The sequence below is a fragment of the Adiantum capillus-veneris genome, chromosome 14 (genome assembly GCF_014529385.1).
Source record: "Adiantum capillus-veneris isolate H3 chromosome 14, ASM1452938v2, whole genome shotgun sequence".
NCBI lineage: Eukaryota > Viridiplantae > Streptophyta > Polypodiopsida > Polypodiales > Pteridaceae > Adiantum > Adiantum capillus-veneris.
Window position 1 is genome coordinate 140959331 of NC_140944.1, and position 144179 is coordinate 141103509.

The 144179-nt window shown below is 42.9% G+C and overlaps 3 protein-coding genes and 1 pseudogene across 4 annotated transcripts; all 4 read left to right on the plus strand.

Moving 5' to 3' along the window:
* The first annotated feature begins 5863 nt into the window (after positions 1 to 5863).
* Positions 5864 to 30488, plus strand: LOC147443257 (uncharacterized). The gene is made up of 3 exons (XM_086529822.1): positions 5864 to 5994; positions 6078 to 6226; positions 30309 to 30488. The coding sequence occupies exons 1-3, from the start codon at positions 5951 to 5953 to the stop codon at positions 30455 to 30457; spliced, it is 342 nt and encodes a 113-aa protein (XP_086385948.1). The 5' UTR covers positions 5864 to 5950; the 3' UTR covers positions 30458 to 30488.
* A 29198-nt stretch (positions 30489 to 59686) lies between these two features.
* On the plus strand, positions 59687 to 112462 carry LOC147443258 (cysteine-rich receptor-like protein kinase 25). Of its 2 annotated transcripts, none has more exons than XM_086529171.1 (8): positions 59687 to 60570; positions 76410 to 76520; positions 76603 to 76754; positions 110292 to 110502; positions 110641 to 110863; positions 110937 to 111066; positions 111684 to 112048; positions 112151 to 112462. In XM_086529171.1, exons 1-8 carry the CDS (start codon positions 59781 to 59783, stop codon positions 112185 to 112187), a joined length of 2019 nt encoding a protein of 672 aa, XP_086385297.1. In that variant the 5' UTR covers positions 59687 to 59780; the 3' UTR covers positions 112188 to 112462. The 2 variants fall into 2 exon arrangements, with proteins under 2 accessions (XP_086385297.1, XP_086385296.1); XM_086529170.1 differs by having other exon boundaries at positions 59688 to 60570; positions 110629 to 110863.
* LOC147443259 (uncharacterized) lies at positions 109167 to 109739 on the plus strand (annotated as a pseudogene).
* Positions 112463 to 112604: 142 nt separating the features above from the next.
* Positions 112605 to 118042, plus strand: LOC147443260 (uncharacterized). Its single transcript, XM_086529172.1, has 2 exons — positions 112605 to 117513; positions 117587 to 118042. Exons 1-2 carry the CDS (start codon positions 117171 to 117173, stop codon positions 117823 to 117825), a joined length of 582 nt encoding a protein of 193 aa, XP_086385298.1. The 5' UTR covers positions 112605 to 117170; the 3' UTR covers positions 117826 to 118042.
* The last annotated feature ends 26137 nt before the right edge of the window (positions 118043 to 144179 follow it).

Sequence of the window (144179 nt, forward strand, 5' to 3'; positions counted from 1 at the left end):
TTCCACATGCAGAGAATAAGAGTCTTTGGAATTGACACTGGTGCTTGTTTCCCTAGTTATGTGTTGCAACAAAGTCCCTAGGTGCTAGTCAAATCCATTTATTAGACCATTTTGAGCACGTCATATCAGGAACAATTTTAGTGGCAAAAAATTATTGAATACCAGACACGACTTGTTAAGTTTACAAGTACTGTTAAACTACATTAACAAATGGTTGTTTACACATATAGCAAGTATATGTTCTGATAAATGAACATGTTTCATTGTTGGTACCTAGATGTGATTTATTTTCACATTGTATTATGGTCCAATTGTTTTAGGAAGGCTTTCAGGTAATTGCAGAGCGTACATTAGCAAGAAGCAATCCAATGGGAAAGATTACCTCTCTAGTTTGGAGTTTGCTTATCATGATGCAAAGAATGTTGCGACTAAGGTTAGTCCCTTCATGTTTATGTTAGGTTTTCAACCTCGATCACAAGTTGGTGGGGTTGTTTATTGATGATGAATGGCAGCGAGTCAAGGACTTAATCTATGTTGATCACATTTGTCGGTAAGTTACTTTCATAGAAAGTTGAAAAGAGGTATACATGTGCCAGCACCTTCAGAGAGTCAGGAAACTGGCTACCATTGAGTGGTGGATAACCTCCAAAATGGTATGGGGTCTTTGTGCTTTGATATAGTCTCTCCAATCTTGAGGGAGCCTAACACAGAATTGATGCTTTTGCTGTAAGAAATTGATGCACTTGTATATTGTAGCTTTGAGACATAGATCCCAAAACTTCTCCACATATTTTTGAATGTTCTCTCCATTATCAAGCTTTAGGCTTGTCCATGACGCAAGCACTTGATCAAAGCCCCACTAGGTAAGAATTACTTCTTGATAGCAACTTGGCATGTTTCCAAGCCTTTGAAGCTTCTCTTTTGGAGCATAGGCTTTCCCACCATTGATGGGCTAATTTTTGGGGATGCATAACAACATGTTGAATTTTGGATGACTTCTTCATTCCCAAAGGCCACATCAAATTGCTAAATAAAGCTTAGAACTTTGTCCATATCGCCAAAAGTTCCATTGAAGGAGAGGAAGGTTATGCTTTTGACTCCTTCCTTGAACTTTTTTGGGTGAGATGCTCTCTTCTAAGGAGCATGAGAGTATTGATGACCTCTCCTCTTGTGTGCTTTGAGAGAATTTCTATCTGGGTAGGAGAAACTCTTGGATCTTGGATCCAAATGAGCTTGATGACGACAAAGAGTTGGATGGTTTCTTATTTCTTTGTTTCTTTTCAGGCTTCTTCTCACTCTCCCCATAATGATGAGAAGAATGAGAGCTTGAAGATTTCCTCCTCCCAAAGGAGGTGATGGTGAGGGAATTCCTTGAAGTCTCCTAGGATGTACATTTGCATCAGATGGCACAAGACTATCTTTCTTCATTCATGGAGAAGATATTCAGATGACACAAGACTATCTTCTTCATTCATGGAAGAGTTCTTTTCTATATCTTTGTATTTCTTCTTTCCCTTTGCCTCATGTTGAGGGCTTCTTTCTCTTCTTGTAGCAGATGAGTGCTTCTTCCGCTCAATAGAATTTCCTCTTTTTAAAGTCTCTTTACGAGACTTCACAAAAGAATCCTCTTTGGGAGTAGGCTTGTTTACAACTGTGTTTGGACCATAGCTTGCAAAGCATGAGTTTTCCATATCTTCTTGTAGCATGCGAGCAAGAAATTCAATTACCCAAATTCCATCAATAGGTCTAGCATCATTTTGCAAATCCAAACTAGTGAACTCAGTCACTCTGTCGTCTTCGTGATTGCTTGGTGCTTGGGGAATTAGAAGATTCTTGGGAGATATAACTATCTCGTGTGAACAATCACAACTATTCCTCTTTGTAAATTAAGAGAATGCTCTTTGGAACTTACACACTCTTGGTTTAAACTCTTTTAAAGAATCAAGGTAGAGTGCAAGGTCATAACATTGTAATCAAGGTAGAGAGCAGGGTCATAACATTGCATGTCTTGAAGCTAACGAAATTCTTTTGAGCTTTCTATACTCTCAATAGTGGTGAAACCAACGATAACCCCTATAAGGGTCCACTATTAATACGACATCTAACTCAATCACACATCACATACATGTGTTGAAGAGAGAGAGAGAGAGAGAGAGAGAGGATTCGACACTAGTTGAGGGCCGAACTTTTTGGAGCTGACCTCCCCCTCCAAAAGGACTTTGTATTAATGTGTTCTTGTTCTTTAGAAGAGCTTTTGATCAATACAATTTCTAATTGCACTTTTAACTACACAAACTGAAGAGATAAAAGCTCAAAAATTTGGCAAAGATTGTGATTAGACTTTCCACTTAAAACACCTCATTGAACTTAGTTCTAAATTCTAAGGCCCCACACACCTTGTGGGTGATAGGATATGTGGGGATTAAGCAAGATCAGGTTGGAAAGAAGATATGTAAGCATTAAAAAGTAGTAACATGTTTAGTTAATTATGCATAAGCTTGAGCAGTCATAGATATGAAGACTTATGTGTGTGTGTGTGTGTGTGTGTGTGTGTGTGTGTGTGTGTGTGTGTGTGTGTGTGAGAGAGAGAGAGAGAGAGAAGATGATGAGCCTTGAGAAGATCATGGAGAGCTTCCTTTGGTTGAGGATTGCTTGGAGCTTCAAGAGCCATGAAGACAGAACTTCCCTTGCTCTCTCCAGTGCAGTCTTATAGAAAAACCAAAAAAACTTCCTTTTGCAATTCTCAGATGAAAAAACTTTGAACATGAAAATTGTTCATCTCATCATTTCTCGTAATGGTGGAGGTCCATTTTTTCAAAAACACTTTTTTTAATAAATTTATTCCATAAATACTCACACTAAGTCCTTTACAAACAGTTTTCTATTTTTAGAACTACTCCTCTTACCTTCTCATTTGCATGGGAGACTTGTGGACCACATCCCTTATCTCCACATAGCTTTAGGTTGGCATGTGTGGATAATAACACTTTGGCTCCCATTTGTCCCATAAAATCCAATCGAATCTTTATTGAATTTTGTTAAGGAACTTCTAAAAGATGCATTCAAATTTTGGAGCTCTCTAGTTTACAAACACATTCCTCTACCCATTGTACATAATTGGTCCTTCTACTTTTCTTAATATCTCTTACTAGAATGGCCAATTCTAGAGAGAGAAAATTCATGTAAGTAGACCATTTGGTGACATCTACATTTTACATTGAAAATTTGAAGGAACTAAAAGCAAAAATTATATTTTGCCTCACTTGACACTCTACAAGCATGTGCTAGCGTGGTCTGTGCTCCACACAAACATGCTACCTCAATTTGCACTCTACAAAGTACTTAACCATACACTACAAGAGCTGCATTTATGTTGCATTTATCTGTATTCAATGTTTTTTGCCTCATTTGATGCTCTACAAGCATATGGTGGCTTGGTCTGTTTTATCCTACTTGCCTAGTTATAAGTTTAGAAGAGGAAGTTACCCCTAATTTATATGCTTATTTAGCAAAAACCCCCTCCCCTGCACTTACATGGTACGATAAGTTTTCCATGATCAATCCCTTGGGCTCGTTCTTTTATTCTTCCATGTGTTCACTTTTCATGTGTGCGCTCGTTATACTCAAGCAGATAAAATTCCATGTTATTACACCGATAATGAAGTCTGGAGGGTTTGAGGATTGTGAAGATCCCAAGTGCACGTAGCAAAACCCAGTAGGAGGGAGTTTAAGCACATTACAACTTATCGCCTTAGCACTCATCATTAGGGTTTTCTCCTTTGACTTCTTTGCCCTCCTTCATATAAATCCTTGAAAATAATATTGATCAATCAATGCAGGGGTGAAAGTGAGGTGATTTTTGTTTGATGTAGGATGAGAGAAAGGTTTTCTTGGTTGTGGAGAGTTTGAGGATAAAGGAGTATGGTGAAGGACAGGGAAGGGTGTATAACTACAATTAGGATTCCTACAGGAGGAACATCAAGTGGTCAATGGTATCCCTGATGGTATCATAGTCTAAGGCTTGGCTCAACGAATGGTGGATGCAATGAGCTTTCCTCACAGATCTTTCACCCTCACTATTAAGAATTGGCTTTCAAGTCAACCATCCATAATTTTCTATATCCAAGTACCTCTTTTGATGATTTCTTAATGCCTTGCCTACATTGCACTCATTGTTGGTACATGTTCTTGTGCAAGCTTGGACTTTTCCGCCCAAACACTCTCTTCTATCATAATTTTGTGCTTCATGATCTCCCTATCCTTTGGATGTTAGATAGCATAGCTTGTGGCTCTTACAAGTGCAATTAGTGAAATGTATTGCTTAACTGAGAGTGACTTGTAAGGCCTCTTGTATCATCCTTAATCTATATGGCTTATCACCTACATCATTCACACCATTGACATGGCATATATTCTTTATAATTTTTTCTACTTGCCATTGGGCCCAAATGGGATTAGTGCAGCATCATTTATAACATGGTAATGAAGTTTTAGTAACTGGCTGCATTTTTCCTTTAAACACGTATTAGCATCCCCAACAAAAGAGGTGATGACCTTTTGATGGTAATCAAGTGGCAAAATAACTTTTAAAAATAAAAAAGCTAAAAAAAATACAAAAAGATCTCTTTCATTTGTTTGGATAGTAACTATACTAATTATCTCTAAGTAAGACAAGGATAACAACTAATAGGTTCTTTGACATGTGTAACAATATCCAAAGCCAACGAATCTACTCTCTTGTTTATTACTATTAGTGTTATGCAAACTAAGAGGCGTTGGTTTTATGTGTATCCTTGTTCTTTTATATCACTACTAGGGCTTAGACCCTATGTCATTGTTAATGCTATCCAAATGTCTTCGAGCAACAAGAAAAAGACTAAAGGTAAATATTATGCCCATTGCTTGCCAAATAATAAACAAGAATGTTCCCACATTCGGTATTGCATGCTAAACATGGAGAACGTTGCATGTCAAATAGTACTTGTCCAACTTCCAACCCATTGTGTGGCCACCCCTAGTTGTTATATGGCTATTTGAGCATTCACATGTCATGCATATGTTAGATAACCACATATTGTGAAAACTCAAGAGTTTTCATGGAGATGATAAATTATGACTATGTTCTCCTTGAACGCATGTATAGCCCTCAACACTACATTCAAGATTCATTTTGTGAATGGATGGTGGTTGAAACTTTAACTTGTTGGGACTATGGAATGTCACATTATAGAAGAAAATCAACTAACCAAATATGACATGTCCCTTTTTCAAAGATGAGCCATGCTACGTGGTAAGACAATTGTGCAAGAGCTATAGTTGGGTAGCCCTATTGAAACACGGGCTTGCATTTCAAACACTACAATTTTTTTTTTGTTTTTTGTTTTTTTTTTGTTTTGGGGGGGGGGGGGGGGGGGGGGGGGGGGGGGGGGGGGGGGGGGGGGGGGGGGGGGTTGGGGTGTTTGGGTAAAATTTCGAACAATTGAGGTAGGATGAATATATTGTGTCTTTGAAGCTTATGAAGAGAGAGATTTGGGGTTTTGTGGGTATCAGTTTTGTCTCGACAAAAATCAACAAATTAAGCACATTGTAGCGTAAAAGTCGGCAAATTTTTCAATGTTTGTGTCCACAAAGATTGGGAGATTTTTCATAATGGCCTTTTCCCAGTGTTTAGTATTATTACTAGTGTGGCCGGCGGCCTTCGGCCACCTCTCTCTTTCTCTCTCTCCCCCCGCATGCGCACTGTAGTCGGAGATGCAGGGCCACACTGTCGGATAAAGGAAATTGCGCCACGTGGCCCCTTGAATATCTCTCTGCTTAATATATAGAATAGATAGATAGATTGGGCTGAAAACGCAACGTTTGCTCATGTGTTGGTTTGTGTAGGCTCCAAGACCATCATTATTGCTGTGAGTGTAGCTGTGGGAGTTTTCATTTTGGTAGGAGCCCTATCATGTGCCTTACTAGTGTGGCGTTTCAAAGCGAGCAAAGAAAAGGGTAAGCTAGGCTAGCCATTGCTTTAAACTTTAACCTGTTTATGGGGCGGCTCTTCATTTGTGAATTGTGCTGGCCGTACGAAGGGAAGCGGGTGGATGGGTCAACGACCTGGCCACGTCAACTGCTGCAGACCAAGGCGCAGGTATTCGCATTAAAGGAGCTCGAACAAGCTACTGGCCACTTCCATGCCACCAACAAACTTGGAGAGGGTGGCTTTGGCATCGTTTACAAGGTACCCTAATTGACCATAATTGACTTTCACCCAATGCTATGACCCCATGCCTCGACCCAGACAAACGGCTGCTATTTGAAACATTCTAGGAAAAGCCTATGGTAAGAAACAGTAATGGAAACAGATGTGGAGACAAAAATAGTAGTTTTTAAGGATGGAGCAAACAAAAGTGCCACATCACAGCACAATAGGAACGATCGAAGGTAGATTTAGGTGTAATGTTGAGGTAGAGATATTTTGAGCTTAAGTCTACGAATATGGAGATCATGAGTTTTAAGTTGTTTTAAAGAATCTAAAAGGGTGATTAAGTCTTGCAAGTCAATTCTACAAATGTGAAGAGAGATATTTCTAGAGTCAGTTTGTGGTGGGAAACATGTATTTTTCGATGGTGGAGAGGAATGCCAGAATGGAATAAAATGTGGACTTCTTACGGTTTCTAGCGCTTATGCTTTGAAGAGGGAAAATCGGGTGGGGCTCACCTTGGTTTTGTACATACAAACAATCTTTTTATTAATTCTAAGCCTAGTGCGGCTTCGAATAAAATGATCTTTTGTCAACTTTTTGTTTGCATCAAACTTGAACCATAGGAATGGCCATTTTGAGGCATCCTTTCCCCGCTCCCATTCCAACTTCCCGTTCCGAATCCTTATTCCGTGTTTCAGATGTGAGTATCCGTAATAGGGAATAGCAATTATGACCATATTACTTCCTTGCTCCGCGTTCCAATTTTCCGCTCCTGGTAACTATACTTGAAACTCTCCCATGGTCAATGCCTAACCATGCATTCACATGGCTTAGGCTGCATCTGATGGTTGTAATGCGACTCTGGGCCCTACACATGCATATTGAGCTGGTGATGGCATGTAGTTGTTCTTGGACATTATTTTTGGCCATTTTAGCACTTCGGCCAATTTATTATGTGGACACTCTTATTGTTGTCGGAGCATCTAAGTGATTAGTCGAGGCTCAATTTTTTCCCTTAGTGCTATGTTTATGAAGTCCATCGCTATACTCTCCCATTATCGATTTAGAATTGGTAAAGGGGGTAGGAGTGCTATGTTATGAAGTCCATCGCTATACTCTCCCATTATCGATTTGGAATTGGTAAAGGGGGTAGGAGTCCTGTCACTTTGTGATGTCACTTTCTAACATACTAAACAAGTTCGACAAACTCAAACCGCATCCTTCTTGAGTTGTGGCCAATAAAAGTAATTCTCAACACCCTTAAGTGTCGCATTGATGTCCGTGTGCCCAACAAAAGGAGGATTGTGAGACTTCGTCAACACCTTCTGCCTCAAACTACGTGTCACACAACATGGTCTTTCACATCAAAAAACCTTTCCTAGAGAGAGTACCTTGAAAATATCTCCCTAGCCTATACCCTTTCAAAGATCTCACCAAAATCCAAACTTGTAGCATGCTGCCCCGCATCGCATCAAAATCATGATAATGCAATGATGTAACAACGGATATCTATGGCATTGTGAACAATGCATGTGCCACCATATTTTTCTTTCCCTTAAGGAATACTATCCAAAGATGAAATTGCAACAAAATATCGATCCATGTGCTTATCCGATAATTTCTTCTTGGACCAGAAATATCCAAAGTTTGATGATGTCACAAACTAATGACGTGGCATGTCCACACGGCAATATACAGATGACGTCGCAAAGGCTGTACGGAAATCCCACAATATGCGTTGACATGCTGACGTGGCTGCTGCTGCAAATTGCGCTGGCTGCTTTTTGACACTTTTTGGGACCAGATGCTTTTGGAACAAGTTGCTTTTGAGTTTAATTGCTTTTGGGGCATCTTTTGTAAGAATAAATAGACCCTTGCGGTCTCACTTTGCAGAGCATCTGGACGTAGAGTCTGAGAGCAGAGGTCCCGTGGGTTTTGTACTTTGCTCAAGCATTAATTGCTAATCCCCTTCAAATATGCACAGTTCCATCGCAAAGGAATGCGAAAACGGGGAGTTCTCACACGTGAGAACTCGTCCGATTCGAAAGGGAACTGTCCCATTGCGTGCGGGAGCCTCTGAGACATGCATAGATGTGTTTGCTCTGCTCAAAATGATACGAAACAGAAAATTACAGCCTGCTTTGTTTAAGGTAATGCCAGGGACGCTTCGAGAAAGCCTTGGGTGCTTGTACATGACAATTTAGAGAGATTTCTCGTCTAATGCAAAGGGCAAGTGACCCTACGCGGAAGCTCGGGGGCTATCCACATGAGTGATCGGCACGCGAATCGGAGCACAAAATAGAGAATTACAGCTTGCTGTAATTTTTTGCAAGTTTAAGGTTTTGGCCAGTTTTGATGCCTACAGGTCCCAAGAGCTTCGGGGAAGCTAAGGAATCACCGAATAGGTGTTTTGGTGCATTTTGGAGGCCAAAAACAGAGAGAATTCAGCGTCTCGCCAGGTTTTGTGAAGTGCTCTAAAGTGCGTGGAAAGTCACTGTTTACTTGGAATTTTGTCCGTGGAGACTTGTACTGTGGATATACTACCGAAATCGGGTTAGAGTAGGGGAATTTCAGCCCGATAAAAGTGGGACAACTTGTAGAAGTTTACAGGTTTTTCTCAAGTGCAATAAGAATAAAGAAATACCGAAAGGAGCGCTAGTCTTTGGGGTCAACGCGGTGTCACTGTCTGCTTGGAAGCGCTCTAGCTGCCAAGCCGTGGTTTGTTTGTAGTGTAATTCTCAGTCACAAGTTTATTCGTGAAGTTCCTTTGTGTCGTAAAGTTTATGTAATGATCGGGTGAAAGCTAAAGTCTACCGCCCTACGGACCGGTTTCACAATTGCTCTCCGAATCGTGCATTAGATAATGGCATCCCTGATGAGGTTTGTTCTTGCAAACCGACTTCAAATGACCATTTACGAGTCTTTGGCTGTGATGCATTTGTACATGTACTTGTTGATCAGAGGACCAAACTTGACATGAAATCTCTCAAGGACATCTTCATGGGATATGGAGATGAGGTAGAGATGGGTTACCGAGTTTGGATACCTCAATACAGGAAGATAATTCACAGCTGAGATGTAGCTTTCAATGAGGTTAAGTTGCTGCAAAATGCTTCACATGTAGACATTGACAAGAAGAAGGCCAAGTTTCAGCATGATCAGCCAACCATAAAGCCACCTTTGGGTGAAAATGTTTTTCCTTTTAATGTTGAAAATGATCAGTAACCCATTTTGCAATAGCCAGAAGAGAATGGATAGCAAATAGGTGCACATAATGGGATTATGACATGACCAGCTTGCTGAAAATGAATTATAGTAGCGAGGTAATGCTGAAAATTAGCCGCCAATCGATGGTGTGCACATTCCGGATAATGTAGATGTCACGTGACACATCCAACCCTATGTGTCCGTGGATAAGCTACAACATGACCAGGGTTCGGTTCAGTCAAGTCAGTCTAGATTAGGAAGTGATCTGGCACTTTTGTGAGTCTGTTTGCAGATCGTCTATGTCCAGACACTTAGATTAGATGCATATCCTCTGGTTGCACAGCATGATCATCAGATTCCCATCATAACCCATCAGTAGCATTTTTACAGTGCATAGACCTATTTTTGACATTTTTCACTTATTATTTGTAAGCGACTTTTGTTGGAAAGTAGGTAGGGCAATTTTGCTAAGTTGTATAAATAGAAACCTAGCACTAGCACTTTCTGGTAGAAGAGGCAGCAAGAACCAAGGTTCAACAGGCAACTTCTCAGGAAGACCCCCATCTGAAGACCTAGCGTTTTGCAACTACAATACCTAGCGTTTTTCATCCACAGGACCAGCCCTGGCGTTTTTGCATTGCAGAGCAACCTCGGCGACCACAACACACAGCAGATCAGCCCTAACGACAGCAGATCTCTTGGCAACAGCAGATCAGCCCTAGCGTTGGCAGACTCCCTGCAGCAGACAGATTTCAGCCCTAGCGTTTTTGCATCAGCATAGCGTTTTGCAGTTTCACCGCGACGGAACACCAAGAAGCATCTGCGTTTTCAGCTTACAGCAGTCAGACATCGCAGAAGAAGTCCCGAACCTCGTAGATCTCACCTTCCCGCAGCAGTTCCTCGCCGCATGGTGGGATCCATTGAAGTTTGCAGTTTCAGCCCGGAAAACGCAGATTTCAGCATCTGCGTTTTCAGCGCGTCGTCGTTGCATCGTCGTCATCGACATCGTCACCGACATAGAGTCCGAATTAAGCAGATAAAGATTTACAGATTTCTGCCATTAGCATTTTCAGATTTCAGCTCGTCTCGCCGTCGTCTTCATCGTCAGCAAGTCCAAGCATTGTAGAGATTTGTGCAATCATAAGTAGACCGCTCTCGCCATAGAGAGTGGGGCCTTCGGAGGAGAATTTACAACCCCTTGGTGTCGTATTCTCTTCTCTCTCTATCTCTCAGTCTCATGCACTTTCACGCACAGTGTCCATTCACTTTGTTTGTGTCCATTGCACTCTCTCATTAAAGAACGGAAGGCTCTCCCTTCCCTAAGAAAAAGGAACCCTTGAGCACAGTTCGGAGCACTCATCTTGAGCAAAGTTCAACATTCACTTCCGTTGCACCTTACATTGGTATCCGAGCTTTGGCAGTGTTCTTTATCACTCAAGGAAAGAACCACAAGAACCACATAATTTTTTTTTTTGCTTGTTGAGGTCGCACGAACCCAAGTTCGCTGGGGCGTGTCGATTCCTAATCGTGTTTTTGAAGAATGACAGGAAACCCAAGAAAGAAGGGCTTGTCCAGCCTCCCCTTGTGCCTCTTTTCACTCATTGAGAGTGGGCCGTGCACTTAGCGGCTGGCCAATCAACGTGAGGTGGGAAAAAACAACCTTGGTGTGAGCGCAAGGCCGCCAAGGGGTGCGCCCGCGGAAAAGAGCAAAACTCGGGTGAAGAGAAGATCCTTCTCTAACATAGATTGCAAGTGAAAGAAGAACCCAAGAACCTCAAGACTTGCAAGAATCTCAAGAATCTCAAGAACCCAAGACCCACAAGAACCCAAGTTCCTCGTGAACTTAAGAACCCAAGACCCACAAGAACCCAAGTTCCTCGTGAACTTAAGAAACCAAGACGACAAGAACCCATGACTTCAATAGATGGTCATCACTCGAAGCGGAATGGATACTTCGCTTGGAAGTGATGAGCATGAGAGAGGCAAAGAAGAATTTTCCCCACCAGGAGGTTTTTCCGACCCTTCCCCTTCCCCATCTATGCCAAGGATTGCACTAACTCCTATGAAGGAGTTGTCGCAGTTGTTTATAGACAAGAAGTTAGAACACGAAGAAAGCAGGGCAGCCATAGATCGTGACTACGAAGAAAGAATGGCAGCCATAGATCGTGAATACGACACAAAAATGGAAGCCTTAGAGCGTGAGCATGAGTGCGAGAATAAAAAAAGACAAGCAAGATTTGATCGCGACAACAAAGCAAGAATGCAAGAGACGTTGCGACTCTTTTCTCAAGTGCAGGCACAGATCCAAGAGATTCGGGAAAAGGAGACTCTCTCGGTCTCTTCTTCTCCAAAGCATGACACACATGAAGATTTGCATGATTATGATAAGCATGATGATTTGAATGACAATGATAAGCATGATGATTTGGATGACGATGACAAGCATGATGATTTTCATGATGATCACGATGTGATTTCTCACAAGCATGATGAATTGCATGAAGATGGTGTGATTGTTCACAAGGATGATGTGTTAGTGGATACTTTTTCTAGCGAAGATAACCTCATTACAGATTTGATCAATTACGAAGATTTGATCTTGCCTTTCGAGTCGAGGTCCACAGAACCCCCTCAGAAGTTTCGATCCCTCAGGACGATCCGATCTTGGCTCTCGAGCCTAGGTTCAGAGGACCCTCACAGGAAGTACTATGTGTTCGAATGATTAGTCAGCATGCATTGTTCGAGTGTTTCATTCGTGATCGTTTCTTGTATTTATGTGATCCCTTTTCCTAGGCATGACGTATTGTACGTTGAGCATGTTTCACTCATGGATGAGCACGAATGTATGCGGATTATTCATGAAAAGCTGAAAAGTATGCATTCAAGGAAGTCACATTCCATGTCTCTTCCTTGGCATGACACAGTGTCATAAAGAGCACAAGAAAGTATGAGCACCAAGCATGGGCATTTCCGTTGTGAATTGCCATAGTTGATTGATTTCGATCACCAAGACAAGATTCGATCTCATTGTTTGCGTGTGTGTGGTGAACGGCTTGCCATCTATTTGTTCATCTTCGTTGCATGCACAGTCTTTGAGGAAGAGGAGATTTTGTCCGCTCACTTTACATGGAATGGGTATGTTCATGGTTTTGTGTTGGAAGTGGTTTCAGGAATTTTCATTCTCAGAGATTCTTGAAGAAGATGGACCTACGTCCATAGACAAAGTTGAAGCATTGAAGGAGAGTCAGGAGACTTTGTGTCGCTTTCGGCGCGGCCCAAAGAAGCAATCATTGCAGATCTTTATGAAGTTCAAGTATCGCACAACCCACACATCAGAGTGGGCAGGCAAAGAGTCCCTTCCAGGATTCCGGATGCTATTGGCGATCTCCCTCGACGCCATACAGTTCGGTACCAGTACCTCACTTTGAAAAGGAGGGGATGTCACGTGACACATCCAACCCTATGTGTCCGTGGACAAGCTACAGCATGACCAGGGTTCAGTTCAGTCAAGTCAATCTAGATTAGGAAGTGATCTGGCACTTTTGTGAGTCTGTTCGCAGACCGTGCATGTCCAGACACTTAGATTAGATGCATATCCTCTGGTTGCACACAACATGATCATCACATTCCCATCAGAACCCATCAGTAGCATTTTTACAGTGCGTAGACCTATTTTCCCTATTTTTGACATTTTTCACTTATTATTTTTAAGTGACTTTTGTTGGAAAGTAGGTAGGGCAATTTTGCTAAGTTGTATAAATAGAAACCTAGTGCTAGCACTTTCTGGTAGAAGAGGCAGCAGGAACCAAGGTTCAACATGCAACTTCTCAGCAAGACCCCCATCTGAAGACCTAGCGCTTTGCAACTGCAATACCTAGCGTTTTTCATCCATAGGACCAGCTTTGGCGTTTTTGCATTGCAGAGCAACCTTGGCGACCACAAGACACAACAGATCAGCCCTAGCGATAGCAGATCTCTTGGCGACAACAGATCAGCCCTAGCGTTGGCAGTTTCCCCGCAGCAAACAGATTTCAGCCCTAGCGTTTTTGCATCAGCATAGTGTTTTGCAGTTTCACGGCGACAGAACACCAATAAGCATTTGCTTTTTCAGTTTACAGCAGTTTGACATCGCAAAAGAAGTCTCAAACCTTGTAGATCTCACCTTCTCGTAGCAGTTCCTCGCCGCACAGTGGGATCCATCGAAGTTTGCAGTTTCAACCCGAAAAACGCAGATTTCAGCATCTGCGTTTTCAGCGCGTCGTCGTTGCATCGTCGTCATCGACATCGTCACCGACATAGAGTCCGAATTCAACAGATAAAGATTTGCAGATTTCAACCATTAGCATTTTCAGATTTCAGCCCGTCTCGTTGTCGTCCTCATCGTCGTCGACATCGTTGGCAAGTCCAAGCATTGTAGAGATTTGTGCAATCATAAGTAGACCGCTCTCGCCATAGAGAGTGGGGCCTTCAGAGGAGGGTTTACAACTCCCTGGTGTCGTATTCTCTTCTCTCTCTATCTCTCAGTCTCATGCACTTTCACGCACAGTGTCCATTCACTTTGTTTGTGTCCATTGCACTCTCTCATTATAGAACGGAAGGCTCTCCCTTCCCTAAGAAAAAGGAACCCTTGAGCACAGTTCGGAGCACTCATCTTGAGGAAAGTTCAACATTCACTTCCGCTGCACCTTACAGTAGACCCATTGCAGGCCAATGTAGATCATTGGTGAGGAGGTCTACATGTGTTAGAAGGCAACCAAAGAGGTTTTAGTCATCTATGGATTGCATTTTATTGAACTGATGAGGGTGAGCCTCTTACATTGAAAGAGGCACAGTCTTTTGAAGACAAAGGTAAGTGGGAGCTTGCTGTGCAATCTGAGATGCAATCACTGTATGCAAATAATACATGGGAGCTTGTGCCTTTGCCCAAAGGTAGGAAAGCTATTCCTAACAAGTGGGTTTATAATGTCAAATGTGTAGATGACAAACCCAAGTACAAAGCACGTTTGGTTGCCAAGGGTTTGGTTTGCAGTTGAGGGACACGAGCCGAGGCAAGCTCTCTATGTGTGTGTGTGTGGTCTGCAAACGAGTACTGGTAGGGTCAGCTCAAGCGAACCTCTCTCTCTCTCTCTCTCTCTCTCTCTCTCTCTCTCTCTCTCTCTCTCTCTCTCTCTCTCTCTCTCTCTCTCTCTCTCTCTGCGCAAGAGTTCCAGGCGGCTAGCGCTGCAGGTGAAGGGGAGAGGCAGGCAGGGTTTCTGCGCGCAGGTCTCTGTTTGTGGATTGGAGAGAGTTCAGTGGCCGACGTGGAAAGGGGGGAGGCAGTCACAGCGAGGCTGGGCTAGGAGGCGCAGGGCGAGGGAGTTGCACAAGCAGAGGGGAGCACACGTGGACATTTGGGGGAGAGAATATTGAGGGGGGGGGGGGGGGGGGGGGGGTGTTAGGGCAGCATCAATTAAGAAACTTACTTTCTTTATTGATGTGGCAGTCTGTAGTAGTATGGGTGGACGATTTTAGAAAAAGTGGTGGGGAAGGCGAATGTGCAGGCGATGCTTTGGTGAAATTGAAAGGGGATTAAGGACGACTGCAAAGGGTAGCAGATGGCGGCTAGCAAAGAGCGAGAGCATTTTGGCATGTGGGTCTGTGTGTGTGTGTGTGTGTGTGTGTGTGTGTGTGTGTGTGTGTGTGTGTGTGTGTGTGTGTGTGTGTGTGTGTGTGTGTGTGTGTGTGTGTGTGTGTGGTGGGGGGGGGGGGGGGGGGGATGGGCGGTGGCTTGCCGACCTCTCCCCCTTCTATATATAGTCTGTTCGTCCGTCTCTTGCTCAAGCTACTGTAGAGATACCAATAGGTGAAGCGTGGGGTGGGGTGGGATAGCGTAGTCTCTCTCTCTCTCTCTCTCTCTCTCTCTCTCTCTCTCTCTCTCTCTCTCTCTCTCTCTCTCTCTCTCTCTCTCTCTCTCTCTCTCTCTCTCTCTCTCTCTCTCTCTCTCTCTCTCTCTCCCTCCCGCAGAACCAGGGGAGAGAGGAGCTATGTCATGTGTTGGAGCTATGTCATGTGCATTGCAGACACGTTTCTTGCAGGCATGGGGTAGAGGGAGGATGGGTGCAAGGGGAGGTACAGGGGGGATGGACGCAAGGCGTCGTGGATGAGTAGGGTGAGGGAGGGCGACATCGAGCAGAAAATGTGGGAGGGTGAGAAAATCTGAGAGGCGACATGGAAGGGGGATACTTGGGCAGCATCGATTGTCAGTTATCGGCTTTGGGTTGATCGGGTGGCTTGCACCCTCCAACATCCCAGCGATCGATGGCAGAGCCTAAATGGCCTCTTCTTCAATAGCATTGGCCCCAAGCTTGCACACTGGCCCACATGCCCTGCTCTCACATCCCCCTTCTAATTGCGGATAGCCACCTGGCACATTGGCCTCTTCATTGTTCTCCTTCTTGGCCGCAAGGACAACTACTTCTGAACGTAGGGGTCTTGCCTCTCTCTCTGCAACTTACACTTGAAAGCTTGGCTACCTTCGTAACTTTTTGTTGAGCAAGGCATTCCCAGTAATAATTGCCCACTTGTTGAGAACCTCACATAACATGCAGGGTTAAAGAGGATTGTTGACGTTTGTCGAGAGGCCAGTGGTCGAAGGAGAGCGAGGAGTAGGAGAACTGAGCAGTGCATTGGAGGCTTGTAGCAACACTGCTGGGAGGAGGAGAGTGGGTTCTATGTACCTCCCTCCTGCAAATCAATGATCACTTAGTGCGCATGCTTAGAGGTACAACTTGATTGCTACTAGATTGTATGAGCTCGCAACTCAGAGGTCCAACCAACTCGATTATTCTCTTCCTATTGAGTTGCAGGTAGCCACCAACGGGCCGCCTCTAGAAGCACAAGCAGTCATCTTGGCATGTGGGCAAGCTTGCTATCATGGAGGGTGTTGCGTACGTGGAGGCCTTGACTACGAGGGGGTGCACAAGATGACGGGGACCAAGGGCTTGGATATGGATATGTTGTGGCTGCATGGATTTGCAGCCACCTGGACATCCACCCTTGCCTTTTAATATAGAATAGAGATATAAAAGAATATAAGATAAGATTGTAGACTCAATAATAGATTTTGTAGGTAAAACAATATCAAATATGTCCCCTCTTTATCCCATCGTCTCCCTTGCTACTAAATTCCACATCTTCCAGCCCCTTCACTCTCCTCTCTTCTTTTCCAATGTACCTCCTCATCCTTGAATGGCATCCTTAGAAACTACTTATAGTCTAGCAACAAAATTAATGACGGGAACTTTCATTGAATACTGTCACAAAATAGTCTACGATTATTGGGCATTGCTCATTGTGACATCAAGATCCAGATCTCAAAACACTCTCTTGGCTTCAATTGGTCCTCAACATTGCCAATGGGCTAGCGATACTCAAGTGCTATTAGCACTACAGATTTGCTATCAATTGAAAGGCCAATATTTTCAAAGGTAAAGCAAACATGCTTTATATGAGCTTACAATGTCCTATTATCTATATATCATAAGTAAACCTACACCTTCACCCCTCAATGAACCCGGTATTGCCTCTCCACCGGCCCCACCTCCTCCCTTGATTTCACCGGCTCGATAAAAGGCTCCCTCTCCCTCCTCTGCTCTCCCAAGGAGGCACATGTGGGTGCCGGTCCATAATTACATTTAGGGAAAATTACCAAACTACCCCTCTAATTTGTGGGAATTCTCAAAATTTCCCTCAAATTTCAAAAATTTCCAAAATACCCCGTATCTATTTTGGTTGGATTGTTAAAGATTTTCTAATCTTTATTCTTTTTTGACAATTGAGATTCGTTTCTGAGTGCTTAGCATGTAATTTGTCACAAATTTCCTCGCAAAAAGAAAGCAATCATGTCTAAAAATAATGAAGCAATTCATCTCCAAAGCTTACATAACCAACTCAAATTCTAGATTTAGCATCTTGTATTGATAAACAATCAGTCTTCTTATGAAAAGCTACAAATTTTTTTATCTTTGGAGAAATTTAATCTCACAACCAAGGGTATTTTGGGAAATTTGAAGAGTATTTTTGGAGTTTTCACAAATTAGAGGGGTATTTTGGTAATTTTTCCTTACACTTACTCTCTCTCTCTCTCTCTCTCTCTCTCTCTCTCTCTCTCTCTCTCTCTCTCTCTCTCACACACACACACACACACACACACACACACACACACATGCGAATGCTGCACGCCGTGTGCAAGGCTTATCCCCATCAATATTATACAAGTTGTGTGGGGTAAAGGGGTAGGCGGTATAAGGAGAGGAGACTTTTTGTGTCTTCTCTATAGTGGAGGATATGGCGGACCAACTCAGGCGCATTTTGCCAAGAAGAAGGCGATGTTGCTTCCAGTGTTCATGCCAGCTGTGAGCACCATGAATGCCATATCCGTAGAGGCCAAGTTGGCGGCGGCGGTGAAAATGCTCGAAGAAGAATGATTGGAATCATAGATAAATATACCCTGGAGGTAGATGCAGGAGAGAGAGAAAGAGAGACAACGTGATCAGTAGCAATAACAATGGAACGCTGCTTGAGAGAGAGAGAGAGAGAGAGAGAGAGAGAGAGAGAGATCCTGGACACAGCCTGAACTATCTCGAGAGGAACCATGAAAGATGGGTCCCGACTCTTGGGCGTTGGCAAGCAAATGGGCATCGGCCAGTATCATTTCTCTGAGTGCTCTAGGAATCGATGATTCCGATTGCACCTCACTAGAATAATCACGGATATCCATCACATGCACAACCTTATTGAAGTGCCCTTGCGCCACATGGCAAGCCGAAATTCCTTTCTGCTTAATAGAGTAGTATAGATGTGCTTTCAATACCGTTGCACGAAGTTTCGCTGGGCTAGGGTGAAGGTTTCTCTGGTATGGCCAGGTCGCGAGCTCGATCAGTAAATGACTAGCGAACGTTAGGGGCATCCATTTGCATTTGTGTGACTTGAGGTTGTAGTGAACGCTGTTGTGTGACTTGCGGTTGCATTTGTGTGACTTGCGATTGTAGTGAATGCTGAGGAATCTAGAGATTCGTCCTAATAAACAAGTGAAAGAATCACAATGGCTTTCTAAAACAATTAGGCATGATAAAATCATTAGGTTGAGTCTAAGTAGAATCAATGTTCAAGAAAGGATTGCCTCAGCTTAGCCTTGAGCCGGTTGAAAATGGAGACTAGCTGGTTGCAAACCATGGTAAAGGGAAGAAAAATTGGTGAAATATGTGAGAAAATAGTTCAAAAATCCTACAAATATTACATTTATGCTAGTATTCCCAATTCGCTTCTTTGCAGGAAGGAAATTCAATCGATGACCGCTTAATAAAAGAGACTTTCTTGAATATTGACTAGAATTAAGTTATAGAATGTAAGAAAAGTCAATCCATGTGAGTCTGTGAAATAAAAAAACTCATTAATATATATGTGTGTGTGTGTATCCATAGGAGGGAGAGATAGTGAGTCTACTAGTGCGTTTTCTAAAGATGACTCACAGACACAGAGACTTTGCTAACATGAGTGTGTGTGTGTGTCGACCATTGGAGTCGAGATGTAGACATAGCTTTTTTACATAGTGCAAGTTCCTAAAGAAAATTGCTACACTAAGTCCCCTCTCTTGTGATGCGAATGTTGCCAATCCCTCCCACCAAAATACTACCAAGTGCTGACCTCTGATGAAGTTGCCGCCTCCCCAATCTCTCACAATCTCTTGTCAATCTCCCAAATCAATCCCCCTTGATAGTGACCTCTCAGTGCCTTTTTATAGGTGTTGGTTGCTTTAGGTTAGGGTAATCTTATTAGATTAAGGGTTCTAATCAGGGGAGACAAAGCAAGGTGGTGGGCCCTGGATGGTTGACCCTTGCTTTGTTGTGAGAAATATTATAAAGGAAAACTCCTAGGTGGGCCTTGGTGACCATCACCTAGAGAGAGGTGATAATTTACAAATTGGGATTTTCTACAAGATTTGGTTTAAAAGTAGGAGAAATGATGACAACCTATGGATTTTACTGAAGAGGGCGTCATGGATGTGATGCCGGTGAACGGCGGCCTAGCTAGTACGTCGGTGTAGCGCATTCGTCATTTTCGGGGTCGGCTGGGGCATGCCTTCGGTGTCTTTTCTTGTTTCAGTGTCGGTGACGCGTGACTTGGCCATCTTCTTTTTGTTGATGACGTCGATGTCGTCGAGTCCTTCGTTTTTTTCTATTTTCTTTGATGGGTGCGTATGGCGTGCGTGTTCGGATATATTTATGTTTGTGTGTGTAAACGTATGTGCTATATATGTGAGTGCGCATAGGTGTGTGTGCTTGTGGATGTATGTAATTGTGTGTGCGAGTGTTTTTTATGAAAAGCGATGTGAGTGTGTGCGTATGGCTCGGGGTTGTGTGTGGGTGTGTAAGCGGGAGAGTGAGTGCATGTAAACGGGGAGGTATAAGTTATATATATATATATATATATAGTAAATTTCGGTGCCTGCTGTGCAAAGAGAGGTAGGACGAGAACGGGAGAGAGAGAGGGAGCAGATGCTGTATGGGGGGAGGGGAGGGTGTGTGTGTGTGTAGTTGTAGAGAGAGAGAGAGAGAGAGAGAGAGAGAGAGAGTTTCTGTTTACTGCTACGCCTTCAGGTTGCTCGACACAGAGAGCAAGCAGGGGAGAAAGCGAGAGAGAGAGAGTGGTAATAGCGTGAGAGGGAGACAGGATGGGGTGAGGTGGCGAGGGAGGGAGAAGGTGAGGGAGTGGGGTGTGTGGGTGTGGATAAGAGAGAGAGAGAGAGAGAGAGAGAGAGAGAGAGGGCCTCGATGCTGGCTGCCTGCGGGCTTGAGCAGAGAGAGAGAGAGACAGAGAGAGAGAGAGAGAGAGAGATGAAAGGCTTTGGCTCAGGGTGGCCCGTGGCCGATTGAGAGCGAGGCGAAGGGAAGGGGGGGGGGGGGTTGTCAACGAGGTGGGGAAGAGAGCGGGCCAAGGGAGGGTGCGACTGAGGGGTGAGGGGGTGAGGAGAGAGAGAGAGGGATATTATCCTATGTGCCTGCATGGGCTGCATGGCATCTCAAGAAACGAGAGGAGGGGAGAGAGTCAATGGGGTGAAGGAAGATGACGAGCAACCCCTGGGTAGGCAGTCCAAGTGACTAGATCATGGAGCCGCGACTCCGTCCTGTAGTAGTGACGGGCCATGAGCTTGGCCGCTTGTGCTGCAAGGTGACGGCGAGGGTGAGGGGCCGGGGCTTTTGACGATGAGGACCAAGGGGGGGTTAGGTGGGGTGTGTGTGTTTGTGTATAGGCAACGTGAGAGAAAGAGAGAGACAGAGAACGATTGCGCTTGCTCCCTCATAGGTTGCCGACAAGAGCTAGAGAGAGAGAGCCGTTCTCAATGGGAAATGAGAGTGTGGATGAGGGAGAGAGAGAGTTTGTGCTGCGAACGAGAGAGGGAGAAGATGGGGCTAGGGCTGAACGAGGGAGAGAGAGAGGTTTTGGACTAGAGAGAGAAAGAGAGAGATATAATCCCTTGTGCCCTATGGGCTCGGTCGAAAGAGAGAGAGAGAGAAAGAGAGAGAAATATAATCCCTTGTGCCCTATGGGCTCGGCCGAGAAGAGAACGAGAGAGGAAGGAAGGAGACTGAGTGGGAGAGAGTGATGCTCAGAGAGCGGGTGATGAGAGATATGGCGAGGGTGAGTTGGTGGGGTGTATGTGTGTGTAGCTTTTGTAGAATGGGGTTGACGAGCGAGGCCATGAGGGTCATGTGACAAGGCCATGCCAGTAAAAGCTAGAGCCGTGAGGTCGACCAGGGCATTGTCGAGCCCTCCGACGGTGTCGCCAAGGCTTCGGGCAGAGGAAAGATAATCTTTTTTCTTGAATTTTGAAAAGCGGCTATCATTAGCCCTCCCCTTTTGGCTAGAGGCATTCATGTCTCTAGCCTTGACTTTGATTCTTCTTCTGATTTGTAGGAGTTGATATCGAGTTGCCTTCTGAACTAGCCATTCCATTTGTCCATTGGTGAGATTTCTGGGATATTCATGAATCTGCAACAGGTCTGGGTGATAGCCTATTCCTTGGAATAGTGTGGGTTGATTAAATGGGAAGCCCATGGCTTCCAGAACTTTTTGCCAGTGTCCTCCTGGATCCCAAGTGAAGAATAGGATCATTATTAGCAGTGTCTGAACAATAAATTTGCATGCCAAATAGGACCAAATTTGTAACCACCAGTATAGCGAGAGGAGAAATGAGCATCTTGGCTCTTGCAAAGACAGAAGTGAAAATTATGATTCCCAAGAGTGTGCCAAGAATCCACCATAGATGGCCGCTTTGTTGGTGTGGTGAGCTCCAGTTTTCTTCAAAATCTTGTTTACTGCCATGACTGGAAAAGCTTGCAAGCATATCATGCTTCTCTTGGGTGTGCTCAAAAATGTCAACTGTCTTTTCTGATGTTGATAGTAAGCCACCTACCTTGCGGCTTAAATACAAGCGTAATCCACTTATCTCTCTCCATAGAGAGGATACAGTGTTTGTAAAAAATTGCACCAAATTGGGAATGAGGCCTTCATTCTTGCATTATCTCAGCCTTTTGTCTATCCATGGCTCCTTAACTTTTATCTCCATGTTGATCTTACCTCTATATGTCGTAGTGGTTAACCATAACCATAGGTCTGATGCATCCCATGCAAACACAATGCTGCGTTGTGGAGGAATCTAGAACATCCTTAAAAGGTTGGCAACATATTGATCATCAAACTTACTCCGAACACCCTCACATAAACTGGAGGCATTACCCATCTCCAAGTTTATAACACCCTTCAGTAGACTGAGGCATTACCCATCTCTAAGTCTATGACACTACACAATAAAGTCTTGTTCGACTGCCAAGCCCTTGGAACAATATCCAACTCCAAACCTTCAGTCATACTTACCTCTTTGTTATGGTCCTCTAGTGAAACTTCCTTGATGCAAGATTCCTTTAGATTGCTACATTGTTCTTGGTCCATGCTGGTGCATAGGCTTTTGTTTTCAAATCCCTCCCCTTTGCTTGATATGCTGTCCATCTTCTGCAAAGCCTTGCTAGTAGGCTGGTCTTCCTCTTCTCTTGTATCTTCCATGCTGTTTGCATTTCTCTTACTGTGACGAGACTTGATAAACACTTTACACCTTCTTACCCTTACTGCCCAATGCTGTTGATTGATCGCTTTGGTGCCTATTTCACCCAGGGTTAAAGATGTACTCACATTTATAACACAATTCTCTTGACTTACCTCCCTCACTAGGGTAGTATCTTTTGATTCTTTAACCTCTTGTTCCACTGCTTCAGTCCTTTGAACAGACTCCTCGCTTGATCCTTCTTCTGTTATCCTCATCTTGACCTCTTTTGCAAGACCAATGACACTTGGTGTGCGGGTACCAATTGGTGGTGGGTGTAGGATGAGTGTAAGTGGTGATATGATTATGTCTTCCTCCTCTATAGAAATTTTGTCTTCTTGGATGTGGGCAGTAGTACATGCCATGGCCGTCTTTCCCGCAATTATAGCAGTGGTACTCTTGGTTTTGCCTTCGTTTTTCTCTCCCTTGCTCTAGATTTCTGATAGGTGCATGCCCTTGCTGCACCAGATGCACGGATAAACTCTCGAGCTGAGCAGTGATGCGACTCAGCAGGTCTGGCTGCTCTTCTGATGCCTCTTGTGGTTGGGCTCTATGAATGGCTGTTGCAATCACTAGGGTTGGTCGGATTGAGCTTGATTCGTCTAACTCGTTGACTCTTGCTTGCATGGGCAGCTTCTTGTCTTTAAGGCGGGCTACTTCAACTGCCAACTCATACGTTGTAGGGAATCTCCCCTTCACCTTCTCTTTAAGCGGCGACCACAGGCCAACAATGAAACAGTCCTTCTTCAGGCAATTAGGTGCTCCTTCACCTTCCTCCAGTGAGGCAACCCATCGATCCCACAAATCCACAAACTTGGACTCGTAAGTGGCATACTCTAGCAGGCTTCCTTGCTTCAATTCCATTAGCAATTTCCATAACTTTTTTGAGGTTGTGCCTCCACCAAACCTCTTCACAAAGGTAGCACATAGTACATGCCATGCATTTTTGGTAGCTTGGGGCAAAGCATTGTACCAAGACTTGGCCTCTACTTTCATCAGTAGAGGAAAAATTCGTAGCCGTGAGGCGTCGTCATCCTTGTTGGAAACCACACAAGCGATGTCGAAGTCATCCAGAAAGTCGGTGGTGATGTCTTCTCCCTTCTTTCCACTGAACGTGGGAAAAGAAACACTTGCCATGGTAGTAACTCAAAAATTACAAACTTTTTTTGTATTTTTAATAACATTAATGACATTAGTGGCTCATAGCGGCTTTTTACAGAGTTGGGTGGATAGATTAAAACAGGATAAAAGAGGATCACAAAGCTAGAACAGAATAAAGATTCTTATATCAATAGAGTGGTAGTGATCCAGAAGGGGCAAGATGATGGGACGAGGGGATCTGAGGATTTCATCAAGCATTTCTGCTCCGAATAGAAAAAAAATCTTTTGCTGGTAGAAAATCTTCCTATCAATATACACGTTTACATGCATGTGTTGCAAGAAACGGAAAGGAAAGACTTCTGGCCTATTGTTATCATCCATGTCGGGTGTAGGGCAAGGATTTGACCACCAGGGCTGCGTACCTCAGGTGTTGACGAGGTGACACCTTCACCACATGCTTCTACCTCTTGTAGAAGTCCGCACAACCCTCCACATTAGGTTCAAAACAGACTGGGCGAGAAGAGTCTACCTCAATCGGCTTTCCATTTTGCATGCGGCGGCAACGCTTGGGTGGCCGAACTTCATTTGACCTCTCTAGGCCTAGAGAGAGTGTAGGCCCACTTGCGTCCACCAAATGCTTTAGGATTTCGGGTTTAGACTTTGTGGTTGATGTAGTTGACGACTCCTCTCGGACCATTAGAGAGAAAACACTTGGTGCTACAGAAAATCCGACCGTCGTGAGAGTGCTACGGTTTTCAAAAGCAAAACCCACCGTTCTTTCTTCACTTCCTCTATCGGCACTCATTGACAGAATGCTTTGGTTGACAGCAATGATGGAACTTCATAGCCTTCCCACCTAATGCTCTCAATTTGCGGTTAGCACGAGCAATACGAGATGGGGAATTTACCTCTTGGATGTTTACGATGGTGTATTCTGGCAGTAGTACTTCGATGAAGGTGGTCGGTGCTTCTCCAGTCTCCTCCTCCTCTGTTCTCCAGTTAGAGAATTCTTTCAGCCATTCGTCCATGGTTGATGATGTGTGTTATCTTCAGCATTGTAAAGTGGAGATTTTTGAGAAGCCCTTCTCAATGGGGGCACCAAATGATGAGCACAAAGCACAACATGGACCCTGACGGCCTCAAAAACGCTAGGAGCCGATGCACGTCGCAAGCCGGCCACGGTGAAGCGAATAGAGGGCACCACCTAGCTTTGGGCGACTAGGACGCAGACAACAGTGATTGGAGATATCACAAACTCTACACACACACACACACACACACACACACACACACACACAGAATAAGACAGTTGATAAAAACCCTCGGGGTGTGAGAGAAAACTATTTTCTTGCAATATTTACAACAACCTTATTTCCAGCGAGGTGGCAATCATGGTGATAGAGAGATAGAGGGAGAGATAGTGAGCCTTCTAGTGCATTCTCTAGAGATGACTCACAGACATGGAGACTTTGCTAACATGAATGTGTGTGTGTCAACCATTGTAGCCGAGATGTAGACATAGCTTCTTTACATAGTGCAAGTTCCCAAGGAAAATTGCTACACTAAGTCCCCTCTCTCGTGATGCAAATGTTGCCAATCCCTCCCACCAAAATACTACCAAGTGCTGACCTCTGATGAAGTTGCCGCCCCCCCAATCTCTTGTCAATCTCCCAAATCAATCCCCCTTGATAATGACCTCGCAGTGCCTTTTTATAGGTGCTGGCTGCTTTAGGTTAGGGTAATCTGATTAGATTAAGGGTTCTAATAAGGGGAGACAAAGCAAGGCGGTGGGCCCTGGATGGTTCTTGCTTTGTCTTGGGAAATATTATAAAGGAAACCTCCTAGGTGGGCCTTGGTGGCCATCACCTACAGAGAGGTGATAATTTACAAATTGGGATTTTCTACAAGATTTGGTTTAAAACTGGGAAAAATGATGACAACCTACGGAATTTACTGAAGAGGGCATCGTGGATGCGATGCCGGTGAACGACGGCCTAGTTGGTGCGTCGGTGTAGCGCATTCATCATTTTCAGGGTCGGTCGAGGCATGCCTTCGACGTCTTTTCTTGTTTTGGTCTCGGTGACGCACTACTTGGCCGTCTTCTTTTTGTTGATGACGTCGATGTCGTCGAGTCCTTTGTTTTTTCTTCTATTTTCTTTGATGGGTGCGTATGGTGTGCGTGTAAACATGTGTCGTCGAGTCCTTTGTTTTTTCTTCTATTTTCTTTGATGGGTGCGTATGGTGTGCGTGTTTGGATATATTTATGTTTGTGCGTGTAAACATGTGTGATATATATGTGAGTGCAGGTCGGCGTGTGTGCTTGTGGATGTATGTAATTGTGTGTGCGAGAGTGTTTTTTATGAAAAGCGATGTGAGTGTGTGTGCGTATGGCTCGGGGTTGTGTGTGGGTGTGTAAGCGGGAGAGTGCGTGCATGGAAACGGGGAGGTATAAGTTATATATATATATATATATATATATATATATATATATATATATATATATATATATATATATATATATATATATATATATGTATATATATATATGTATATATTGTAAATTTCGGTGCCTGCTGCACAGAGAGAGGGAGGACGAGAATGGGAGAGAGAGAGGGAGCGGGTGCTGTATGGGGGGAGGGGAGGGTGTGTGTGTGTAGTTGTAGAGAGAGAGTTTCCGTTTACTGCTGCGCCTTCGGGTTGCTCAACACAGAGAGCGAGCGGGAGAGAAAGCGAGAGAGAGAATGGTGACACAGTGTGAGAGGGAGACAGGACGGGGTGAGGTGGCGAGGGAGGGAGAAGGTGAGGGAGTGGGGTGTGTGGGTGTGGATAAGAGAGAGAGAGAGAGAGAGAGAGAGAGAGGGCCTCGGTGCTGGCTGCCTGCGGGCTTGAGCATAGAGAGCGAGCGAGAGAGAGAGAGAGAGAGAGAGAGAGAGAGAGAGAGAGAGAGAGAGAGAGAGAGAGAGAGAGAGAGAGAGAGAGAGAGAGAGAGAGAGAGAGAGAGAGATGAAAGGTTGGGGTGGCCCATGGCCAACAGAGAGCGAGGGAAGGGAGGGGGGGGGGGGGGGGGGGGGGTTTGTCAACGAGGTGGGGAAGAGAGCGGGCCAAGGGAGGGTGCGGTTCAGGGGTGACGGGGTGAGGAGAGAGAGAGAGGGATATTATCCTCTGTGCCCGCACGGGCTGCATGGCATCTCAAGAAACGAGAGGAGGGGAGAGAGTCAATGGGGTGAAGGAAGATGACGAGCAGCCCCTGGGTAGGCGGTCCAAGTGACGTGATCATGGAGCCGAGGCTCCGTCCTGTAGTAGTGATGGACCATGAGCTTGGCCGCTTGTGCTGCAAGGTGACGGCGAGGGTGAGGGGCCGGGGCTTTTGACGATGAGGACCAAGGGGGGGTAAGGTGGGGTGTGTGTGTTTGTGTATAGGCAACAGGAGAGAGAGAGAGAGAGAGAGAGAGAGAGAGAGAGAGAGAGAGAGAGAGAGAGAGAGAGAGAGAGAGAGAGAGAGAGAGAGAGAGAGAGAACGACTACACTTGTGCCCTCATAGGTTGCCGACAAGAGCTAGAGAGAGAGAGCCATTCTCAACGGGAAATGAGAGAGAGTGGGTGAGGGAGAGAGAGAGTGTGTGTGTGTGCTGAGAACGAGAGAGTGAGAAGGTGGGGCGGGGGCTGAACGAGGGAGAGAGAGAGGTTTTGGACTAGAGAGAGAAAGAGAGAGAGATATAATCCCTTGCGCCCTATAGGCTCGGCCAAAAAGAGAACAAGAGAGGGAGGAAGGAGACTGAGTGGGAGAGAGAGATGCTGAGAGAGCAGGTGATGAGAGATAGGGCAAGGGTGAGTTGGCGGGGTGTATGTGTGTGTAGGTTTTGCAGAATGGGGTTGATGAGCGAGGTCATGAGGGTGATAAGGCTGGCCAAGTGAGGGGGCCATGTGACAAGGCCATGCTAGTAAAAGCTAGAACCGTGAGGTTGACCAGGGCATTGCCGAACCCTTCGACGATGTCGCCAAGGCTTTGGGCAGAGGAAAGATAATATTTTTTCTTTTTCTTTCTTGATTTCCCAAAAGAGGCTATCATCTGCAATCAATCAGCATGACATAATCAACAGTTGGCTACAAACTGCTCAAGAAAATGATAGTACACTATCTCAATTCTTGACTATTACTCTCAGCTCTATCAAAAGCTACACTAGTTTATCACGTTTGGTATCCTAGTTTGGCACCCTAGTCCCAAAGATGCCATTTGTTACCAATGAAACATGCACTAAAGCATGGACCATTTTGCTTGGTCAATATATGGACCATCTTGCCTCTCCCAAAACCCCCAAAAATCCATCCACATTTTAGTGGTTTTTGAGGGACGTTGTCATTGCAGAGGTGCTCTCTCTCTCTCTCTCTCTCTCTCTCTCTCTCTCTCTCTCTCTCTCTCTCTCTCTCTCTCTCTCTCTCTCTCTCTCTCTCTCTCTCTCTCTCACACACACACACACACACACACACACACACACACACACACACACTTGGGTACTATAAATACTTTGGTTCCTTTTCCCTCCTTCTATATATCCCCCCCCCCCCTCCTTTTTTCTTAGCACTCATTAAACAACAATGGGATACTGACTCACAAAATACCCCTAATGGGCTATGGGACTATGCCCTGGCATAAATGACTCTCCTTTGGATCTCCCCTTGCAAGGCTTTTCTGTGCATCGCTTGATGACACTATAACAGCAGGGCGTCTCGCCTCTCTCATCAATCACGCTCGGGAACAAGCTATCCAAACCTCTATAAATAAGGTGAGGGCGCACCTTGCCCCTCACTTAGCCTGTGTGTATTTTCTATTGTTTTGACTAAAGGTGGTTTACCGCTTGCTTCACTGTTCGAGCTATGGAGCTCACTACTCAAACTACTCAGGTTTTCTTCTAGACTTTTTTACCTCACACCTGTGTTGAAAAAATCTTTGTACTTTGATGATTTGTTGCTTCTAGTAGCATAACATTTGGTTGGTACTGCTTGCATTAGCTCTCATAGTAGCGTTAAACTGTATACAGACAAACTATTTTTCAATTAAAGGTTCTACTTGACTGGTCTTTTTGGCAGAACTCTGCTTGACTGGTTTTTTTCGACAGAAATTTGTTGTGGCTCTTAGATATTGGGGCAAGGCATTTTACTATACCAATGGGGATAAACACCTAAGGGAGTGATGTTAGCTATACAAATGGCCATATTGGGTTATGCATGGTTGGCTTATGGATTAACAAATGGCCATATTGGGTTATGCATGGTATCCGGTTATGGAATATGGCATGGTTGGCTTCGATTGGGAGCCTGTTGGTATAAAAACTGATTAACTGGTTTTTTTGAATGAAACTACTGGGCTGAGGCATGTTTTAGCATTGCCTTAAGACTTCATATGCATAGAATGGGACATTATTGTGGGCCTTGGGACTGCTTGTGCATAAAAAAACAACTGTTTTTTTGGCCTATCTTGTGACTGTACCAATGGAGATAAACACCTGAGGGAATGGTGTTTGCTTAGTATCGTAACTATGGGCATGATACACCCCCATCTGCTATGGGCTGACATGGTATGATATAACATCATGGTAATATAAATGGGAGGTGCTTTTGACCTTGGACTGGTTTTGCCGCATCTTTGGTAAATTGTCGAGGTTTGTTGGCTCTTCATACTGTGTGTGGTTGGCACCTCTTAGGCTAGTAAAAGATAATGACTAGCTGGAATGATTTGGCATACATTGGTAGATAGGGTTTTTCTGCTGTTTTTTGGAAAGGAACTGTGTGCAGTATACTGCGATATGATCTTGTAAATGGGTTTCTTTTTTAAAACCGTTGCAGGGAATTACCGTCTGCATGCTTTACCTAATCTCGGCATAATTGGTCTTTTTCAAAAAATTGGGGTTATTCTTGACCTATATAATAACTGAGGCGCTATTTAATTTTGCATTATTGTACGTTCTCACATTTCCTAGTCTCGGCATAATTGGTTATTTTCAAAAAATGGGGGTACCCTTAGGCTGTGTAGTAACTGAGGCACTAGGTACTCTATATCACTGTGCGTGCTCACACTCTGAAGAAAGGATCATCATCTATATTTGAAAATAAAGCTGGATATAACCCAACGTTTTGGGTTTGCTTATGGTTTATGAAATGGTCCTCTGTTCAAACTGTTTGAGAAGGTAAGTATATGGCAGTTTTTGGCTTCAACAGTAGCTCGGAAAGAAGTGTACCTAGCAGTCTTGCTACTCCACTAACCGGTTATACTGGTATCTTATTGGTTATTAAAAAAAATCAAGGTAGTTATCACCCTCATTTAATACCTTTGGTTGACAAAAAGTAAGTCGGATTTCACATCCCCTTAGCTAAAGGGGTACTTTTGATACCATGGGTTTACTAATTCTGAAGGTAAGTATATGGTTATTGAGCTATGGCTCTCGAAATAGTTTGACTCTTAATGGACTTCACCATGTAAGAAAGTAGACTATAACACTCATTTGTGAAGTAATAAGAAAAGATTGCTAAAAATACCAATTCTAATGAATAACCTAGCTTGTCTAAAGTAACTAAACCTATAATATGGACATGGATAACAACTGATATGGTCCATTGATACCTTTAAAACACATCCAAGGATAACTGAATTGTTGTCTTGTTTGGATGGATGCAGGTAAGGACTCTATCTTATCTTGGAGGGTTTTCTTTTCTTTGGCAAGCAACCTTACTTTAATGATGTACTCACTGAGGAACGGGGAAGTTCTTTTACTACTTGTCTTACTGAAAGAGGATCTCTTTCCTACAATCATTGTACCTAAATAATTCTGATACTGAGTTATTTTTGTACATATTAGTTCATTATTCCTTGGCCAGCTGTGTTTTGAACGTAAAAATTCAATTATGTCTTATTAGTTAAGATTTAAACAGCTACACACACGGACACACACAAATGTGCATTGTAACAAATCTATTTTCTCAATTTTGGGTCTGCATGAAAATATCCGCTCGATGTATGGTATGACAAGTGTCTTGTGAAACTTGTAGCTCTCCTAATTAATGGCCACAACCACTTGTCAATGCCATTAAAGTATCTCACTTCCATGGGCAAACTTTCTATCCTTTTCATGGGGAAATGATGTTTTGAATAATGTTGCAGTGGATCTTTATGTCTTGTTCCCTTGTTTCTAGCCTTTCGATACTTGTTAAGCTTTTGAAGAGGAAGCTTCTAATTTCACTTGGCCTAGTTTACTTGGTAAATTGTCCATGTGTATCAAGATTTGGGAAGCAACCTTATGTGCAAAACTTGAAAGCTTACCTTAGTTGCTTCTCCTACTCGTGTTGAAAGTCCATGTTCCATTGTATCTACAAAATTATGATTAGCCTTTTTGACTCAAGGATTGGTTAACAATCCAATTTGCAAAATTTTGTATGCACAAATTCAAGAATCAAATCAAGTCTCTGTTATGTATATATCACTTATTTAACTTATTGTATCTACAGTACAACCATTGCTTGCAAGTGATCAACCTTTCGTGCACGCTAGAGTCTTCTATCCTACTCATAGTTCTTGGCCTTTTGCTAGTCCAAATTCATCATGAAAGTATGTGTGGACTCCCCTGGAGTGTGTACATCTTAGATATGGTGTCAAAAATGAATTTTGTCCTAGTTTGCAACAATCAAGACATCTATCGCGATAGATGTCCATGTGCCTGTTTCTGGGGTCAGAATCAAATTTGGACTTCACCTCTGGGTTTTACCTCTTCTGAATAGGTAACTCACCATTTTTTACCTTGTTTTGACTTTTCCTTGGGTCTCTGGATTAGATCTGGTGATTCAGAGTCACAATTGCTTAGAGGAGCTTAGGTGCACTTAACTTTGTCCAAATGACTTGAAACTTGAGGTGTGACCTTGGTTTACCAGAAACCACCTGCTCTCAAGAGGGTCTATCAATTTGATGGCCCAAAAGATTACTTAGACATCTATCGCGATAGATGTCTAGCAGGGTCTTCCTGACTCAGTTTCCCAAGTTTCTTGTAACCAGTGTCTCCCCCCTAGTCTTTTGGACTTTCTAATCAAGTTTCATCCTAAATGGAGTTTCCTATTGTCCTATATGGCCCTTTGTTTAGTTTCCTGTAACCAGTGTCTCCCCCCTAGTCTTTTGGACTTTCTAATCAAGTTTCATCCTAAATGGAGTTTCCTATTGTCCTATATGGCCCTTTGTTTAGTCTAAAAATACCTCTCCTGGTTATCCAAATTTTCTCAAAACAGATGTGTGCCCTTATTTAATGTTGTTGATCTCTGTGGAACCCACAAAATGTGCAAATTATGCCCAAATCAACACATCGGACATCTATCGTGATAGATGTCTTATTGTGGAAATGTGCACTTTTTTGCCCAATTCAATCACCCAGTCACATTCCCTAGCTCTCAAGAAAAACAATCATGCACTCAAAAGAATTTTCACACTTTTCTTGTGTATGTTTCCCTCATGCAAACACACTCCGATCCACTTATACACTTAGTGCTAACTCTACAAATGTCACAATGATACCAAAATTCACACACAAGGTATACTCATCATGTAGAAGACAACCATCAAGTCCAGACTCAAAGCTCATGCCCAATCTAGCAGCTGGACATCTATTGCAATAGATGTTTCAATTTTTGACCAACTTTTTATTATGGTTGGTATCTATAGTTTCTTGTAGGACTCCAAATATGATTTCAAATCCAAATTTCACTTGGATTCACTCTTGTTTAAGCCAATTTTGCGTTATGGTCATCAACCCTTGTTTTCTCCAAAGTTTCTTTGTGAATTTGACATTTTTCAAGCGTTGGATCTAGATCAGATTACCTACACTGCCTAAAGTCCTAAGATGTATGAGTAAAAGGTGGGGGTTTTCTTTTTGGCAAGCAAAAAATTCTATTTCTCTTCTTGGTGCTCTCACAAACGTTTCTACACAAGTGTTGCCATAAAACACTTCCGAACACTCAAACACAAACAACCTAGATCTAGCTAGTTGTCGACCTCGGGAAGACACATGCTCCCTGGCTATCCATTAGATCTCAGGATACCCTCTCATGGATCCTATCTGGAAAAAATGCTCTCTCTAGCCTAAACTAAAGTAAGCTACCATGTCACGAGTGCAATAGGCCTTCTTTCTTGAGGTCTTGTGTCCCCTACAACACTGCTAATGTTGGGGGATATCACACCACCCGAGAAGTGCTGCAAGGCATCCTCTATCAACATAAATGTCAAAACAAGGACACGGTGACTCAGTAGGTGCACGGAGGCAATCCCATGAGCTTGTCAGGCGTTGGGACCGTCCTGCCAATACATACTCATAAGATGAATCAATCTGAGGAGACGTCTAAACTCTAAAACCACACCAGTAACCTGTGAATGTCCATATGACCGTCGAACATCCTAAATATGTCAGAATTTCATGAAACTAAAGAGAAACTATCCCTTCACTAGGATACACATCCCTCAGTCTCTAAGGTCAAAACCCTAACCCTAACCCTATCAATAATAGTCGGGATAGATGTCTGAGCAGAATTTCAAAACTTGGCTTGAACTTTCTTAATACTAACACGTAGAGATTCTTGCCCTGATTCCAACAAGTACTTGATCATCAAAAATAGACATTGCTTAAGCTACTTACAACCAAATACAACTCGCGGATGAGCCAACTTGATTCGTGCGTATCGCTTGAAATGTGCCTATGAGCGCGTAGCTCTCCCCATGATTACCATGTTGGTGTTGTCAGTTCGTGAAACAGGTGAGTGAGCAGAGCGTAGAAAGCGGACAAGGTCAGACACTCTCTCTCACACACTATCGACACAGAGTTCTCAACGTAATCTTTTTTTATTCTCCAAAAAACTTGTTTACAATGAAACCTAGGTGCCTTATATACTAAGGTCACCTTAGGCTTTACAAGGAGGTTAAAAAATGATCCTACTCTACTCTGTTTGTACAATTTGGAAGTGTGTTTAGCATCCTCACTTCCACAATAACAAATGTATGTACACAAAGATGTTTTTTGCGACATAATCTGCTGGCATAAAAATGATACTACAAAAAAGGGCTTAGGTTACAACAGATAATTTTCGTCATTGACGTGCTGTCATTGGGATTGCATGCCAACAATAGACTTGCACTTTTTCATTTTTCTTGGGAACCACCACAATTGGTGAGACTCGACCCGTGTGCTCAATCTCATATATAGACTCAACTTCCTTGAGCTTGTCTATCCTTTCCTTGATCCTCTTAGCAAATGTCTCATTGTAGGTATAGAGACGTTGTCTGCTTGGTTTTGCATCTAGCTTTAAATGGATTGAGTGTTCACAAGTGTTAGGATCCACACCCTTTAAACCCTTGTATGACCATGCTAAAACATCTCTATATTCCTTGAGCGTCTTGATCAAGAGCTCTTCCTCTTCGTGACTTAAATTAGTGGAAATATAAGTAGGTTTTAGACTCTATCTTGACTCTCCTTATTCAATCTTCTTAGCATTTTTTGGGCCATCATAAGACTCATTTGGCTTAAGTTCTCTCATCGATTGCTGGACTACCAATCTTGCAGTCATCGCATTGTTGTTCACTTGCGAATCCTTCTGTTCCCTCATCATCAACATCCTCATCATTGTCTAACCTCTCAGAAGAGTCATGATAAATCTCTTCCACTTTGTCAACTTCCTCTTTCATTTCCATCACAAAATCACCTCTAGTAATGCTAGGCTTGATTCTAGTTCATGTTCTTCTTCTACTTTTGTCTCAAGGTCGTCTTCACTTTCTTTAGCAATTTGACTTAGCATGTAATATGGAATAATGTCGTAACCATTCTCGTCACAAACTTTAGTGGGAGTGGTTTCGTTGACACACACACCCAATGTTGCTAAGACTTGGTCCCATTCTAAAGGCTATAACTTTAGTTTAGGAAAAGATTATCTCATGTAGGCTTCATCTTCTAACACCCTTTTAAGAATGGTCTCATTTCTGTCAAAGTCATTACATCGTGGTGCACCCCACATCCACACTTCCTTCTTATTACACAACCATGCAAGCACTTTAGACCCACTCTGTGTTGCCAAATCAAAATCTTCAACAGGTGTCCTTGTCATCTCTGTAACCGTACTCTCACAAATTAACACTTTTAGTGGTCTCAATATGCCGTAAGTATAAGTAATCATAACCCCAATCTTGTACCATCTTGAGTTGCCTCATGAACGGTCGTCCAAGAATATATATTTTTTGAATTTTCTTTTTTATATATATTTTTATGATTTTTTAAAAAAAAATTGGAAGATTTTGATTTTTTGTAAATTTTTTGGTAATTTTCTAAATTTTTTGTGATTTCTTTAAAGGTTTTATGAATTTCTTGATTTGTTGGAATTTTTGCGGTCAATTTTGGATTTTTAATGAATTTTTTGTGACTTTTTAGGAAATTTTTATCATTTTTGTGACTTATCTGTGATTTATTTTTTAGATTTCTTTTTTTGTGATCTATTGGTGAATTTTTGAAATTTTTATGAATTTTCTAAGAGGTTTTCATTTCTTCTGTGAATTTTCTATGTTTTCTTTCTAATGATTTTTAAAACTTTTTTTTATTTTTTAATGAGTTTTTGTGAGCTTTTTATTTTTCTATTTTTGTGCGATTTTTTAAACCCTTTTTTATTTTTATTGAATTTTTTGGTCTTTTTTATTGATTTATTTATCTATTTATTTTTAATTAATTGATTTTATGTTTTTTGATGTTTTTTACATGCTTACCTGTCTGCACGCGGGACGGCGGCAGAGCGTTGACCGTGGGGTTGACAGCGGCGCAGACTACGGACGTGACATGGCGGGGTTGCGTGGATTTCGTGTGACTGCAATGCCAAAGGGGGTGTGGAGTCAGTGGACTAGCAGGGTGCGCGCAGCAGCGCAGTGACACACACACACACACACACACACACACACACACACACACAGAGAGAGAGAGAGAGAGAGAGAGAGTGCGGGCGTGCAACGCCAGAGGGGCAGAGTCTGAGAACGTGTGTGAGTGTGCGCCGCGTCCGTGGGCAGTGGGCACACATCGTGATACTGAGAGAATGAGTGAGCCAAGATAGAGAGAGATATAGAGAGAGAGCGTGTGCAGGGCAGTGGGCCCTAGGGGCTACTCGACAGAGGAGAAGAGGGGAAGGGTGTGTGTGTGTGTGTATGAATAAGACAAGAGGATGGGAGAGGGTGTGCACGCAGGGGAGAAAGAGGGAGTTAGAGAGAGAGTGAGAGGGATAAAGTTAGAGAGAAAAAGGGGGGCATGTTAATTCGCGCTTGTGGATGGGGTGGGGAGGAGAGAGAAAGTTAGAGAGAGAGTGAGGGTGTGGGGGTGTGTTCACGTGGAACGAGACGAGAGCGGATGGCCGAGGAAGATCATTTTAACGTCATAGGAAACTATCCCAAGAAATCGTAAGGATCTATCCAATGAGGAATTTTATGCGCTGCAAGGCACGGGCGTCAAAGCTCGAATCGGCTTTTTATTAATGTTTTTTATTTTCAATTTTCCAAAAATGCCAAAAATAGGTCGAAAATTACCCAAAAATCCAAAAAATTCTAGGAATCTTAGAATCATTGTCATTTACAACCGAACATTTTCCATACGCAAAAGCACACCAAACAAAGCATTTTTTACCAAAAATGCCAAATTCGATAAAATCGTCAACCCGGTCTCCGGAAATAGCAAAAAGCTCAAAATTTAGCGAATGAAGGCCCGATTGCGCTCAAAACAATGCCGAAAACACATATTCAAAACAGCTCATAAAGATTGCAAAATATCAAATTTTTATGAAATTAAGCAAATATTAATGCAAAAAATATTAAAAATTATCCAAAAATACCCAAATTTTTTCTAAAAATTCTCCACACATAGGGACTAGTGTAGCCAAATAAAATTGCAAAAATCTCATCAATTCAATTGCCAAACAATTTCATCAATAAAATCAAGACTAAGCAATTAAACCCGCAAAATTAACGACAAAATTAGGTCAAAAACTTGACGCAATTGAAGTGTATAAATCCTTGTTGTGAGCTAAAAAATGCAGCAATTAACCATTACACACATCAAAATGCAATCAAACAATGAATCAATCATGCACATTAAACACTTTTTAGGCACACACACACACACTATTAAAATTGGCAGTTTTTATCAATCTTTAGGTGCGCACACAAAACGGTTAATTTTGTCGAAATTGCAATGTGATTTCACAAATTATTAGTTGGACATGACCACAACACAAATCAATCATCACAATTGAAAAATCATTAAGCACACATTGATTTTTAGGTGCACAAAGAAGGGCAAAATAGTGCACACACTCCTAAAATTATGCATACACACACTCAATTAAATGCATACACACTTGATTTTAGTGCGCACACACTTACAATTGACCATTCGAGCATGCAATTAACTCAATTAGACACACAATTAGCAATGCACATTCACCAATTAGCAATTGAAACTTGTCAAATTCATACGCCACCAAATCTTAAAAATTTCAGCATTACGACGGCATGATAACGAACAATTGGAAAATTTTCAATCCAACATAGCATCGACATTGCATTGCATCAACATAGCATCAACATTACATTGCATCATGGTGGGATCTCTACACGATTCTACACATCCTTAGATTCTAGGGAAGTTGAGAATACTACCTTGATTACCTTTCCATTGAAGATCAATTGAATGGTTGAATGCTCCAATCCTTCATAGCAAATTAGTAAGTTAGCAAAAATTAGTGAAATTAGCAAGGGATTAGTGTGAAATTAGAGTGTGTAAACACACAATTGGCAAGATACGGTGACAAATTAGGGAATTATGAACACATTGCTTCATGCACACACATCCAAAATCCACAAAAACATAAACACACAAGTGAAATTAGTAGTGAAATTAGTGAGGGAACACATTCGATTATATTACAATTACACTAGTGTAGGCCATCGTCCCCGGCAACGGCACCAAATGTTGGGGGTTCCATCGTTGCATAGCTCCAATGACCAACAAATTTATCAATCCGGAGGGATGAGCTACCCGGCTAGGGCATGGAAACACTCACGCGGTTAGTGAGCTAATCATGGCATCACGAATGGTTAACTCTATGAGGTGAGCTTCTCGGCCTATGGAGGAGCTAAGCCACAATGAAGGGCAATCTTCACATCCACTTCTCTTTACCTCTAATCAACCGCATCACACACACTAACGATTGCAAGACGCACACAACACCAATCCTATCATGCAACACACTAATTGCAAGCACATACACATAGATCTATCGAGCACCACACCCCAATCAAACCTACATGCACACACAAGAAAAAGAGGGCAATCACACAATATTAGAGCAAGATTAACCACTAATTAGTTAAGATCTAGCTAATCTAAGCATCATAGGCAATCATAAGAAGCATGAGAGAGGCATAGTGAAAGAGAATCAAGCATTGATTAGTGTTAACCAAGTCACATGAGCAAGGAGAAGCTCAAGGACTCTATAGACACACACCTCAAGAGCTCTCACCAAAGAGTGCTCTCAACAAATGAACTTGAGAACCCTCATTTCCTTTACACACTACCTTATGTACTTAGGGTAAACATATACAATGTCCGGGCGCCCAAGGCCTTTAGGGCTCCACCACTTACTGAATCTGCTACCTAGGCACACTAACTGACCTGTTCTTTACATCTTGGAACTCCCATTGAGCCCATAACACATTAAAATATTACAATGGCTTGAAATAAATCGGAAATTTACAATACATGATCATATTGGGAAAATGTGAAAAATGCGTAACTCTGATCTTTACTATGCTTCTTTGTATTTATCCTCAATGTGTATGCGTACGTCTTTGGTCTTTAGTAGGTTCTGTTAACTGACGTTGACTTAGTTAATAGAGCTTGACTCGTACCAAATTTGTGGGTAGATAACTTTGTAGGCCTTTACCTTGTGGCGGGTCATTCCTTTATTAGTGGGTAATTAAATTTTCTTCAAAGGTTGATGAAAGTCTACATTTGTAAATATAAATAACCTTAGGACTTTAGGAAAACTAAAGTAAAACACATGAAAGGTCGTGACCCAAAGCGGCACGAACCTCTGTAAACATAAACGCCCATTCGAGCCTCAATTAACATAATAACTTCATCTTTGTGTCCTCTGTTCAAGTCTCTGTGTTTTCTACTGTCTGTACACTTGCATTATCTACATGGTATCACGAGTATAGATATTGTTCATGTGCATCTCCTTGCTTGCTTGGCCATTGGTGACTCCAGATAGATCTAATGGCCCAACCCGCAAGCATCCGCTCCTACAAAGTGGACAAACTCACAGGCGATAATTACACATAATGGGTGTGTAGGATGAAACTTCTATTCAAGCACTCATTAGAGGCTTTATGGAAAGTCGTGAATGGTGAGAGCCCGTGACCTGCCTCAGGCAATCCAACTGAAGCAGCATGGATTGCAAACGATCTGCTTGCTCAAACGGAACTCCTCTTCCATTTGTAGGATATACAGACCTTATTGGTAAGAGAATCTAACTCTGCACACTCCACTTGGAGCTTTCTTGAGCAGACCTACAAACCCACAGATAGGGTAACTCAAGTTACTGCCTTAAAGAAGTTAATCAATTTCACCATGAATGAAGGGGACATTGCCAAGACCTTCCTCCAAGCCTGAAGGCTCCTATTAGATAACTTAATCATGTCAGGCTTTACCCTTGATGTAAATCAGCAAGGTGCCATGTTACTCGCATCCTTGCCTAATTCTTGGCGCTCATTCATCTCTACTCAGTCGGCAACAACAAACCTTTCTGTTATTACTGACTTGTACGGACGCATATTGCAAGAGGAATCTATGTGTCAAGCTGCAGTCTCCCCTTCAGTACTGAGAATTTCCATGACCCCTGTGTTGCAAGGCAACTTTTCCTCAACCCGATTCAAGGGCAAACGCTTCTTCAAACCAAATCAGTTCATGTCTTGATCCCAATCAAGAAATCCTCGAGATGTCGAAAGACCTTACCCTTACAACCCAGAGGTTACCTATCACTTTTGCAATCGATGAGGACATGTTGAGCGCGATTGCCGCACTAAGAAACGTGCCCAAGACAGGAGAAGAGGATGTCCTCAAGCCTATACGGCTTACACACTAGTTGAGGATGACACCAACACATACCCAACTACAACATTCCATGCATTTGTAGCCATGGCAACCTCTCAGTTTCAGTCAGACAAAGATGTGTGGTATCTAGATACACGGGCCACACATCACATTACCTTTTAGTGAGATTGGCTAATCAATTACAAGCCATTAAAGCATCATATCTATGTGCATCTTGGTGATCATAGCACTCTATATGCACAAGGTGTTGGTTCAATCAAGGTGACACTCCCGAGTGGTAGCACAACTACGATTGATAACATTTGTCATCTCCCAGGACTTGCTTGGAATCTCCTCTCAGTCTTGGAGATCACGTCTCAAGATTCAGTCATTGAATTTTGAAAAGTACATTGCACAATTTACTACCAGCTACACAATGGAACTCGAGAGCAAATTGAATGCCCTCAGAATGGCCGCCTATATCCTTTGGGTGTCTCGGTCAGTACCCCTCAACAAACACATACTCTATCACAGGCCTTAAGTGCAACTCAATCAACTGGTCACCTCACCACTCTTAAATGGAATTACAGGCTAGGCCATCCTAGCATCAAGACTCTATGATTCATGACTGATTTAGACATGGGAATTATGCTTCCCAAAAAGTGGATAAACCTCAAAATCTGTGGGTGTCTTTTGGGTAAAGCACAACATAAAAGGTTCCAGTATTCTCAAACTCAATCCTCTAGCCCTCTTCAAGTGATACATTCAGATCTGTGTGGTCTTATGGAAACGACATCCATCATGGGATCCAAATACTTCTTGACCTTTATTGACGATTACTCTCGATACACATATGTCTATTTTCTAAAGCAGAAGTCAGAAGTCCTCCCATACTTCAAAATCTACAATGCACTTGTCCAAAACCAGTTTGATAAGAAAATCAAAGTTCTCAGGTCTGATAATGGGGGGGGAGTACATCTCAAACTCTTTTTCCCAGTATTGTCGAGCGCTTGGTATAGTGCACCAATTCACAGTTGTCTATACGCCGCAACAAAACGGGGTTGCAGAAAGGAAAAATCGCACCCTTGCGGAAGCTGCCCAGGCTATGCTCCTTGTAGCTGGCTTGGGTAAACATTTTTGGGAAGAAGCAGTTTCAACATCATGCTACCTGCAGAATTGCACTTTCACTTCATCATTAATACAACACACTCCCTATGCGTGTTGGTTCGGATGTAGCCCAGATCTTCACCACCTTAAGGTTTTTGGAGCCCCCACCTATGCCTTTATATCTGAGGAAAAGAGGCAAAAGCTGGATAACAAAGCCCTTAAATGCCTCTTCACGGGCTATGGTGAACAACATGGCATTAAGGAATACCGCCTCTGCGATCCACAACGGTGTGTCTTCTTCTACAATCCAAGTACTGAATTTTCTGAGGAAGCACTACTGTAGAAGGTGAGGATAGTCCCAAGAGGCGGGAACTGTCCCTTAGAATGCCGAACAGTGGATCAGTCAGTCACACCAGCAGTAATTACCGAAGGTAGTTACTACAATAACTCTTAGAAGCTATAAATAGGACCCATTACATTGTAATTGGGCTTCTTGCTTCTTAGTTTCTTGGCTTAGTTGCTTATCTTTTGGCTTTAGCTCCCAAATATTCTTGAGTTACAATCTCTTCGCCTCTAGCTTCACTCTATAATCATTACTGCTCTAATCATTTGAGCTTAAACCCATTATACAATGTATTGGTTGTCCTTGAACTATTGATTTGAAACTGCAAATACTTTTCCAGTCTTCCAATATGTCTCTCGTCTCAGTATACTATTTTAGTTCAGTTAGCTGTTTCAGTCCAGTCAGTTCTTTATTCTAATTTCACTAACTGAATTGACGACCTAACCAATAGCTTTAAATTCTAACACTGGAATCATCTATTTGAAGAGATCAACTCCAATTCCATTTTTTCGATCACGGTGGTTAGAGCTATTCGCTCTTCGACCAGAATACTCTTATCTCCCAGTTAGAATTTTCAGTTGTACTGATGGCGCCCAAAGCCAGCGTGGTCGTAAACTGTCCACCCGGTTAGGCACTAATTCCAACGGCGTCGACCCTATTCTTGAGGAATCAGAAAGAGAGTCTGATCCTAAGAAGGACCTGATGATTGAGATTGAGGCTCAAGAGGAGCAGAGTCACGCTGATGAGGCCAAGTACTCTCAGCACTCCAGTCATTCCCGGATGAGAAGGATTGAGCAGGAAGAATGCAAGACCAGGAGTTCTCGATCCACACACAAGGATGTTGGGGCCAAGGGCAGCAAGGGTAATCGTCACAGTTCCAGCAGAAAATCCAGAAAAGAGACAGAAACTGAGAGTGAAGAAATTGACTAGGATGCTAATACAGACCACTACAAGAAGTCTTCACGAAGAAGCGAGGCTCCCAAGGTCAAAAGAAGCAGAGACAGTGCTGACCGGCATGATTATACCTATACATTGAAAATCTCTTTCCCAGTGTTCAAAGGAGGTAAGTGTAACATTTAATGGCCTAGTAACTTGTGTGTAGCGGAAAATAGCATGAACATAGTGAGCATTTCATTAGAATAGATTCCTAATGAGGATAACAAGAGTGCTTGGGTGGAGAGAGAGCAACATAGAGTATAACACCTAATTAGATAGCATGAACAATACTTCAAAAGAGAGAGAATTTAACCTATTGACAACATTTGAGGACCGGATTTACATGGAGCCGGTCCCCCCTCTGAAAGGCTTTGTATTATGGTTTCTCCCATCAAGAGAGACATTTTACAATACAATTCTTTGTGTTCAAAAATACTAGCGAGTGCAATGAAGATGGAAACTTCAAGCACTAAGCAAAACACTTATTAAACACAACATCAAATCCCTCACAGTCTCAGACCCAAGACCTCACACACCTTCGAGGATGGTGAGAGCTAGTGAGGTATGAGCGTAGATTGAGAGGAAGAAGGAGTAGTCTTACGAGAAAGATGTACATCTCCTCACATAATCACTCATATTAGCATAGCTTAGCTTAGTGATTAGCATGCTAGAGGAGATAAGCATGCATTGAAGCTTGACTCTTGGTTGGATTTGCATCACAAAGCCAAGAGTTGTTGGTGTAGGCCTCCCTTCTCCAAGCTTGGTGTAGGTGATAAGCTTTCCATTAAAGCTTGAGAAGGGGAGAGAGAGAGAGAGTCTTCTTACTCCACACATGGACTAGTGTGAGTGTGTATGCAGTAATGTCTTCAGAAAATCAGCCCCCTCTCTCTCTTGGTCGACCCCTCTTCCTATTTGCTCATGCTCATAGCCTATTGGCCCATGCCAGGCTTAGCCAATGAAATTTAAGCAGCATAAGTGATAGCCTTCTGACAGTCCTCCTTTCCCCTTTTGTGAGAGCTTTAGGTAATTAATTAATACAACTAAAGTCTCATTGGACCCCTTTGTCTCCTGGACAATAGGAATCAGGCAAGCCATTGGGCTGTTGAATGCTCATTGGACCCCTTGGGAGACTGTCCAATAGTCTTCTAGAGAGCTAAATTCTTATTGGTTCTTTTATTAAGTGTTTTTAAAATTAATTAAACTAGATTTACTCTAGCCTAATTCTCATTGGTCCACCTCCATGGCCATCCACTGGATTTGAGTACACCTTGTGGGCATCTGGGCTAGGGAGCTGACATGTGTCCCTCTTTCCCTTTGTGTGAAGGAGCTTGTGAGTGAGTGAGTGTGTGTGTGTGTGTGTTTCTCTCTCATCTCATACTTCTAGGGCTCATCCTCCTATTGAGGGATGCATGAAGAATTTTTGAGCGCACACACGAAGCATCCAATTTTCCTAGGCTCTTGACCTTTGGACACAACCTTTGAATTTTGGAAGCTTAGCATTTTGGAAGTCTTAATGGGCTGAACCTTAGGGTCTTTTAAGCCCATTGTTGCACCTTGCTCTTTTGCAGATGCCCCCCCCCCCCCCTTTGGATCCCTATTTTCCCTCCTTTGGATCCCTACTGTGGCTGGTCTGTCAACTTAACCAATATTCTATCTTTTTCTCCCCTGGCACTTCCCCATATTACATGATCAGTTTAACATGAGAAATCAGTTAGGAGAATTAGATATTAGTTATTATGATATTACCTCTCTCTTGCCTCTAGCCTAATTCTCATTGGTCCACCTCCATGGCCATCCAATAGGATTTGAGTACAGCTTGTGGGCATCTGGGCTAGGGAGCTGACATGTGTCCCTCTTTCCCTTTGTGTAAAGGAGCATGTGAGTGTGTGTGTGTGTGTGTGTGTGTGTGTGTGTGTGTGTGTGTGTGTGTGTGTGTGTGTGTGTGTGTGTGTGTGTGTGTGTGTGTGTGTGTGTGTGTATCTCTCATCTCCTACTTCTAGGGCTCGCCCCCTCCTATGTAGGGATGCATGAAGACTTTTTGAGCACACACACAAAGCATCCAATTTTCCTAGGCTCTTGACCTTTGGACACAACCTTTGGATTTTTTGGAAGCTTAGCATTTTGGAAGTCTTAATGGGCTGAACCTTAGGGTCTTTTAAGCCCATTGTTGCACCTTGGTCTTTTGCAGATGGCCCCCCCCTTTGGATCCCTATTTTCCCTCCTTTGGATCCCTACTATGGCCGGCTGCCAGCTTAACCAATATTCTAGCTTTTTCTCCCCTAGCACTTCCCCATATTAAATGATCAGTTTAACATGAGAAATCATTTAGGAGAATTAGATATTAGTTATTATGACATTGGCCTAACCATGTCCTTCTCTACTAGCTCATGCACTTGCCACCTAATCTCCTCTTGTTGAGCTTGAGAAACTCTATAAGGAGGTTTATTAGGCGGTGAACTTCCTGGGAGAAGTTAAATTGCATGGTCATCATTGCCTCGTTTAGGAGGTAGTTCACAAGGGATGTCGTCAATAAAGATATCTTGAAACCCCTTGAGGAAATTGGATAACTCGAATTCCTTGTGAGTGTGTTTACTTTCTTTTGCTAAAACATTAGGTTCATTTTGAGAATCTTTAACAAAAATCATGTACACGGAAATAGAGCTCTTTATTGACTTATTGAAAGCTGGCATATGTACAATGGGTATGGTGTTACCCATTTCCTTAGCATCTATGTACATATCTTTTTCCTTGAACCTAAAGTAGATTTTTCTTTCAGGGAATTTAACATTGGCAGCCATGCGATCAAACCATGGTGCCCCTAGGATTACATCCTCGTGCTTGAGAGGAGAGATAAAGAAGTCCTCTTTGTCCACATAGCTTTGGACATGGAGCCTCAATTTCCCGATTAAGGGAGTGACTGAAGCTTCTTGCCCCTTGAAAGCACCGTCTGCGGGTAGGACATCTCCCAACTTGTAAGCTTGTAAGCCTAGCTTGGTGGCCAACTTTGTGGATATGAAATTGTGAGTAGAACCATGGTCAAAGGGAATAAAAGCATCATGTTCTCTTACCTTTCCCCAAGAATGGCATTGAGGAGATCCTTTGTGGTGAGTTTCCTCCTCTTGGGTTTCGACCAAGGTAGCTCTAGGAGGCTCATGGCAGGTGTTATTTTGGGGACAAGCGCGGTACGCATGCCCTTGCTAGCCGCACTTGAAACAACGGTTATCCTTGCAATAACGCTCAAGCTCTTCAGGAGAGAGTTTGTTTTTGCATTTGTAAACTCCCTTCTCCTTAGCTTTGTGGTTATTGGAATTGCCCTTAGGAGACTTTTGGACATTGCCCTTCCCCTTAGGCTCATTGGAAACCTTGTTTTCCGTGGGCTTAGAATTTCTCTTAGCCCCTGTTTGGAAATTGATTCGAGAAGCCACCATAGCATGGTGTATAACCGCCGATATGGTGCGTGGCCTTTGAGAGTTGACATACTCCGCCATTTCTTCAGTTAAGCCCGCACAAAATTGTTGCTTTTGCTCTCCAAAATCCAACTTTTTGAAGACGGTGGCTTTGAGTTGTAAGTCCCAAAACTTGTCTACATATTTGTGAATGGATTTGTAGGGAGAGAGAGCTTCAAGCTTCGCCATTCGATGAGTACTTTGTCTTTGGCATCGGTGGCTAAAAACTGCTTCATAATGGAAGCTCTTAAAGATTTCCATTTTCATGGAGCTTCACCGTTGGCCCGTAGGCTAGACCACCATTATCTGGCAGCCTTTTGAAAGTGCATAGCTACATGGCGTAGCTTAGAGGACTCCGTGAAGCCCTCGTCTCCAAACGACGCATCGAACTGTTGGATAAAGGCCAAGACTTTGTCCGTAGCACAAAAGGTGCCATTGTAGGTAAGGAAAGAGATGCTCTTCCCTCCCTCTTGAACTTCTTGAGCTTGGATGACCTCTTCCACGCAGCATAGGATTTCCTATGGCCTCTTCTTTTTTATGGTTCAAAAGTTGCACCATCACTTTCTTCAGAAGATGAAGAATTTGAGGAAGATGGAGAATAGGGTGACCTCTTTCTCACCTTTTTCTTGCCTTGATCTTCTTTGTCTGCACCATCACTTTCATAAGAGGAAGAGGATGGAGAAGAGGTTGTCCTCTTTCTCGCCTTTTTCTTCTCTTGCTTTTTTTCATCCCTCTTTGAAGTACGGTGTGGAGAAGTGTGTGATGGTCTTCTCCATATTGGAGGTGATGGAGAGCGTTTATCCTGCCGTCTTCGTGGAGCCATTTCCATCGACGTGGCAGGAGACTCACTTCTTTCTCGTTCCTTCGGTGGAGGCTCTTGAGTTCTCCTTTGGGAAGGAGATGCATCATCAAGGTGAAAATTTTTGAGCCCTTCATATGGATCCTCTTCTTCTTCCCGAATCGGAGAGAGGCCTCTTTTGGAAGTCTCACAAGGAGGCTTCCTAGGTGTTCTCTCGTCATGGTGGGGAGTTTGGAGAATCCCATGAGCACAAAGCTGCCGTTACACTTCACTTTGGAGGGATGGATTGCCCATGGCTTGTTGAAGCTTAGAAACAAGATAATTAACAAGCATAGGGGGCATCATTAGTAGCCTAGTCATTAGCAAAAATCAAAGTTATCAACATTAATTTCACTCTCTTTACTATTGTCAGCCATTCTAACAACTTTTAGGTGTAAAATTTTTAGGTGTTTCTTTGGCACTTCAAGCCCTGGTTGCTACTCCTCTTTACCCCTCTAGAAAAAGCACTCAAGCTACTGTACTCGTTTCTCGAATATTATTAATTGCAAGGAATAGAAGAGAGGGTTTTTCAACACCAAAATAGCATCGGCTCATGTCAAGCTTCTAATAGCTCAATAGTGGTTAAGCCGTAGGCAAGCCCCGTAGGACTCTATATTAAGACCATAGCTCTCGACGGTGATGCCCCGTTATCTACACGAAGGCAAGCGCACTCCAAGGCTGAAAAATCCCTATTCTACTGACTCAAATGCAATTAACAGTACCAACCTTTTATAGCTAGCTTGAGGACCTCCCTTCTTAAGCAAGAAAAGAGAAACCTTGTGCTCTGATACCAATGTAACATTTAATGGCCTAGTAACTTGTGTATAGCAAAAAATAGCATGAACATAGTGAGCATTTCATTAGAATAGATTCCTAATGAGGATAACAAGAGTGATTGGACGGAGAGAGAGAAACATAAAGTATAACACCTAGTTAGATAGCATGAACAATACTTCAAAAGAGAGAGAAATTAAGCTATTGACAACAGTTGAGGACCGGATTTACATGGAGCCGGTCCCCCCTCCAAAAGGCTTTGTATTATGGATTCTCCCATCAAGAGATACATTTTACAATACAATTCTTTGTGTTCCAAAATACTAGCTAGTGCAATGAAGATGGAAACTTCAAGCACTAAGCAGAACACTTATTAAACACAACATCAATTCCCTCACGGTCTCAGACCCAAGACCTCACACACCTTCGAAGATGGTGAGAGCTAGCGGGGTATGAGAGTAGATTGAGAGGAAGGAGTAGTCTTACGAGAAAGATGTACATCTCCTCACATAATCACTCATATTATCATAGCTTAGCTTAGTAATTAGCATGGTAGAGGAGATGAGCATGCATTGAATCTTGGCTCTTGGTTGGATTTTTATCACAAAGCCAAGAGTTGTTGGTGTATGCCTCCCTTCTCCAAGCTTGGTGTAGGTGATAAGCTTTCCATTAAAGCTTGAGAAGGAGAGAGAGAGAGTCTTCTTAATCCACACAAGGACTAGTGTGAGTGTGTATGCAATAATGCCTTCAGAAAATCAGCCCCCTCTCTCTCTTGGTCGACCCCTCTTTCTATTTGCTCATGCTCACAACCTATTGGCCCATGCCAAGTTTAGCCAATGAAATTTAAGCAGCATAAGTGATAGTCTTCTGACATGTGTCCCCATTTCTCCTTTTGTGAGTGATTTAGGTAATTAACTAATACAACTAAACTCTCATTGGACCCCTTGTCTCCTGGCCAATAGGAATCATGCAAGCCATTTGGCTGTTGAATGCTCATTGGACCCCTTGGGAGACTGTCCAATAGTCTTCTAGCGAGCTTAATTCTTATTGGTTCTTTTATTAAGTTTTTTTAAAATTAATTAAACTAGAATTACTCTAGACTAATTCTCATTAGTCCACCTCCATGGCCATCCAATAGGATTTGAGTACACCTTGTGGGCATCTAGGCTAGGGAGTTGACATGTGTCCCTCTTTCCCTTTGTGTAAAGGAGCTTGTGTGTGTGTGTGTGTGTGTTTCTCTCTCATCTCCTACTTCTAGGGATCGCCTCCTCCTATGTAGGGATGCATGAAGACTTTTTGAGCACACACACAACGCATCCAATTTTCCTAGGCTCTTGACCTTTGGACACAACCTTTGAATTTTGGAAGCTTAGCATTTTGGAAGTCTTAATGGGCTTAACCTTAGGGTCTTTTAAGCCCATTGTTGCACCTTGCTCTTTTGCAGATGGCCCCCCCTTTGGATCCCTATTTTCCCTCCTTTGGATCCCTATTGTGGCATGTCTGCCAGCTTAACCAATATTCTAGCTTTTTCTCCCCTGGCACTTTCCCATTTTAAATGATTAGTTTAACATGAAAAAATCATTTAGGAGAATTAGATACTAGTTATTATGACATTACCTCTCTCTTGACTCTAGACTAATTCTCATTGGTCCACCTCCATGGCCATCCAATAGGATTTGAGTGCACCTTGTGGGCATTTGGGCTAGGGACTGGAATATTGCTCAAGGCTTTCAGACTGGAATATTACAGGGGAGATGAGGACATACTCTATGAGCTAGATAAGATTAAACAAGGAAAATTGTCAGTGAGAAGTTATGTTTAGAAAATTAAGGAGTTAACCAGGCAGTTGTTGCAGGAGCCACCATAAAAAAAGAGGCTACGCCCATGGTTTCTAATTGGGTTCTGCAGTAAGAAGCTCAGAGAACAGGAGGTTTTTGCACCAACAAAGAAATTTAATGATTTGGTGCAAGGAGCTTTGAAGCTTGAGTAGCAGGCTAAGAAGGAGAGGAGTCACAAGAAGAGGAGGTCCAGTAGTAGCAGTTCTTCCACTGAGAATTCGGATTCCAGTGAGACCTCCAGTAGCTCTGAAAGTAGCTCAAATGAAAAGAGCAAAGACAAGGCCAAGAAGGGGTCTTGGTCCAAAAAGATTGATGAAATGGCCCGGCAGATTGCTAAAATCAGCCAAACCAGACAACTAGTTAGAAGAATGGAAACCTAGTGTTCAAGGTGCAAATCTAAAGATCATGTTTCCAATGAGTGTCCACAATGTACTTATTGCAAAGCATATGGTCATTTATGGAACAATTGTGGCATTTGCTTTCATCACTTCAAGAAGGGAAAGGATTTGTCTGTAGTGGAATTTACCAATGCTGAACCAGCCAGAGTGGAGACAACCAGTGTACCCCAAGAGGAGAAATCAGGTACAAGTGGTACTGGGTGCGGCATGTACCAGGGAGGTACTGGCCGGGGTCGGGGTCGTGGTAACTTTCAAAATCAAAGCCTTAACTATTATACTTGTGGCAAGTATGGGCATTTTGCGGCTCAGGTTCCAGAAGCACCTAGCACTACGGCTATTGAGGCGAAAGCCCAAGAGCCAGTTCTAGTACGAGTAGTTACACGCAGTAAAGGGGTAGTCATTGAGGAAATTACAGATGAGCCGGCCAAACGAGTCAGTTCTAAAACTAGCAAATGGGCTTAGCAGAGAGTAGAGAGAACTGGCGGCTAAGATCAGAGAAGATGTAGCCAAGAAGCTGCCAGAGCAGCCAGAAAGTTCTGATGCCCGGGTCATTCAGAAGATACCAGCCCAGTCTTCTAAGAAAACACAACCAGATCAGTCAGGGTCTGGGATTCCTGAGACTATGTTTGCTGCAGTTCAGAGACTGGTGGAGAAACTAGGGAAGGTTAAATATAATTGCAACAGGAAACACCGAAAGAAGTACAGTAGGTACCAGAACAGAGGAATGGCACTGTGGAAATAATTCCGTTTCTTCAAGTTCTTATAATAACTCTGATCAAGAGAGAGAATAAATTCATGTTAAAATATGTGAAAGAATTCAGAAACTGATAGTTGAACTAGATGACATTAGAAAAACTTTGCCTGAAGCAACGAAATTCATCAAACAACGAAGGAAGGCTGAAGGGGAACCTGGAGAAGTTGACTTGGTTGGTGTCAGAGATAATGAAGTGCCGGTGATCCAGGTAGACTACAACATTAGAAAACATGGGAGCCACTATCTGGTGTCATATTGGATGGAGGGGCAGGAGTAAACATCCTGGGGGCACACCTTCAGCAAAGGATGGGTATCACGAACTTGAAACCAGCACCTTCCAAAGTTCGAATGGACGATCATCGAGTTGTGCAGGCAACTTGGATGATAGAAAGTATACAGATAAGGGTGGGAAAAGAAAAGTTCAAAACCAGCTTCTTGGTACTAGATGTGCAAGGCACATATGGGATGCTATTGGGGTGCCCATGGTTGCGAATGGCATGGGCTGTTCACGACTATGCCAATCAGACTCTAACAATACAAGGCGCCAGGTGAAGAATTAAGATCCACACAAACAACAGTAGGAACTGGAGAAAGGCACTGCGACCAGAAGAGCTTTGCCAGAAGTATAAAGTAAAAAAAATAGAGAGATGCTGGCAGCAATGAATATTTTTCCATTGGCCGAGATAGATCTAAATGCAGTATTATTTGACAAAGATCAAGCTGAAAAGCAAAGGAAGAAATTTCCAGGTCAAAACACCAAACTGAATTTTGGAGAACGAACAGTTTAGCTAACTGGAAGGCTAGGAAAACCAGTTGACTCCATAGAAGTATTCTCAGATTCCGATATGTCAACGCCCTCTGAACAAGTACACTCTGAGGAAATTAATGAAGTTCAGAATGATGGTTCAGAATTAAGGGGTCCGTCCTGGGATTACACTGAGGAGTCAACCAAGAGGAAGGGAGATGGGCCTACCTGGTTGCTTCCAGATGATCAGGAAATCAAAGAATGGAACCAAGAGGAAGGGAGATGGGCCTACCTGGTTGCTTCCAGATGATCAGGAAATCAAAGAATGGAACCTGGGTTCTGAGAAAAATCCTAGATTAATCAAAGTAAACAAGCATCTAGATCCATGAATGAAAGAAAAAGCGTGAGACATGTTCCAGAAGTACAAAGACGTATTTGCATGGGAGCATATTGATCTAAAAGGGGTAGATCCTGAGGTCTGTCAACATAGAATACCTCTGAAACCAGATGCCAGACCAGCGCGATTGCAATGGTATCGAATGAATCCAAATTATGCTAAGAAGGTCAAAGACGAAATTGATAACCTTCTGAAGGCTGGATTTATCACTAAGGTCACCAGTAGTGACTGGTTATTTCCTATTGTAGTATCGCCCAAGAAAAATGGAAAGCTCAGAGTTTGTGTGGATTATCAAAAGCTGAATGCTCAGACCATTAAGGATCCTTTTCCACTACCTTTTATGGACATGCTTCTTGATGAAATTGCAAGCCACAAGATGTATAGCTTTATGGATGGCTATAGTGGTTATAATCAGCCACTACAGATTGCTCCTGAAGACCTGAGTAAAACTACTTTTATTACTGAATGGGGAGATTCATGTATCTGGTTATGCCGTTTGGTCTTTGCAATGCTCCAACGACCTTCCAAAGATGTATGATGGAAATATTCAGTGAATTTCTCCACCGATTTCTCGTCATATTTATGGACGACTTCACTGTCTATTCAACTGAGGAGAAGCATTTACTCTTTCTGGAAATGGTTTTCCAACGTTCTAAGGAAAAGCAGATCTGTCTAAACCCATTCAAATCTGTTTTCTTGGTCTAAAAATGACAACTACTTGGACACATAATGTTTAGGAATGGTATAGAGATGGCCAATGACAAGATCTAGTGTGTCCAGCAAGCTAAGGCACCACGCACAGCATCAGAGTTAAGCTCATTCTTGGGATATATCAATTTTTATAGAGGATGTGTTCATTTGTTTGCTTTGAAGGCATTACCTTTGTATGAGCTCACAAAGAAGAAGAACAAGTTCATTTGGACTACTGAATGTGTGGAAAGTTTTCAAGAATTGAAGAATGCCATTATCAGTAAGCCAATCCTTCGACAACGTAATTGGGATGTTATTTTTCATGTGCAAGTTGATGCTTCAAGACTGGCAATGGGGGCAATATTGGCTCAACCAGAAGGGAGGACTGATTATCCAATGTATTTTTCCAGTCGTAGATTCAGTCAGGCTGAACAAGGATATACAACGATGAAGAGAGAAGCCTTAGGAATGGTTTTACTTGCTAATAAATTTCGACACTATTTGTTGGGCAAGCTATTTCATTTTTATGTGGATCATCGGGCATTATTATTTTTTTACTAACAAAGTCATTATTCAAGGCAGACTGATAAGATGGATGATGTTCCTGATGGAGTTTGAACTCCGTATATTTCATAAGCCTGGTAAAACCCATTGTGGTGTTGATTTCCTATCTAGGAGTACTGATGGCTACTCCGAAGTATCCTTGAGAGATGAGCCAATGGATGCAAAGTAGTTTCAGGTAACAGCTGAGGAAAACACCGATCCAGAGTGGTATGATGTATATCAATTCCTTTCTATAGGAGGATTCCCAAAAAAATGGACTCAGAATCAGAAGAAGGCTCTGATTATTAAGAGTTTGAAGTTCACCATTATAGGAGGATTTTTATATAGACCGGAGGTAGATAGGGTTCTTCAAAGGTATGTGCCAATGGAAGGGAGAATGCAAGTTATTTCTGAGGCACATGATGGGGATTCTGGAGGACATTTCTCCACTGATATTACTTACAAGAAGATTTTGCAGGTTGGATTGTGGTGGCAAACTCTAATATCTTATGTTAGAAGCTTTTGCAAAACATGTGATATATGCCAAAGGATGGCAAGACCAACAGCAGTAGATATGACTCCTCTTACTCTAGTTCAACCATTAAGAGTATTTATGAAATGGGTTTGGATTTCATGGGTCCATTCAAGAAAATCACTCCGAGGAAGAACCGGTATATATTGATGGCCACTTGTTATGTCACCAAATGGGTGGAAGCCAAGGCTCTTCTAGATAACACCGCAAAGTCCACTGCTATTTTCCTATTTGAAAATATTATCTGGTGATATGGATGTCTTGTGGAGATTGTGTCTGATCAAGGGACACACTTTATTAATGATACTATGGATATTATGATGTAAATGCTCTTAGTAAAGCATCGGAAATCAATGCCATATTATCCCAGGTGCAATGGGCAAGCAGATAGCAGTAATAAAACCATCAAGACCATTGTTACCAAGACTGTGCAGAAGGAGCCACACCAGTGGGATCTTAAGCTCCAGACTGCGCTAAGGGCCTACAGTACAACTTATAAAGTTACTATTGGACTAACACCTTTCCGAATGGTATATGGTACTGAAGTTGTAGTGCTTATGGAATTTGTGATTCCCAGTCTCAGAATGGCGGTAGAGTATGGATTGGATTTCAATCACAATCTTAAAAATAGATTGGAAGAATTAGCACAGTTGGATGAGTTAAGGCAACGAGCTATGCTGGAATAGGAAATTGTTCAGCAAAGAAGAAAACACTGGCATGACAAACGAATCAAAGTTAGGGAGTTCCAGAAGGGTGACTTGGTTCTGCTCTATCAATCCAAACTAGGGCCTAAGAAACCAAATTTGAAGATAGCTTGGGCCGGTCCGTATGAGGTTGATTGGGTGTTTTCCAATGGCACAGTAAGGTTGAAGGATTTATCCGAATTACTGCTGCCAAGTGTTTATAATGGGGCCAAGATTAAGCTATATTATTCTAATGAGAAAGAGACTTCCAGAGAAGAAGATATTGGCATTCTGGGAATTGATGGCCAGGAAAATTTAGAATCAGTCATTCTAAATCTTTTTCATGTACAACCAGTACCAGAGCCAGTCAAGGTGTTTCAGTACGACAAAGCAGTGCCAGCGGCAGAGACAGACGTAACATATCCAAGCCAGTATCAGTTCTTATGGGCAAAAGAGTCAGTGGGACTGCATGTGATAATCATTAAATGGAACATGGGGAGTATTAGCCAATGCATGTGTGCCATGTCGCTGACGGTGCACAAAACTCTAGGAACGATAAGTAGTGGAGCTTTTATTGTGTGAACGCATATAACACTAAGGAGAGTGGGAATTCTTCTTCATAAATCTCCTGCATAACGCTTGCCTGTGTTCAAAGAATCTGTCGATCACTGTCTATCCTTACCAGACACACCTGGCTACGGGTTTGATTATCCAAGTAACTCTTCTTTCTCTACAGACTTATCGTCCTCACCGTGCATGGGTAGAAGAAAAATGTCGGAGAAGATTCAAGATACCATAGACGAAACTTCGGCACTCATCACTTCTATTAAAGCTTATCTACCACTTATTCCCCATAGCAAGATACAATGGTATGTGTTTACTGAGCAAGCCGAAGTGTTGCTGTGACTGTGGGATTTGCATGTAGCAGTACAAGCCACAAGAATAGATTTTGATATGGCTATAATCGAGCAGGTTCTTGATTCCTTCAATGCCAAAGAGGATAGTGTTTTAGTCAATGGTATGAAAGTGTCAGCAACTCCTGACAGCATTGCTTATGTTATCAAAATGCCAAATGAGCCGAAGCCAACCACAGCTACTGCAGAATAGATAAGTTCAACTCTCAAGGAAGACGAAGCAGCCAAGAAAAAATGAAAGGTTAGCGCACAAGGGGTTCGGTCTGGACGTCCCCACTGCTTACCAGTTTGTGGCTGAAGCTGTTAGTCTGAAAAATAACCCCACGTATGTGTCAGAAAATATGTTTTCTATGTTCCTTGCAAAAAGATTAGATGCTACAGCTCCAATCAACTTATGTTAGATCTTATCTCATAATGTGCTCCAGCAGACTGCCAAGTTGAAATCTCAGAATGTTTTCAAAGCTTGGTATGTCTGGCAATTTCTTTAATGGCCAACTTCTCCAGATGTCCATTATTAGGTACGGATGGCTTGGAGTTAGAAGCCCATCCCAGAGACTAACAATGTTGACTTATCTTCAGATGAAGAAGCTCCAGGCACTCATTTGGCTCTAACTAGACAAAAGAGGAAGGTCACACAGGTAGAAGCCAGTAGTTCAAAGAAACCAAAGGCTACATTGGCCAAAAGCAGTGCTTTCTTAAAGCAACTCGAAAGTCAGGTTAAGTCTTTGCCTAATACAAAACTTTCATCAAGCCAGGCTTCAACAACATTTGAAGAACAAAATCCAGCAAGGACTATTGTTGGGACCAACCAGCAAGAAGAACAGATTTCAGAAAACACCATTGCTGGAAAAGACTAGCACGACAGGACCAGTGTGGATCGCGGTTCATACTGACAAGAGAAAGGGTCCAGAACCTGCCAGTCCAACCATCAAAATTCCTATTCCTTTCAGTGGATTGGCTTTATTCTTAGCCAAAAAGGACAGACTACAGCAATTACAGAATCGCCCTCTCAAAGGACAACTAATTCTTCAAAAACCTGACTTTGCAACATTACCATACATGGCTCCTATTATTACGGTTTATGAGTCAATTCCCTCTGACCCAGTGACGACGGTAATGGATGGTTGCTTAGTGCTTATCCAATCATCATGGAATAGAATTCTCAATGCTCAAAGATAAATGATGGATGCCTCAGCTTCCACTGATGATGGGAATAAGCTAAAAGAAGAACTGGGAAACAGCTAGCAACAAGTTCAAAAATTAAAACAGGATACAGGGGCACAATCTTTGCTGCATAGTATTCTTGAAAACTAGTCAGCCCAGACAATTCAGACATTGGAAGTATTAAAGCTGTCAAAGCTTGAAACAGATAATAGGCAGTTAACTGAAGATAAGGCAGAGGCTATGAGAAAATGCTAACAGATTTGAGACTATGCTGAGAATGAAGAGGGTCGATTTCAACGCACTGCTGACTAGCCACACTGCATTGAAAGTTTCATTAACAGAGAGGTATATATATAATAACTTGACTATATTTTGAATCCAGAAGGCAATATTACTCTGAATATGGATAATCTGAAGGCACTTGTGGAGACCATGCAGAGTGATTTGCAAGATAAGCTTTCTGAATATAACAGTGCTTTGACAAATCAAGCTATCCTGGACTACATCGATAAGCAGAATAACCTTGATGAGGATTTTGAGAAAGCAGAAGAGAAGGATGAGGAAGGGGAGGAGGAACCAGCAGACAAACCTGATGATGATAATGACTTTCCTCCTTCTCCACCTTCACGATCTGGTGCTAGTGGATCAGTTGCCAGGGGACAGTCAACCCAACAAAAACCAGCCAGACCAGCAGTCGGGAGACCGGCAGGTTGATAGTTAGCAACGAGGTAATGAATAGATAGACAACACTGGAGGCTCTCCAGTACACCAGTCACAGCACAGTACAGATGTGAAAGGAAAAGCCAAAGTTGTGACTGAGACCTTACATAGTGATGAGCAACATTCATTACATCTCATCACACTGAACAAGAGATTGAGATATCAACAAGCTCCTAATACTAGGATGTATTTGAAAGATGATGTTCTTCTCTCTGATCTGGAACGCTTTCAAAGGTTATATGTCGGAGCTAGAGAAATGATTCAGCATTGGAAATCAGCTACCTTCCATGATCAAGAATTGTGTCAACTGCCTGTGCATCCTAGCAGATCTAGCTGCCTGTGCATCCCAGCAGATCTAGTTGCTAGAAAGGGTACATGAGTGGGCGCTGACTTCTGATGATAAGATAGTCAATCCACATTGGCAGCGACAGTCCATTGTAGATCGACATTCTTTAGCCCTTGAATTAGATCTACTGCTTGGGAAGAGGCCTTCATACAAGTGCATGAAGGAAGTGAGGAATCTCTCTCTCTCTCTCTCTCTCTCTCTCTCTCTCTCTCTCTCTCTCTCTCTCTCTCTCTTCTTTCCTACCTTCTCCATGCAGTAATTTCTACCCTTAAATGCCGTTAGCTAGATGCCAAACCTGGGTCAACTGGAGTCATCCGCTACAATATATTTCAAAAACATAAAAAATAATGTTTGAAAAACCACTTGGAAGCATTGTAGCAAATTGAGAAAAAACAAGTGAAAGGGTCACGGTGGCTTTCTAAAACAATAAGAAAATGATAAAATCATTAGGTTGAGTTCAACTAGGATTATATAAGGTAAAGCATTGTTCAAGAATATCTCTTTTATTAAGGGACTGAGTTTCCTCCTTGCAAAGAAGCAAACCGGAAATAATAGTTCAATTTTTGAATTTGCAAGATTTTTGAACTAAGTTCTCACATATTTCACCATTTTTTCTTCCCTTTACCATGGTTTGCTCATTTAGTGTGTATATGTGTGTGTGTGTGTGTGTGTAAAATAAATAAATATATGTGTGTATATGTGTGTGTGTGTGTGTGTGTGTGTGTGTAAAATAAATAAATATATGTATGTATAGAATTTACTAGAATTATGCAAGGTGAAGCTTCATTTTAGAATTCTAAAAGAATAGAATGCAAGTGAAGTCAAGCCATGTAAGGATGTGAAATGAAAGGAAATAGAAAGATTCATTTAGTATTTTAAAATGGAAATAACATTTAAGGTAAGTCTTCATCATGGCACTGAAAACAATGAAAGTATGCCTAACCCAACTCAACACTAAGGCTTCTTTTAGAAAGCCAAAAATGGAAGAAGACAAGAAAGATTGTGTGTGACCCAATATTTCAAGTGGCCCTCTTTAAAGAGAGAGATACATAAATGTCAACGCCTCTCACAAAGACCTAGAAGAAATATTAAACAAGTGAAAGGGTCACGGTGGCTTTCTAAAATAACAAGAAAATGATAAAATCATTAGGTTGAGTTTAATTAGTATTATATAAGGTAACGCATTGTTCAGGATTACCTCTTTTATTAAGGAATTGAGTTTCCTCCTTGCAAAGAAGCAAATTGGAAATAATAGTCAAATTTTTGAATTTGCAAGATTTTTGAACTAAGTTCTCACATATTTCACCATTTTTTCTTCCCTTAACCATGGTTTGTTCATTTAGTGTGTGTGTGTGTGTGTGTGTGTGTGTGTATGTCTATGTGTAAAATAAATAAATTTATATATGTGTGTATGTATGTATATGTATAGAATTTACTAGAATTATGCAAGGTGAAGCTTCACTTTAGCATTCTCTAAGAATAGAATGCAAGTGAAGTCTAGCCGTGTAAAGATGTGAAATGAAAGCTGAAAAAGTAAGATTCATTTAATATTTTAAAATGGAAATAACATTTAAGGTAAGTCTCCATCATGACACTGAAAACAATGAAAGTCTGCCTAACCCAACACAACACTAAGGCTTCTTTTAAAAAGCCAAAAAAGAAAGTTTTTTACCATGTGGCAGTAATCTATAATCTGTAGGCTTTATCTAATGGTCCACAATTGCATAAAAAATCCAACGCTTTATGTAGTCCAAAAATGTAATTTATTTTGATTTCACAAGCTTGAGAGGCCAACTTGATTTGTAGTGAACATAATTGGACAATGATCAAATATGGGGAGTGATAGTCATTACCTACGGTTCATATATTGAAATGTCTAATCTGCAAGAGACAGTTGTCGTTGGTAGGGGAATTAGATGAAAAAAGAGTAAACACAAATCAAGGTCATAAAGGCACACAACATCCTTACAAAAGAATCAAAAAATGATATTATGGATTTAATTTTAGAGCATTAAGATCTAGCACTCATTTATCTTCGATTTAATTTTAGAGCATTAAGATCTAGCACTCATTTATCTTCCTCCCACAACTCGTTTTAGTAGCTTCGTGTCATTAGCAGGCCATCGATCCCTCACCTTGTTTCAAATCGTGACCAATTCAAATCAGGTCACAATGGCCTAGATAAGAAGAATATGAGAAAGGGAGTCTCTTACGTGATCCACTGCCCAAGGCCCCCCTCCACACTATCTAACATGGGCATGCTCAAATGGGATCGACGGTTGAGGTGATCTGGGCCAGATGCGCATTTGGTAAATTCGGGGCGTTTGGTAAATTCGAAAAGAAAAGTAAATTCGGATAGGCTTATAAATTCGGGTCAATCCGCACCCCATGTCTCGAACCCCCGACCTCCCCACCACGAGCCATGTCCACTAACCACTACACCCTCATGCCTTCATTGAAATATAAGCATTTCGAGTATGTCATATTGTAAATGTGAGCCGATTAATAAATTCGGAGCAAATTTGTAAATTCGGGGCAAGCTCAGATCTGACGGTTTATTATTGATGCGCGTCGCCTTTTCCTCCTCCACCATTGATCCCATTTGACCATGCCCGTGTGATATAGTGATGAGGCAAGGCCCCCTCTTATTAGGAAGAAAACAAGTTTGCCATCATTTAATTGCCATGTGGAAAACAAGCTTTATCCAACGGTGTTTACTTTTGTGAGGTCTGCTTGCCGGGTCAGACTTGGAAATTGGAAATTGAGCCGCGTTGATGTTGCATAAGCGAAGAAGAAGACGAAGAAGAGAATTCTGTGAGGGAGAGAGAGGTGGGTATGGCGGGACGGAGACGCTGCTGCGATATTTCTATCTTCCTCTTCCTCTTCTTTCCTACCTTCTCCATGCAGCAATTTCTACCCTTAAATGTCCGCTACCTCAATTGCCAGCGCAATACCAGTAGCGGCTCCCTCAGCACCACCTTCACGCGCAATCTCAACAACGCGCTGCACAATTTCACAGCGCTCACATCGCAAGGCAGCAAGTATGCGATCAGCACGGCTACAGGGAGCTCGGGGCAGGACAATCTGTACGCCGTCTTCCAGTGCAGAGGCGATCTGTCCACGCAATCATGCACCGAGTGCGTGCAGAATGTGACGACCAGCTTGCCGGAGGCGTGTCCGGAGGCCGTGGGGGCTCAAGTGCGCCTGGAGGGCTGCCTGCTGCGATACGACAACCAGTCCTTTTTCGGGCTGGACACCAGCTCCATCATTTACGCGTGCAACCCGTACAATACGAGCGACGCTGTGACGCTGCGGCTTATCGGGGATTTGGTGGACAATGTAACGAATGAGGCGCCCAAGAGGGGCGGGTGGGCGTCTGCCAGCGCAAGCGGCTTGTATGCGGCGGCACAATGCCTGGGATATCTGGACGAAGCGGAATGCTCGCAATGCCTGTTGAGCTATTCCTACCGCGTGGCCTGCGATTCGAGATTGGGCGGGCAGGTGTATCTGCCCAGCTGCAACTACCGCTACGAGGCTTACAACTTCATGGAAGCAGCAGGCGCTGCTGCCGTTCCTCCTCTCTCTTCAGCCCCGAGCCTCAGCCCGGTCTCCCTTCCATCTCCAGGTACCTCGAACAGCCTACTTTTCCAGCTTTCTTTTCATGCATGATCATCTCAACTTTACGCGTTAGCAGTGTCCAAATTTCCACAATTCTCTTATGGAAAATCTGTGTAATTATGTTAAATAATAGCTCAAACTTCTACAATTTCCTTTTCCACTTTTTGGCCTAAGGAAGACTCTCAAACTCTTGGGAGCCATTTGTGGACGCTTGGATCTAGCATGTGATCACTAGTGTCACCTAGCGAAGTTACTAGCAGCAAAACAAGGTGAAAATGCACTATGGCCTACATAAGGAAGGCTATTGAGTTTCATAAAAGTAGTATCACAATAAAAGATTACTTTTTTTTGGGGTGTGTGTGTGTGTGTGTGTGTGTGTGAGAGAGAGAGAGAGAGAGAGAGAGAGAGAGACAACAATCAACTCTTTAGTTTACAATATATCACAAAAGCATAGAAAATAATGTTTGACACAATACTCAATGCCCTCTTAAAGAGAGGTCCACAAATGTCACACCCTCTCAAAAGAGCTTAAAAGAAATAATTTAAATTAAAGTTTATTATCATTAACTTGTCATGTGGCAATCGGCAAGCTTTTAACAATGGTCCCGATTGCACCCAAAAATCCACCCTTTAATAAGGACTACTTATGTAGTCCAAAAATTCTCTTATTTCTTACCATAAGAGCATTACTCGGGAACCACACACACACTCTCTCTGTCTCATTATTGTATGTAGGTCATTAAAACCTTTTACCTAGTTCTTCATGCATTGTTTTTCTTATTAACAGGGAGAGAACTTGTACACGCAGTAGTCACATTACTCTTAGATTGAAAAAATGAGTTAGGTTAAGGAGCGAGGTTTTTTTTCTTGGGAGGGGGAGCCACGGGTGCACCACCATTGCCGCCGTCATTGGCCACCAAAGCCACCAGCTCTTCTCCTCCTCCAGCACTTCCTTGGCCACCACTACTATCGTCCTTCTTGGCTACTTAAACCACCCACTACTCCTCCACCCTCTCCGCTTCCACCACCTCCACGTACCTATCCCTCTCATCCTCCCTATCCTCTGCTCTTCGCTCTCTCTTCCTCTCCCGGCCTCCACTCTCCTAATCTCTCTTCCTCTCCCTGCCTCCATTGGTTCTAAGCGTCTTTAGTTGAGTAGAGTGGCTCCAACCTCGTCCCTCTTGCGATTTCAAGTGTCCATAATTGACGCATTTAGCCACTACATGTAGTGGCTTTCTTGCCCACACTAGCTCAACCGCTCGTGCACTCCATTGCGAACACCCTCACCCGTGAACCCAAGGCATATACAATGTCATTCTCTGGTGAGCGAGGCTCAATGCCCGCTCAAGCCTCTTACTATCACATTTGGGTACATAATAAGCTCTCCCTATAGACATTCCTCTCCCAACGACGATGTGGACTCACATTTATGATACTCCTTTTCACAATTCTCGAGCATCAAGTCACTTATCAGTTCCACCCACCCCAAGAAAAGTGTTTCTTTTGGTCCCATAGGTCATGTTTGACCTTCAGGGACATTTATGAAATCTCTCTTTCCTATCAATGTCAAAGTTTTACAATTGCATGTTGCGTTGTATGAAAGACCACAGGTAGTCGTATCTCCCAATCATGCTCTCTTATAGAGCCCCCGGTGGCAGGTCCATGTCCTAGGGCCTCATACCCCCACGGACACCGACTCAAACCTTGTTTGAGACGTTCATAGGACCCATGTCTTGGCATTACTTCCCCCTCTATGCACGCCCGCATGTGTGTAGTTGGAGATATGAAGATTCACGTAGCTCTATAGTATAGGTAGCCACTTGTGAAGTATTGAAGGTGGACAAGATGGTCATTAAAGTTGGGTAGTGAAACACATGGCTCTTAATTCAATGGGCATGGAGGCGAAAATTGATCAAAATGTAAATTAACATAGCATAGTGATGGTTTTTACTTGATACTTCATGGACCACATGGCTCTTAATTCAATGGGCATGGAGACGGTATTTGATAAGAACAACATTTAACATGTCATGGTGATGTTGTTACTGGATACTTCCCGAACCTATGGCATACACGCTACCACTTTGTTGGGAGTCAGGCAAACTGGTCAGCTAACCTATTACTAACTCTACCCTGTTTCTTTGATTGTCAATGGAATAAGAAGGGTGAGGCATCATCATCCTCATTGTGCTCATCCACTCCATGGTCTCCCTCTCCATCCTCACAACATTGCACACACACACACACACACACACACACACACACACACACACACACACATACACACACACGCACGCGCATCTATGCATGCACATTCACAAGTGGTATCAAAGCTTTGGTAGGAGGAAGCGACGGCATCATCCTCTTGCTCGCGTGTGCACGAGCTTCATAGCCAGCCTATGGTGCCAACACTGAGATGTGCGGAGATTTGGTACTGTAGGAGAATTGAAGGCTTGTTTAAATCAATCTTCACATTCTTCACTACGTTTTTTTGGTGCGAGCATTTGAAGTACCAAGCAATCACTCATACTACACTAGCAACATTGAAGTTTTTCAAAACCCTAGGTCAAAACTAAGAAATTTGTTAGCAAAATATAGCAGCGTTGGTGAGTCGTGACGTTGAGCGGGTAGCACAATTGAGAATTAACGCATCCACTTGCAATCGTTTTTGGAATCATTGCAATAAAGCAAGTAAAAAAGCTCTCACACACACACACACATACACACATAGAGAGAGCTAGGCGGAAGTTGGAGATAGAGAGCACAAAGAGATAGTGTTGGTGCACACACCTTCTCTCAAATTTTGGCATACACATCTTCTTTGGCATCCGAATTTCTCTCCACTTTTTGTCATCTTCCTGATATCAACGACTTCGGCTTCTCGACATTGACGAGCTCGATTTTTGGATTGCCACAATGGTGATGGACTCTAACATACGGTCCCTTCGTGATTGGCATCCCAGCGTAACCTCACCATTGATGGCCTTGGACGGCTTACCTTTGATATCCTCTTCTTGGCATTGGCTTCTCCGATATTGAGTATCAACGAGCACACTGGTTCCAATTCCTCAACACACACACACACACACACACACACACACACACACACATACACACCCTCAAGCATCGTAGAGATCAAGATACGAAGAGAGCTTGTCGATAGTGGGAGGTAGGTACATGTAAAGTCTTACTTGCCATTAGCAAAAGATTTCATGTGTTCACATGTATTTGTGCTCTCCATGCATTTTGTAGAGCAGATTTGGATTGTTGTATGTGTTCTTGGCCATGGCCCATGATGTATGTTCTATGTGGTATTGCTTATACATACATGTTGATGACTTCTCAGAGTCTCACAGATACAGTATTACACGCACAAGGATAGTGAAAGGTTCTTTTAATACAAGAGATCTACAAGTATTTTTGACAATGAGGTATTTAGAGGCATTTCAATAACTTCAATTACGGTGGGATTTTGGATTTACATGGTTTTATGCATGACTAGCACTTGAGAGTGCTTGTGCTCTGTTGAGAGCGTTTACTCTTTGCATGGAGCTAACTTTTATGGTCTTTGCTTGAAAACTTATTGACCTCGGTTTGAGTGCATGCTCCGCACTTTGAAGTGACTGCTATAACTCATGTGCGTGGTGTTACAGATATTGGCACTGCATGCTATTGTGTGGAGCCTATTTTTTCTTGATTCGGCAGCCCCGATCATTTCTAAGACTCGATTCCAAAGATCCCTTTCTAAGACTGTGGCTAGCTATGTTTGATTAGCCTTTTATGAGGGTTGTGTTAGATGAGTAGTGTTAATAGAGCAGTAAATGATTCAAGACATGAAATTGATTAACACTGTACTTCTACAAGTAGACAAAGATACAAATGAGTGTCCCTTATATAGGGAGAACAAACAAGGTCTCGTAGCCTCATTAACTCCTATATCTAGGGAGAGATTGTAGTGATATGGGATAATGTTCCAATAAGAAAGGAGGTTAAGGTGGCTACCAATGACAAGAAGGAAGTTGCAAGGCTACGGTTAAGCTTGGAGTGATTTACAGAGAGGATTGAAGGTGCTAAAGGTGAAAGACCCCAAAGAGTAAAAAACCCTTTAGCCTTATTGAATGCTTAATATGCTGCTACTTCATCAGGACTAAGGTACTCCTAGGCTAGGTCATAAGTGTGATCTCCAACAAACCCTTCTTCAAGTTGATGACCTAGCATAACAAGACAAAGCCTTGTGATACACCTACTCAAGGTTCACTCCACGGATACAACACCTATAACTGTGTGGTTCACTTAGGTGGATGCAACATGAGGGTTCATCAAGCTTAGAGAGATACTAGGTAGACTAAAAAGAAGGTGTTTGAAATACAAAAAAGGAATTTTGCCTAGCTTATATAGACCTTAAAAGGCGTATTCTTCATCCACATGCACAAGGTTTGCCTCATCCAAGGCAGTCTTCTCTTCATCTGCATCCTTCGAATCTGACTCTCTGATGTACATTTCTCTTATCCGTTGTTTAAGGAAACATGATTCCTTCGTGTGATTTCCTTTGCCACAAAATGTGCATACAGTGCCTTTCTTGGCGTCCTTGAATGATGTGTTCCTTTGAGGTTCGTTTGGGTTGCTTCCTTTGTAAAATGGTTGTTGACTTTTGTTGCCCTGCTTGCTTTGAGTAAGGTATGCTCCTTGTATTTCAAAATGTTCAAATTTTTTTTTGTTCCAAGAGAGAGACTTCTACCTTAGATAAGACAGGTGTAGCAAGATTTGTTAGGGTAGTAACAAAGCTAGAATAATCATCAGGAGTTGAAATACTTTTAATGAGGACAGCTATTTTGATATCATCTTCCACATCTTTGTTGATTGCCCTGTAAGCTCTTGAATTTGCTTAAGTGATCTAACATAGTAGCGTCGGTAGGTTTCATAAGTTAAAAAAAAAACTCTATAAAGAGCATGATTTTAGATGTCTTGGAAGCATTACCAAACACTTTCTCGAGTAAGGTCCATGTTTCTTGTGCAGTAGTGCAAGATCCAATGTGATGTATAAAGACATCTTGCAACCCTTCCCCTATGATGCCTAGTGCTATTAGATTTCTTTGATCAAATGACGAGGAAGATTCTCTAGTTGAATTCCCTGAAGGTTCTCTTTCTACAATGTCCCATAACCCCTTTTTAATAAGTCTGAAATTTATTCGTGTTTGGTTTGTGCCGTTGAATTTGTCACTGGCTTCCATGTTAGGAGTGGTCTTAGTAGAGTACTACTCTACCATTGTCTAAACTCCATACAAAGAAAGATGTTAATTGCAGTTGGCAAATGCTTTTTGAACAGAAATTTATTTAGGTTGTTGTGGTTTGACATACCATCTTTTACATATAGGGCATTGAAGGTTTCTAGCAGTTTTGTAAATTCTTGGTCATTTCGTGGGAGGTAGTGAGATTGACAACTTTGAGGTGACTTCCTCTTCAAAAATTTTAAGTGTTTTGGGTTCATTGTGCTCACTTGTAATCATGCTTGATACAAGTTGATTACTCATGCCTTGCTTGAAGTGTGTGTGCATGTATGTGTGTGTGTGTGTGTGTGTGTGTGTGTAATTTGGGAAGGTCTTACCACTCAGAGATGAGGTCAGTGTCTAATTCCCTTACAAGATTGGCTTTTCAAAATTAGGAATTAGGAAAAAGTTCATTAGAAAATGTTTTTAAACACCGATAGTTGTTCAAACACATGACAAAAAAACAAGTCCATGGGAACTAGCTCTTCAAACGAGCTTAGAGCTTAATTTGAATGAAGAAAAAAATGTGTATTGTGAGGATGCTAGACCAAACAAGGACCGTCCAGTTCAATAGGATTCGATGAGCAGCAACTTGCGAAGATGGAAATCTACAAGTGATCGCACAAGCGTTGATTGACAATCTATGCGGTTAGCTTGTGTGATGCCGTTTACTTTTGAGAAGCTGCAACATTGTCGCCATGGGGAGTAATATGGAAACTTGCACTTGATCTAATGATCTAGTTTTCTGCGTAACACTCATCAAGATCCAATTATACATCTGGATTTGAGTTAGCATTGAATATCAAGACAAGTAATGATTGCAACACGTAAAGAACAACCTCAGTTGGTGGAGACTCAACTACATTGAGCTCCTCGATCTTCACACTAATCTTAGGAGGATTAAACTTGACCATGACTTTATCCTTTTCACATTGCAAAACACGACAATGTTTCTTTAAATGGACTTTTGTGGGATAATAATAACATTCTAAATTTTGTAGGTCATGTTTGTCTATAACTCTCGCTACGAGCATCCTTGCAATCCTATGACCGACTACAACTACAATTGCAACCTCTTTGCCTCGGACAACCATCACTAGTGTCAAGAGACTAACGTCTAATCTCTTTTGTGAGCAAAACACTAGTAACATCATTGAAAACAAGCTTACCCTTTGGACATCTCCCATGGCGAAGGCAAAGAACATAGCAAGAAAATGGCTTTTATTTCATATCATTGAAATTGAGTCCCTTAGATGTAAGTTGTGGAAACAAGCTGTTGAACTCATTTAAATGTGAACTGACACTACTTCCCTCTTTCATATTCAAACGTATGAGTTTTTTCATAAGAAAAACTTTATTTGAGGCACTCTTGCCATAAAATAAGCATAACAAATCCTATAATTTCTTTGTAGCAGTCCTACCCATGATCGTAAAGCATCCTTCCACTGATCATTAGTGTAAACAGCCTCTTTAGCCTCTTTCAATGCCACTACAAGGCCCTGAATGACCAAGCCATCTGCTATCTTAACCAATATTCTAGCCTTTTCTCCCATGGCACTTCCCCACATTAAAAGATCAGTTTAATATGATAAAATCATTTAGGAGAATTAGATATTGATTATTATGACATTACCTCTCTCTTGAAATCATAGTCGTCCTTGACTATGGTGTAGAGAAGATAAAGCATATTCATGAGTCCTTTTCTTAGCGGGTAGAGGATCCCTATGTTACCCTACCGCATCATTCCACAATGGATGACTAGTCCATTTGGCTCTTGAGAGCTTGAGGCTGCCGCAAGCATGTCTGCACATTAGTCAAGCATACACAGCTTCCATATATTGAAGTTTGTGTCATCAAACTTCTTGATATAGTACTCTTCCTTTTTAGAAGATCTAGCCATAATTCACAAAAGCGAATGCAAGAGAGTGAGACTAGGAATTTATGGAAAAAAAATTGTGGAAACATCCACATAGTCTCCTTTGTACAGAGATCAAAATCTCAACCAAAACTCAGCAAATCAATACATAAAATCTGGAAAAGAGTGTTGATATGGCATCAACTGGTATATACTACTCAAAATCACTGTCAAAATATTCTCAACTTGACATCAAAAACACATATACCTTGTATACATATCCCACGGCGAGGCCACAAAGAGGGATCTCCAACAATCTAATCTATCTTACATTGGGTAACCTGACCCCCAATGTTCGGCTTCAAAAATCTTCACACACAACTTGTTGGAAATCAAGCTTATGACCTAGTCTAGGAGTACCTTAGTCCTAGTTAAGTAGTTGCATTTTAAGCATTCAATAAGGCTAACGGGTTTTTTACTCTTTGGGGTATTTTGACCTTTTAAAGCACCCTCGATCCTCTCCCTAAATCACTCCAAGATTAGCCATAGCCTTGCAACTTTCTTCTTTTCATTGGTAGCCACCTTAACCTCCTTTCTTATTGGACCACTCTCCCATATCACTACAATCTCTCCCTAGATATAGGAGTTAACAAGGCTACGAGACCTTGTTTGTTCTCCCTATAAAAAGGGACACTCGTTTGTATTTTTTTGCTTGCAGAAGGTTAATACAATGCTAATCAGTTTCATGTCTTGAATCATTTACTGCTCTATCAACACTACTAATCTAGCATGGTATTAGAACAAGAGCAAACCATATTATTTATAGCATAATTACTAGAGTTTTGTTAGTATTATAAGCAACTTAAATGTCTATGACCTCACTCAAAGTATGCACTTGCAGATCTAGCAATTAGAGTAATGGTTTCAATGATCTATTCCTTCATAAGTGAGTGTTTTTTTCAATATTCAAATGAAGGCGAAGCTTAGGATAGGTATATTTGAAGAACAAGAGATGCTCACGTTGCTAATGGAAACTCCTTTCAAAGAAGCAGTGCAAGCATTCAAAGTGTTTTGATCTTCAATCAGGACTCCTACAAGCTTGCACACAAAACTTGCTTTGTAAATGGAACTTTATTACTCTCAAACCCCACAAACTGCGACGCTAGTGTCTGGTTGGTTCTATGCATTGAAGGTGTCTTTATCGGAGCTGTCTTGATCGGAGCCAATTCACCTTCCCACCCAAAAGTGGCTTGCAAAACCTCCTACTATTGCCTTAGCTTACTGTTAGGGAATGGTTCTCCAATTATGCTTCTATGCATGGTTTCTTGGTGACTAGTATTAGCTTACATTTATGGAATTGGAGATGTGAAGTTACGTATGTGCAACGGTAGTGAGTTTACGCTTTGAGGTGTCAAACATGTGCCAAAGTTGACTAACATCTTAGTGTCAGCCGGTCGTTTGGTGATTTGGGCTATACTATAGTTTTTGGAAATGGTTCGTGAATCGTTCATAATAAGGGAAAGTCGGTCATTTTTAAGGGCCAAAAGTCTGGATCATTTTGCTCTTTTTATGTCTCTTTTGTGAAAGATAATCTCATTTATGTTACCGAGTTTCCTTCCGCTAAATTGTGGCATAGATGGCTTGTTCATATGAGTTAGAAAGAAATGAAACAACTTTCGTGTTTGGGCTACTTACTTGTCTTAAATTATTATGGTTTTAGCTTTTGTGAGCATTGCATGTATGGCAAACAAACTAGGGTTATCACTTCGCCATTGAATAGAGTTAGGGAATCCTCTAAACTTGATACATAGTGATCTGTGTGGCCCTATGCTACATATATCTCTAAGGGGGGGTAGAGTGGGGAGGGGGAGGGGATTATATTTCCTAACATTCATAGATGAATCTACTTGAAAGGTGTGGGTCTATCTCTTGAAGGGAAAAAGTTTTTGTGGCAATTCCTTGCAATGGTAGAGAACCAATCAAGGAAAAGGCTTTTTGCACTGACTATTGGGAAGAGTACGTCTCCACCAACTTCAAGAATTTATGTAGCAAAAGAGGCATTAGAAAACATTTTACTACACTGTATACACTTGCTTAGAATGACATTACTGAGCGAATGCATAGGAAAATCCAAGAGAGATTCATAGCCATGTTGTCTATGGCGAACTTACCTCCAGAGTTTTGGGGAGAGGCTGTTATGATAGTAGTTTACATCATCAATCAATTGCTAGTATGCCATCGAGCTATAAGATTTCAAAGGAGATGTGGATTAGCAAGAAGCCAAACTACGATAATTCATTGTGATATATTCTCACATGTTCCTAAAGATCTACACAAGAACCTAGATTCCAAATCACTCAAATGCATCTTCATTGGATATGGTGTAGATGGAGATGTATAGATATCCTGTCAAAGAGATTGAGTATCGCAAGGTCAGATTCAAGGACGTAGCCTCAAATGAGGCCGAACAAACAACTCAATCTACTAGTGACATTCCTACCAATAGTAGTGCTCCAAGAGTACAACAAGCGGAAAATGAGGAGATCTGCATGAGTCTCTCATAGAGTTGAGCATGTTCAGCCATGGTTAGACTATTTGTTGATCACTGACTGCGGAGAGCCTACCTACTACCAAGAGGCTATTCAAATGGAAGATAGTGTGAAGTGGGAGCACGAAATGCATTCAAAGTATAACTTGACTTGGGAAGAACTGATAATGTTGCTAGAGTGCAAACAAGCCTCGTCTTGCAAATGGGTGTACAAGAAGAAGTACATGGAAGAAGATCCCGAGCCTAAGTATAAGGCTAGTTTGGTTGTTAAAGGATTCAAGCAGAAGAAAGGCATGGATTTTGATGAGATTTCCTCTCCAGTAGTCAAGATGACTGAATTGTGTCTTGCGCTTAGACTAGTAGTTGTTGAGGACATGGAACTTGTCCAGTCGGATGTGAAGATGGATTTCCTTCATGGGGATCTCGAAGAAGATATCTATATGTATCAGCTAGAGGGTTTTGACGTTGAACCTGAACAGCTTACAAGGGTAGAATTGGTATGTAGACTACATAAGGCATTGTATGGCCTAAGGCACGGCTCAAGGTAGTGGTACCAAAAATTTGACAAGTACATGCAACGGTTACGTATGGAGCCAATAAGATCACTGCTTGTATATCCGAAAGTTAAACGATGGTTCACTTACCATCTTGATACGTTATGCCAATAATCTATTCATTATTGAGAAGCTAAAAGATTAGGTTTCCATCTTGAAGAAGGCATTTAGAACACAATTTTCTATGAAGGATTTGGGAGATGCAAGTCAATTTCTTGGTATATGTATCAAGGGGGATAGGCAAGGTGGAATATTGGATTTATCTTAGGAAACGTATATCCACAAGGTCGAAGATCCACGCTAGCTATGTAATTCTATTTACTGGAGCATCCGTGTCATAGAGATCATGTCTCCAAGATTGCACTTTGTCTTCCATCACAGAGGCAGATTATGCTATTGTTTCTAGTGCCAACAAGGAAGCTGCATGGTTAGCTTGATAGTGGGAGACATTGGTATTTATTAGACTCCATTTTTGCTTTGTGATAGTTAGAGTACTGTTACATTAGCAAAGAATCCGTATTTCCCTCCAAGTCAAAACACATAAGAGGTTAGGTATCATGTGATACAAGACATACTGATTAGCAAGCACATCGAGATAGTCAAGGTTCATACTGATGACAACCATGCAGACACTCTCACAAAGAGCCTAACCTCAAAGCGGTTTGCACATTGCATTGAGATGATGGGTGTAGGATGAAGCCACTGGAGTGCTTCACGATTGTATAATTTGTACATACATAGGCCACTTGGGCCACATTGGCCTTCAAGTGGGAGATTGTCACGCCAATTGGCCCGCTAACTCTAATCTTATTCTCTGATGCTCAATAGAATAAGAAGTGTGAGGGATCATTATCCCTTTTGTGCTCCATCCTCTCTGTGTTCTCACTCTCCATCCCTCACAGCACTACATGCACGCACACATCCGCACATGCGCACTTCACACCGCTCTTTGGTGGGTGAGGCTCGATGCCCGATCAAGCCTCTCAGAAACAATAAGCTCTCCCAACACACATTCCTCTCCTAACTACTATGTGGACTCGCAATTGTGATGCCCATTTTCACAATTCTCGAACATCAAGAGTCACTTATCAACTTCACACACCCCAAGCAATTTTTTTTCTTTTGATCCCATAGGTCCTATCTGACCTTCACGAACAATTATGAAATCTTTGTGTGTGTGGGCACCCCTCCCTCCCTCCCTTACATATCTTTGTTAAAGTTTTACTATTGCATGTTGTGCTGTACCTATTGTTCATACACACAAACTCTCTCTACGCGCACATGTGTGTGTGTAATTGAAGATATGAAGATTCATGCAAGTCTACAATATAGGTAGCCACTTTTGAATCATTGAAGGTGGTCAATATGGATGTTATAGCTGGGTAGTGCACATGGCTCTTAATTCAATCGGCATGGAGGCAGAAATTGATAAGAATGTCAATTAACATATCATGGTGATGTTTACTGGATACTTCATGATTATAGAAAATGGAAGGTCAGGAGTACGATTTTTCACAAATTGTAAAGCTTTGTTATGAAAACCATGATGAGAGGGCTACAAAGGGTGATGTAGAAAGGGTTGTCAATAGAGGCACACCTCAAAGAGCTCTAAAGATCATACAAGAAATCCACTATGGAAAGACAAGCCAGCAGCATTGAGAAGGAGGGCCTGGGGATAAACGGTAATGATAAATGCATAGCCAAGGGAGTGGGGACCCCGTGAATGCTTAATCTTTAAGGGAAATGATAGGCTATGACATATCTTGAAGGAGATATATAGATTGAAGGGATACATTTCAGAGACAAAATCGATGGGCATCTCAAAGGAAAATCATTACATTATATTCTAGAGTCGAAGTGTGTGGAAAGTTGGAACTACGGTCACTCTGGCACCCGAAGTACACTTCAATCACAACACATCTAGTTATGCAAGCAAAAGGCATGTGCTATTAGTTCTCTCCCCTCAAAGTGGAATTGATGGATTTAATCAGTGCAGATCACCAAATCCTCCACCCTCCCTAAGAAGATGAACAATTTGGATTCAAGGATGGTCTAGGACCATCGATCTCTTCTAGCTTAGGAGTGTTAGCTCTAAAATATTACTCAAATTTGGGTTGTAACTTGTAAAGGGTGGAGTTTGAGAAAAATTGAAAGGCCATAATAGACAAATCACTTTAATTGACATGCTCATTGAAGAGCTTTCATAGCGATCAGACTTGGCATATGCGACCTAAGAACCATAGCCGATAAGATGGCCATCAGATTAATCATCAACGCTCTAGCTTCCCCTGATGAAGAATGGGCTCTTTTGATGTTTAAGAACTTGCACAAGTTCAAACTTTAGGAAGCTAAAGGCCGGTCAAAATTTCCCTACGTCTTCCATTTTTTTTGGTAAACAAGAGGTGCTCTCCTCTGGATCAGACTTACTCCGATCAATCATTCAGTGTTGAAATCGTCACAAGAAGAATTAATAGGGATTCTAAGCACATGTATTCTATCCCGTCATGGGAATACGGTGGCCTACCCTACGCTCCCTGAACTACCTAACACTCTTGCGAAAAAGGCCCTAGTACTTCACAATAAAGGCGTGAGAACTTTGCACCAACTTTGGGATGCTAATAATCATTGCTGGCTATCTAATCTAGAGCTCTCCCTGAGATTTAGAATTGAGACGTGGGATCTTCCCCTCATTAGAGACAAGATCAAGCTCTTCCTCGAGAACCTCAAATGGATCCTACACACCTCCCCCTCCCTCGTCCTTGAAGCTTTCTGTTGGGAAGGAAGGTTCAAACTTGCCAATCCAATATGGAAGCCCATCGACTTATCCCCCCCCCCCCCCCAATACGTGACAAGTGGAAAGCTGACTTGAATAGGAAATAATGAACTACAAGTTTGCTAACCTATGGGATTTTTCCATTGAGACCAAGAAGTCAATCCTCATGTGGTTCATTCTCCATAAAGCTATATGGACGGGGAAGAACACATCCTAAACCAATCTCGGGTCTAGAATCTACTGCAGGTGCTCTAGAGAAGTAGAAGACATTAGTCATTAATTCAATGCATATTTGGCTAACTCTCCTGTGTTAGCCCCACTGGTTAAGGTGCTCAAATTCCAACCCAACTAGAAACAACTGTTATCGGGGGACTATGTTGGGTACCTTAGTATTTTCCGGAACAAAGTCAGGGGAGAATTCCTCTAGATTATTTGGAGGCAAATGAACTTTGCATTGTTTGAGGGACTTACCAACCAAGTTTGATACTTTTTTTAAACCATGTGAACTTGCATGCCATGAAGATTGCCAATGATAAAGTGACCATGTACAAGACAAAAAAGGAGATCCTTCTGGATGTTGATCACTATTATTGGATGCTAGCCTATGAGAATTCATCTCATGCCTACCATGGCAAGTTTCTCAGCTGAAAGTAGCGGCAAAACAAAGTTGAAATTGAGGTACATCACTTGGAGTCTCAAATTGAGGACCGGTACATATTTGTGGCCAAGGTCCAGGCTGAGTTGGATGCCCTTCCCCTCACACGCTTCGAGAAGTAATGGAGATAGGTGCCAATGGCCCCTTGTTTTGGTCTTACCCCTAGACCCCCTTTCGTATGGAGCAAACTTTGGATACATCCCCCTTATGGAGCTCTCACCTGTTACACCCTCTTGTATGGACCCATGCTAGGTCCCCTTGGACCCTTCTTGGGTTGCACCTATACGCTTTTCCACCCCCATTGCTACATCCAAACTAGCCCTCCGTTGGCTAATCAGATGTAACCTTTGATTCTCTCTAATATAAATCCACTGCACTTATGGAGAGGAAAAACAAAAATTGGAATGCAAAATATACAAGTGCTTGGTTTGAATTGATTTTGTATATGCAGAACGATCAAAATCAAGCTCTGAGGACTCTCACCATGGTTTCTGAAAAATGGAAGCACCTCGAGGATACCTACAAGCACAAAACATTTCTACTGAGGTGAACTAGCTAAAATAAGTATACACTTTTGGTGCTTAGCCATGGATCTTGTAATACTTTATTATCTTGATTAACCTAATATAGTGCAAACTATCACATGGGTTGTCTCTCTACCATCCTCATGGCAAACATTTTATAACTGCTAAAGCCATATGACTACCCATTTTGGACTGACACTCATCCGCACAACATCCTTTTAAAACATTGCATGCGCTGTGCTCTAGGTTCCACTACCCTTCATCCTTTACCTCTACCCCAATTCACGTATCCCAGTTTGTAGTGTAATTTCATGGTTGAAAATGAAAATTCTGAGTTCTGATGTGATTAACCCTTAATATCCATTGTAAAAACATGATACAAAGTCTTAGTAAATACCTTAGATTTTGGCATAAATCTCAATTGTCTTAATAGTTTGAACTTAAAAGCTTTTTTCGAGTGTTAGCATCCATTTTGGATGGGTGGTTGTGGCTTTTTGGAATCTTGTCCGCCACCAAGATGATCTTTGTCCATAAGCCAACGAGCAGTGTGTAAGCAGTCCCACGGGACTATTTGACACCCCCTTGTCAGGTGGGATCGCTGGCCCACGATCTCTGGATGATGTGGATCTTTCGTTTATTCCCAAGAATAAAAAGATTTCGGTTGGTCTGCCCCGACAACTTGAATCCGCCACCTCCCACACTAAAGGCATTGACTCTCCCATTAAGCTATCGCGTGCCACTTGAAATGAGGGTGAGAACATAGTATAATATGGCAAAAGTAACGGGTGGGGATTATTAGGTGTTCACTTTGGAATGGTTGGGGTCACACGTTGATCACTTCGGAATAGGTAGGTTCACAAGGTGATCACATCTCAATTGGGAATCACACTGGGATTACTTGACGATCACTTGATGTTCACATTGAGTTTTCGTGCGATTACTTGGGGATTAAACCACCGGCGGCGGCGGACGGCACAAAACCAGTCAAAACCAGCCCAGCCGCCCCTCGTCCATAAAGCAGACGGGGCCAACTCGAGGGATCGACGACCGCCACGAGATCCACCGTCGATTAAATCTCCAGGTGGACAAAAAATTAGGGTTTCCCTCCGGCCGTCGTGCCTTGAACCTAGGACCTCCCCCACCACACGCCGCAACTCTATCCATCCCACCTATCGCGCATCACTGCAGATGATGCGACTCCAAACGTACATAAGTCCTGCCCCCCCCTACTGGGGAGATCCGGCGGCCCAAATCGCGCGCCCTGCCGTGGATCCCACGAGTTGGACCCCGTGTCATATATAAACGAGGCCAGAAGCCCCAATTAATAGAGACCATTGATCCCACCTGACACAAGGGACTATTTGAAAATTGACACCCCCTTTCGCTAACCCATGCAGGCGCGCAAGCCAGGGGGCCGCACATCAGCTTGCTCAGCGTCAGCTTCATGCCCGCGGTAGATTCAAGCAAGAGTCAAACAAGAAAGCTTGTGGGTGAGGAGTTGAGAGAGGCTCCATCCAAGGTGGCTCTCTTACTATGAAACTGTTGTGCCTTCGAAGTTTGGACTTTGGAGCTTATGAAGAGAGAGAGAGAGAGAGAGAGAGAGAGAGAGAGAGAGAGAGAGAGAGAGAGAGAGAATATTGATTGGTATGATGTTTTTGTGACATGTGTAGGCTCCAAGAAGACCCTCATTGTTGCTGTGAGTGTGGTTGCTGGAGTTGTCCTTTTGATTGGAGCTGTATGTGTCGTACTAGTTTGGTGCTACAAAGCAAGCAAATTAAGAGGTAAGCTGTTTAGATGTAAGAATGTGTGTGCTTTTTTCCGGATCTGCTCCTGGTTCGTGATGACTGTATGAATGAGGGTCAGGTGTGAAGCGGGTGGACAAGCCATTGAGCTGGCCGCGAGACCTTCTCCAGAACAAGGCGCAGGTATTCTCATTAGAGGAGCTCGAGGAAGCTACTGGCCACTTTAATCCTATCAACAAGCTTGGAGAGGGTGGCTTTGGCATTGTTTACAAGGTACACTTCATGTTTAGCTAACACCTTTTGACTTCAATGATAATATTGCTTTCATTCATCCTAGTTTGATTAAGGGTGACTATGCGTGACAAAGTACTAGTGTTCTCTACGTCTAAGAAAAGTTTAAAAAGATGTTACCAAGGAGGATCCATATCAATCTGCATGCTCTCTTTAAGACTGTTTGTGCATCCTAGGGCAAAACACATCTACTTGTTCAAACAAAGGAAGATAAAAGCAAGGGGTGCCTAAGCATATGGATCCAATAATCAGCTGCTCATATTTTGCACATACATGATTAGGGGTAAGAGCCTTAGAATGGGTGGGCTATAACTGCTCTAACATTAGATTGAAACATTTCGTAGTGAAAAAACATGTTTCCCTCAAAGGTGGAGCGGACAAGGTGAACTAGATGACAATAAAGTCTGCAACCGCAAGCAAAACTCCTCTGGATCAAGCACAACCACCAGATCTCGGATCTATTATAATGGGATTTCTTCGAATCAGCTTCGAACAATGGGCTGCCCTGTAGCATGAATGTAAGGCCTAGGGTAGCCCTCCGATGTGCAAAACCTAAAAATGCAACACATGGCACAAGGAGGAAAGTGAGTGCTGAAGAGTGAGTGAGATCGCAATGTTGCAGGAAAAAATCGTTACAATGAGTGCTCATCAAATCGGCAATTGACAAGAGTGTGGAAACGAGAGAGAAGAAGAAGAAGAAGAAGAGTATTTTAACGTCGTAGGAAACTATCCCAAGAGACCTTAAAGATCTATCTCGTCGGAGAGTTGAAATATTCAAGAGGGAAATGGCATAACCAATCTACCACACTTGGGGGAGAGAGAGAAGAAGAAGAAGAAGAAGAAAAGAGTTTTAACGTCGTAGGAAACTATCCCAAGAGACCTTGAAGATCGAGAGAGAGAGAGAGAGAGAGAGAGAGAGAGAGAGAGAGAGAGAGAGAGAGAGAGAGAGAGAGAGAAAGAGAGCCAAATGTTGGCAGTCATCGCATAATGATATGATATGATATATTAACGTCTTCAAAAGGCCAAAATGACCTATGAGACCAGCTGATACAAAGTGGTGAAACTAGTACAATGTCTGAATACAAAAGTACAAAGGTACTGAATGCAAAAAAAAAAAAAAAAGAGAAGTGAGTAGTGACAGTGAAAATGAAGTGTAGAGTAAGTTCTCAATGACACTCCGGATGGCGTGCTAGGATGTCCCTGATCCTCTGCTGAAGTCTCCGTCGATGGAGTGTGCTCTTGTGTCTCGGTCGTGGTCGCCTCGATCTCCCAAGCTCAATTGCCCTGTCAATGAGGGTGCCTCTGGTATGCACGCGGGCACAACTCTGCGCTGGTGGCTGCTCTCCTGGCTTTCCCGATCCAAAGAAGTCTGTGATCGGTCTCTGTGACTGGCGTGTCCCATGTTTCCTCAACAGACTATCCCTATGCCGCTGTAGCTCAAGTAGATATAAGCCAAGGCATCTCTGATCCTCATACTTCATGACTCTATTTAGGGGTCCAAAGCCCTCCGTGAATAAGCAATGGAAGCGCCCTTGTATCTCATAATACACAGTGCAGTGGCATATGTAATGTAACTCCATCTCTGGCTCTGTACCGCATAATTTACATATCCTGCTCTCCGGTGGTATCCCTTTGAATGTGCCCGTCTCAATCTCCAAATGGTGCGAGGATGTGCGGATCTGACCTATAGCGCATCGCAAACTATGAGACAGATGAGTGTCGATGTAGCTTGGACGAATCACAAACCCATCTCCCGAGAGTTGGAGAAGATGCTCCTTGTAGAAAGCCATCTTCGTGCCCAACTCCTGCACTATCTCTACCCATGTCCTCCTGGTGTCCAATTGTATAAGATCTTGACGAATAAGTCTAGTGATCTCCGTCCGTGTGACTGGTAGTGAAGGTGCATCCAGGGAATACTGAAAAGGAGGCAGTCTATCTAGGCTGAAACCATGCCTCTGAAACCAAGAGGTCATCTGCGCATACCAACATAATGTGTCTCCCTGCGTCGCTAACTGTCTAGAAGACTTCAGAGCCAATCTAGCGTATCTGCCTCCACGTGTATCCCATAGGCTGTGCAAAAAGGACATTGATCTGGTAATAGCCTCAATCTCTATAGGAGGGGCTGCTAGCTCCGCTCGAATAATTGCATGTGGTACGGAGGACTTGGCTCTAATCATCCGAGAGATCATAGATACGAAGGGCCTCTCCATGTTCCTCCACCTGTCATGATCCATAGATGGTCCCCACACCTGTACCCCATAAAGCATAGCTGAAGTAACCAAAGTATCAAAAAGCCATAGCTTTGTTCGTGGTTCCTGAAACTGAACCTGCGAACATATCCTCTCTAGCCCTCCCAGTGCTGCATATGCTCTAGACAGTCTAGTCTCTGCTGCTCACCTCAGAGCAAACCTCGGTCCCGAGAATACCACCCCAAGATATGTATATGCATCTGTGTATTCCACAGTGTCCTGACCATATACGAGTGTAGGTGCCGATCTCCTGACCCATTGCGGAGTAGTGTTAAACACCATAACCTTGGTTTTACCAAGGTTCACAGACAATCTACTATTCTCCACAAAGCTGTGTAATGCATCCAACTGTCTCTGCATGCCCTCTGGTGACTCTGATATCAACACAATATCATTAGCATATAGTAACAAAGGGATCCATGTCCCTACTAGCTGAGCACCTCTGTCGCCTTCTCTGGCAATGTAGTCAGAAACCTTATCTACATACATACCAAATAGTGTAGGGGACAGAGGACACCCCTGCTTCACACCAATAGTGGAATGCACAATGTCAGAAATCCCCTCAGGAGTGCGTACGTGGCCAATCACTGAGCCGTATAAAGCCATGACCCCCCAAATGATCTCTGTGGGCACTCTCAACTCCTGTAACCTGCGCATCAATCTGGCTCTCGGAACTGTGTTGAATGCTTTGCGGAAATCCACAAAGCAACAATACATCCGTCTCCCATGTGCCCTACCCTCCTCAATAATGGCTTTGAGTGTAAGAATATGGTCCAAGGTGGAGAAACCCCTCTTGAATCCAGTCTGTTCTGCTGCTCGTATGCCCTCATTTTCTGCCCATTTACTCAGTTGCTGCTCCAAGATGGACGCATACAACCGTGCTAATGTGTGCCCTACCATAATAGTACGGTAATTCCTTGGTACCTTGGGATCCCTTGCTTTAAAGAGAGGTACAATAGTAGATAAACTCCAAGACCTGGCTAGTCCCTCACACATGACCCAGTTAAACAACCGCGCAAGAACCTCTGACAATAAATCTCTAGCATGTATCAAGTGCTCTGCCACCAAACCATCATGATCATATGCTCTCCTAGTCTTCATCCTATCAATGGCCTTCTTCACCATCTCAGTGGTAAAGAAGGTACTGGTGTCTGGGCATGGCTCTGGGGGGTTTGGTAGAGGCGGTTGCCCCGGTATTGTATATAATGATGCTGCATACTGACCCCAAATTTCGGGAGAAGTAATCCCTGGAGGGGGGGAGTGCTCATGGAAGAAACGCCAGGCCTCCCCTGAATCTTGACTCAAAAAGAGCTGATACAAATCACGTTCCAATTGGGCTAAAAAGGCCCGCTTCTTCCGTCGTACTAGACGCCGAAGAGCAATCCGAGACTGTTTATATGTGGTCACCCCAAGTACAAGCTCGCGCTGAATCTGAGCTCTCATCTCTCTGCATTCATCATCATACCAACTATTTTGAGGTATTCTCCCAGAATGTCTTCTCTGATCTGGTTGAGTATGTGGGTATGCCTCTGTTGCTACCCCATGCAAGATCTCAGTCAATAGAGTAGTAATCTCCTCCACAGTATAAACTGGCTCGGCTGCCCACATCCGTCTGTAAATCTCCTCTACATATGTCGAGTCGGTCTTTGGTGTAAAAGCATATCGTGTGTGTGCAATCCTTTGTGGTGTCTGAGAAGCACTGTACTGGAAGGAGACTGAAAAAGTCAAAAGAGCATGGTCCACTGCTATTCCAATAGGTCTAGATCCCACACTAAGATCCTGAATACTAGAAATGAAGCTCGGTGAAGTCATGACATAATCCACTGTACTAGCCCCATGTCTGTGCGGAAAGCATGTAAATCCCCCAGAAGAAGGAAAAATCTCTATTCCATTAAGTATGGCCAAACCATGCATAGCCGTCATCTCCATGAGATATCTCCCATACTCTGTATGCTCCCTATCTGTTGAGTGTCTGTCAAGCCCCATCTCCGAAATATCCACTTCTCTAAGTATCTCCTCTGAGGTATCATAGAATACCGTTTGGGAGTTGGCCGTCCTGGCATTAAAGTCTCCCAGGAGAATGACATCTCCATCTCTAGAAAACTCCCATATGTCATCATCAAGTATAGAGAAAGGAGATTGTCCTTTGGGTGAGGCATAGATTGAAGTACTAGGGGGAAAGTAACATATAGCAATATATATGAGTCTGCCCTCTCGGCTCTTAGTCTCACCCACATGTATCTCGCCTGGTCATCTCTCCGAACTATCTGTAATAGCGGTTGCAATTCCTCCTTGAATAAGACAGCTACACCTCCTGAACCCCGGCTCCCGTGCTAGGATCTAGCATCTGGTCTACAAGCTATTTCCCATAAATAACCAATCACACGTGGCATCAACTGTCCAGACATCAAATGCGTTTCTGAGTAAAAAACAATGTCTCTATCTCTGAAGCTATCCTCAAAAGCACTCACATCCAACCTATAAGATCCATAACAATTCCATGCCGCCATCCGGAGTGTGGTCCCATAGGTCTCGCACCGTCATGCTGTGCGCTTTTCCAAAACCACTACTTTCCCTCCTCTATAAAATGCAGTTTTTCCTTTCTCCCTTGCTGCCTTAATCTCTGGCATCAACTCTTGCATATGTGTTATTTGCGCCAAAGTAAGGTCATCCCCCATAAATATCCCTGTGTTCTTAAGTGCTGGTCTCTTCTTTAGGAATTCCTTCCTTGATTCCATAGATGGGAATCGCAAAATAAGTGCTTTCTCTTTGACATTTCCCTTTCCATCAATTCCCTTCTTTCCTACTCTCCAAGCACCTGTATGCGTAGGTTCCGGGATGCCCATGCGTTGCAAGAGTTCCTTCACTTCATCCTCTACATTTCCAGTGTCTTTGATACTTGTAATACGCACATACAGGGCTCTATTCTTCCTCTTCTGTTCCTCTTCAATGGTCATATTGATGATGGTAGAAGTCTGTACGGCTTCTGGCATCTGGGCCTTCCCTTTCTTTGCACCCGCAATCCATTTTTCTGCTTCGTCAACCTTCTCTTGTGTTTTAAAAAGGCGCTCCGCCCATGAAGAGGCCGCTTTCGAATTTTTCTCTTCCCCTTTGCGCAAAGTTTCCACTTGCTCCTTAATTTCCTCAAGCTCCTTCAACATCGGAGGCTGATTTTCCCTCTCCATTTTGGGCATAATCTTGCAAGCTGCAAGCTCCCCTTTAAGCTCTTCAATCACTGCATCCTTTTCCTTTATGCACTTTTCCACATTTGTTTTCCAGGCATCAAAGCTTGCAATTGCCTCATCTAATTTTTTCTGCATAATACATTCCATAACATTCACTTCTGCCCGCACTAAATTCTGCATCTCCCCTTTCAAGGATGCGTACATCTCATCATGTTTACCAAGCATCGCTTCATCCAATTCTTTCCTCATATATGCATACATAGAATTCTTATAGTTATCCGCATTTGCATACATCTCTTTCCTAATATCATCTCTCATAAAGCTGAGCTCTGATTTAATCATTATTTGAATTCTTTCCATTAATACATCATCCTTGACTCTGATGGTTTTCCCTGCCCGTAAAGAACCTGGCGAGAGTATACTTTCTCTGTTCCTCCGCTTGAAAGTCGCTTGCATTTTTTGTGGGGTGACGAAGTGAAGGAGTACGAGCGGAAGTGCGATGCGAGAGAGTGTGCGAGAAGAAGAGCACGACGATATGGTGAACTCGCTCTACTGTAATGTGTAGAGCATAGTGAGTTCTTATTAGGTTTTTACAAAAGAATATGTGTACATACCTGGCGGTCCGCCCACTTACCTGGGCGACCACATTGGGCTTTATACCCCAACAACGTCCCACTTAAAGTCCAATGTGGTACTAGTGTGAGAGAAGCTACTATACAAGCTAATATACAAGAGATGTAGAGAAGTGATGTACTACCCTACACCTAATTGCTTGCGAAAATGCGCAAAGCTCTCTGAGGGAAGTCCTTTTTTGTAAGTAGATCAGTAGGATTTTCTGTGGTGTGAACTTTGACAAGCTGAAGTTGCTTATCCTCGAGCATTTCCCTGATGAAATGATACTTCACATCCACATGCTTTGTCTTTGAGTGATAAATTGGATTGCGAGCCAATTGTATAGCACTTTGACTATCACAATATAACACAGGCATCTCTTCTTTGATTCCCAAATCTGTTACTAGTCGATTAAGCCAAATTGATTCTTTGCATGCCTCTGATGCTGCAACATATTCAGCCTCTGTAGTAGACCGAGTAACACAATCTTGTAATCTAGCACGCCATGATACTGCTCCACCAGCCAATGTAAAGACATACCCTGACGTAGACCTTCGGTTGTCTAAGTCACCTGCATAATCTGAGTCTGTAAAACCCTTTACACTTAGCTCCTGACTCCCATAGCATATACGCATACTCTTTGTAGCTTTCAGGTATCTCAATATTCCTTTCACTGCCTCCCAATGTTTCTTGCCTGGGTTTGACATGTATCGACTTACTACTCCCACTGCAAATGCAATGTCTGGGCGAGTAGCAATCATTGCATACATCAAACTACCCACTGCAGAAGCATATGGAATCTTATCCATTTCAGCCTGTTCTTCCTCAGACACAGGACAATCTTGTTTGCTAAGTTTCACATATGGTGGCAATGGAACACTCAATGCCTTTCCCTTCTCCATATTGAAACGTTGCAAAACCTTGTCAATATACTCTGTTTGAGATAACCAAATCAACTTCTTGATCTGTCTCTCTCAATGCGCATACCAAGTATATGACTTGCCTCACCCATGTCTTTCATGTCAAACGATTTTGCCATCTTTGACTTCAAAGCTGAAATTTCTTCCAAGTGCTTGCCAACAATCAACATGTCATCCACATACAAAATAAGGATCAGCCAACTGCCATCCTTAGCCTTCTTTGTATATAGACAGTGATGGAACTCACTACGTTTGTAGCCTTGAGAAAGCATAAACTTGTGGAACTTATGGTACCATGCCCTCGGTGATTGTTTTAAGCCATAAAGACTCTTTAACAACTGGCATACCAAATCTTCCTTGCCTTTCTCAACAAACCCTTCTGGCTGCTGCATGTAAATTTCCACATCTAAATCACCATGCAAGAACGCTGTCTTGACATCCATTTGGTGCAACACCAAATCTAATATGGCAACCAATGCAAGAAAGCATCTCAATGTAGTCATCTTGACCACCGGAGAGAAGACTTCATCAAAGTCAATGCCTTGTTCTTGCTTAAAGCCCTTGGCAACAAGCCTTGCTTTGTACTTTGGCTGACTATCATGAGCGGTGATCTTATACCTGTAAACCCATTTACAAGGTAGAGCCTTTTTGCCCTGTGGTAATTTAACTAGCTTCCATGTCTGGTTTTTATGCAGAGCTGTCATCTCTGACTGCATGGCCAATTGCCAATTCCCGGAGTCCTTCATTTGCACTGCTTCCTTGTAACATGAAGGCTCATTGCAATGAGTCAACATGACATAGTTCATGGATGGAACAAACCTATCAAGAGGTCGCGTGACACGTCCAGATCTACGCACAATAGGTGGCTTAGGCTCAGCCAGAACCTGTGGTTCCAATCTATTCTGTCCTTGCTCCTCTTGAGCCCTGACATTTTGTCTTGCACGTGCAGGTCTATCTTCTTGGAAGACAACTCTTCTAATCTCCTCAACCCTTTCTGGTTTAGAATGATATTTGGATTCATTAAAGTGAACATCATTGCTGTGGATAACCTTTCTGGATTCGGGATCCCAAAGTCTGTACCCCATCTCACCAGAATTACCATAGCCTAGAAAGATGCACTTTCTACTCTTTGGCTCAAGTTTGTTCCTAAATTCCTTTGGAACGTGAGTATATGCCTCACAGCCAAAGACTCTGAGATGCTTGTATGAGGGCATTTTGCCTGACCATACCATCTCTGGCACTGAATCCTTCTGCAAAACCTTGCTAGGAGATCTATTTATAAGATGAACAGATGTTGATACAGCTTCAGCCCAAAACCCATTTGGCAGCTTTGCATTAGACAACATACTTCTGACCTTCTCTTGTATGGTCCTATTCATCCTCTCAGCAACACCATTTTGAGGAGGATTGTAAGGAGCAGTAAGTTCACGTTTTATACCTTTTGACTCACAAAAGTCCTGAAAGGCCTTTGAAACATACTCTCCACCATTGTCAGTGTGTAACCACTCTGATTCTCCACAAGTGTCACAAACGTTTTGAAAACACTAAACGATTCATCCTTGTGCTTGAGAAAGTAAACCCATACTTTCCTCGAGTAATCATCTATAAATGTCATAAAGTAAGAAGCTCCCCCTAGAGATAGGTTAGGCATAGGTCCACACAAATCACTATGAACAAGTGCCAACTGTGTATCTCTTCTACTGCTTCTATGCTTATGTGGCTGATGTGTTTGCTTACCATACAGACAATGTTCACAGAATTCAAAATCATTAAATGAAAAGGCTGGCAAACAACCAGAACGAGACAAGATTTCCATTTCCTTCTTGGACATATGTCCTAACCGGCTATGCCACAAAGAAACGTTCGGCTGCTCGGTTACATTGATTACATTTTTAGAGATATTTGATACATAAATCATGTAAAGTCCTCCGGACTTTACTCCATGTACTACTGTCATAGAACCCTTGGATATCTTCCACACGTTCTGTCCAAAAGTGGTGACGTAGCCAGCATCATCAAGTAAACCTGTGCTGATCAAGCTCTGTGTAATTGCGGGAACATGTCTCACATTCTTCAGCGTGAAAGAAGAGCCATTCTGAAACTTCAATTGAACATCTCCAACACCTAAGATCTCACATGTCTTCCCATTGCCTAGCCGAACATGATCTTTAGTGGTCACATAAGAGGTAAACCACTCCTTGTTTGGAGACACATGAAGTGATGCCCCTGAGTCTATAATCCAGTCACTCAATGCATTTCCATCAGATGCTGTAAGAAGACCTGAGTCCATTGTATTCTTCAAGAAGTAGATGTCTCCTGACACTAGACTGTCATCCTCTGCAACAGTGTTTGTCACATTTATTTCTTGAATCTTCACTGAGGACTTGTTCTTCTCACCATGGTCTTCAGCTTTTTCTTTGCCTTTTTCTGCTTTCCATTCTCTGCAGTCTCTTTTCATGTGACCCTTCTTGCCACAATGGTAGCATTCTATGTCACTCTTGCCTTTAGCACTGCGGGACTTGCTACGAGACTGATTCCTCTTTCCACCTTTGTACTTTTCTTTGGTCCTTCCCCTGACAACTAAGGCTGTTCCTTTGCCTTTGTCCATTGTCTTTCTATTGGTTTCTTCAGTAAGCAGACTTCCTTCTACACCTGCTATGTTCAAACCATCTGGAGGTGCAGAATTACTCAAAGCTGTGCGAAAAGTGTCCCAACTTTCCGGCAATGTGATCAACAGGAACATAGCTCTAACAGGTTCATCAAACTTGACACCTTGAGCTGACAACTGACTGTAGATGGTGTTGAATTCATTCAGATGATTGGACATAGGGGTCCCTTCTTTCATCTTCAAGTCAACAAGCTTCTTAAGCCAGTATACCTGTGAAGCTGCACTCTGCTTCTCATAAAGATCACTCAGCTTTGTCCATGCTTGATAAGCCGACATCTCGTTTGCTACATTGAAGTAAACGCTTTCTGCCAAAGTCAGCATAATGGTAGAAAGTGCCAATTCATCCATTTCGCTCCATTCATCTTCGTCCATATCTTCTGGTTTTATCCCCTTGAGCTTTATAGGTTTTATCTGCTTCTTTTGTACCAACACGTGCCAAATCTGCTTCTTTCACAATGGGAAATTGGTTCCATCCAGCTTCTTGATATTGTAGAGAGTAGTGTTCTGTGATCCAGCCATAGCTATGCTTCACAGTAGTTTACTTTCCTGGGAAAAATTCGGCAGAGTTTCCCCTGTAAACTGACCTCTGAACCAATATCAACCTGCCAAATGAACCAAGAAAGCTTCAGATTCTGCATAGATTTCAGCAGAGTCTCCTTTGTAAAATGGCTTTGGTGTACTCAAAAAACAGACCAAAAAACAGCTCAAAAAACTACTGTCTCTCTAACACTGTAAGCTGTGAGTAAACGTGTCCTGCACCTGTACTGTCTCTCACTGTCCTGTCACTGTCCTGTAAGCATAGACTGCGACAATGCCTCAACGGCAGTAAAGCAAAGATGCAATCCCAACTGTCTAACTCACAGTCAATACATCCTAGGTGCCTATCTAAGGGTGCTCGAGGGATCGCTCCAAGACCTGTATCACCGAAAGGATCTCAACATTCGAGAATCTCCCAACTCAATAAAACCTCACTCGACCCTCAACAAAGGCTGCAGTAAATCTGACAGTACATAGACTTCCCACAAAGTCATACATCCACAAATTTCCCACTATATGCTGTAACCGTTGCGGCGGTTGTTTGCTGCGTGACTCACAGCCAGTAAACCCTCAACAGACATACATCATCTCTGACAATACATCCCATGTGGAAGTACCTGCAATGTCAGGATGAAATCTGGAATATCAAGCAGCAGACACAAGCTACCTGATGAACTAGTGGATGTCGCCTACAATCTGTATAGATGCGCCTGTGTCGTATGTGACACGCCTCCAAGAATTGTGAGCCGTCCTTCGATGTGTAGACAACCACAAATCAACACTCTGGGAGTGCCGATATCCTCAGCACCTGCAGTCCTAGGCCGAAACCCCAAATTTGCAGAGTCGGATCTGCACCCGCCGAGACCACGTAGTTGAAAATGGCCTGCGCAGAACTTTGTCGAAGCCGAACGGTGGCCAAGATGACCTCAGATTTGGGGCCGTGTCTTCGCCTGTCGAATCTCACTCCAATCTGAGCAGGTGACTCTAGCTACCTGCAAATGCTGCCCCGAGCCTCGATCTGAGCTCTAATACCAGTTGAAGGAATACGAGCGGAAGTGCGACGCGAGAGAGAGTGCGAGAAGAAGAGCATGACGATATGGTGAACTCGCTCTACTGTAATGTGTAGAGCATAGTGAGTTCTTATGAGGTTTTTACAAAAGAATATGTGTACATACCTCGCGGCCCACCCACTTACTTGGGCGACCACATTGGGCTTTATACCCCAACACAGCTCCTTGTATCATCCAACTCATCTGGTTGGTCCATCCTCAGAGAGAGAACTCCCTTACTGCGTATCTGCTGCTCAGCACGTGGTCGTCACTTGCTCTCTGCTCCTTGTGTGTGTTACTCAAGCCAACACACAGTCGACACTGCTAAATCCAGCATGCGGCCTGCTAAACCTCAAAGCTTGCACACACTTTGCCTGCAGTAGACTATTTGCACGCGACCTGAGGTACTGTGTGCACGGGCTAAAACTGGCCTGTTCAATCCAAAAAGGGCGGTAGACTTTAAACTTAAACCTTATTTGCTTTCACCCATTTAATTTGTCGTCCACTTTACCTGTACTTTCAAGACACAACAAAGGGGAGAGGGATACAGGCTGCTAGATTGCACGTGTATGAGTAGACCGACACCAGATTGGCCCCTAACTTAGGCGCCCCTTTCGGTATTTCTTTATTGTTCAACAGAGGGAATAAACGCTGTGGTTCCCTACAAGCTGCCCCGCACACACTTGGCTGAATTTCAACTGTTCCGGCCGGATTTCGGCAACATAACTGTACTAGGACCCTTCACAGTCAGTATTCCCACGCATTGACTGACTTTCCCGACGCATACGGGCACTTCGCAAAACCTGGCAAGAATCTGCATCACGCTGAATTCTCTGTTTTCGGCCTCGAAAATGCGCCAGATCACCTGTACAGCGGTCCCCTCGCGTCCCCGAACCTCCTGGGGGTATTAGGGACCGTTTAGGGCCAAAACCCTAAACCTGCAAAAATACACAGCAGGCTGTAATTTACTGTTTCGGGCTCCGTTTCGCGTGCCGGTCGCATCCGTAGCAAGTCCTCAAGCTCCCACACCTGTAGGGCTACTTGCCCTTTGAATCGGACGAGATTTCTGGCGTGAAACCTCTCCGAATTCACCTGTACCTGCGGGGGATTAGCCGCTAGCTAATCCAGTACCTGTGCAAGAGGCTCTTGCCTCGGCAATCGCGCATGAACCCACACAACTGTACATTGGTCAAATGAAAAGCCCACTAGAGGGGCATAACATACTGCCATAGAGGAGAGAGAGGGCAGTGCGTAGCGTGCAGGGTATCACTCCTAGCACCGCACTGTACATAAGAGGGAAAGCAAGCACTCCATAGCTCTTAACCTGTGACAGACTGAAAATGAGCCCTTCTCCTCTCTAAAATCAGCGCCCCCTTCTCTTGCATGAGGAAAGTGCACCAGAAGGTGCCACTTGGCACATTTATAAGCATTTTCCCGTTCCGGGGTTGCCGCCTAAAAATCTCCCAACCGGTTGCCCAGTTGACTTCACGGCAGAGTAAGAAAATGTTCCCCTTGTCATTCCGGAGGTAATGACGCAAACACATTTTCAAGTCTCAAAATAGCAGTTCCCTAAATTTTAGGAGATGCTGCCATTGTATCTTTCTAGGTCATGTGACCCTCTTTGTACACTGCAGCCACACCCAGAACTGAAATGTAGCCTCTGTAACAAAGGATTCCAGTTTGGCTAGTCAATGACCCCACTTGGCTAACCATAGTCCTTGTCCAACTTTAGTGCTCTTGTAACCGGCCCGTAGGGCGGTAGGCGTTGGCTTTCACCCGAAATTCTTTACTTTATACACACACACAGAGCACTTTGCAAAGAGAACCTGTAATGGGAATTAACACTTCAACTCACACACGGCTCGGAAGCTAGAATGCTCCGAGCAGACGCCGACAACCTGTAGGCCCCAAAATTGGCGCCCCTTTCGGTATTTCTTTATTCTTTAGGAGGGTAAATTACAAGGTAAGGTCCTGGGAATCCTTCACGTGTATCCACCTAGATACCATTTGATTTGGCCAAATTTCGGCAGCATAACAGCCCCAAAACTTGCGCGAAACCAATTCCCCTGCTGGAACTCGCTTGCACTGGCGTATACCCTCTGATTCCTGTCCAAAAACAGTAAATTCAGCACGCTGTATTTACTGGTTTTTGCCCTGTTTTCAGCCCCAAACAGTCCCCTAACTGTCCTTTGCCAGTGGGGCACGATTCCCAATGATCCTGGCGTCCGTATGGCTGAAAAACAGTGAATTTACAGCGCATACACAGCGCTGATTTTGCACCTGTATGGTGAGGTTATGACCCTCACCAGTGCCTGCTTTGGAGCAGCAGTTAGCTACCCCTGTTCCTGCTCAAGGAGGCTCTTGCCTCAGCACAAAAGCATGAACCCACACAACTGTACATCAGTCAAATGAGTAGCCCTCTTGTGGGGCATCACATAACTGCACGTAGGGGAGAGAGAGAGCAGTGTGTAGTGTGCAGGGCATCACTCCTAGCACCACACTGTACATGAGAGGGAAAGAAAGCACTCCATAGCTCTTAACCTGTGACAGGTTGCAAATGAGGCTTCTCCCAGCTTAAAAATCAGCGCCCATTTTTCTGGAAGAGGCAAGTCCCTGAAAATGTGACACTTGGCGCATTTACAAGCATTTTCCCGTTTCGGGTTCGCCGCTTAAAAATATCCCAACCGACGCGTCAGTTGACTTCGCGGCATAGTTATAAAGTGTTCCCCTAGTCATACCGAAGGTAATGACGCGAACACATTTCACGGCCCAAAATAGCAGTTCCCTAAATTTTAGGAGATGCTTCCGTTGGGCTCCCACTGGTCTTCTGACCATCTATCCTCATTGGGACCGCATCCAAAAATGCAATGTGGCCCAACTGTCGCATACTTTTTGTTGGAAGTCCCACCTTGACTTTACGCCTTAATTGAGTTCACTTCCTAGCATCCACCAACTTGCTAAGTGCGACGGGGGGACCTATATGATCTTGCTCTGAGCCTAGACATCCTCTTACCATACGAATTCCAGTGCCGACCACTTCCCGTCTGCGGGTGAATCTACCGTTCACATTGGCCATACAATGTCCGACCGTTTGCTACTTCAAGAAGAGGGTCTTAAACAAATAAAATAAACCCCATTGGAAAGAAACCAACAACCAAGGTTAGCAGTTGCCACATCTCTGTGACATGGTTAATAACTGCCACGTCCTCGTGACATACCCCCCTCTTGAAATCGCAAACGTCCTCGATTGCATACCATAAATACACGCCACTGATGATCTTGTGCTATTAACACTCTTTTATGATCGCATGTATCCGCAAGAAAGGTCGTAACATACATAGATACAAATGACTTAATGAGGCCTTCATACTTTTGCCATTTCCATCTATGGCACTGAATTCATATTTACATTTGATGTACTAGCTCTATCATTACCCCTCCTTTGCACACGTTGGGTTGGGGCATAAGTAGGCTGTAACCCAAAGGCTTCAAGGTAAAGCTGCAATACATTTGGTGACTCTGACAGTTCATGCTCTTCCATCCACTTTGCATCCATAGGCGGATAGTTCTTGAACTTCACCAAATAGCGTCTTGCAACTTGTCCTTTAACTTTTCTGTCCTTATGTGCCAAAACTTGCTCAGGTACCAGGATCTCATCAAGTTCCTCAACTTCTGGCTGATCCTCAACTGGCATATCTTCTGGCACATCACCCACGAAGGGTCTTAGAAGACTCACGTGAAACGCATTATGAATCTTCCACGCATCATGCAATTTCAGCCTGTAAGCCACATCGCTGATCTTGTCAAGCACTTGAAAAGGCCCATAGTAACGCATGCTGAGCTTAGGAAACAGCCGTTCCTTACCCTTCATCTTCTTTAACCTTGCCTTTTCGAACCTTAAAAGAACCCAATCACCAGGTGATAGTAGCAATTCACGACGGTGACGATCAGCAGCCTTTTTCTGTTTTGCCTGAGTCTTCTCCAAGGCAACTTTAATCTTCTTATACATCTCATCCATGTTCTCAACATATCGATCTGCCTCAAAGATCTTGTCCTTTGTGTGCAAAATGGGAGGAACCTTTTTGCCGCCTTCAACAATTTCAAAAGGTGCTTTGCCAGTAGACGAATGCACTGTATTATTGTACGCATACTCAAGCATAGGCAAATATTGTTCCCACTTGCCCTTATTATCTGACACATAGCATTTCAGCAGATCTAAGACAGTAGAATTGGCCTCTTCTGACTGTCCATCAGTTTGTGGATGAAACGAAGACGAGAACTTGAGCGTAGTACCCATGTTCTCAAACAATCCTCTCCAGAACAAACTGGTCATGCGAGGATCACGATCACTGATAATCGATTGTGGCATACCATGGTACTTAAACACATTGTACATGAACAAGCGTGCCATCTGATCAGATTTTATCTTCTTCCTGACAGGGATAAAATGGGCCTGCTTGCTGAACCTGCAGATAATGGTCCATATACCATCATTCCCTGTTGGTGTCCTTGGAAGATCAAAGATAAAGTCCATAGCAATGCTTTCCCATGGCTTATCCGGAATCGGCAGTGGTTGTAACAACCCTGGTGCCTTTTGCCTGTCAAACTTGACCTTTTGGCAAACTATGCATGCTCGCACAAAGGCATCCACATCTCTCCTCAAGGTAGGCCAATAGAAGAACGTCTCTACCGCTTTAACTGTTGCATCAATGCCACGATGCCCTGCATACGGTGGGACATGACTCTCTTCCATGACCTTATGTCGCAGTGGCCTAGTGACACAAAGTCTGCCATGCATCATCATAAAACCATCTCTGAGGAGGTAGTGCTCGTGATGTTGCCCCTCTTGTAACTGTTCAAAGATCCTTGCAAAATCTTCATCAGCAATATACTGTTCCTTCATGTCATCTAACTCATGATGATAAGGAATTGACACAGTTGAAATTTGTGGCTTTCTTGATAACGCATCAGCCACAACATTCTTCTTGCCTTCCACATGCATAATCTGGAAGTGGAACATGGAAAGAATGTTTGCCCATCGCATATGCTTTTCGGATAACTTTGACTGTGTCAAGAAGTATCGCAAGGTCTGATGATCTGTTTGGACAACAAAATCAGCACCTAAGAGGTAGTGCTTCCAGCTAGAAAGCGCATGAATCACGGCCAAGAGCTCTTTCTCATAGACTTGCATAGTCCTCTCTGGCCCTTGCAAAATTCGGCTTTCATAGGCTACTACCCGTCCATCTTGCATTAGCACTGCTCCGATGCTACTGCCACACGCGTCACACTGGACCACAAATGACTTCCTGAGATCTGGCAGAACAATAACTGGATCTGAAGTCAACTTTTCCTTTAAGAGACTAAAAGCTGAAATCTCTTTTTGGATCCATCTGAAAGTGACCTCTTTCTTTTGCAATGCGTGAAGAGGCGATGCTATCTCTGCAAAATTTCTGATAAACCTTCTATAGTAGGAACACAATCCCAAGAAGCTTCTGACATCGTGCACAGTCTTCAAGTCTGGCCATGTCTTGATAGCTTCGACCTTTGCGGGATCCATTCTAACACCATCCTTTGAGACTATGTGGCCCAGAAAGTGGATCTCTTCAAGGAAGAATTCACTTTTCTTAGGATTGACAAGTAACCTGTGACTGCGCAGCTCTTCGAACACAATGGTCAAGTGACGCCTATGCTCCTCTTCATTCTTCGAATACACAATCATGTCATCGAAGAATGTTCCAACAAACTGTTGATGCGAGCGGAAAATCCGGTCCATCATTCTGTTGAACGTGGCTGGAGCATTTGTTAGCCCAAACGGCATCACTAGAAACTCATAAAGACCAAATGTCGTTCTAAACGCAGTCTTGTGCACATCCTCTGGGCTTATACGAATCTGATGGTACCCACTCTTCAGGTCTATCCTGCTGAAAATTGCAGCACCCTCTAAACGATCGAGAATATCATCAATGCGAGGAATAGGAAACCTATTCTTGATGGTATTCTTATTCAACGCACGGTAATCAATACACATGCGCCATGAGCCATCCTTCTTTTGCACTAGGAGCACTGGGGAGCAAAAGGGTGAAGAACTAGGCTGAATCAGCCCCTTCTCTAATAACTCCTCAACCTGGCCCATAATCTCTTTCTGTTGCGCCGCACTAACCCTGTAGGGAGGTCTATTTGGTGGGCTACACCCTGGCACCAAATCTATCCGATGGTCCTCAGGTCTCTTTGGCGGCAATTGCGACGGTAATGAATCAGAAAAACAGTCACTAAACTTTTGCAAAAATGCTGACCTTTCTTTATCTAACACAGATAAATTTGACTGATCACTATCTGAGACATCACGTGCAAAAATCAAGTACACAGAAAGATGATTCTTTATTACAAAAGTGATAGCAGAAGCAGATACAATAGGGACTGACTCTCCTTTAAGCTTTACATCCAAGATGTGAGTTTTGCCCCTATGCTGTACAGTGATCTTTTTGTTGTAGGCATCCAAGACTCCATGCACTCGGAACATCCACGGGATCCCCAACAAGGCGTCACAACCTTCCAGCGGCATGATGTAAAACTCTTCAGTGTCCACATACGACTGAATATGCAGACGCAGTTTTCCAATGATGGGAGTAACACACTCTGAGTGGCCAGGACATGCCAACCCTGCCTCTGCTGTGTACCCCATCTCTTCAGCTTTGATGCCGAGCTTCATAGCTAACTCTGGTGAGATAAAGTTGGCTTTGGCACCTGGATCAAAGAAGATGAGTGCCGTCTGATCTCTAACTTTACCCCATGCCCTGCATAACTCACTGGCATCTGTGCTGGGCCTGTCACCCACCATGTCTGGCACTAAACCTGCCGTGGGTTTTGGCTTCTTGCCTTTCTGGTCTTCTTTATCCTCTGAGTCAGTTGGCCTTTTCCTTTGTGGACAATTGATAGAAAAGTGACCAGGCTGCTCGCATATAAAGCATTTGTTCTCAGCCATTACGACCTTCTTTTCCTCGAGCGACTTGCGCACAAAAGGCTTCCTTTTCTGTTTCTTTGCCTGCGCTCCAGAAGTCCTAGCTGAATCCTTGTCTTTGGTGGCCTGTTCAGACCCCTGTGACGCATCAGGAGCCGTCTTCACAAAGGGCTTCTTCGCTGAATTTTTCTTTTGCTGCCCTCCTTTATCACTGCTCGGAAATCCACTGTCCTCTCCTTTCAACAGGACAAGACCAGTGTTCGCAACTTCCATAAGCTGAGTAAGGGTAGCCACTCTATTCTTTGTACAGTAATCGCGAAGCCCTTTAGGCAGCCCACAACAATACTTCTCTATCTGCTCTGTCAGTGGCACAAATCTGTAGGAGGTCACTGAGAGTAATGCTTTACAAAACCTCCTATTGTACTCCAGCAAGCTCTTGCATGAAGCTGCCGTAAGCTGGTGCCAATCTGTCAAGACATCGGCTTCAAATTCATTTGATAGCCAAGCAGATGCAAACATTTGCTTGAAGTAAACCCAAGTGGCGGGTGCCTGTCCTTGCATTAACAATGTCGTCCACCATGTCAGCGCATTGTCCTTTAAGAAAGTGGCAGCTTTCCTAACCTTTGAGGCCTCTGTAAAATTCCCTCCCGCATAAGCTGTATCAAACTGCTGGAGGAAAGTGAGTGCCTTTGTCTTGTCCTCGAAACCACTGAAGGTACTGAACTTTATTGCTGCACCACCTTCTTTGTAAGCCTTCGTCTTCTCTAGTGCCCCCAAGTTGTCATACGGGATGGTCTGCAACATGGGCACTATAGTAGGCATGATCGGCACGTGTTGGCCATTCACATTTTGCGTCAGAGGTGCGATATCTGGCTGCTGTCCAGAAAAACCAGCCATGCCAAAATGACCTTGTGGCACCCCAAACTGGCCCTGGTTGCCGTGGAAACCTTGCTGCATGCCGATAGTACCATACATGGGGTTTGGCATGATGCCTTGCATACCCCCGAACACTGTTCCTGGCATGTACGGCTGACTTCCAGACGCATAACCAGCCATACTTTGGAACACTGATCCACCCCCGAAATACCCAGGATGTACCGTGGGTGGTGGAAAAACTGAGTGCATAGCTTGGTATCCAGCTCCCTGTCCATTCAAGACAGCATGCTGGCTCTGAAAGGTGGCGGGCTGAACTGGCATAACCTGTGGAATAGGCGTTCTAGCCACCTGTTCAAGCACGGGAGGAACCTGCTTTGGAGCCCCCGACTCCGCAACATGCGAGTGTTCCCTTTCCTCCTGCGCCTCATGAAGTACTTGGGCTTGAGCTTCAACAAGCTCCGTACGCGGCGTAGGTTGCCTATTTTGATGTTGCACTTTTGCGCTTGCAAGAATTCCATAAACCTCGGATTCTGCACCAGCTGCGAAAAGACATTCACCGCGGCAACTAACTGAGTCTTAAACGCATCATCCTCGAGTTGCCCTGTCATAAAGCCCTGTACTACTGGAGGGACATTCACGTTGACAGGAGGTACAGACTGGCGTGGCCGTGAGCTCTCGCCAATCTCAAAAACAATAGGAATCTCCTGCCTGTCCTTTGGAGAGGAACCCTCTTCCATAATTCCCTTCCCCTTGTCGGTCATAGTGTAATCCCCGCGTTCTTGCAATGTGTGTCTTTACCCTGAACAATCCAGGCTCACTCTTTGAGGAAAAAGTGATTGATATCCCGGCAATGGAACCATGTAACCGGCCCGTAGGGCGGTAGGCGTTGGCTTTCACCCGAAATTCTTTACTTTATACACACACACAGAGCACTTTGCAAAGAGAACCTGTAATGGGAATTAACACTTCAACTCACACACGGCTCGGAAGCTAGAATGCTCCGAGCAGATGCCGACAACCTGTAGGCCCCAAAATTGGCGCCCCTTTCGGTATTTCTTTATTCTTTAGGAGGGTAAATTACAAGGTAAGGTCCTGGGAATCCTTCACGTGTATCCACCTAGATACCATTTGATTTGGCCAAATTTCGGCAGCATAATAGCCCCAAAACTTGCGCGAAACCAATTCCCCTGCTGGAACTCGCTTGCACTGGCGTATACCCTCTGATTCCTGTCCAAAAACAGTAAATTCAGCACGCTGTATTTACTGGTTTTTGCCCTGTTTTCAGCCCCAAACAGTCCCCTAACTGTCCTTTGCCAGTGGGGCACGATTCCCAATGATCCTGGCGTTCGTATGGCTGAAAAACAGTGAATTTACAGCGCATACACAACGCTGATTTTGCACCTGTACTGTGAGGTTATGACCCTCACCAGTGCCTGCTTTGGAGCAGCAGTTAGCTACCCCTGTTCCTGCTCAAAGAGGCTCTTGCCTCAGCACAAAAGCATGAACCCACACAACTGTACATCAGTCAAATGAGTAGCCCTCTTGTGGGGCATCACATAACTGCACGTAGGGGAGAGAGAGAGCAGTGTGTAGTGTGCAGGGCATCACTCATAGCACCACACTGTACATGAGAGGGAAAGAAAGCACTCCATAGCTCTTAACCTGTGACAGGTTGCAAATGAGGCTTCTCCCAGCTTAAAAATCAACGCCCATTTTTCTGGAAGAGGCAAGTCCCTGAAAATGTGACACTTGGCGCATTTACAAGCATTTTCCCGTTTCGGGTTCGCCGCTTAAAAATATCCCAACCGACGCGTCAGTTGACTTCGCGGCAGAGTTATAAAGTGTTCCCCTAGTCATACCGAAGGTAATGACGCGAACACATTTCACGGCCCAAAATAGCAGTTCCCTAAATTTTAGGAGATGCTTCCGTTGGGCTCCCACTGGTCTTCTGACCATCTATCCTCATTGGGACCGCATCCAAAAATGCAATGTGGCCCAACTGTCGCATACTTTTTGTTGGAAGTCCCACCTTGACTTTACGCCTTAATTGAGTTCACTTCCTAGCATCCACCAACTTGCTAAGTGCGACGGGGGGACCTATATGATCTTGCTCTGAGCCTAGACATCCTCTTACCATACGAATTCCAGTGCCGACCACTTCCCGTCTGCGGGTGAATCTACCGTTCACATTGGTCATACAATGTCCGACCGTTTGCTACTTCAAGAAGAGGGTCTTAAACAAATAAAATAAACCCCATTGGAAAGAAACCAACAACCAAGGTTAGCAGTTGCCACATCTCTGTGACATGGTTAATAACTGCCACGTCCTCGTGACAGCTCTCTTGCCCTCATGCCTGGACTCCCTCTGGACAGTTCCACACTAACTATGCAACGCAGGGCAGTTAGATTTCCCGAGGGGTGTTTCCAAAAAGTGAAAGTAAATAGATAATAAGAAAGAAATCAACAAAAAGGATAGATAGTAGTCACATGCTGGTGACATACCCCCCTCTTGAAATCTCAAACGTCCTCGTTTGCATCTATGTCGTACATGCTCACGATCAACACTGATGTATTCAACACCTGTCGACACATGTACGACACATACATGCTCATTGTCAACCCTGGTGTATTCAACACCTCGTCGACTCATGTATGCTTGCGTGTGAAGCCTGTCCCAATGACATAGTGGTAGCTTCGCACTGTGCTATTGCTTTGAGTCACTAACTTTCCGATGACAAAATGGTAGCTGCACATTTTGCCACTGTCTTATAGTACACGTTGGATCCCGTAACACTTTCGAGCATACCTAAACCGACAGTTTAAGAATGCAGTTACACATGTACACTTTAATAGAAGCAATTACTGTATCCTTGACAAACTGACAAGAAATACTCACTTCTATAGCACTAACCAAACTTTTGGACATTCCATAAGAGCAATTGCCAAATTGATAATCTGTACAGCTCTAACATTCATGTAACAGGTATTTCATTTGAGCTCACTTTAAATACCATGTACATCATTTGTTTCAGAAGCCATTGTCACACTGACAATCCATGTAGCTTTGAAACTCAAGGGGTCAAGGTAGGTTGCAAATCGAAGGCTTCCAGGTAAAGTGATAACACAGTTGGTGACTCTGCAAGTTCACCTTCTTCCATCCACTTAGCATCCATTGGTGGATAGTTTCTGAACTTTACCAAGTAACGCCTAGCAACCTTGCCTTTCACTTTTCTTTCCTTATGTGCCAAAATCTGTTCCGGGACCAAGATCTCGTCAAGTTCCTCGACTTCCGGCTGATCTTCAGCTGACATATCCTCTGACACATCACCCACATAGGGTCTGAGAAGACTCACATGAAACGCATTGTGAATCTTCCAACTGTCAGGCAATTTCAGCCTATATGCAACATCACTGATTATGTCGCACACTTGAAAAGGCCCATAGTAACGCATGCTGAGCTTTGGAAACAGTCTTTCCTTGTCCTTCATCTTCTTTAACCTTGCCTTTTCAAAGCGTAAAAGCACCCAATCACCAAGTGCATATACCACTTCACGACGGTGACGATCCGCTGCTTTCTTTTGCTTTTCTTGAGTCTTTTCTAAGGCCACTTTGACCTTCTTGTACATTTCATCCATGTCCTGAACATACTTATCTGCTTCAAATATCTTGTCCTTTGTATGCAGTATGGGAGGAACTTTCTTGCCACCTTCAACTATCTCAAAAGGTGCCTTGCCAGTTGATGAATGCACTGTATTATTGTATGCATACTCCACCAATGGCAAATATTGCTCCCACTTTCCTTTATGCTCTGACACATAGCACTTCAGCAGATCTAGGACATTAGAATTTGCCTCTTCTGACTGCCCATCTGTTTGAGGATGAAATGACGAAGAGAATTTGAGCGTTGTGCCCATATTCTCAAACAAGCCTCTCCAGAACAAACTTGTCATGCGTGGATCACGGTCGCTAACAATCGACTGTGGCATGCCATGATACTTGAAAATATTGCTCATAAACAAGCGTGCCATCTGATCTGGCTTTATCTTCTTCCTGACAGGAATAAAATGAGCCTGCTTGCTGAATCTGCAAATAATAGTCCAAATACCATCGTTTCCTGTATGCATTCTCAGAAGATCAAAGATAAAATCCATAGCAATACTTCCCCATGGTTTATTTGGAATAGGTAGTGGTTGCAATAACCCTGGTGCCTTTTGCCTGTCAAACTTGACCTTCTGGCAAATTAGGCATTCTCGCATAAAGGCATCCACATCTCTTCTCAATGTAGGCCAATAGAAGAATGTCTCAACCGCTTTAACTGTGGCATCTATACCACGATGCCCTGCATATGGTGGGACATGACTCTCTTCCATAACTTTGCGTCGCAATGGCTTTGTGACACACAATCTGCCATGCATCATCATGAACCCGTCTTTAAGAAGATAGTGTTCATGACGTTGTCCATCCATTAGTTGCTCGAAGACCCTTGCAAAATCTTCATCATTTGCATACTGTTCTCTCATATCATCAAGTTCATGATGATAAGGAATTGACACAGCTGAAATTTGTGGCTTCCTTGACAAGGCATCAGCCACAACGTTCTTCTTGCCTTCCACATGCACAATCTGAAAATGGAACATGGACAAAATATTTGCCCATCGCATATGATTCTCAGATAACTTTGTTTGTGTCAAGAAGTATCGCAAGGTCTGATGGTCCATTTGGACACCGAAATCTACACCTAGCAGGTAGTGTTTCCAACTTAAGAGCGCATGAATCACAGCCAGTAACTCTTTCTCATAGACCTGCATGGTCATCTCTAGCCCTTGCAAAATTCTGCTCTCATAGGCTACTACCCTGCCATCTTGCATTAGCACTGCACCAATGCTACTACCACAGGCGTCACACTGGACCACAAATGACTTCCTAAGATCTGGCAACACAATGACTGGATCCGAAGTCATCTTTTCCTTTAAGAGATTAAAAGTTGAAATCTCTTTCTGTGTCCATCTAAAGGTGACTGCCTTCTTTTGAAGAGCATGTAAAGGTAAAGCAATCTCGGCGAAATTTCGGATAAACCTTCTGTAATAGGAGCATAGTCCCAAGAAGCTTCGGACATCATGCACCGTCTTCAAATCTGGCCATGACTTGATCGCTTCAACTTTTGCAGGATCCATTCTGACACCATCCTTTGAGACAATGTGTCCCAGAAAGTGAATCTCTTCCAAAGAAAACTCACTTTTCTTTGCATTGATGAGCAACCTATGACTGCGTAGCTCTTCGAACACAATGGCCAAGTGATGCCTATGCTCCTCTTCATTCTTTGAGCAGACTATCATGTCATCAAAGAATGTACCAACAAACTGCTGGTGTGGACGGAAAATTCTGTCCATCATCCTATTGAACGTAGCAGGAGCATTTGTGAGACCAAAGGGCATCACTAAAAATTCGTAAAGGCCAAACGTTGTTCTAAAAGTAGTCTTGTGCACATCCTCTGACCTAATGCGGATCTGATGGTACCCACTCTTTAGATCTATCCTGCTAAACATAGCTGCTCCTTCTAATTTGTCCATAATATCATCAATTCTAGGTATAGGGAACCTATTCTTGATGGTATTCTTGTTCAGTGCACGGAAGTCTATGCACATACGCCATGAGCCATCCTTTTTCTGCACCAACAACACTGGAGAACAGAATGGAGATGAACTGGGCTGAATCAGCCCCTTTTCTAACAGCTCCTATACTTCGCCCATTATCTCTTTCTGCTGAGCCGCACTAACCCTGTACGGAGGCTTATTTGGTGGGCTACTGCCTGGCACCAAATCTATCGCATGGTCCTCGGGTCTCTCTGGCGGTAATTGAGACGACAATGAAATGGAAAAACAGTCACTATACTGTTGTAAAAACATTGACCTTTCTTTATCTAGCACATATAAATTTGATTCATCACAATCTGACACTTCTCGTGCAAAAACCAAGTACGCAGAAAGATGCTTTTTTATTACAGAAGTAATAGCAGAAGCTGATACAGTGGGAATAGACCCCCCTTTAAGCTTTACATCCAGAATGTGAGTCTTTCCCGTGCTCTGTAAAGTGATCTTTTTGTTGTAGGCATCCATGATTCCCTGTACACGAAACAACCAAGGAATACCTAACAACACATCACATCCGTCCAGTGGCATGATGTAAAATTCTTCAGCATCTACATAGGACTGGATATGTAGACGCAACTTTCCAATGATGGGTGTCACAGTCTCTATATGGCCAGGACATGCCAAACCTGCCTCTGCTGTATACCCCATCTCTTCAGGTTTGATTCCCAACTTTGAAGCCAATTCTGGGGAAATGAAGTTAGCTTTGGCACCTGGATCAAAGAAGATAAGCACTGTTTGATCCTTGACCTTTCCCCATGCTTTGCAAAGATCACTTGCATCTGAATTTGGCTTGTCGCTCACCATATCTGGCACTAGACCAGCCATGGGCTTCTCTCCTTTCCTGTCCTCCTTGTCTTCAGAATCAGCTGGCCTTTTCTTTGTAGGACAGTTGTAAGCAATGTGGCAGGCTGCTCACAGATAAAGCATTTGTTCTCTGACCTCAGGACCTTCTTTTGCTCTTCCGACTTACGAGGAAATCGTCTTTTCCATTTCTTCGCTGGTCCCTTTTCTGATTCAGCCGAAGCTTTGCCTTTCCCTGCGTTGGCTGGCTCCTGAGTCACTTTCGTAGCCTCCTTGGGAACATACTTCTTCGCTGAATTTTTCTTGTGGCTGATCCTTCCTTGACGCCAGTATTGAATTCACAATCTTCTCCCTTGAGCAAACCATTGCCAGTGTTTGCTACCTTGATGAGCTGCGTCAAAGTAGTGACTTTGGTCTTCGTGCAGTATTTTCTCAATCCTTTGGGTAGGCCACAACAGTATTTTTCAATCTGTTCTGTCAATGGCACAAACCTATAGGAAGTTACTGGAAGTAGAGCTTTCCAAAACTTCCGATTGTAATCATCTAGATTCTTGCAAGTAGCAGCATTAAGTTGGTGCCATTCTGTCATGACATCTGCTTCAAAGTCATCAGATAACCATGCTGCTGCAAAAATCTGCTTGAAGTAAATCCATGTGGACGGAGCTTGCCCTTGAAGCAATAAAGTTGTCCACCATTGTCCTGCATTCCCTGTCAAGAACGTGGCTGCCTTGCGGACCTTTGAAGCCTCTGTAAAGTTTCCCCCTACATAGGCCTTGTCAAACTACTAGAGGAATGAGAGAGCCTTCTTACTGTCATCAAACCCTATAAAGGTCGTGAATGTCACACCTTTGCCACCTTCTTTGTACGGAGTTGGCTTTTCCAGCGGCGTTAAATTGTCATATGGAAGTGACTGAAACATGGGAACACTGTTAGGGTTCATTTGTGTTCCTTGACCGCAATTAAGTTGACCTGGAAATGCCATATTTGGCTGTTGATTTGTAATTCCAGCCATACCAAAATTTGCCTGTGGCATTCCAAATTGGCCTTGAGTGCTCTGAAACCCTGGTAGCATGCCCGTGACACCATACTTGGGGTTAGGCATCATCGTTTGAGCACCCCCGAACACTGTTCCTGGCGTGTAAAACTGATTTCCAGGTGCATGACCAGCCATGCTCTGGAATATCGATCCACCTCCAAAATAGCCAGGGTGTACTGAAGGTGGTGGGAAGACTTGTTGCATAGCCTGTAGGTTGCTTCCCTGCCCATTAGAACCAGCTATAGGCTGTTGAAAAGTGGCTGGCTGAACTGGTACAGCTTGAAAGACTGGCATCTCAGCCACCTGTTCTTGCACCTTAGGCACAGGTTGTGAAGACTGCATGTTCTCCGTCAAGTGTGCAGGTGTTTCCATTGACTCTGCGGTATGAATCACCTGTGCTTGAGCCTTAACAGGCTTCTGAATATGATCCAGTGACCCAACTTGCTGAGACGGAATAGGGGGTTGCAAAAAGGCTAAAAACCTCGGGTTTTGCATTACTTGTGTGAACATAGCCATAGCAGTAGCCAACTGGGTCCTGAATATATCATCATCCGTCTGTGGTGGTCTTGAGGACTCACCCACTTCATGTGTCTATTGACCCTGTGAAGAGGAAACCTCTTCAGTCACATCATCTGGTCTGTCAGCCATAATTGCAATTCCTTGTGTCTGGTCTATGATCCCCTGTGTCTTCAAGCCCAAACTGACCAAGGCTCACTTCTATGGGAAAAAGTGATTTAATCCCGTCGATGGAACCATGAAACCGGCCTGTTCAATCCAAAAAGGGCGGTAGACTTTAAACTTAAACCTTATTTGCTTTTACCCATTTAATTTGTCGTCCACTTTACCTGTACTTTCAAGACACAACAAAGGGGAGAGGGATATAGGCTGCTAGATTGCACCTGTATGAGTAGACCGACACCAGATTGGCCCCTAACTTAGGCGCCCCTTTCGGTATTTCTTTATTGTTCAACAGAGGGAATAAACGCTGTGGTTCCCTACAAGCACACTTGGCTGAATTTCAACTGTTCCGGCCCGATTTCGGCAGCATAACTGTACTAGGACCCTTCACAGTCAGTATTCCCACGCATTGACTGACTTTCCCGACGCATATGGGCACTTTGCAAAACCTGGCGAGAATCTGCAGCACGCTGAATTCTCTGTTTTCAGCCCTGAAAATGCGCCAGATCACGTGTACAGCGGTCCCCTCGCGTCCCCGAACCTCCTGGGGGTATTAGGGACCGTTTAGGGCCAAAACCCTAAACCTGCAAAAATACACAGCAGGCTGTAATTTACTGTTTCGGGCTCCGTTTCGCGTGCCGGTTGCATCCGTAGCAAGTCCTCGAGCTCCCGCACCTGTAGGGCTACTTGCCCTTTGAATCGGACGAGATTTCTAGCGTGAAACCTCTCCGAATTCACCTGTAACTGCGGGGGATTAGCCGCTAGCTAATCCAGTACCTGTGCAAGAGGCTCTTGCCTCGGCAATCGCGCATGAACCCACACAACTCTACATTGGTCAAATGAAAAGCCCACTAGAGGGGCATAACGTACTGCCATAGAGGAGAGAGAGTGCAGTGCGTAGCGTGCAGGGCATCACTCCTAGCACCGCACTGTACATAGGAGGGAAAGCAAGCACTCCATAGCTCTTAACCTGTGACAGACTGAAAATGAGCCCTTCTCCTCTCTAAAATCAGCGCCCCCTTCCCTTGCATGAGGAAAGTGCACCAGAAGGTGCCACTTGGCACATTTATAAGCATTTTCCCGTTTCGGGGTTGTCGCCTAAAAATCTCCCAACCGGTTGCCCAGTTGACTTCACGGTAGAGTAAGAAAATGTTCCCCTTGTCATTCCGGAGGTAATGACGCAAACACATTTTCAAGTCTCAAAATAGCAGTTCCCTAACTTTTAGGAGATGTTGCCATTGTATCTTTCTAGGTCATCTGACCCTCTTTGTACACTGCAGCCACACCTAGAACTGAAATGTAGCCTCTGTAACAAAGGATTCCAGTTTGGCTAGTGAATGACCCTACTTGGATAACCATAGTCCTTGTCCAACTTTAGTGCTCTCTTGCTCTCATGCCTGGACTCCCTCTGGACAGTTCCACACTAGCTATGCAACGCAGGGCAGTTAGATTTCCCGAGGGGTGTTTCCAAAAAGTGAAAGTAAATAGATAATAAGAAAGAAATCAACAAAAAGGATAGATAGTAGTCACACGCTGGTGACACGCGCGCTATCTCAAGTAGAGAGAGAGAGAGAGAGAGAGAGAGAGAGAGAGAGAGAGAGAGAGAGAGAGAGAGAGAGAGAGAGAGAGAGAGAGAGAGAGAGAGAGAGAGAGAGAGAGAGAGAGAGTCCAAGCACTGAAGCTCTGCAATGATCACAACACATGCGAAAAGTACAAGGGGAGGGGTTGCATACATAGGCAATTGCCAGAATTGCGCTACCTTTGCAATCTCAGCTTTCTCATCAATGGAGACCTCACCATTTGTCCTCCAACATATGGAAATGGGTAGCCAAATCTTGTTGTAGCTCGATTTCAGGGGACGAATAGCAGCAGCGCTGTGAAAGCTTGGTGGGTGCAGTCAGCTTCCTCTTCGTTATCACTAGTATCTGAGGAGGACGGATCAGAATAATGTTTCCTTTTGCGTCTGCGAGATTTTAAGATCTTGCTACAGCTTGAATCACTATCGCTCCCTCGTTCAGAAACCTCCAAAGAAGAATTCCTCTTTAACCTTGTCTTCCTTTTTCGCTTTCTCTTTTTCCTCTTTTTTTCCTTGCCATGCTTCTGAGATCTGTGGCTAGTTTCCTTCTCTATCAACCGGGAAGAGTAGCACCGAGCCGGAATCCAACCTGAAGACCCAAATAACAATGCAGATGCTCGCGAATTGCGCCACAAATCACAAGACTGTGTGGCCAAATGCCCCTACATGCATAAGAATGACATAATACATAGGGGGTGGTCTCTATATAAGGACCACTCGCATGTGTCTAACATCTCAAAAATGCCATGACTAAAAAATAAGGGGTGCATGAGGAAAATATAGGCCTTAGTTAAAGCATCTCAAGTGAATAGCCCAATGTGATCCCAATATTTATTTTGGCTTTAGGTATTTATTTTACTTATTTGTCAAAGTCTTGGGTAGGGCAATTTGGTGAGGAGGGTACTTAAGGGCATATAAGCAACACTAGGCCCCCGTTGTATCTCAACTAATTCATTGCCCAGTTGGTTGGTGCTATTTGTCTGCGTAAGCGGGTCTTGCTTTATTTTGATCTCTTTAGGTTCCTGGGTCCCATCGAACGGGGTCCCATAAGTTGGTGGGAACTCTTCTTTAAAAATAGACTCACTCGGCGAGGATCTGTAAATTGGTGAGAACTTCAACTTCTTCTACTACTTCTAGGGTTTAGGCCCCTCGATCGGGATTTGCAAGTCGGCTCCGTTCTTCAGTGGCTTGACATGTTAGCAATTTGTGACAACTTGTCTTTGGTAATTGGAGGTTTTTCTTTGAGTTTGTCGATGTTCATGCTGTTCATGATCTACTGAGTCGTACTGTTGTTGGTTTGTTGTTCTTGCTCTGTTGTTCTTTGTCTTCTGAGTTTGCATCCTGTGGAGTGAGATATCACGCACATTGCACGGAGGAGCACCCACTATAGAGGGCGCGACACATTATCTCCGCTACAGGGGCTGAGGTGTGGGTCTGGCAGCTAGGGTAAGGCCCTATATAGGGAGTAGAGGGGCTATCTCTCAATTGTGTTGCAGATTAGATCAGCAGGGGGCACCCCTTAGGGTGCTGATGGGCAAGGTTGGGCTGGCAGAAAAGAGGGTTTTTCGTAGCATTTTTGGTCAGCCTCTCCTAGGGTTTTTGGTCAGCTTTCTTTATGTTTCTAGATCAGCCCCTAGCGTTTATGTTGGGCAGCAGTAGGAGTGTTGGGTGATCCATCTTGGGTGCAGTTCCCACCTCAGGGCAGCCTTTTGTAGGCTTGGTAATCATGCAGTAGTAGAGTTTCTCATCCGAGTTGCAGGCTATGGAGTGGAGAGATTCATTGATATCTATAGGGAAGCCTCCTTATGTGTCGGCCTTGAGTCATGTCTCTGTCCCTCCATATCTCCTCTGTTGCCAGGAGAAGATGCACCAGATCTATGCTCACAGGGCATGTTAGAGTGGGTACCCATGTAGAGGCTGAGTTAGTGGTCTCGTGTGCTGGAGCATATGGGAGTAGTAGTAATTGTGTACACGAGAGAGAGAGAGAGAGAGAGAGAGAGAGAGAGAGAGAGAGAGAGAGAGAGAGAGAGAGAGAGAGAGAGAGAGAGAGAGAGAGAGAGAGAGAGAGAGAGAGAGAGAGAGAGAGAAGAAGAAGAAGAAGAAGAAGAAGAAGAAGAAGAGAGTTTTAATGTCGTATGAAACTATCCCCAAGAGACCTTAAAGATCTAGCCGACGAGAAGTTGAACTCAAGACTTGTTATTCAAGAGGGAAATGGCATATCCAATCTACCACACTTGAGAGAGAGAGAGAGAGAGAGAGAGAGAGAGAGAGAGAGAGAGAGAGAGAGAGAGAGAGAGAGAGAGAGAGAGAGAAAACCTCCAAGTCTCTACCTGAGACTTAGCGGTTGTCTACTATGGTGCCTAACTTCAAAGCAGGTGATCCGAGAGAGCGTGGGAATTACCGCACTATTATGGTTGGGCACACATTGGCACGGTTGTATGCATCCATTCTTGAGCAGCAGTTGAGTAATTGGGCCGAGGGTGAGGGTGTACGAGCAAAGGGCCAGGCCGGTTTCATGAGGGTTTTCTCCACTCTCTATCAAATTCTGACACTTAGAGCCATCATTGAGAAGGGCAGGTTACATGGGAGACGGATTTATTGTAGCTTTGTGGATTTCCGCAAAGCATTTGGCATGGTACCGAGAGCTCGATTGATGTGAAGATTGCAGGGGATTGGAGTGCCCATAGTGTTGATTTGGGGGATTATGGCTCTATATAGAATCCAGATCAGTGATGGGACATGTACGCACTTCGGAGGGGATATTTGATTTAGTTCACTCCACCATTGGGGTGAAACAGGGTTGCCCATTCTCTCCTACTCTATTTGGTAGTTATGTTGATGAGGTCTCTGATTACATTGATGAGGTCCGACTTTCACATATGGTCAAGAGATTGTAGAGTATACAGATGCATACACTTACCTTGGGGTTGCCTTCGGCTGAGGTTTTCTCTGGGGAGAGTAGCAGAGACTCGACTGCTTGGGAGGCTTGGAGAGGATGTATTCGTAGGTTCAGTTCCAGGAACCTCGGACAAAGTTATGGCTCTTTGATACCTTAGTAGCCTCAACTATGTTGTGTATGGGGTGCAGACATGGGGACCTTCTGTAGGCCAGGATGGTTGGAGACGTATGGAGAGGCCCTTGGTATCTATGATCTCTCTACTGATCAGAGCCAAGGCCTCCGTACCCCACGCTATGATTCGAGCAGAGCTACCCCTCCTATGGAGATTGAGGCGCTTACCAGATCAGTCTCCTTTGTGCACAGCTTGTGGCTCCTATGGAGATTGAGGCCCTTACCAGATCAGTCTCCTTTGTGCACAGCTTGTGGGATACTACTAGAGACGGATATGGTAGACTGGCTCTTGAGTCTTCCAGACAGTTAGCTCTTCAGTGGGACACTTCCTGCTGGTATGCATAGATGACATCATGGTTTCAGATGCATGGTTTCACCATGGACAAGCTGCCCCCTTTCCAGTACTCTCTTCAGTCACCCTCGATGTCTCTTACGCGGGTGGAGATTACTAGACTCATTCGTCAGGACCTGATCCAGCTGGATACCAGGAGGACATGGATAGAGCTGCCACAGGAGTTGGGCACGAAGATGGCTTTCTATAGAAAGCATCTTCTCCACCTCACAAGAGATGGGTTTGTGATTCGACCCAGCTACATGGACACACATATGTCTCATGGTTTACAGTGTGCCATTGGTCAGATACGCACATCCTCACATCAGCTGGAGATTGAGACTGGTAAATTTAGAGGGATATCAGCAGACAGCATGATATGCCGCTTATGGCAATTAGAGCCAGAGACAGAGCTACATTACATATGTCATTGCATAGTGTACTATGAGATACAGGGCCATTTCCACTGCTTATTCAAAGAGGGTTTCGGTCCTTTCTCTAGGGTCATGAATTATGAGGATCAGAGATGTCTTGGGCTATATCTACTTTAGTTACACAGATATAGAGACACTTTACTGGGGAGAGATAGAGAGAGACAGTCCCAGAGACAGATTACAGATTTCTTTTCACTAGATATGGGACAGCCAGAGGAGCAGTCATCATTGCAGAGCTCGGCCCACACTTATTCGACCACTACCGGCACTCTCGTCGGCCAAGCACTGGAGCTACGGAGATCTAGACGGCCACGATTGAGGAGAGGGGCTACATAGCATCTCTCTCTCTCGGATAGTTTCCCACGACGTTAAAAATTCTCTTCTTCTTCTTCTCTCTCATTCTAAGATGTTCCGTCTCTTTCTACCTCAATGATCTCTCTTCTCCACAGATGTATGTAACATTGCAGATGTTCTCTAGTGTCTCAGGATCTTTTCGGAGTGGAGTCCCGCCAGCAAGCACTACGGTTGGTTTCCACATCATCGCTTGCGATCAGTTGTCTCTCTTCTCTTCTGCTGGTGATTGCCATGTCATCACTTCGACAGACGTAGTCAGTGTCTACTGAATTCTTTATGGGTGTACAAATTTTGTGTTGATTTTAGTGATTAACTACACATGTAACAAGGACATTAGTTTCTTGGTAATGTGTGGCACTTGGCCTAAGCACATCTAGGTATATAAATTGACTACACATGTAAGGAGGACATTAGTTCCTTGGTAATGTGTGACACTTGGCCTAAGCTCAGAGGTGTAATTAAATAATGTCTAGCCTAAGTGTTTAAAGATTGCATTTTGTCACATTTGTCACCTTCGGTTGTGTGTACTTTCAGGGGACACTGTCAACTGGAGAATCAGTTGCAATAAAAAAGCTATCTATTGGAAGCCAACAAGGAAAGCAGGAGTTTCTTAATGAAGTCAATCTCATAACAAGTGTGCAACACAAGAACCTCATAAGATTGCTTGGATGTTGTGCGGAAGGTCCTGAAAGAATTTTGGTATACGAGTATCTACCAAATAAAAGTTTGGACTTTTTTCTATCTGGTAAGCTCTGAAAATCTTGTTTTAGATACGAGGAATGTTTTTTTTTTGATAAAGTAAAAGGCAGATTCAATATTACAGAATAGCAAACTAACCTCGATGAATTTACTGTGGTGTGATTTTATGGAGGAATGAGAACAGGGAGGATGTTAAATTGGTCAACTCGATATGGTATTGTTGTTGGCATGGCTAAAGGATTGGCTTATCTTCACGAGGAATCTCACGTTCGAATTATTCATAGGGATATCAAGCCAAGTAATATCCTTTTGGACGACCACTTAAATCCGGTGATTGCTGATTTTGGTCTTGCTAGGCTCATGAAGGATAATGTAACACAAGTCAACACTGCGGTGGCAGGGACAATGTGAGCACTTTGTAGGTTTGATTGCAAGCTTAGGGATTACTCAAGTTTCTCACTGTCTTTCATTGTCGTTCAGGGGATATCTAGCCCCTGAGTATGCTCTCCGTGGTGCTCTGAGTGAGAAGGTTGATGTGTTCAGCTTTGGCTTGGTCTCCCTCGAAATTATAACTGGGAAGAGGAATGCACATAGCATGCTTTTAACTTGGGTCTCTCTCTCTCTCTCTCTCTCTCTCTCTCTCTCTCAGACACACACACACACACACACACACACACACACTTACTTTTTTTTTGTAACTCTCTCTAGGTCACTCTGGCCTTTTGAAGACGTTAATATAACATTTCATTTCTCTCTCTCTCTCTCTCTCTCTCTCTCTCTCTCTCTCTCTCTCTCTCTCTGTTATGCCATTTCCCTCTTGAATAACAGGTCTTGAGTTCAACTCTCCTCGTTGGATAGATCTTTAAGGTCTTTTGGGATAGTTTCCTACGACGTTAAAATTCTCTTCTTCTTCTTCTCCTTCTCTCTCTCTCTCTCTCTCTCTCTCTCACACACACACACACACACACACACACACACACACACACACACACACACACACACACAATTATGCACATGAGTCTCTTACAACTTATTGTGAAAACAGTAGTAGGAAGCAAAAGAGAAACCTCCTGTAGTATGTAAGTTGAAAGATGTGTGCTGTTTTTTATTGTGTACAATCTCTTCAGCGCAACAGACTAGCATTCTCATGCAGTTCATCAAAGATTTGTGCTTTAATTCATGTTTTCAGTCTCTTTGTGTGTAATGTGCAATTTGATGTGAATGCAGGTTTGGGAAAATTACCAACAAGAAAATGTTCTAGACTTGGTCGATGAGACCTTGGACAATGCTTTCTCTCCTGAACAAGTTACTCGTGTCGTGCATGTTGCATTGTTGTGCACACAAGAGAATCCCAAGCAGAGGCCAACAATGTCTACGGTTGCTCTATGGCTCTCTGGTGCATCTGACATTCTTGAGATACCTAGCAAGCCAACATTTCTTGACTACAATGTCTCAACACCATCCATGGGGGAATCCAACTTCCGGATTACTTTGGCATCTCCCAATTCTTCTCAATCCACCCATGATTTCAGAAGGGAAGTCTCGAGGATTGCTGGAGGAGTGCAATCTTTGAGCGAAATTGTTGAGCCGAGGTGATCAAACGTCAAGACATCACACTTGAATTAAATGAGCCCACTTATTGTAAGCTCTTGTACCTAATTGACAGAGGAATGCATTGTTTTGATGCATTACAGATCGAAGATAGATCACAGAAGACTGGTGCAGCTATGATGGTTGTTCAGTGTTGAATATAAAAGGTAGACAGGGTCCAGCCGTGATGGTTGTCGGAGGCTTTGATTCCATTTTCATACACATCTCTTGAAGTTCTTATTCATTACCGTATCTCCCTTTCTCAATGGAAGTCATAATGGATCTTGCTAAGCTTGAAGCAATTAGGACAAGGCCAGATTTGAAGACTGTCCGTGATGTCCGTGGGTTTGTGTTCTGTGTAATAGGATTTAAGGCTACGTCCTCGAGTCTGCCTTTACGAACCTCAACTTCCCTGACTGGCTTTCTTTGCATCTTAGCCTCGTTCAATATCACCTGTGAGCATTTTTGACTCGAGGGTTGGTTAATAATCCCAATTTGCAAAAAAAATTGTAAGCACAAATAGTTCTAAGTTATGTTAAAAAATGAGCTTTTTGTTTGTATACCCTAGGGGTAAAAATGGGCATTTTCAAAGTAGAGAAAAGTGGCTAATTTACAACTTTTGAGAGTTGAATGTGACTCCATTACACTTTCTCTTCAAGTGAATGTGTTTTTACGGGCTTGGAATGAGTCTCGTAATTACAAAAATTCCATCAAAATTACAATGTTGGCTCTAGGCACAGAGCGGTATATACAATCATAATTGGATGTTTTAGAAGGGGTGCCTTCGATAGCCTTGGATTTGAATCTGTTACTTCATTTCCGTACTTTCCCATCAATAAAAAGCATTAGAATGAGAAGTGTGCAAGGTTGAGGAACTTCCTTTCAACACATCACACTTAAATTCATCACAATTTGCACCATGACTAATGTCAAAAGACGAATTAGATAACATGTGACACAATGAGTAGCAAAGAAACACTTCTTCTATTTCATCTTTATTGGAAAGCAAGGAAGTTTTTGTGGTACAAATGAGTGGAGAAGGGGGCTCATTCTTCTCGCCTATCAGCAACACATGTATGCCATTATTGTCAAACATAAACAAATTGTACTCATAGCTTCATTTCAAAGAAGGTCCTATAGCAACCACTCATGACTTAATACCACATCGGCTCGGTCCATATGCATAACTTGAATTTTGGTGCGTCGTAATCCCAAATTTTGGAATCTTGGTCCCTAATCATCTCTACCTTGTAGGAATGAGTACTCTAAGCCAAGTCTGTTTCAATTTCTTAACTAATTTATAGTTCGATAAATTGCGGTGGCAACAAGTAAGATTGTAGAGGAGATGGTTGTCCATGAGGCATCGTGGATCAAGAGTTGCAAGTGTAGCTGGTGGCACTAGAGACAAGGAGGGAGGCATTGAGACCATGTAAAAAATGGCAAAAAATACCAACCATAACGGAGCATCAGCTTGCATTACAATGATGCTTCAATCTATTTCCCAAATGCTTAAATCTTCCTCTTCAAATGCATACATGGACCTACATACACCAAACTCTCCAAGCTCAAGCTAGCCTAAACTCCCGCCTAGGATTCCACATTTCCTTCTTTGCGAACACGTGGAAGGGGGCAACCGGTATCTCTCCCCCTTAAGATATGTATATAGATATATATGATGTATGCTCTTTTTTAGGTCTTTGTCAAGTATATTCATTGCATGTTAAAGATTTTGGACGCATTGTAGCACCTATGACGTTCATGCCAAGCGCATCACAATCATGAAAAAAGATACTTTCTCAATGACTACACCATGAATGGTCTCTATGAATGACTAATGTAGCCTACAAACATCATGACAATGACAAATATTTCCATGAGAAGATAGCCAAATTCTCCAACAACATGCAACACTTGAGACGAGGGGTTGCACAATGTAGGCATGGGCATGCAAACATTACCGATCTTGGATTTGCATTCTATGGTCAAGTGTTATTGGAGTAGGATCTCTATTTCTCATACTTGAGAAGGAGACTTGCTTGGTACAAAATGAGCATGCCTAGGACACTAAGAGAGACCCCTTCCATTGAATTTCATGTGGATAGCATCCTTCCTTTCTATTGGTTCGTGCCAAAGACCAACCAAGGGATGCCTTTCTTCTCTTTAGGCAAATGCATTAGCATTGTGACAAGTGTCCTTCATTCCCTCTTAAGAAGGACAAATGCATGAGCATTGTGACAAGTGCCCTTCATTCCCTCTTTAGGCAAATGCATGAGCATTATGACAAGTGTCCTTCGTCTCCTCTTAAGAAGGGTGAACTTGACCCTTCAAGAAACAATCAAATAGTAATGAAGGATTGTCCTCTCAATCATAAATTATAGTTACGCAATCCAGGATTTGCTCAAAATAGAAATCCTAATAACAATAATTCAAGAAAAAATCCAATTTTTTAGCCATGACAGTTCAACCTCAGCAGAATGTTTTCAATAACCATTGACAAACCCAATCTCACCTAAATTTAGAGCCAAGAAACCAATTGCATGTTGGAAGAGGTTTGCTTCTAATAGCAAATCATGCATGCAAGTTTATGTGCTATGAGCCAAACACAAATTTAAAGTTCTGTAGGGCAGTGAAAGTTATAAGATTTATATATAAAATGAGGCAGTTTACAATACCAAATTTTGCATTGGCAAGGTCATCCATGTGATAACGAGCAAATTCAGAATCTTTGTGTTGAGTTTTACATTACAGAAATTTCAGCAAAAGAAAGGCATATAGAAAGCATGCTTAGGTATTTGGCTTGGTAGAATGAGGGCATGTGTAATGACCTTCATGTTTCCACATTGCAGGAAAAAACAAAATGGAGGAATACCCCCTTCTGACCAAGTTTTGCTACACTGCCCAAGAGCTTCATGAGGAGTATGGTCTGAGCATGGAGGGTGTGCTTCCAAAGGATCTTACGGAAGAAGATCTCCCTGATGACCAATGACTGACGACCGGTGGATGACTATTTTCAAGCACAAATACCATAAGAATGTGGAGATCTACTTGAATCACGTGCAACCAAGATTGACTGAAGATTGCAGGTTCCTATTCCACAAGGTATACCAAGCCCCTCTATATTGTGGGAAAATCATTGCAAAGTTTGCATGCTCCTTTGCTTTTGAGAAATTCCACACGACAACAAAGGACCCTGTGTGCCATAAGGTCACATGGATGAGGTTTGAAGAGAGTGTTCTCAATGTGTGCCTGTCGCCTGAGAGGGTTGGAGCGGAAGTTCAAAACTCAGGGAAGGAAAAACGATGCCTCCCACGGATGCCACTCGTCATTTATTAAGAAGACTCGCCTTTGGCAAAGTGGTAGTTATGTCTATACAAATGTAGATCCCCCATAGCATCAGATAGAGACACTTGACTATGTTAGAGGTCTGGAATGTATTGTTGAGAGAGTGCCTCATACATGTGAAGATGCATGTGACAGACTTAAAGAGTTGAGAGAAACTCTGCAGCAGAACAAGGAAACTTGTTGAGAGCGGAGGGTTCCAATGTTGTTGCGAAGCGGATCAAAGATGACATAGAGCACTATGAACTGTAGCTTGCAAAATTACAGCAAGAAAACCTATGCAATGATGAGGACATCAAAGAGGTGGAGGCCGATTTAAAATTGAGTCGATGCATGCTTTGCCGACTTGGGAACATTAAGGACAGGAAGAAGCTAGAGAAGGAGGTTGATCTGTAACAAGCAATTCTTGACATCCATGCCTTGGGAAAGTGGTTTTGGTATTTTTGGCATATTTTGGTAGTGTTAATAACTTCTGTTCGCTATTGCCTTGGTAGTTCGAATACATTTGGTGGTTTATGGAAATTTCTTGTACTTCAATTAATTTTTTCAGTATTGGTAGACCCTGGCAAGCTTGCAATTGTGAAATTTTTTGGTAGGTTGTCGTATTCGTGCAAACTCTCAATATTTTTGGTACTATCTGTAAATCCTGCTTTGGTAGTTTGTCAGTGCTTGGTCCTCTTGCTTTTGTACGATAGTTGCATATTTAAGTTAGGTTGGTAGCTTTAGGTAGATTTTTTGAATTTTGTTTGTGCTATTTTGGTGGTTTTTGTTCATACTGGTATCTTTTGGGTCTTTTTGGCTCTACTTTCTTGTTTTGGTATCTTCTATCATGTTGTTTTTAGATGTTTGGTATTTTGGTAATTTTGTTGTTTTGGTAGTTTTTGATTGTGTTGTTAGAATGAATCAATCCTTACTAATACCTTTTGGTATTTTTTGGTTAAGCTTTGGTAGTTTATGGCGTGAATCTAACAACATTGTTTTGGTAGTTCTAGCTACATTTGGGTAGTTTATTTTTATCTTGGGTGTATTTCTAATGCTTTTGATACTTACTCATAACTTTTGGTACTATTATGGTTCTCCTTTTGGTGGTTTATGGTTGTGTTCTATCAATGTGTTTTGATGGTGTTAGGGTTTAGGGTTGTTATGGTAGCACATGGTTCTGATTTGATTCTATTTTTGGTAGTTTATGGTTGTCCTCTGTCATTGATGGTTTTTGGTAGTTTTTGGGTAGAAAGGGGAAAGGCATGCAATGTGAAGAATAGGGACGGGGCCAAGGATGCCAAGGAGGATGTGACATCAGAGGATGCAAAAGTGGACTGCATTGATGGGGGTGTGGATACAATGACTGGTGATGCTGTACAAGATTTGACAGGTGATTTTTTTGATTCGATGACCCTATTGGAGCTTTTTAGTGTGCAAAGAAAGAAGCACAACTACGTCTGTGACTAGTTGTCTCGTGCATGCAAACCGTAGACCTTCTGACATGCTTATGTATTTCACACTATGTGCTTTTCATTTCACCTTGTCAATTAAAATTTTGGCATTTGTCTTTCATCTCTTCTTCTTTTTATGGTACTCTGGTGGGTCCAAGTTGTAAGGGTGTTCCAATGTTACTATTCATTTTCGAACTAAGTATTGCACAATACAATACCAAATTGGCACTATTGAGTTGCAAATTGGATACTTTCTGGTGTCATACCAGTTCTCTTTTTTTAATATGATGAGCTTGAGCTATCTGCTTGCACTCTCTATTTGCCTCCACTCATTTGGACAGTTGGTATTGTAATGGAATCTTGGTGGCTAGACAAGCTACCGGCAAACACAATGCTTGTGGTTGATGTGGCTGCTAAACCCGGGCAGCTGATTGTGCTCAATCTTAATAGGATGTTATTGACAAGCTATAGAGGGCTTCCAAAAGGCCTTTGGTTTTTGGACAATGAGCTCCAACCAAAGATCCTCTATGTCAAAAGTTTGCTAATTTGTTTTGTAAGACCAAAGGTTGAGGAGTTCATACTAACTCTTAAAAAGAAAGCCAAGACAATTTTGTGGTCGTGCTGTAGAAGGAAAAAATTGATGGCTATGTTGAACGCCATCTTCCCCCAACATGCAAGGCCGAATTATTTTACAGGTAACTCATGTGAGCCTTGAGTGTTTAAGAGGTTAAGTTACAAATAATTCTAACTTCCTTTTTTGCATGGCAGATGTACTCTCCCAAGAAGACTGTGAGACCTGGCGGCAAAGTATGGCGGAGGTACCGAACGTGTCCGAAGATGTGGGCAACAAGCATGTTTTCCTGAAGAACCTACGGAGAGTGTGGACAAGGCACCCGCATTTTGATGCTAGCAACACAATTCTGGTGGATGACTATCGATACAAGTCGCTCAAAAATAACTATGAGAACTATCTTGCACTAGATCTTCATAAGGCCCTGTGGTGGTAACAAAAGATTGCCCTTTTTACTTGGTGGGCCTCATTTTGCCATTGTTGCTCAGATGGATACGTGATCAGTACCCAACAACGTACACTTGCAAGAACCCAATCTGACATAATATATGATATTTTTGGGTATGTTTATGATTACTCCATACAAATGGAGGGTTACTCTTACAGACTTGATTCCCTTGATCTAAGAGATTCCTGAATTGTTGTAGTTGGTGAAATTTTGTATCATGTCACATAACATATAATGGAAAATGACTTTTTTGTGTACATTGCCTTGGGATCTTGAATCTTGATCTCTAATGTATTTTCTTGTGTTGTCTAGTAGTTTGTAGTCTTGAAGCATGTTTTTTGAAATCCCCGACGTTGGTGTTAATACAATGGTGAAAACGTACAAAATTTGGTTCTAGATCAGTACCAAACTTGGTGCTAACCATCAATACCAAATTTACTAGAATTTGGCATTGTTCACTCCATGCTAGTAGTGAGCCATGTTGTTTTAGCGACAATCAAGTTTGGAGAGCCTAGTGTGCATCACTTGTATTTGGTAGCCTAAAGTTGCAAAGATAAAGTTGCAACTTGGATCCATTGTCTTGCACCAAATGCTCACAATATTGTACATGAGATTATGCAAAGAATTTTGTAGTACCAAATTTTGGTACTGCTTGTCATCACTTTGGTACTGGTTAGTTCCCTTTCGGTACTAGTTAGCTCCCTTGTGGCACATGAGCTTATGAAAAGAATTCTACAGTGCCAGTTTTGGTACTACTTGACATCAGCTAGGTCCCTTTTGGTACTGGGTGGTTAGTTCTCTTGTGGTACATGAGCTTATGTAAAGAATTTTATAGTGCGAGTTTTGGTACTACTTGTCAACACTTTGGTACTGGTTAGCTCCCTTTTGGTACTGGTAAGCTCCCTTGTGGTGCATGAGCTTCTAGAAGTAGAGAATTCTAGAGTGCCAATTTTGGTAATACTTGTCATAACTTTGTTGTTGGTTAGCTCCCTTTTGGTAATGGTTAGTATTAATTAGGTACTGTTTAGGGACAAGTTGGTACAGAGCTTGACAATTAATGAACAACAATCTCAAATATTAAAGAGAGGAAGTGAAGAATAGCAAGAACAAAAGCAAATCATGAGGATAAAAATATGTATTTAGTCTAGCAGAGAAAGCATTCACTTGCCCACTTAGGGGTTTTGAAACTGTGTTCAAGTAACATGTATGCACCACCATCTCTATCATCATCATCATCATATGGCATGCTATTGTATATGTTCTCATATACTTCAATAAATAACTTGAATTAATTAAGGAATCCTGCAATAGGCTCCATCAAGAAACGTATGGCCCTTACAAGATGTGAGTAGATCATGACTGGAGATGTTTGCTCCAAAAGGCTATATGTATGAACTTTTCCTTCCACCTACCTTCTTTGGTACAAGATGTGAGTAGATCATGACTGGAGATGTTTGCTCCAAAAGGCTATATGTATGAACTTTTCCTTCCACCTACCTTCTTTGGTACAATATAGAACCAATACATAGCAATATACAACAAAGTGGGTTCTTCTGAGAACCTTTAGTAGTATACAACCATTTCCCCGTGAAACATAATAGCATTTAAGATCTTGATAGCACAAAAACTAGTCACATTTGAGACTATTTAGAGAACATTTGTGGCTATACAAGTCCACTGCCATGCAGTGATATACAAATTTTTTTCCTCCATGTAGGCTTTCGTCAACTACAAGTGTCTCTTGGTACAATTAACCTCTCTTGGCATTTAATGAGAGGTTAGAATTCAGCAGTGTCTTCAAGCATTTGGTGCTATGTGGAACTCCTGCAATGCAGGAAAGTACCAAATTGGGTAGTCCAAAGATGCTTGGGTACTGTTCATGCAACCTCTGGTACTATAATAGATTATTTCTATATTTAGTGCTGTCTTTAGGGTTTTGGTACTATGTACAATTATTAGCATGCATGACAATACAAAATTGGGTAGTTTATAGAGGCTTTGGTATTATACAAAGAGCTTTGGTAATGTGAAAGACCATTTCCATATAACAGAAAGTCAGATTTGGTACTATCTATCTGTGATTTTGACTCATAGTAGAACTCCATGCAAAAGAGCACTCATATTGGTATCTGAGAGTCATTCACTAGATGCACATGATGTTTGGCGACACTTTTCCTTCCAATTCTCTTTTTGGATATGTCCTTCTTGTTATGTGAAACTCTGGTCTCTAATGTTTAAAATGCATACACCAAATCTCTTGTTTCATTGGTGACAATGATTCCTCAAGGAGATTGTCTCTCCCAAGCACTCAATGGAAACACTTCATCCTCATCTTTTTTCTCCAGCTTTGAACTTACAGCAACTATATTCCTTCGATGAATACCCAGGACACTAGCAATTTTAGATTGGTTTATTGAGGCCACACTTGTACTATTGTTCAAGATCATTGTCAAAGCGGTTCATTTCACAAAAATCTCACTTGCTGAGTGCGGAACCTTAATTTGAGGAAGTGTATTCATTTTTTGTAGATCGAAAAGTTTCTGGTGGTCCTATAGTTGCTAGAATATTCCCTTTTTTTCATTCCTTGAGAGCCCTAGTGTTTGATAGTGGCTACATCTTGCCATCGCTGCACAAATGTTCTTCCTTGTCTTGGCTTATGGTAATCCAAGAGCAGAAGAAGCATGTCTTTATTTTCTTCTCTGTTCAGGTTCCTTTGCAGCCCAATAATTACAAAGAAAAGCTTGATTAGTGAGACACATTTGAATGGAAGTGCTAATGGGATGGATTTCTATCTGTTCACTCGTGCTTGGATTACCTGAATGAGAGAAATTGTGGATCAACCAAGCAGTAATCTCCTGCAATACTGTCCATTGGCAAGGAGCAAGCGCAAGAGGGAGAGAAAGATAGAGAGCTGAACATGGCTATGGAGCTTGGTGGACCTTGATTCTTGCTGCTTGCTGGTTGCAACCATGAAGAGAGAGAGGGAATGAGAAAGAGATTACATTATGCTTGGCTCTGTTGGATACTCAGATAAACTTTATACTGTCTTGATTGTAGTAGTTATAATCAATGGAACAATTTGTGAAAAGAATTGAATTTGACTGACTGTCATTGTGTAACTACAAGGCGGAGAGAGAGAGAGAGAGAGAGAGAGAGAGAGAGAGAGAGAGAGAGAGAGAGAGAGAGAGAGAGAGAGAGAGAGAGAGAGAGAGAGAGAGAGAGAGAGAGAGAGAGAGAGAGAGAGATTTGTTGGTGTCAAAAAGCACCTGACCATAACCCCCGGTCCCGCCCTCACCCCCAACGTCTTCTAGGGAGTGGCCTATTTCAAAAGTTAGAAACGTCTTTAAAAACAAAGAAATACATGGCCTCTCTCCAATTCCAATTAAAAGTTCCTCTATTTTTACACGTGAACGACCAAGCCTATGTTGTGTCAAAGATAGTCCTTTTAGTACCACCAAACCATGCTTTCAGCCATATTGGAGATGGCAATGATGAGGCAAATTTTTTTCCCTTTCTCTTCTTTGTAGGTGATCCTCTTCTAGAAAATCTAGCACAAGATGGGTTTTTGCCTTTTTGTTGGCTCCTTCCTTGGGTTCCTTTGATGCACCTATCTCATCCAGATTCTGATAATCTTCTAGCGATAACAAAGTGAGCATCAGGCCAATCCTTACTAACTTTGTTCCCTTTTTTTATAGGGGAGCTTTGGTCACCTTCCATATCTTCTCCTAGACTACCCAAGCCCATGCTCCATCACCTGCTTTATCAACCTATTCCACAAAATAAATGTTTCTTTAGACATAATGTCAGTGTTGGTGCTACAAAAGCCACCCAAACCATTGTTGTAGGTTTGTGGTTTTTGCATCCTTGACATAGTGCTCCCCATCTCTCCTCCGTTTTTCTTTCCTTTTAGGGGTAGAAGTAGTCTCTCTGTGATAGAGTTTTCTTTGTACCCCTTTCCCTCCTAATCTTTTTGAATACTATTGTAGTTGCACCACATGGCTCACCGCTTGTGCATGTATCTTATCTTCCTCAAGCTATAGCAGCTGCATGGCTCTAGCCAACTCGAAGGGTTTATCTGGTGGTCTTTTGTATACAAATATTCTCAAGCTTGACACCATATAATTCAAATGGCATGACAACTTTGATTCCATAAATCAGCCAAAAGGGCGTGAACCTAGTGGCTAGGTTATATGTTTTCTTGAATGCCCACAAGGCTCAGTGAGGCTTTTGTTCCCAGTTTTGTTGAGAATGAGCCACAACATTTTTTAGTATATTCTACAAAATCTCAGCCTATAGGTAATACACTATGGACTTCTTGTGTATGATCATGTGTGTGTGAGTAAGTGCATGAATTACCTAATCGAGAAATTTGGTTCCTTGAATATTGATGAGCTCCACTAGGTAGCCAAATTAATATCGAATGTATCTCCAAGAATGTGGAATGAAATGTCCCATTATGGGGGTACCATATCAAAGTTGAGTGTTTTGAAAGCCTTGTCACATTTGGTATCCCACTCAATTTCCTTCTTCTTTAGTTCATCATTTAGTGGGGCAATTATATCTACTAGGTAGCACAAATTGCAGGCATGCCGTCTCACTAGGTAGTTATATCTACTAGGTAGCACAAATTGCAGCCATGCCATCTCACTTGTCCTAGAAGTTCCTTGATTGTTTTTGGTGGCCAAGCTAGATAGATGGCAATCACTGTTCATTCACGACAAAAAATTGAACATTTATAAGTATTTTTTGATATAAGAATTCAAAAACTTATGTTTATACAAGTGCTTGGACCAAAAGCTGCATGTAGAAAGTGCAAAATTAGTCACATGTTGTAAAGTCACATGTATGTTCTCTGTACGGAATTATCATGTAAAAATTGGCACCAATTTGAGAATTTATCTATCATATTTATTATGAGGAAGGACCACCATGCATCTACATAGAGCGTATGATGATCACCTGTATACCAACAACAGTCTATTCTGCCCTATACCCACACTTCCACCTATTTGAGGCACACATCCCAAACACGTTGGTGACCACAATCTAGCTTCATACCCGTATGATGATCACCTACAGACCAACACCAGTCTATTCTGCCCTACACCCACACTTCCACCTATTTGAGGAACACACCCCAAACACAGTGGTGACCACAATCTAGCTTCATACCCTACCCATGATCAAAAGAAGTTTGGACAAATTCTCACAATAATTCCCACATTGTGACTTACCTCAACATCATGAGCTTTTGTGAGGGAGGCATTGCATACCTAGCTAGGTATGCGGTGCCTCTCAAGCAGAAGCTCGTGATGTTTTGCATTGCATAAAAACATTGTAAAATATTTTCCTACATGAGAAAATTTCTAAATCTTCTTGTGGATGTGCAGTATACACCTTAGGGATGAATGAGTTAGCCCTCCAAGTGAGAAAAATTCTAAGCAAGATGATGGGCCAAGCATCCATCCCACCTGGCCAATGCAGTCTTAGTGTTTAAAATGAAGGAAGAGACATTCAAAAAAGTGCCGACAGTCGAAGGTGCTATCCACCACACCCTGAGCTCTAAGGCTGAATCCCCACCATCAACTTCACTCCAGCCCCACCCTCTCCACTCGCACCCCAAGATACGAGAGTCTATAGTTTGAATTGTAGTCAATGCCTTCCATGGTCAGCTACATTTCATCAATATCTCCCACTCACCCTCTCCATCTTGCCCCAACAACCACCATTTCACATCCCACCCCCCTCTCAGCCCCTCGGCCTCTCCAACCTTCCACTTGGTATGGCTCGCAAGATGAACTTGCAACACCCCAAGATTGCAACCAACCCTCTACAAGACTTGGACAATCATTGTATCATGTTTGAGGATATCTACCTCGTCAGCAACCAGCCCATCAAACCCGACAACTTCATAGATGTTGAGGCCCTCCAAATAAAGTGCACATTTTCCACCACCATGCTTGGCTTGGTGCAAGCCTGGGTAATGCAGTACATTGCCCTCACCACGTATACACCCTCAAACATGAGTTTTTGGGCACCTTTCAGAACAATCAATCATTGCCCACATTGTCAATTGTTTGAATAACATAAAGCAAGGGCAGTGCTCCATCCACGCATATGCCGCCAAAATCAAAAGGCTATGTAACTGGCTAAATATAGCCAACTGGCTCAACCCTTTGGTGCAATGCAAAACATTCATTCGTGGGCCACATAACAATAAGCAACACATTAGCTTAGACTTAAATGGTGATATGCTAGACACTCTGGTTGAGAGAGTGGTCAAAGCCAAATGACTAAAAACACCCATTTCACCTATGTACATCCCCATAGTTGGGAGCAATTTGGTGTCAATTTTGGGTGGAGGAGGGTTTGCCACTCCAACTTGGCAATTCACAGGTGCAACAAACCCTCATGCTCAAAGAGGAGCTAGTAGTCTGGTGTATGGCAATGAAATTGGTGGTGTGGCACTTTAGGTCTTCTGGCCCACTATGGTGCACAAGTTGTGCAAAGGAAGGTCATATAGAGGTGGAGTGTCGTGAAGTCCGGCACAACTACTAGACTTGGTGCTCAATTTCGAGAAAACCTCATCAAAGAAATATCAAAAGAAGCAAAGACAAGAAATGCAAAGGACAAGGACAAGATGCATCAATGCAAGCCACATAAGTAATCTCTAGCACCCTATATGATTCCGAGGTCCCAATAGGAACAACAGGCTTAAATGGCCTAGCCATCCCAAAAGTACTCCTAGACAATGGATTGGGATTTAATGTGCTTTTAAAAACCTTGTTCATCCAGCTCAGGCTAACCAACTATGTGGCAACCCCGTTCATAGTCAACTAGTGTGCCTTGATTGGTTTCATAGAAGTCTTTTAGGCATACCTTGAAACTAATTGTAAGAGCGAAGTGTTAGTGTACCTTGACTTTCGTATTTTTGATTTTGCTTGAGTCTCTATGAATTTCTTGGACTATACTCTAAATTTCAAAAACTCCATTAATTAGGCACGCAGATTCCAAGGGAATATCCAATTTGAAGGGAAAAAGGGAAATCCCCCTGTGTCGTCACATCTGCCGTGTCAGTCGTCGCCCTCGTCTCCTCTGTCAACGCCTTTCTCAGCTCGTCCATCCTATCGCTCCCCCAACCCATCATCCTGTGCCTCCCCTTCTTGACCATAGACTGGGCATAGAGTCGGGCACCATCTGCACGTCAAGGAAGAGAGAGAGAGAGAGAGAGAGAGAGAGAGAGAGAGAGAGAGAGAGACCGTCGTTTGAATGATATCTCCCACCATCAAAGTTGCCCTCCTCTAATTGCAGACGACCGCCCCCTCGCCATGGTTGGTGCGTGCAATCTTCTTCCCTCGGTCCGCATCCCCTCTCCTCAGTTGATGGTTGCATGTACATGCCACACCTCTCTCTATCTGTCCATTTCTGCTTGTGCTGTAGGAGTCCATGGGATGTCCCATTGCTCATCGCAGCTCAGCTACAATCGACTGCGCCATTTTCCATTGAAATGGTCCCCCTCTCTTCGTGCTACTCTCTATTTTGGCCGACTGGTTTTGATGTGCTACCTGGATATGGAAAAATCTCCCTTTTTCTACACTACTCGTGATGCATGGCAATATCCCATGTCCCACCTCCTCCCTCTTCCCCCAAAGCATCCTTGTAAATAAAAAAACAAAGAAAAGGTTCTCCTTTACTTTGAATCCAAACGAAGCACCTTGCTAGATTCTTATGAAAACAAATGGAAAAAACGTTTTGGCCACCTATTATTTTTGGGTCTACATTGGTCCCAATTAATTAATTAGCGGTCCAGATACCTTTTGGTTAGCTTCCAAAAGCAAAGCCTTTGTTGTATCCCTCGTTCCCACAAGAACAGGCCTCACCAGAGCTCGCCTTCGTTGGGTCATTCCGTGTGCCTGCCTTGCACAAATCCCCCATCCTGTTCTTTGCAGCCTACTTGCACGTCTGACATACGCAACCACCCGCTAGTCACACAACGAGAGGACAAGGCTCAGGGAGACCGCCACAAGCTCAACACAGCTTTGCCACTACTGTCTTCCTTGCACCAAACTGGAGAGAGAGAGAGAGAGAGAGAGAGAGAGAGAGAGAGAGAGAGAGAGAGAGAGAGAGAGAGAGAGAGAGAGAGACCCTACGCTCGGTCGCATGCACCACACCTGACCTCAGCAAAAAAACCTCTGCGAATCGACCTTCTCCACCAGCACACACTCACAACCCTCCTCGCCTGTGCTAGCCGCTGCAGGAAAAACCAAGCCATAGCGCGTTTCCTTCTCCAGCACCGCACGCGCGCAGTCGGCCTCTGCCCTACAAAAAATCTCCGACTCTCTCTCTCTCTCTCTCTCTCTACTCTTGACGCATGGCAGCGCTGTCTCCACCTGCACTCCACCTGGAGTCTACCCCTTTTTCCTCATCAAAGGTAAGGAGGATCTCCTGATATTTCCCCTAATTTGACGTGCTTACAAAGATTTGGGACACATACTGGCCTAGCTTCTTGAAGTAGCTTCAAAACCTCGATGACCTTGCCTGCTGATTGAAATTAGGAGTAAGGGAATGTTTTAAACAAAAGCAATCACAGAATAATCATTTGTAAATCCGTTATAGAGATGCATTATATGCATAGGATGCTTATGCTCTAAAAAGAAAAAGAAAAAAACATACGTGAGTATGGCGGGGAGGTGGCATCATCCTCACCCACATTTTATAAACCGTAGGAAACGTGCCCTTTTCTCGTATACTTGTTTTCTTCTCCAGTGTTGAAGAGGGACTTATGCTTCTCCTCTAGTGTTGGAGTTATCTTTTCATTTCAAGTACTACCTTTAAGTTGTCGTAGACTTATGCCGCCTCAAGCTTGACTCTAATGATGCAGATAGGACACTCGATTGTAAGTACCTCTCAAGCCATGTTAAGAACCTTCTTTCTACTGTGCATGATGTAGCAAGATGTTCTCTTTTCCACGAGCATTGCTCCTACAATACGCAGGACAATATTGTTTCCCTCTGTCCACTGTAGGGCAAGGGTCCCATCTTTTGGTTCTCCATGGTATTCATGGATTTCACCGTATGGAGATACTTCCTTGGTGATGAGATTGCATGCACTCTAGTTGTTCGTAATCTTTCTAGTTGTCCTAAGAGAAATCATAGATAACTTTCCTAAGTGTTTTGCTTGGATTCTATTCTCTTGTGTGCGCTTTGGGTTGGTAGTTTGCCCCCCTCTCTTCTAGTGTCAATGATATATTTGCTCTCATTTTGGTTATGTTCAATGGATGATGTATCTCTTGGGTATTAATTTGGAATGACGCATTGACTTGGATGTTGCATTCGATTATCTTTTAGAAGTTGGTGACATTCGTCTCTTTCTTTCATTGGCTAGATGATCTCTTTACTACTTTTTACTATGTAGTATGTATCATCACCTTAGAGCCTGGTCGCGTGAGGCTGCCAAGCAGCCTCACACAACCAGGCTGCCAAGCAACCTGTCAAGCAGCAAGCCTACCCAGTCAGCCGGATGCCATGCGCCAAATGATTACTTGCGAAGAGTAGGTCTACTTCTCGAGCAGAAGGCATTCAAAAGGAGGGAGTTCAACGTGGCAGCTCTGATTTGCTTAGAATCCCACTTCTTTTAAGGCCAATATTTTGTATCTTGTTGATTACTAGGTCAAAACGTGGCTTACGAAGTGCCGTGATTGCATCTTCTCTCTCTAGTTTACCTGTTGGTAATTGGCTGATGAGCAAGCTCTTGCACTCATGCGACCACGCTATTACTTGTGTTTCTTTCTTAGTTTACTCATTTAAGAGCATGATCTTATCTTAGCTTTCCTTTTGGGCTTTGGAAAAAACACTACGCAATTATTCTAAGTTGAGAAAATTTGTGCTTGAAACTTGGAAGCTGGGTAGGCTTGCTGCCAAGCTGCAAGCCTACCCAGTCAGCAAGTTGCCATGCGCCAAATGATTACTTGCGAAGAGCAGGTCTACTTCTCGAGTAGAAGGCATTCAAAAGGAGGGAGGTCAACGAGCGGGGTGGCAGCTCTGATTTGCTGAGAATCCCACTTCTTTTAAGGCCAATATTTCATATCTTGTTGATTACGAGGTCAAAAACGTGGCTTACGAAGTGTCGTGATTGCATTTTCTCTCTCTAGTTTACCTGGTGGTAATTGACTGATGAGCAAGCTCTTGCACTCATGCAACCAGGTTATTACTTGTGTTTCTTTCTTAATTTACTCATTTAAGAGCACGATCTTATCTTAGTTTTCCTTTTGGGCTTTGGAAAAAACACTACGCAATTATTCTAAGTTGAGAAAATTTGTGCTTGGAACTTGGAAGATGGTCAAAGAAGAGACATTTATCAAGAAGACATGATGTCAAGAAACATTTATTAAGGAGACAAATGTCAAGGGAATAATCTAAGGATCTCGTGAGAATGTTTGAAGGCTCTCACGACTGAGAGCATATTCACACGAGGTGAGGTTGATCCCAGCATGGCAGGTGTGGGTTGGTTTCACATAGGGCATAGTTCATTTGCAACATTGAACAAGGAATCACCCTGCTCCACTATGCCAAAAACGGTTGAGTTAATATTCAACGGTCTCGTTAACCGGCGGTGCCATCATTGTGAGTGGGTGGGCCATGAACTTCCACACAAAGGTACCCTCCACACGGGAGGGGGTAATTGCTAAGAGCAAGAAGTCTAACAACATGATGCTATGGTCACACGTTGAAGGGAAATGTTATTGTTATCACCATATCTTGAAGCCAACTCTTCATTCTCCTTCTCTTCAAACAATCGAAGCTCTTCATCTGACATTTTTAGTCTTGCCTCTTCAACCTTCTTGTTTAGTGCTTTACTTATTTGCACCTAGAAAAACAAGGGAAGGAGTCAAATCCATTGTGACAAGCATAGCAATACTAAATTCATGTTAGAAATATATGCTACTTAAAACTTACATTAAAAATTAGCTTTCCGAGATATCTACGTGTAAGAGGATACCAGGGCTCAACACCCTTGGTACTCTTCTTTCTGATACGTGCAATCAACATTCTATCTCTCTTAGGTAGGTCTTTTAGGTACTCCCCATGATCAACAGAACAAATATTTGCACAATTTACTAGTTCATCCCTCAATGTTGTGGTCACTAAGGCATGTGTATTCAAACTACATGTTCAAAAGCAAGAAAAATTCACATAAACATAAATAAACTTGAGAACTATCATAACCAAAAAGATAAGGAAGGAGACTCACTAGTTCATCCTCTGTAAACTTGTAAGAAGTGCAATCTCACTAACCCTGGTAGGGTCAATAATAGTACAAAGAACACGACAATGCTTCACTTTTGTTTCTTTGAAGCATTCTTTAATAGCAGATGTCCATGCCACGGTACGATGGTTGCCTTCCCAAACATAGAACATGTGACCCATTAGTTCCTGAAGTTCAGGTTTCAGAATGAGGTCAGCTTCAAACTCTTTGTTAACCTCATGCCAAATAGGATCCCAATCCCTCTGTATTGCTTCATCCACAATTGAAACTTCTTTGTCCCTCGTCCAAATGGAAACAATAAATGCTCCTTTCCCTGCCACATAACCCTCTCTAGCAAATGCTATTTTCAAGCCCGAAAGATCATCACAAAGACCCCTAACCCTTGTATAAGGAATTAGTCTACAAAGAGGAATGGGTGGACAATGGTGACAGCTGAACATCCTTGTTTTCTGAAGAATGTCCTCTCCCATATCCATGTAAATCTTGTTCACTTCATTGGATGGCTCTATAGATGGTACCTCTGGCCTAACAACATAAGGGACAATCATCATATTTGCCTCTTGTTGAGAAACCCCTGATGCATCCAGAGTTTGGCTCTCAACCTCTTCCTCAACATCATTTTGCTCCAGCACTCTGATTATGTCATCTTGACTCTCCTCTTGCATTGAGTCTACATTAAGTTGAGATGAACCTCTGGTTTTCCTCAATCACTTACGACCCCCTGCAATAGCCGGAGGACTGCAAAGAGAAACAAATAAAAAAGTATTTGTTAGAAAAGCATCCCAATTTTTTTTTTGTTGAAAAAAACACCCCAAAAGCAGGCCGTGCCGACGCGGCCTTCTTTTGAGGTGTTTTTTTGCAATTTGCATGCCATTTATACTCGCAACTTAAATTGGCCAAACTTTGTTGCAACCACAAGAGATACAAATCCTTGAGGAAAATGGATTTTCACTTGAATCAGGTAAAAGCTCAATCAAATCAACTACAACAAATGCCACATCGAGCTCTTTGCAAGCGCTTAGTTCTTTTCGGCCAAAATTTAGAGATGGTACGCTTGTTAAGTGGAGAGCAAATTTGACCAAAGAGTTCCAGGTTAGCATTCAGAAAGGAAGAACCTTGTATGCGCAACTGGTTCGTGAGGCCATTGTTTTATGCAATGAGTCTCATATTTTCTACGTAAGTACTGAAGGCTCGCGAGCATTAGGTGTCAACTACTCAGTGACTCTGGGCGAGTTTCCTCGTTGCACGTGTGAGGGATTTCTGAAAAGAGAAAGCAAGCGCTTGACACACATGCCATGTAAGCACTTGTACTATGTGTATTTGCAAATATTGGGATTGGATTCATCATCTCACGAGTTCATTCACCAGGCAGCTCTCACAAAAGTCGAATTATTTCAGGCTCTTAGTGGCAGACGCTACAATGTCACAATTTGACAATCATGTGTGTGAGCATTAAAGCCAACTGAGTCTTTTTGTCTTTTTGAGATGCAAATCGCGACCAAGCAACAACTAGAAACTTTTTGGTGTATATTTTACATCGATACGGAGATGCCTCTTTCGCTACTATCTAATGGATCGAAAACTATAGCAATATAAAATCAAAGATCATACATTTTGCTATGAAGCTTGGAGTATATTGCCATCATTGTTTTTACTTTTTGTTTTGAAAAAGTGAATCATTGTAAATTATTGTTACATTTTGTTTCATTGATCGTACATGAAATCCTTATTTTCAGCTATAGTCTGTCATGTCTTTTTTATAACAAAAATTTAATATCCAAGAGTCTTCCATTTAAATGTGTATTGTTATTGTTGCAATCTTGCATTCTCTCTCTCTCTCTCTCTCTCTCTCTCGCTCTCTCTCTCTAGACATGAGATTAGGGTGTATATAAATAAACAATTGATTTAGGCATTCCATTTGTATTGATCAATGCAGCATGTATCCTCTTGTAGGTAAAGTTCTCTATGTCCTTTTCAAGCACCAAAATTCATTCTTGTCAATATGTATTCAAGAACGTGATATAATTTATAGCTTTGTAGTTTTCATGGATAGCTGCATACAAGACCACCTTGTCTAATAGGAGTACCCTTCTACGGAGTACCCTTCCGCCAAGATTTGCTCGTAAACTAGGATCGCTCGGAAAACATCGCTCGGAGAACGGTAGCACTTCGTGGAGGTCTGTTGAGAGACGAATCATGATGCTTTGTTTTTTAGGTAATCTATTTATGTATGTGGAAGAGGAAAAGTGTAGAGGCATGTGGTGGAGAGAGAGAGAGAGAGAGAGAGAGAGAGAGAGAGAGAGAGAGAGAGAGAGAGCTTGGGACCTTTTTCATGGCTGCTTGCAGGTCTCAATGAGGGCTGGAGTGCACATTGCATCGACGTTGAGGGGGCATGATGCGTGCACATTCGCGTGCTCCTCTACAGGGGTGGCACTCAATCTCTCTCTCTCTCTCTCTCTCTCTCTCTCTCTCTCGTGCGCTACTGTAGATGCTATGCAACAAGTCCTATCTCTCTGTCTATTTCAGGTGTTGGAGGTGGTTCTCAGAGATTATATATGGTTCTGGTTGAGGGAAAATGCAAGGGAAGGGGAAGGGGAATGGAGGGTGATGCAGGAGGAGAGCTCTGACAAGAGCACACATGAGCGAGGAAAGGGGACAGCGAGAGGGAGGGTTATATGGCAGGACCTTGGAATGGTGCAGAGGAAGGTAAAGGGGAGCTTTAGGACGGCCTCGAAATCTCAAAACCTCAAGCCAGGATTAGCAGGTGTTGTTTAGTTGAGGTGGTTGCAGTTGCGTCTAACTATTGCCAGAGAGAGCGTCTGTATGTATGTGTGTGAGGCGGATCCACGTGGAAGGAAATAGGGGATGGGGATGTCATGGTGCAATGGAGCAAAGCAGAGAATAAGGGAGCTCAATGGGAGAGCTTTGCATGGTGTTGTGTAGAGCAAGGGAGCCATGCCGATGCCTAGAGTAAGGTCGGCGGACCAGGGGGGAGCCATGTTGGCATAGAGTAGGACGAGTAGGGTTTGAAGCGTGTGTGATGGCAACATGCAGAGCACCTTTCCTTTGAAATTATGAGATTCCGTTGGAATCTTCGGGGGAATTAATTCCAACTTTTAGAAAGGACCCAATAGGCCAATAACTATAGCATGCCAATGTTTTCTCCAATAGAATTACAACTCAGTTTTTGTAACTTGGTGGCATCTTTGACAAAGAACTAAAGCTTTACAAATACAAGAAGACTGCTATTTTACATACTCCTTTCCCATTTTCAATGCTATTATTTATAGCATGCCAATGTTTTCTCCAATAGATGGACATCTTAATGTACTCCCCTTAGGGTAAAGGGACCAAGTTAAGGCCACCTAAGCCACGCTAGGGATTGCAGAGCACATTGTGCATCATTTTAAGCATGGAGGAGTGCAAAATGAAACTAAAGGTGAGATCTACAAGCAGGAAAAAAGTGAGCGCGATCGAGAGTGCGAAAACGACTTACGACATGTACCGCCAATGGTTGCTAGTGTAACAAAATTAAGGGTTTGAAGCGGCCGTTTTGCCAACAAGGCTTGATCTCAAGATCTCACGATGGAGATTGAACAGTTTCCCACTTTACCAATGGTCTCTTCGTGTCTTGCTATTGATGCAAGGTGATTTTAAAGCTAGGGGTAGCAGGGTCCCTCAATAGGGACCCGGATTTTTATTGGCCCCTTTATCCTAGTGTACTCGGTACACTAGATATGTGTCCTTTTCTTAATGTTCTCCAATAGATGGACATCTTAATATACTCCCCTTCCATTAACACATGTCCTATTTTATCAGTGTTTCCTAAAGAAGGACAATTCTCAAACAAGCCCTTCTTGTGATAGACGTATGAAATTTTTTTATTTTAAATTTCACATGGCCAAAAAAATAGCATTTAGAAGGGTAGATGTACATCCACTATGAAAATCTCTAATTGTTTCTCACGGTCTTTTATCGTGTTTTGTAGAGAGAAGGTCCAAAATCAGCTAGAGAGGGAAGAGAGAGGAGGGCAAGGTTTTTTTTTCCATTTCAAATATTACCGCGATAGTTACCTCTGTTATTGTCGCTAGTATTATCGCGTTTATTCTCAAAGTGCAATTTAGCGCCTAAACATTCAAATTTTGGCTTAAGCATTCCCCCCCTCTCAAATTTTGGTGTTTTCCTCCCCTGAATAAAAATTAAAGAACATTATAAAATTTTTAAATTAAAAAAAAAGATATCAAAACATGGAACAATAGCTAGCTATGTTGGATTACACTTGGTTACAGCTAAAGTAATCACTATCACTTGATTAACATAATTTAGCATGCTTCACAAAATTAGAGAGAGGAAGAGGGGGGAGAGAGAGATGCATGGATGACACGACCAAAAAAATTCATAACTTAAAAGTATACAAAATGTTTATGAATCATCTTCCAAAAGAGAGAAATAGAATTGTCGTTTGTGGATGCGTTGGCTTCATCATCTTCGAATTCGTCATCCTCCATCTCATCATCTTCATCATCATGACAATCACCCTCGCTAAGACTTGCGGCCGCCAGACTTGAATCATGGATCTCCCTCTCCTCTTTCTCCCCCTCATCCAAAGTAGGAGGTGGAAGAGGGTCGAAGATGATCTCCACTTCATTAGTGACAAAAATGGTTCTCCCCCAAGGTGTTATGGGAATTATGAACCAAAATTTTGGTTGGTGGATTGCTAGGATATAGATGACCTATAGAAGAGAAGCTCATACAATATGGTTTAGGTATATGAGTACTCTACCTTTGGTATGCATCCTCGTGCATACTCCCATTCTTTGTCGGTGATGTCTTCTTTGTGCGCTTTTGCTTCGGTCATTCTCTCATGAATCCACTCCGCACTAATGAGATATGGGAAACATGCAAGGTGTCTAGGCACTGGGGGTGCCCCATGTACTTGTTTCCATGCTTCTCTCTCTTGCAAACGCCTTGCCTTTGCCATTTTCCACGAGTCCACCCACTTGGTCATAACCATTGCATGGATTTGCAAAAGTTATTGACCACTCAGATTCATATCCATGTTATAATTTTCCCTTTCCACTTGGCAAGTGTGAAGTCATTCTTGCATCCTCGTCGTATGACCACATGCGAGGCATTGAAGGATTAACTTGTGCCAAATACTCTGAGATGTAAACAAATGCCTCTTGCACAATCCCCCCATCGGCCATACATGCCTCTGGTTGAGCTCCTAGCCGCACAAAATCTTTGAGAGTCTTTAGAAATCTCTCTAAAAAGAACATACATTGTGTGTGCACTACTCCACATATAGCAATCTCCTCCACCACATGAACCAAGAGGTGGATTTGACTAAGAAGGACCAATCGAGGAAATGCATCCTCAATGGCACACACAGTTTTTACTGCAAGTGTTTGAGCAGCAGGGATAGCATCTATTTTAATCTCCTTGGAGCTCACAAATCTGCAAGAAAACACACAATAATATACTAAATGCTAGTTGAGGCTATTGTGTACATAAAAAAAGTGTAGTTGAGTGGACTTTTGTGGTGTACCTTACTAGCTCTCCAAGTTTAAAAATAGCATCCTTGACTTTTTTGTCTTGACATATACACATACTCACTGTCAGAATGAACTACAATGTACATTAGAGGAAGGGAAAGTGAGAGAAATTCATACACACAAATCATATGTGTCCTTAAAAAACAAACAATAGAGAGAATAGAGAAAGGGGCATTACCTAAAGCATCTTGTGCAAATCATGGGAATTTAACCCATACAATTGAACGCTTCCACCTTTCTTCGCTTTTGTGAAAACTCCCTTTAGCAACCGCATGTATCCTGTTGGTGTGCAAATGGACGCAACGGTACCCTTCACTTTGTCCAATTCTTCTTTGGCTAGCATCCATGGCGCTTTAAGGAGCACAATCTTCCCATTGGGGGCATGACGTGGAGTAGCAGAGGCGGGGTGACGTTTCAAGACCCTCAAATCCTCCCTCGCCCCCAATGAGTCCTTCTTGCCAATAATGTGGTCCCACAGGGTGTAGGTCCCACAAGGTGTAGGCTATATTCTTGAATATGTGCATGGGATCCAAGAGGTGTTGTATTTTTAAGTCCTTCCAATATGGAAACCTGAAAAATATGGAATACCTTGACATACCTTTGGGTGGAGTACTCGGAGAGGGATTGTTGTTGTAGTGATCTTCCCAAATGGTTGCCCAATTTGCCATCGTGAGCTTTAGAGGTGTCTTTCCATTTGTTAGAGCCTTGTGCTTGCTATGACCTTGGGGTAAGAAATGATGGTTGTTTTGATAGATTACCTTGCGCAAGGCATCTGGCCTCTCTGTCACCAATGATGACCCACAAGTAGGACAGGCATTGTGGCCCGATGTGGACAACCATGCATGCATATCATATCGTTAGAGAGAAGCTTCAAACTAAAGGGACAGAGAATAGAGAGAGAAGGAAAAGGGAGATACCAGAAATCTCTCCAAAGCCCAAGATAGTCGTCCATAGTCCACATAAGGATTCCCCTCAGAATGGCTTCTCTCCCCCTCTTTGCAAGTGAGACATCTACAACAGGGATGCCTCTCCATAACTCCTCCAACTCCTTGATGAGGGGCTGGAGGTAGATGTCAATATTCGACACTTTGTACTTCCGTGGCACAAGCAAGAAAATAAGTATATTGCCCTTCTTGGTTGTCTCCCATGGTGGAATATTGTAGTTGACGATCACCACAGGCCAAGTGCTTTATGAAGTAGACTTAGTTCCAAAGGGGTTGACACCATCAATTTTGCTAACCCAAGCCTCAAGTGTCAAGGATCCAAACCAAACTCTGGCCATTGACTTTTAAATGTGCCTCCATGTAGGTGAATCGACACAGACATGCATCATTCCATCATTTGAGTGGTGGTTGGCATGCCACACGAGAAGCTCCATGGCGAACATGCTTTTAAACATGTGTTGAATTTGAGGGATTAATGGAAAATGTCTCAATACCTTGCAGGGTAGGTGCACCCCACTCTCTCCAGTCTTGTAGCGTGCTTCCCCACACACGGGACATGAGGTAGCATGTGCATGCTACATTATAGTATGCAATCATTGACTCATGCATGGATGTGCAAAAGTCATACTCCATGTCAAGTGCAGTGACATACGATCTAGCTCGTCCATGATCCGGAGGCATGTGGTGATCTCTTGGCAACATGTTTCCCATCAAACTACAACAAACAAGCGTATTAGTACAGTTACAAGGAGGCACCATGAAGCAAGAGAGATGTATAAAAAGCCATATAACAAAATTACCCGAGGAGTACATCGATACTTGCATTGCTCCAACCAAATTTTTCTTGCAAGTTGAGGACTTCCAACAATTCTTGGAGCATCGAGTACTACGCACCGTCATAAAGAGGTGTTCGGGCACTCGTCATCAATCTGCCCTTCGTTGCAGCTGTCCATCGAGTGCATGGCTAACAATCCTCCTGGCACACGTCGTGTTCATGAGCGAGTAACTCATCACACATGTCAAACAGGTGCTCATCCTCTACCTCAAAGTGCGACTGAGACGCCAGAGGAGAAGCTCTCAAAGTAGAGCTAGTGGGAGGGTCACCATGCGATGCACCTAATTCATCCAATAGCTCTTGTCTCTGCCGTTTGGCCTTGCGCATAGTGCACCACCACCAACCATAGACCAATGTGGCACCTCCTCAAGCAAGGGGTGAGTGGCTCTCTCATCTCTCCGAGCACTTTTTCGAGGATGCCAAAGCCCTTCGTTCTCCACGTGCTCCAAAGAAATGCACCTCAAGCAAGGAATTTCTCTTTTGTGTTTGGCGAAAGAACAAGGGAGTTTGTCCTTGAGCCACCGATCACGTTATGGACCGTTCGGAGGGCCACGATTATCCCAGTCGACATCTTGCATACGCGCGAAATAGAGATTATATTTAATTCAAAAAAAATTTAACCATATGTGTCCTAAAAAATAAAAAATTAATTAGAAAAAATAGTGACAATTACATATTTCAAAAAAAAAAGAGAAATAACTGAAAATTCAAAGAGAATAAAGTGCACGAGTGCTACAATTTTTTAAAAACTAAAGTGCAATCAATGCTTTTACTAAATGGTTTAATTTTTTATCACAAATGATACAAAAAGATTAAAACATGCATTAAAAAAACATCTAAAAGTCATACAAATAAGAGTACTCTAATTATTTAAGTACATGTTAGTATAAAATATTCAATAAGAAAAATTAAACAAAAGAAAAGAATCGTTAAAAAAATTAGAAGACTAAAAATGACATTATGTCTATCTAAGGGTGGAGGGGGTTGGTTTGTACCTCCCCTCCCTCTCCTCTGCTACCTCGAATACGTTTGTATCCGTTTGAAATTAATGATGTGTTAATAGACATAGTAATCACTGGAGTCTAAAAAACAAAGAAGGACAGAGTATGCCACGTATTTGCGGCATACTTTGCCCTCTTCTTCTCCGCCATTGCACCTGCACCAAGCCTAACCCTCCCTACTCCACCTCCCACACCTTCTACCTCTCTCTCCCTTGTCCAGATCTCCCCTCCTTCTCCCTCCCTCTCTCTCTCTCTCTCTCGTCCAGCTCTTCCCTCCTTCTCCCTCTCTCTCTCTCTCTCTCTCTCTCTCTCTCTCTCTCACACACACACACACACACACACACACACACACACACACACACACACACACACACACACACACATTTTCAGTTCGTTTGCGAAGGAGTCTTTGAACGGGGCTTATCGTGATTGTGATAGGACTCTCAACCTAACGGTCAACCATATCTACAACTTAAGGTAATCACAACACCTCCCCCCCTCGTTCCCTATTGTATTGTACTCCATACACACACATATAAACATGCGCGTGCGCACGCACACACACACACACACACACACACACACACACACACACACACACACACACACACTCTTATATGCATAAAGATAGAAACAATATGAGATTAAGAAGTGCACAAACCTCATTTATTTGACTGATTGATGCAATAGGGATTATTGTTAATGATTTTTTAAAGTAGGTTGCTTAGTGAAATATATGCAATCTTCTCATGCGTTGTTGTAAACTTGTTTGCTTTGTTTGCAAATGGATTGTGAGAGAAATAGATAAAGAAATAGGTTGAAGTAAATAAAATAGGAAAAAACTTCAGAAATGAAAGAGGGAGATAGGAATAGAGAGAGAGAGAGAGAGAGAGTGTAGAGAAAGAGAGGGAGAGAAATAGACAAAGAGAGAGAGAGAGAGAGAGAGAGAGAGAGAGAGAGAGAGAGAGAGTGTAGAGAAAGAGAGGGAGAGAAATAGACAAAGAGAGAGAGAGAGAGAGAGAGAGAGAGAGAGAGAGAGAGAGGTTACCATATACATGTGGTAGTGATGTGTGTGAGCACACTTAGGACCACTGAGACATTTTTCCCTCACTAGGAGGTTTTTTCCCCCGTGCATTGTACATACATCCACCATTTTAGGGATAAATATCTTTCCATTGCACACTAAGTAAAACACACTCTGTTGTGTGCCTTCAGCTTCCTTCATCTTCTCCAAGCTATGTATGTTTTTGTGCAACCCTAATTCCAATAATTGGTATTAGAGTAGGTTGTGTCCTCCCGGGCTTAGTCGCCAACAACTCCAGCACACGCCTGCTCACTTTCTCTGAATTTTGTGAGCTTTGTGAGCGTTTGCAGGTTGATAAAAATTTCAGGCAAGCTCGAAGAGCTTAGTATGCTCATATTTTTTATTCGGGCTCATTTTGGTCTCCGTTTGCACTACAGACAGTGTTGCACATGCTATTTTGTCATTTTGTGCATAATTTTTGTCAGTGTCGTTTTCTGCATAACAGGTCCCTACAGTTTTCTACGGTTTAGGGTATATAGCACGTGTTGTTCCTGCTCTGTTTCTCCTCTTTTCAGAAAGTTTTCACATCAGGTGCAACATTTACTATGGCTGACAACAACACAGATAGGTTCAAGATGGGGACAATTACCCTATGTGGGCTTACATGATGCAACATGTTCTTGTGTCAAAGGGCATCTAGAATATTGTGCAGGGCATTGATGTACATCCCGGTTCTGAGGATGTAGGCGATGTTGAGAATGTTGCAGGTCTTGCTGCAAGGAAATCTTATGTTAGAGGGATGCACACGCTCATGCGTTGATTGCATTGTCTTTGAAGCGCACCATTACTCCTCACATTCGTTCAACAAAATCTGCAAAACAGGCTTGGGATATTTTGGATGGTTTTTATGAAAGCCGCAATGAGGAAAAAATTGCATTGCTGCATAAAGAGCTGGAGTCAAAGATTATGCATGAGGAAGATGATATGGACACTTTCCTTGATGGTGTCAAGGATATCAATGAACAACTTATTTCTGCAGGTGAAGTCATTTTAGATAGTTCCCTTATGCAGACTTTTCTTAATGCCTTGCCAGACTCGCGCTAGACTCTTACCAGACTTTTGCTACTAGTACTTGGAGACTCATGATCCAAGGTGTACGCATCTATCGCACATGTCAAAGCAAGGGACTTGCCGTACACTGTGTGCGAGCCACAAATGGCTGCAAGCACACAACTAGATTAATCTAGCAAACTTAAGAGAGCAAGGGTGTGTCACTCACCACCCTACGCTCGCCTTCGTGGAGGATTCCTCGTCATGAAGAAGAGGGAGCTACCGTCGTACCGCACTCAACTGACTCACCATTGCCGTGCCATTGCAATGCTCGATCACACACACACACACACACACACACACACATACTCTCTCTCTCTCTCACGGATACACACACACACACACACACATACACACACACACAAGGAGATGGAGATGGAGCAAGAGCACTCTTCAATTGCATAAATAAGAGAATGAGTGATTTTTAGGTTTAGGTGACTTTGTTATGAGCTCACCCATTCACACTTGGGCGCCTATGCTTAGCCAACTACCCCTTGAATGTTTTAGTTAGAGTGCGCCTCTCATCGATGATCACTCTTACCCTTTTCCTATTGGACCAACAAGCTCGGCCCATAACTACTAGAAGTGGATGCCGGTGGTTAACATTCTCTCCTTCCTGATGTAGATTCGACCCTCGGAATATAATAGTGTAGCATCGGGATCCACGATAGGCGTATCTGTAGTAGTAGAAGAAAAACAACATTGTGAAAGCTCAAAGGTAGCATGTGCAGGCGTGCAATAAGTGAGATGCATACATAATATTCTAGGAAATGCAAAAAAAAATAAAATGAATTGTAACATTGCCAACCAGAACAAGTGTAGTACCTGAATATAATTCAATTGAGTTAAGGTCTATTAGGTTGACTCTAAGAGAAGTTCACAAGAGCTAGGGCTAAAGTAAGTACTAGATTGACCAACGTTAATTAAAAAATGTCGACTAAAGAGTAGTTAACCCTAGGAATGCTTGTCGGGGTCTAAAGACTAGTGATCTTGTTACTTATACCACTTAAGTGTGATCAATATAAAATACAAGGAATTCTGTGCTATTTGCTTTCTCTTTTTGTTGTTGTTGTCATAATTGCTACAATTAGCTGGGGGACTCGAGGTCTCAAATACCAACAGCAGCTGGGAGACTCGAGGTCTCAAATACCAGCTTGAGCATAAACTAGCCGGGAGACTTGAGGTCTCAAATACTAGCTTAACACATGGACTTCCACAACACAAGTCACACTTACGTGGAATAATCTAGAGAAAACTATATCCTCATAGCCTAAAACATTACTAAAGTTACTACAATTAACAGACTATTTAAGAATTAAAGTCAGCAATTAAGTGGCTTAGTTTAGCCTAAGGTCCTGATACCTACTACAACCAACTAATAGACTAAACTCAAAGATAAGAATAATGTACTAGAAGTTTGAAAAAATTATAGCATCTAAATTGGCAATGTCACAACTTCATATATAATTTTATGCATTGTTAGAAACTCAAATGACAGGATGCAAACACGTAACTATGGAAAGCATAGATAAAAGGAAGTAGTACGCTTGATGTAATGGAGAACATCTGTTGTAACATGTAAACATCCATTGTCGTTGTCCTTTGAAGGCATCCTTATGTAGTCACCACCAAACATCCATCTCTTGTAACATGTAAACATCCATTGTCGTTGTCCTTTGAAGGCATCCTTATGTAGTCACAAACTGCACAATAGTCACCACCAAACATCCACCTTCCAGAGGCACATCAGTGGAAAAAAAGAACTTTGCTATTCACTAAACTCTAAAACAAAAACACTCATATCGTACTAATCCTACCTACCCTCCATCGCTCGAGTGATGAGGATCAAAGTAAGTGAAGGTTGGAGAGCTCGGTCGGTAGCTCTAAGACTAAACTGCCATCCCATCATCAAGGTAGGTGTAATCATCTTCGGTAAGGCCATGTGTCTCGTCTGTCTAATCACCATTATCGTCCTCGTCCTCTTCCGTGCAGAATAGTATTAGGAATGTCATGAGGCGTGCATACTCAGCCTGGGAAAAAGGGTAAACTTGGACAATTGGGGAACTTCTTGGATAGAATAGGGATCCGTCATAGTCAAGAGTCGGACCAGCCACTCTAACTCCTCAACCTTTCTCTCACAAGCGAGTGTTTCAACCGAATCCCATTCAGAGGATATATGAGGATAACATAAATGCATTACTTGGGACAAGTAAAAAGAATATTTGTAACAATCAGACATATCTGTGAACACAAATAGAGGATGGTTATGTGTTTAATGACATAGGTTTCTATTCCAGTGTACCTGATGTGACATGTGTAGGTCTGGGTCAATTTTGACTAGTATTGTGCACACTCGTTTGCTAATTGCTCTTGCTCTTTTTTTTTTTTTTAACACTAGGGTGGTTAGTTACTATATATATATATATATATATATATATATATATATATAGATATATATATATATATATATATATATATATATATATATACAATCCCTAAAATCGAAAAGCTCAAGGGTCAGGGAAAGAAGGGTAAGAGGGAAATAATTCAATAAGCTGACGTGAATGAAGACTCCCCCTTCCTTGGGTAGATCATACTTTAAAAGGATGTCATCACCTTTTGGAACCAGTTATTCCAATTGGTAATAGGTGAGGATTTTAGCCAATAGTTCTCTATTACCTTGGGTGCCTCATTGAGTTGCAAGGGTGGTAAGCTACTCTCCCATGAACGAACTTGAAGTAGTGCATCAAGTACTAATTGAACAAGGGGAGGTGTTGAATCTTTTGTAGCTTCACGGAGGCTACCTATGGTAGGTGGAAGTTGTGTAAAAGCTTTTACTTATATGGATGCATTGCATGAGGAGCTAGAAGCTTCATGGAACTCCCCCTTTCCTGAGCTAAGCCGAATAGATTGGTTTTGCCTTGGAACCCAAACTAGCTCTGGAATAGGTGTGTAGCATTTTGTGATCTTTTCCTTCCCACGGTCTTCCATCGGCTTCGGAATCACAAGCTTTGACTCACATGGTTTTGTAGTGGATAGAAAAGGACAGGATTTATGTTTAGGTACCCAAATTCGATCATTTCCATCATAGTAGCCTTGGGCTTCTAATAGTTGTTTGGAAATCCAACATGATTTGGTTTTCACCTTCTTAACCTGAGTGGACGCCTTCCTTCTAGGTTTCTTTTGTGAATTAACTTGAACCATAGGGGGGGTCTGATAACGATACCTTGGGGACCCTTGGTCAGATCACGTGGAGCCTTTGATGTAGCACTGTCTATCGTAGCCATGGAAGTTGAAGCTTTAGAGGGTTGTGCTACTGGAAAGGATGTTGTGACTTTTTGGATTGGCAATATTTTGTTGTTTTTTGTGTTATGAAGAGGTGATATTTCAGGTGTTATTGTTGGAATTGGGTTGCAGAGAAACGCACACAGCTTGGAGAAGCTGAAGGAAGCTCAAGGCACACAATAAAGAGTGTGTTACTTAGTGTGAAATGGAAAGATAGATAGCCCTAGAGTGATGGGCGTATATACAATTCTTGGGGGGAAAAACCTCCTAAAGAGGGGAAAAATGCCCCGACGGTCCTAGTGTGTTCACACACATCACTACCACATGTATATGGTAACAAATCCCCCCTCGAGTGATGCGATGAACGAGAGTTGGCACATGAGTAGAGGGAAGTGCCATGCCCTGCCAAGGACATGATCATTCCACAAAGGCGAGTAAGCCCAAAGCTTTGCTGAAAGCTTCAAGCTTCTCACGAGACAATGCCTTTGTGAAAAGATCTGCAAGGTTGTCCTGTGTTGGCACATAAGCCAAGTTGGTCTCTCTAGCTGAAAGCCTCTCCCTGACATAGTGGTAATGCAACTCAATGTACTTTGTGCGAGCATGAAAAATTGGGTTCCTCGCAACTGCCAATGCGCTCTGACTGTCAGTGTAGATAGTGTTGGCAATGTCCTGTCCAACACCCAAATCAGCCATAAGGCGTCTGAGCCATACACACTCAACCGTAGCTATGAAGACTGCCCTGTACTCAGCCTCACAACTCGAAGTGGCCATAGTAGGTTGCTTCTTGCTCAACCATGATATACATGAACTGCCAAGCATGAAACAAAAACCACTTGTGGACTCTTGCATGTCAAAACAACCAGCCCAATCTGAGTCCGAAAAAGCATGTAAGTTTGGCGGCAATGATCCCCCCTTGGGATAAAACAAGCCAAGATGTAAAGTGCCACTAAGGTAGCGGAAAATCCTCTTGACAGCCTGCCAAAGACCCTGGGCTACGCATAAATCTGCTGACCTGTGAGATTGCAAATTGAATATGTGGCCTTGTGTTGCATACATAAATGAGACAGCCAACAGCAGTTTGGTAAAGAGTGACATCAGCATGATCACCAACATCATGTAGACTGAACTTCAAACCTGTTTCCATGGGAGTGAGTGGCAATAGGTTTGCAATCCTCAAGTCCAAACTTACATAGCAATGTCTCTATGTAACTTTTCTGACACAAGGCAATACCACCATCACACTGCTTAAACTGTATACCCAAGTAATGATGCAACAACCCCAAATCTTTCATCTTGAAAGTAGCATTCAAATCAGCCTTAAAT

Excerpts from the sequence above, each read along its gene's own strand:
- LOC147443257 (XM_086529822.1), top strand. The coding sequence starts at position 5,951 with ATGTGCCTTACTAGTGTGGCGTTTCAAAGCGAGCAAAGAAAAGG. Across the intron at positions 5,995-6,077 it reads CAAAGCGAGCAAAGAAAAGG|GGAAGCGGGTGGATGGGTCA; the intron begins GTAAGCTAGGCT and ends GGCCGTACGAAG. Across the intron at positions 6,227-30,308 it reads GCTTTGGCATCGTTTACAAG|GTAAGGACTCTATCTTATCT; the intron begins GTACCCTAATTG and ends GGATGGATGCAG.
- LOC147443258 (XM_086529170.1), top strand. The coding sequence starts at position 59,781 with ATGGCGGGACGGAGACGCTGCTGCGATATTTCTATCTTCCTCTTCCTC. Across the intron at positions 60,571-76,409 it reads GGTCTCCCTTCCATCTCCAG|GCTCCAAGAAGACCCTCATT; the intron begins GTACCTCGAACA and ends TGACATGTGTAG. Across the intron at positions 110,864-110,936 it reads ACTGCGGTGGCAGGGACAAT|GGGATATCTAGCCCCTGAGT; the intron begins GTGAGCACTTTG and ends ATTGTCGTTCAG.
- LOC147443260 (XM_086529172.1), top strand. The coding sequence starts at position 117,171 with ATGGAATCTTGGTGGCTAGACAAGCTACCGGCAAACACAATGCTTGTG. Across the intron at positions 117,514-117,586 it reads AAGGCCGAATTATTTTACAG|ATGTACTCTCCCAAGAAGAC; the intron begins GTAACTCATGTG and ends TTTGCATGGCAG.